At 37.6% G+C, this 103,976-nt stretch overlaps 11 protein-coding genes and 1 non-coding gene across 13 annotated transcripts; 3 read left to right on the top strand and 9 right to left on the bottom strand.

Moving 5' to 3' along the window:
- Positions 1–9,717: 9,717 nt before the first annotated feature.
- On the bottom strand, positions 9,718–14,085 carry LOC130717719 (uncharacterized). 2 transcript variants are annotated; one of them, XM_057568060.1, is made up of 8 exons: positions 13,545–14,085; positions 12,619–13,445; positions 12,433–12,527; positions 12,139–12,293; positions 11,937–12,057; positions 11,596–11,832; positions 11,414–11,494; positions 9,718–11,272 (listed from the first exon to the last, which is right to left on the bottom strand). In XM_057568060.1, the coding sequence occupies exons 4-8, from the start codon at positions 12,186–12,188 to the stop codon at positions 11,189–11,191; spliced, it is 573 nt and encodes a 190-aa protein (XP_057424043.1). In that variant the 5' UTR covers positions 12,189–12,293; positions 12,433–12,527; positions 12,619–13,445; positions 13,545–14,085; the 3' UTR covers positions 9,718–11,188. The 2 variants fall into 2 exon arrangements, with proteins under 2 accessions (XP_057424043.1, XP_057424044.1); XM_057568061.1 differs by having other exon boundaries at positions 9,720–11,317.
- On the bottom strand, positions 12,250–13,700 carry LOC130719012 (uncharacterized). The gene is made up of 7 exons (XM_057569664.1): positions 13,545–13,700; positions 13,178–13,445; positions 13,008–13,095; positions 12,751–12,902; positions 12,619–12,703; positions 12,433–12,527; positions 12,250–12,293 (listed from the first exon to the last, which is right to left on the bottom strand). Exons 1-7 carry the CDS (start codon positions 13,698–13,700, stop codon positions 12,250–12,252), a joined length of 888 nt encoding a protein of 295 aa, XP_057425647.1.
- A 142-nt stretch (positions 14,086–14,227) lies between the features above and the next one.
- Positions 14,228–16,527, bottom strand: LOC130717718 (uncharacterized). Its single transcript, XM_057568059.1, has 2 exons — positions 16,268–16,527; positions 14,228–14,880 (listed from the first exon to the last, which is right to left on the bottom strand). The coding sequence occupies exons 1-2, from the start codon at positions 16,436–16,438 to the stop codon at positions 14,350–14,352; spliced, it is 702 nt and encodes a 233-aa protein (XP_057424042.1). The 5' UTR covers positions 16,439–16,527; the 3' UTR covers positions 14,228–14,349.
- A 7,893-nt stretch (positions 16,528–24,420) lies between these two features.
- On the bottom strand, positions 24,421–25,823 carry LOC130720221 (uncharacterized). The gene is made up of 6 exons (XM_057570847.1): positions 25,719–25,823; positions 25,460–25,624; positions 25,238–25,348; positions 25,081–25,156; positions 24,907–25,002; positions 24,421–24,823 (listed from the first exon to the last, which is right to left on the bottom strand). The coding sequence occupies exons 1-6, from the start codon at positions 25,721–25,723 to the stop codon at positions 24,728–24,730; spliced, it is 549 nt and encodes a 182-aa protein (XP_057426830.1). The 5' UTR covers positions 25,724–25,823; the 3' UTR covers positions 24,421–24,727.
- A 3,990-nt stretch (positions 25,824–29,813) lies between these two features.
- Positions 29,814–30,599, bottom strand: LOC130721527 (17.9 kDa class II heat shock protein-like). The gene has a single exon (XM_057572329.1). It carries the CDS (start codon positions 30,420–30,422, stop codon positions 29,946–29,948), a length of 477 nt encoding a protein of 158 aa, XP_057428312.1. The 5' UTR covers positions 30,423–30,599; the 3' UTR covers positions 29,814–29,945.
- Positions 30,600–45,091: 14,492 nt separating this feature from the next.
- LOC130718151 (17.9 kDa class II heat shock protein) lies at positions 45,092–45,823 on the bottom strand. Its single transcript, XM_057568642.1, has one exon. The coding sequence runs from the start codon at positions 45,705–45,707 to the stop codon at positions 45,228–45,230; it is 480 nt and encodes a 159-aa protein (XP_057424625.1). The 5' UTR covers positions 45,708–45,823; the 3' UTR covers positions 45,092–45,227.
- Positions 45,824–46,502: 679 nt separating this feature from the next.
- LOC130716799 (uncharacterized) lies at positions 46,503–48,647 on the bottom strand. Its single transcript, XM_057566803.1, has one exon. It carries the CDS (start codon positions 48,019–48,021, stop codon positions 46,645–46,647), a length of 1,377 nt encoding a protein of 458 aa, XP_057422786.1. The 5' UTR covers positions 48,022–48,647; the 3' UTR covers positions 46,503–46,644.
- Positions 48,648–52,656: 4,009 nt separating this feature from the next.
- Positions 52,657–52,728, bottom strand: TRNAD-GUC (transfer RNA aspartic acid (anticodon GUC)). Its single transcript has one exon. It is a non-coding gene; the product is annotated as a tRNA-Asp (tRNA).
- A 989-nt stretch (positions 52,729–53,717) lies between these two features.
- On the bottom strand, positions 53,718–60,251 carry LOC130718431 (PHD finger protein ALFIN-LIKE 4-like). The gene is made up of 5 exons (XM_057569020.1): positions 60,055–60,251; positions 59,934–59,966; positions 57,060–57,288; positions 55,147–55,264; positions 53,718–54,295 (listed from the first exon to the last, which is right to left on the bottom strand). Exons 1-5 carry the CDS (start codon positions 60,146–60,148, stop codon positions 53,999–54,001), a joined length of 771 nt encoding a protein of 256 aa, XP_057425003.1. The 5' UTR covers positions 60,149–60,251; the 3' UTR covers positions 53,718–53,998.
- A 6,829-nt stretch (positions 60,252–67,080) lies between these two features.
- On the top strand, positions 67,081–68,660 carry LOC130721160 (protein BIG GRAIN 1-like B). The gene has a single exon (XM_057571901.1). It carries the CDS (start codon positions 67,365–67,367, stop codon positions 68,469–68,471), a length of 1,107 nt encoding a protein of 368 aa, XP_057427884.1. The 5' UTR covers positions 67,081–67,364; the 3' UTR covers positions 68,472–68,660.
- A 6,998-nt stretch (positions 68,661–75,658) lies between these two features.
- On the top strand, positions 75,659–83,555 carry LOC130716629 (serine/threonine-protein kinase STY8-like). Its single transcript, XM_057566611.1, has 5 exons — positions 75,659–75,937; positions 76,135–76,425; positions 76,676–77,186; positions 82,956–83,098; positions 83,246–83,555. The coding sequence occupies exons 1-5, from the start codon at positions 75,701–75,703 to the stop codon at positions 83,432–83,434; spliced, it is 1,371 nt and encodes a 456-aa protein (XP_057422594.1). The 5' UTR covers positions 75,659–75,700; the 3' UTR covers positions 83,435–83,555.
- A 3,002-nt stretch (positions 83,556–86,557) lies between these two features.
- LOC130716662 (uncharacterized) lies at positions 86,558–87,639 on the top strand. Its single transcript, XM_057566663.1, has 2 exons — positions 86,558–87,017; positions 87,272–87,639. Exons 1-2 carry the CDS (start codon positions 86,573–86,575, stop codon positions 87,304–87,306), a joined length of 480 nt encoding a protein of 159 aa, XP_057422646.1. The 5' UTR covers positions 86,558–86,572; the 3' UTR covers positions 87,307–87,639.
- Positions 87,640–103,976: the final 16,337 nt, after the last annotated feature.

Below are 103,976 nucleotides of genomic sequence, written 5' to 3'. Positions count from 1 at the left end.
ACAATTTCTAAATTGAATTTGATTTATTTAGATAGAAATGTGAAAACTTCATTTTTTAACCAAAAACTAAAATGAAATGGTCAAATGATCCATTAAATTTTGAAAAAACTCCTCAAATGCAATTTTCTTCTCCATTGTATCTTCACCGCTCTTTCATCATTGTTCCCATGGTCCACGTCGCCGAATCCAACTGGAGCTCTTCGACCTGGCCGGCATGAAGCTCTTGAACGAGGAAGTTGTTCTGCGCCGTAGCTGCATGCTGCTACATGGAAGCGAAATTGTTTCATCTCTGCTTTTGGAACTGCAATCCTGGGATCTATAGGCGGCGGCGGGCCGACAACTGGCCCAGGCCACCATCCCAGTTTCGGTCACCCACGCTCAAGCACTTCTGTCTTTTTTCAGGCTCGATTCCCTGCTCTATTTCCTGGTTCGCTGGGGCTGTCTCGATCTGTTAAGGGTTTCTAATCGGCAACCACTCAGGGCGACGGCGGCTCCGGCTCAAGCACCTTTCTGTCACGTTTTGGCTCACAGGTTCACTACTCTATTCCTCTGCTCCGTTGTTTCTGGTGTATTATCTTCCCTTTTCAAAAATAACTTATGAGAGAGAGTCAAAGAAGGTCTGCCAAGGAGCCTCTGACACGGTGGCGGCGGCCATGGAGGCGACCGGCGACTAACTTTGAACGTCATTGGGAGGAGGAACGTCCTAAGCAGAGATATGCAAATTACCGCTGGAGCTTTAATAGATCACATCAGCAATGGAATGGGTCTGGTTTCTCACGGCAGGGGCAGAAAGGTGCAGCCCAGGGACATGGCAGATATGGAGGGAATGGGGGCCAATTTAGGGGGAGCTATGATCAGCAACGGAAGCAGCAGTCATATGTGCATAATTCACGCCCTCATCAACATGGATTCCACTGTGATCAGTATGAACACCGTGATCATCAATGGCAGGCTCCGATGGCGAGAAAAACAAAAGGGGACGGCATGAATTTGATTCCAGAAAGGCCTCATAACCAACGTCCTTACTCACAAGAAAATAAACAGCACAATTCCAATCAGCAAACACAGTCTTTTTCAATTTTCGTTGATGGTTTGGGGGATAGGATTACACTTGCAAAACTTAGAGCAGTATTTGGGAAAGTAGGAAGGCTTCGTGATATTTTTATCCAGCAAAAAACGAAACATCACCGTCGCTTTCGTTTCGGAATCGTGCGATTTGCTAGTAATGATGAGGCATGGACAACAATACGTAAGTTTCATGGCTTGCGACTTGAAGGGAATTACTTGGTGGTTGATAAGTGCCAAATTTACCTGATTTTCTATATTAATTTCGGCACTTATCTGTTCTAAATGTGTACGTTATCTTTCAAATTATCCCTCAATAAGGTTAATTTAGTAAGTAGATAGTTTTTATATAGATAAATGTAAGATATGTTAGTTTTATCATTTAGACTCTTTGATTTTTATTGTAGGAGAAAAGTCAAGAAGATCCAACCATTTGAAGATCAAAAGGGCTAAAAATATTGAAGTCCGCTTAAGCCAAATGTTTCCTCGCTTAAGCCAAACTACATGGCAGTAGCACTGGCAGATATATTGAACTTTGCTTAAGCCAAATTTTGCCTCGCTTAAGCCAAATTACATGGAAGTAGTAGTGGTTCTGGAAGACAATTCGGCTTAAGCGAGAAATGGTCTCGCTTAAGCCAAAGACCTTTACCTGAACGCGAAGAAACCTCCTCGCTTAAGCGGAACCTTTATCAGCTTAAGCGAAAATGTGCTCTGTTTATAAAAGGCTCGACCAAGATTAGAAATGGATCATCTCTTGACATATTTTGGACCTCTTAGAGAGAAAATTGCATAGAGAAGAAGGAAAGGAACTTTGGGAGCTTTGATCCACCATCCATCGTGCTGGAGACACACCGAGGACGGCACGGGTCACCGCTTTCACCTTAGTTTCCTCTTGTAAGCTTTGTAAGCAATCCATGGATATGGGTTGCTAAGTTTCTTTGTTGGATTTGGATGTAGCCTTTAACTATGACTTGTTCTTCTTGATTTCTATATGAAAATATCGTTTCTATTACATTATTCAATGGTTTTCTCTTGTTCTTAATGCTATGTTTTAGTTTGCGCACCTAGAACATATCGCTTGATTCGGCGTAAGAGCGGAAGCTACAACGTTTAGAGTCCGACCTAGAGTTAACCATCTAATAAATCTAATTGCTAGGAATAGAGTTAGGTTTGTTAGTCCCTTAAACATCTGAGCTTAAAGATAACTTAGCTTTTCTATGCATGTGAGGAATCAATGTTTAGAAAAGTAAGTTATAGATATCCACTCATGTGAGGAATCAATGAACTAGGGTAGAAATGGTGTAGATGAATCATGGATAGGAATGAATATTCATATAGAATCATAGGACACTAATAGTTAAACGGTGAACTCCAATTCCAACAGCTTTCTCTCTTGATATCAATTGTTTTACTCTCTCTTTGTTTAATTTGAATTTGTTTTGGTCACCGAAACAATTATCAACCTTTTGAAAATCTATTGCTTAGGTAATTTTACTAAAGAACGACATTTGTGTTAGCAATTCCCTGCGGATACGACAAAACCCTATGCTATACTACAATTGAATCTTGAGGATTTTGAAAGTAGTATCAGTGTAGAAAAAATCTCTCAACAAAATGGCGCCGTTGCCCGGGAATTGCGTCAATACAAAAGCATTGCTTTAGTTTTCTTACTTTGAGCAATTGTGAATATAGTGTATAGTTTTAATTTCAGTTAAATTTTCCTTGTTGTTGCTAATCTCTTGTGTTAGCTTGTGTTTTCTTGTTCATTCAATCGACTAGCTTAAGAGAAAATAACAACAAGAAGCTTCTGAATCACCCACTTCCAAAGATGCAACGACCATCCCTAAGAGATCAGGTAATGTGGTGTGATATTTGTTTTGATACTCACTATGTGGGTTATTGTCATTTCCAGAAAGAACAAGTTCCACCACCACCATACCTACCATATTACTCCCCAGAACATGATAAGATTGCTAGGCTTGAGGATACCTTGGTCCAATTCATGCAGATTTCAATAGTTAACCAAAAGAATACCGAGGCTTCGATCAAGAACCTAGAAAATCAAGTGGGGAATCTAGTACATCAAATAGCTGAATATGGTAAGGTTGTTGTGGAAACAAAAGAAATTGAGAAAGAAAATGAGGAAGAAGGTGAGGAGGAAGAAGAAGTAAAAGAAAAAAATGATCCACCAATTCACAACTCACCTCAAAATTCCCCAAAGGTAAAACATGAAGAGGTTGAGGTAAGCTTTGAAGTTTTTGATGATTTTCAGCATCACTAATGCAATGGTATGATTTATATCGTTGAACATATAGATTCTGTATTTGGTGATAGGTTTGATGAAAATATTTCATTGAATACTTCAAAGAATGTATATAGCTTAAATTGTTAATTAGGGTTGATTGAAAAAAGAAAGAAAAAGAATGATTTTTGGATGGAGTGGAAAGGTTTTGATAGAACACTTGATGAAAACCAGGTCAAAAAGCCAAAGAAGCGGAAGGGGTTATACTATAACCCTTGTTTGTGGTCACCATGATAGTTTTTGTGTTAAACTAATGATGTTAAACAAGCGCTTCCTGGGAGGCAACCCAGTGTTTAGTTAGATTTTCCAGTTTTCTAGTTATTTTAGTAAGTGACATGGTGATTTTGTGAAGTTTCACTTTAATTTGTGTTTTCCTGTTCTTCACAGCTTTTGGTCACCATATTGAGTATGTTCAAAGGCTTAGAGATCAATGATTTGATGGATTTGTAAAAGATAGGGTTGTGACTTGTTTTTGCATGTGAACTTGAGTAAATTGTGCATCCTGTGATTTTCTGTTTAAAACCTGAGTTTCAAAGTTATATCAGGTCTAATTTGATGCTTACCATGCATATGAATTGATGATTTTTGAGGTTGGTGTGTTTTGAGAAAATTGAGGTATGTAGTAGTGTGCTCATGATGAAAAAAACAAGTCACTCTAGGTGATTTTCTGCATTAACTGTGCAAAATTGATTTCCATAGCTTTTGAAGAAACTCATGTTTGTGTTTTAATGTTAGTTTTCAAATATTAGAATAGGAACCAATGTGAAAATTTAGGCTTTGAAGTGAAAGTGCATTAAGACTGCTCATTGTGTAGTTTTCTTGATCTTGGAGTGTGACATATGGGGATGTGCTTCAGTTGTGTAGTTTAAGGCTTCTCATAAGTTTTAAATGATATGAATAATGAGTCTAAGGACATAGAAAGCTAGGAAAATGAGAAAAGAAGAAATTGAGGTGTTGGGTTGTGAAAATAGCAGAATTGTGTGTAAAGGATGAGTTAGAGTATGAAATAAGAATCTTGTGTCTCTTTTCCAGATTTTAGTCTTCACACAAGTTTCTTAGATGATAAGTAAGTGGTTTATCCTCTTATGAAGCATTGTGAATTGATGAATCAAAATTTGAGGTATCCACTTGTGTAAATAGTTAAAAAGAGTGCTAAATTGAATTTATGTTCTTTGATGATTAACATGTGGAATTCAAGTGGCTCCCAGGTTTGAATTGAAGATAGAAATGCCTCATTATGATTGAAAATCAAGGAAGAAGAGAGATACAAATTTTGGAGGTTAGACTTGTGAATTTTGGCAATATTTGACAGTATTCTGCTGCATAATTACAGGTCCTTCGCTTAAGCCAGCCAAATGATCGCTTAAGCCAAATTCAGAAAGCAGTTACAGTGTACCAGGGTTCAATTTCGCTTAAGCCAGAGCAAGTTCCGCTTAAGCGACACTCTGAAGAAAAGATAGCACACAAGAACTGGCAAGTTCGCTTAAGCTAGAAAATTCTCGCTTAAGCGAGATACCTAGTAAATGAAAAAATCACTCACTCTTTAAAACATAAACCCCACTCTCACACACAATCACGTATCACTTCCTCTCACACACAAGAGCAAGTAAATTGGTTTCATTGCACATACATGAGCAGGATTTTAAACTCCTTGGTTTCGGTTTCTCCATTCTCTCCCTTTCAATTGTACTTGTAAATTGGGGATTTTGGTTGTCTACTTCTCAGGTAAAGTTTTCTCATTCCTCCCTCAATTTGATTTCACATTCTAGAGCTCTAAATTTGGAGATTTTGATTGTGCAAGCACTGATGAGCATTGAGGAATTTGTGGTCTCATTGGGAAAAGAATTGCATGCTTTGAATAGGACTGTTTGAGGCTCTTAAGTTTGGTTACAGGATTGTAAACTCAAATTGTTATATGCTTCATATGTTAAAGGTTGTGCACCCTAGGTGTTTGACAAAATGCATGAATGAAAATGTTAAAATTGTCTTCTACCTAATGGGTGAGATCTAGGCTGTTCAGGAGCAAATGTTGCAGCACAGACAGGGTCGTGATGCTTGGCCTGAGGACAGGCCGAATTCCAGGGAGGAGGTGAGAGCTGCTGGACATGGAGATGGAGATGAAGCTATTACTTCTGCAGCAGCTAACTTGAGAGCTAATGATTACATGATTGCTGTTCAGGAGCAGGATGGAGTTGAGGATTGATGACCACAGCCACTCATCCAAGTTCATTTTTATTTTCCGTCATTTCACTTTCTAACTATTAGTACTTTCCTTGGTTTTGGTTTTTATTTTGCTGTGTTCTTAATTGCTAGCACATGTTTTGAATTTTGGATTATGAGTTTGTTTTGCTCACTGTTCTGAGTTGCAAATGATTGGCTGTTGGTTTAGGTAATGAGCATGGGCTATGAAATGCTAAGTTGAGCATGATGCGTGTTTTTAAAAGTTCTTAGTTCATTGTGATTGCACTAACTTGGTGTCATTATATGATATGAATGCATCATTCACATGAATGTCATAGGCTCATTTTGAAAATGCTTGAAATCAGGGACTCCTAAGCCCAGTGAGGAGTGTAGCCAAACACTTGGTGAGATTCGAGAGATTCGTCATTGTTTTACACAGTTTTACTTGTTTGAGTCTCTAACTATTGAATTGCATGGGAATGATAGAAAATGATCAAGGCAATTTTGTTCTTTAGTGTACATAAACTACATAGCCAAATAAGCCTACCATTGATTAGGAATTCCAATTGCACCCCTTTTGAGCCTAAATGGAAATTTTGTTGTTCTTTGTGTATGATCCCGAACTTAAATGAAAAAAAATAAAAAACAATGTTCTCCCATACTTTTTAAGTTAAGAGAGCATTTATGTGAGGATTGTATGCTAATGTGCTAAGTTGGGGGGAGTGGAGGCTTTGATATATTTTTGTTAGTTTTCTATCATTTGTATATATAATGTTTGAAAAAAAAATGCTTGTGCATAGTCTATCAAAAAAAAAAGAGACAAAAAGAAAAGAAAAGAAAAAATGATTGGAAAAGAATGGAAATGAGAAGAAAAGGGGTTTATGTGCATGAAATTGTGTAAAAGGGGTGAAAAAGAGGATTGGTAGAAGGAGAGTGAAAAATGTTCATAACTTTTGCATGAATCCAAATGTAATTGCTCTCTTGACTTGAAAATATCTTGAAATCTAGAAAAACCAATTTTCTTGATAATCCTAGCCACATTACAACCCAGAAAGACCTTTGTGATTTTTGAGTTTCCATGCAGTTTTAATAGTTGATGAGACAGGTAACAAGTTTGACAAGTTGTGAATCAATGGCTGAATAGTGTGAAACACTTACCTCATAGAGAATTGAAGAGTAGTGAATAGTTTGATGAGAATTTGAATGGTTCCCTGATTGAAGAGTATTGGATTCAATGTTATGCCAATGATTTCATGCTGGTGTGCTTTTGTATCATTACTGTAACCATTTGTTGTGGGCTTCACATGTTCTAGTTGGTAATCGATACTTGAATCATGCTTGTGAAAAGAAACTTTGACATTAGTAGTTCATAAGCCATGCTTGTTCAAGAACCTTTGTGAATATGTTTTGTTAGCCAATACCTTTTGTTTGAGGACAAACAAAGTTTCAAGTTTGGGGGAGTTGATAAGTGCCAAATTTACCTGATTTTCTATATTAATTTCGGCACTTATCTGTTCTAAATGTGTACGTTATCTTTCAAATTATCCCTCAATAAGGTTAATTTAGTAAGTAGATAGTTTTTATATAGATAAATGTAAGATATGTTAGTTTTATCATTTAGACTCTTTGATTTTTATTGTAGGAGAAAAGTCAAGAAGATCCAACCATTTGAAGATCAAAAGGGCTAAAAATATTGAAGTCCGCTTAAGCCAAATGTTTCCTCGCTTAAGCCAAACTACATGGCAGTAGCAGTGGCAGATATATTGAACTTTGCTTAAGCCAAATTTTGCCTCGCTTAAGCCAAATTACATGGCAGTAGTAGTGGTTCTGGAAGACAATTCGGCTTAAGCGAGAAATGGTCTCGCTTAAGCCAAAGACCTTTACCTGAACGCGAAGAAACCTCCTCGCTTAAGCGGAACCTTTATCAGCTTAAGCGAAAATGTGCTCTGTTTATAAAAGGCTCGACCAAGATTAGAAATGGATCATCTCTTGACATATTTTGGACCTCTTAGAGAGAAAATTGCATAGAGAAGAAGGAAAGGAACTTTGGGAGCTTTGATCCACCATCCATCGTGCTGGAGACACACCGAGGACGGCACGGGTCACCGCTTTCACCTTAGTTTCCTCTTGTAAGCTTTGTAAGCAATCCATGGATATGGGTTGCTAAGTTTCTTTGTTGGATTTGGATGTAGCCTTTAACTATGACTTGTTCTTCTTGATTTCTATATGAAAATATCGTTTCTATTACATGATTCAATGGTTTTCTCTTGTTCTTAATGCTATGTTTTAGTTTGTGCACCTAGAACATATCGCTTGATTCGGCGTAAGAGCGGAAGCTACAACGTCTAGAGTCCGACCTAGAGTTAACCATCTAATAAATCTAATTGCTAGGAATAGAGTTAGGTTTGTTAGTCCCTTTAACATCTGAGCTTAAAGATAACTTAGCTTTTCTATGCATGTGAGGAATCAATGTTTAGGAAAGTAAGTTATAGATATCCACTCATGTGAGGAATCAATGAAGTAGGGTAGAAATGGTGTAGATGAATCATGGATAGGAATGAATATTCATATAGAATCATAGGACACTAATAGTTAAACGGTGAACTCCAATTCCAACAGCTTTCTCTCTTGATATCAATCGTTTTACTCTCTCTTTGTTTAATTTGAATGTGTTTTGGTCACCGAAACAATTATCAACCTTTTGAAAATCTATTGCTTAGGTAATTTTACTAAAGAACGGCATTTGTGTTAGCAATTCCCTGCGGATACGACAAAACCCTATGCTATACTACAATTGAATCTTGAGGATTTTGAAAGTAGTATCAGTGTAGAAAAAATCTCTCAACAGTGGTGCATAAAGCAAGAATCTAGAGGCCACCACAAGCTGCAAGGGTTCCTTCCCCAGGGAAAAACCAGTATGAAATTAGAGGAAGAACTTGGAGACAGAAAGAAGAAATTTTGGTGCAAAAACATGATACAGTACCTCAAAAACAGCAGGGCACAGAACGTTTCTCCAGCAACTTAGAGGCATGTCAGTTACAATTTGCTGCATCAGATATGGACGTAACATGGGTTCAACGATGTGCTTAGGCAAGAACCCTCACAATCAAGCCGGCTGAAGTATTGCAGGAGGAGTTCAGTCAAATCGGATTGTTTAATTTCAGACTAATCCCGCTTGGTGCGAATGAGTTGCTACTAGAGTTCGAGAATAAGGAAGAGATGGAGAGCACAATAACAGAATGTGCTTTTTTCCTGGAGCAGATGCTTACTGACATAAAACCATGTTCTGAGTTCACGTTCGGCACGGCGCACTTTGTCTGGATTCGTCTGTGGCAAATTCCGATGGGATTGTGGAATGAAGCTTTCTTTACTGCTGTCGGAAACAAATTGGGGAATTACGTTTTATCTGACACCACAACGGTCTTGCGACATCGGGTTGATTTTTCTAGAATATTAGTTCGTATGAATCATCCCCTTTTACACTGCTTCACCATGTCTGTTGATGTTGGTGGCACTTCTTGTGTAATTTTGATTGAGAAGGATGTGGAAGCGCATGATTATGGTACTGTCGAGGATATGCCTTCCACGCCGGTAAAAATTTACAACTCTGAAGAGGAGGATGATGACGCAGAAGATGAGGCAAAAGGGGATGAAGCTAATGATGATGTTGCTACGAAAATTCCAGAATTCCCACTCGACAAGGATTATGAAACGACCATTGAAATTGATTCAGAGGAAGAAGATGAAGTCTTTAGGGATGGGGCCTTGGAAGGCTTGCGGTTCTGTGGAGAGGAGGCAACCCAGCCAGCGACGCATGGCGACGGTGAAATCCCGCCGGAGGCAGAGGCGGGTTTGAGAAAACCGCCAGCAAAGGTGGAGATGCGTGGGGAAGTTTCAAATTCGAATGTGTTAATGACAGCCTTCAATGCAGAAGAGGAACAAAAGGAGCAGTTACAGGATATCATTGAATCAGGTTATTCATTGGAAGAGATTGAGGAATGGAGGAAGAGTTTAAAAGCTGAAGGAATGGTGATTAAAGAAAATCATATCTTTGATAAAAAAAATTCAAAATCAGAGATTTTCAGTTACAGGTTATTCTTTCAATTCCATTGATTTGCTTCAGAATAAAAATTATTATTGGCCTTTTAATTCCTTCTGCAGGGGCCCACAAAATTATAACAAAAAACAAGGATTTGAGGCGTGTTTGCCTCACCAGTTTAGCAACCAAAAGGAGTTTTTTTGCCTTCACTCAGCTTCTGAGACTAAAATAACGTATGAACAAGGAAAGAGCCGGGACGTTTTTGTGCATACCACTCCAAACCAGATAATCAGACATCACATTTCAATCCCTTCTCCTGTGTGTGCCTTAGCATCGCCTGTGACGCCATCACAAAATCAACAACTTACGTGTTCTCTTGGCTGTGAAGTTCCAACTGATTCTGTAACACCGGGTTTGGAAAAAACGCCAAATACAAATTCCTCACAAAAAAGTTCACAGCGTGGTCGACCAAAAGGAAGCAAGAATAAGCCAAAACCTTTGCCTGTTGATTTTTTAGAGCCTGTACAGGGAGAAGATGGAGTGACGACACGGGCTCAGAGAACTTGGTTACTCGGAAAGCAGTTGGGTTTGAGACCGCGAGGCTCGGAAGCGTTGATGCTTCGTGGTTTAGAAGCTCAAATTCGCCAAAACCATCCCCATCTTAATTGACATGTTTGCGGCTTAGGCGGATCAACAAAGAGGAAAGTTGTGAAGAGAGCAGTTTTACATTGGTTCTCCAGCTTTGCAGTTTTTGTTTGTTTGTTGCTGGTTCCTTTTTGCTGTCATTTTATTTGCTGTTGTCACTGGTGCTGTTTGTTGTTGTTGTTGCTGTTGATGTTAGGCTGTGTTTTCCTGTTGCTGGTGCTGATGTTGTTGCTGTTGTTGTTACTGTTACGAAATTGACTACTGTGTTATTGTTGCTTACTGTTGTTGTTGTTGTTGCCTGTGTCTGCTGCTGCTGCTGTTAATAAATCGTTCTGGCCTGCTGTTGCTACTGTATTACATGGGCTATGATGCAAATTGAAGTAGATTTTGTGATGTAAAGGGTCATGGTTTTAGCTAGTGCTAATTTTTTGTTTCAAGGATTGTAGTGCTTATTTGTATTGGTGCAGAATGACTATCCCATGATTGTGACACTCTTTTTCCTTGCTTGGTTTTTATCCCATTGGGTTTTTCCAAGTAAGGTTTTAATGAGGCTCCTTCTTGGGATTTCGACTATATCATTATGTGGGTTGGTGGTGGGTTTTAGCACAGCTCAAGTTTCTTTGTTGCTTTTGGTTATGTTATTTCAGATTGTACTTGGCTCATGCCTAGAGTGTTTTCGGTTCTGGACTTTTATAATAATATACATTCCATTTTCAAAAAAAAAAAAAATTGCACGAAAATTTAAACATCTTAAATTAAAATAATATATCAAGTTCTTCATAAAAACATAAGCCAAATACTTAAACAACAAACATAACGACTAAGCCAAATACATGAAAACATGAAATACTTAAAAAACAAACATAACGCCTAAAAAAGGAACATGAAAAGTTCAATACATAAAATTAATATCCAAAATATGATTTGTCAATTCTTCTCCTTCTTAATCTTCTTGATCAGCTTCTTCTTGTTATTAGTTGAACCAACTCCTTCATTCTCCGAGTGAGTGATCCGCTTGCATGGGGGAACTTCTTTTTTTTCTATGTTAGGATCAACAACATCGCCACTCGCAGCAGCAATAAACTCTTCATTAAGATCATGTTATGTAGTAAAAACTTAAATAACCGCATAATTATTAAAAATAAAAATTTATACTAAATAAAATAGATAGTAGATGTAACCTTGGCCAAACTGGAACTCGCGTTTTCAACACTCTCATCAGATGTAGGTGTTTCTAGCAATAGCAATGGAGGAGTGTCGTCCTATAAGCAAACAAAATATGACAATAATATGTGAACAACACATTTTCAATAAATAAACTCAATAAATATAGGAAAAAATGATTCGCAATGAGCCTAGTTACATTAGGAGGAGGGAAAACTTCCTTGAAATGAACAATTAAGTCAGGATCTGCACATATTTTCTTGACACGATATGATGGCTCAAACCTGGAGCCGGGATCTCCACAAGTTTTGTTGACACGATATGATGACTCGAACCTGTAGCTTGAAGTGTTGTTAACTTCAATCCTAAAGAAAGAGGTCTTTTCCAACAACTTAAGTAATTCAGCAGGAGTTGTAGAGCCATAGCCAGCAGGATTCTGTCACTAATTAAATATTTAAGCACTAAGACATGCTAAAACAGAGAGTACCAGTAGTATTACATTTTTTGATAAAATTTCACTTTGATCTCATAAACAGATACCTTTGTTGACGAATCAACCAAGTCAGCACTAGTAGTTTCAAGAAGAACACTCGCTTCTTTGTCAAATATGACCAATGCAGCAATGTCATTACCCTGCTTTACTTTGACTTGCAAACGGAACCTATAGTATCACCAAAAAAAGGAAAATTAAATGGTCAAGAAATTTAATTTTCTTCACAAAATGGAATAGGTAGTTCAATACCTAGGGATCATGGAAAAATAATGACGGTTACAGTTATCACAGAAATACATTTTCTCATCCCAAATAACTTTTTTGTTGCACTTGCAAGCTTTGTACCACCAATTATTCCGCTCAGGTATCTGTATGATGGTCCCTAACACAACACAGCATGACTTCTGCATAAAATGACCAGGTTACTTAAATACATTTAAAAACAACAAAAGAAAAAACACATAAATAAAAAATTATTTTTTTTAGAAAAGAAATATTGATAGACCTCATTCATGGCTCTAATTTGCTCGAAAGTTTTCATACCTGAGAGTTTTAAGAGCTCTTTATCGAGGGAAGGTTTTGAAGAGTCGGACAACTGAGTATGCACCTGAGATCCAGGTTCATTCATCTCGAAAAACCTATTGCATCAATAATTATGTCAATTCTAATGAAGCCATAAAATTAAAAAATTAATATGCAAATGAGCATAAGTAATGGGTATGGTCGTACTTGTCCCTCACAACAGTAGCTTTAGGAATCTCAGGATTAAAGAGGCCCCGTGTTGCACCATATGCATTTTGCAGGCTTTGTTGACCTACACAATTATTTTAATATGTTTATAAAAAGAAACATTGAACATACCAGATATAAACATTTTTTTCCCGAACATATCTTTAAAATGCTTGATTTTTGCAAACAGGATTAAAACCACAACGCCGCTCAGATCGCGTGAAGATAAAGCAGAGAATAACTCTTGGACGTAGCTTCCAAAAAATGCACACTCAACTTTCACTCTGTTTTCAACAAACTTATGATTAAAATTATTACTCACAATAATTGGTTAATGAATTCAAAATTTTAATAGATTTTGCGTTTTTGTTCAAAATACTAATAATTACCCTTCTTGTTCAATCTCTATGGTAATCCTTTTTCGCACTTGATGGTTTTTTTCAAATTCCTGCTCGCCGCTATGGCCGGTAAGGATCCCTATCACATATGCGAGACAAACAAAATATGATAGATCACAAATAATTTTACGGATGTATACAGTTTTAGTTTGAAATTGCACCGACTATCAGTGTCTGATCTGGATCATTGAACATGATATCAGAAACAGAAACAAATGAATAAGGACTCTTAGTGATGAGATCGTCGGTTAGGGTTTGAACAACCGAATCAAAACCAATGATTATCCAGTGAGCATGTGCCGTTGTACGAAAATCCAGAGCGCTATCACCAACACTGAAATGTGACAACATGTATACTCGACCCTCAACTAACAAAGGATTAAACTTATAAACATGAGTCCTTTGCACTGTGATGTGGATCCTATCACCCTGTAGATTAAGAACATGTAAGTGAACGGAAAAAACTTAAAATTGTAAACTAACATCGAGTCAAATAGATATATATTTAAAACAACTAAGAAGTCGAACCTTTGCATCCATTAAAACCAACTCCATCAAATTAGGAAGTTTTGAACGATCGAAACTTGGAGTCATCCACTTCCGCACCACCTTCACAATAACTCTCCACACTTCCTTTTCCTTTGAAATGGAAGAGACATCGTCAACAGTTAGACTAAGAGCCATGACAACTTTTAGATGGAAAAGTGATGGATGAATTATGAAATCACATGAGGAATTTATAGAAGTGTTTTCTCAAGGTAGTTCATCTTTTTTTGGCGGTTGACTTTTTATACATGGTATACATGGTGGGTGGTTATCAAATGTAAATGATGGTGGGAGTTTGGAGGTAAACCAACGTGAAAGTTGGTTTTTTTTTAAAACCATGAACTTTGGAAGAAAAAAAAAAAAAGTTCAGTAGGAAATAGACGTGGTTTTATACATGGTATACAATATACATTATGGGTGGTTATAAAATGTAAATAGACGTGGTGGGAGTTCGGAGGTAAATGGTTAGTTTTTTTTTTTTTAAAAGCATGAACTTTTAAAAGCATTTTGGAAATATAAAATGAATTTCACGTGAATAATGGAGGTAGAAATTAGGTAGTTGATTTTTTAATTGGGTGAGAATTTATTTACTAAGTGGGTTAGAAGTTATTTTTGTAGTAGCATTATGGTCCAAAAAGTTAACCGCCGCTTAATAGAAGGACACGTGGCATAAAAGCTCCTAAAATCACCCTCATAGCAGAATTCTTGTAGTGATGCCACGTGGAAGGTTTTTTCTTGGAGTGATTTTGCTTTATAATATATATAGATAGATATGTTACATTTTTATTCAAACAAAATCCCCCTTTTGGTTCAAGTCCATCTTTCCCTTCCCACTAAAGAACACAACATCAAGATTGTAAAGCACTGGAACCATCGTGACAGAGGACAGGAACACCAGCACAGGGCCAAAGATCCAAAGCAAAAGAGGAAGCCCTGTATAGAAGAGCCTGTTCCCCACAGTGTTGAGAACGAAACCTCTCTCCAAGATCTGGCTTATATATTCAGGGGTAACCAATGACATTGGATCTTGAGGGGTGTTGATTAAGAAGTTGACTTGGTTCAAGAACCTTATGGACAGGGAGTGGCAGAAGAATGAGAAGAGGAAGATTGTGAGCAGAGTAACGTATTTCAGTGCTATCATGAACTCGCCGTGACCGCCATAAACTGCGTCGTTGAGTGGCTTCTTCACGCTGTAGGTGCTGCTTATAACTGCTGCTAAACCTGAGCAGAGGAGAATGGAGGTTGTGGCCATTAGGGTTGCTCCCATGATTGTGTTCCTCAGTGATTGAACGGCCAGGATGTTTTTCTTTTCATTATCCTGCAATGATAATAACAATTAATTTATACAAATATTAATTAGCTAGACCTATTTAACTAAAGTCTTATTTAACTATTTTATTAGTCAATGTGAGACTCCTTAACCTTTCCTAACATACCTCGTCAAGTAAATAGTACATGTACACTTTATTTTTGTGAATGAAAACTAATTTGGGTCAAAATTTGATGAATAACAAAACAAAAGCTAAAATAGTGTCCTTAGTGTGTTAATGGAGAGTTTTGATATATTGATACTTTCATTTTTTTTTTCCTATTATATCATTTGTCATATTTTACATTTTTTTCTCTCTTCTTTTTTATTTCAATAGATGGAGGTGGATTTTGGATGGGTATAATTTATTCTCCATTCATGGAAGCTTATAGCTGCTTAGCAAAAAAAAAAGGAAGCTTATAGCTTACCCATTGTGTGATGATTCATCACAGCAGCCACCTACTAGTTAGGTAATAATATATGAGTTACTTGTATGGACAGAACAGAACTATACATAAAGTAGTAATTCTTTTTCTTGGAATCATGGGACTCTATCTAAATTGAAATAAACAACATTTTGGTGATGTCACATTTAATCCAAAAAATTACCTAACTAAATAATATTTGTGGTAGGAGAAAACACCAATTTTTTTTTTCTAAAAAGGATAGAGAAAGTGTAAAAGTTGGAAGGATCGGACAACTATCATCGTTTGAAGTATTTAAAAACTTGTACTTCCATTTAATTCGATATCAATTTGAGGTAAAAGGAGGAATTTTTTTTTCTAACACTCATTTATAAAAAGAATTTGTGGGGTTGTTGTGAAGATGTGATGATATTTAATTGACTCATAGTCATTGGTACGTATTAGTGTAAATTATGAAAAGATAAAATTAATTGCTTTTTTTTTGGGTATAGAAGTGAGATAAAAGCAGCTTGCACTATTTGGAGCACAAATGTTAGATTTTCTGTTTGAATACATTATCTTTAATTCGTGCAAGTGCACATGGAAATTATCTAGGTCTAGCAACAACCCACTGGAATTGGATATCCACCTAATTATTCCATATTTAAAGAACATTTCATTTTTTCTTTGATTTTAATTAACTAAATGTTAAAGTGTCATTATCTTCTGGTAGAATCGAACCAGAATAAATTGAGGAAAGCTATATCCAAAGGAATATAGAACACGCAATATCCTATTCTTGGGATCATAATCTTGCATTCTTATACTCCATTTCCTTCTTATATTCCCCGGAAATAAGATAAGTCTAGTAAAAACTTCTATAATGAATCTACAGATCTGCGCGTTTTATCTGAAATAGTTCAATTAATGCTAAACATGAATCGCAATATTATATCATAAACATTAGTAAATCAGAAAATAAAAAATTGTACCTTCATTATGGCATTAACCCAATTTCTACGGCCACTGGAATTGATGCCAACAGTGGTTGTGTGTGGCTGAGTTCGAACCTTATGCCACAACCAGAAATTGTAACAAATGCTTATAAGCAATCCCAAGGGAACCAATATCACATCCAAATAGCACTTCCTCCATTCCATCATCAAATTTTGATATATATTGTAGTGACCTTGCTCTTCCTCCTCTTGAACTTGTGTCACTACTCTCCTTTATTCTCAAGTGTGCAAATACGAACGGCGATAAGTGAATATATAGTAGTGGAAATAACGAAAGATGTTTGTGGCTTCCTTTGAATGCATCGTTTGTCACCTAATTAACCAAACTTTAAGAATAAAAAAAGGCTCCTACTTTTTCACTAAATTACAAACATCACACTGATTTTATTTTCTGCGTGTTAGTGGACGCGATCACTTCTTTCCAGCTTTTTGTCACCAGCTTTTTTAATTACCCCAACTTCTAACACCTAAGAAAAATGGAAAAACCTATAGACCCGCATTGGATCATTAGATTTGGCACCCCAATCATTAGAAATGTCACCCCACTTACGGAAATTCAGTTTCCGAAATATTTCGGAAATAAGGTTTCCGAAGCACTTTTTTACTCAAAAGTGTGGTTTTTTACTCAAAAGTGTGGTGTTAGATGTATTTTGAACTAAAAATCACGAATTAATTTCGGAATCTAAGATTCCGAAATAATTCGGAACTTGAAAATCCGAAAATTAGGGGTGTGAAATCTAATGGTTGGGGTGGCAAATCCAGCTCTCCCCGCATTGATGTCGATATTCAGATGTATACGAATAACAGAGGTAAAATAAAAGATATATTGTTGTTTTGTTGTGGAGGTTAATTAAGGTATGGGGTTTGCTGTTTTTAGTCTTTGTACTATGGTTTACATGAGAATGTGGTATTCTTTTTTTTCATTGAGTTTTTATCTCTCTGGGTTTTTCTTATCAAGGTTTTAATGATACTCATTCTAAAAGTATGGTTACGTAGAGGGTTTGACGTACTATGATGTCTAGGGTTGTTTTGATTTGTTCTTACTTCATGAGAGAATTGTTCTCATGCAGTTTCTTCTTCAGTAATATATTCTGCTTTCAAAAATAAAGAAAAAAAATTATCGATTTGACGAGGGAATCAAGACAGAGTGGAAAATGAATTTAAGAAAATATATAAAGAGAATAATCGTTATTACGTACTTAACTGTTTGAGATCGATAGTACAGATTGGAGATTGGTTCATGTAGTCTTGAGTATTGTGAAACTCGTTCGTCAAATGCTTATGATGGTCTTATCCTCCTGTTGTTGTACTAGTAGATTAATAACTTATGAGCAATATTTTACACACTATTCATAACCTTAATTTGCGATTATTGATGATTCTTTGTGCTTACTTAACTTTGTTTGGCATGGTTTTTATTATTTAGTCTAATTAAGTGTATTTTTATTTTTCAGGTCATATTTGGTGTCAAGGGATTTTGGAAATTGTGGAATGAAGATTTTATTTGTGCTAAAGTGGAGATTGTATTTTAGATTATATTTTAGGTTTTAATTTTGAGATATTATATCTTTAGGATTCTATCTTATTTTGGTTTGTTATTTTAGGATTTTATCTTTAGAATTTGATTTGATTTTTAGGAAATGATTTCAGCCCAATTTAAGGATTTTTGCTTAAACAACTCGAGATACCTTCTACCTTTTGCTTTTCAATTTAATTTCGAATTTCAGTTTATTACGATTCTGCTAGGGTTTGCTCTTCTATTCCGTATCCACTCTAATATTTTCACTACTTTTGTTCAACTGTCCATGGAAGGCTAACATCCTGGATTGAATGTAAAATTCGTTCTTTATTAATCATCTTCATTTATGTTTCTGAATCTATGGTTTGCTTAATTCCATTGTGTTGGAAATAAAGGTTGATGCATGATCGCTTAGGTTGTGTTAATTCGTAACTATTTCACAATCGCTTAGTTTTTGAACTATAAATTGATTTTCGCTTAGTTAATTAATTCACGAATTAGGGAATCAATAAGAATGAATTAATCTGTTGAACCATTTATTAAGTTGCGATACATTGAACTAAAGGGATTTGTCCGTTTAAATCTATTTTGTTAATCTGCTTATTATTTTATGCTTGCTCACTCAAACCAAATCACACACCCTTGTTTGTGTGTGTGTGTTTTGAGTGTTGAACCTTTGCTCGATTGGTAATCCTTGAGAAACGACCTAGGAGTAACTTCCTAGTACTATAGTTTTCTTAATTAATTATTTGCATCAGGTACGACCTCGATCAATTACCTTACCGGAGTTTGAATGTATGATTTTATTGGAGGGTTGTTTTGTTGAACCACTTTTTCAAAAAAGGACTCGGTCTTGACGCATTCCCATGGCGAGTGGACATTGGAAATAAATACCTACAATACACTTCGACGCTCAAGTAAGAAAAGCTGAGAGAGAAATAACGGTTAGCATTAGAAGATATTGCATACGCGAGGTGTGTCCCTAGTGTATATACTGAGGGTGAACCATGCATACATAGAAGGATCATCCAAGAAATGATATAGTCATAGAGATATATTGTCTACACACAAGCTCTATTGTGTACACACAAGGCAGTCTTCGTTGGCTGAAGAAGTTAAATTTCTCATATCGTCTACAAGGCTTCTATTGAAGAATCACATACATATTTGTGCACAGGAAGACTTGCGATTTTACGCAGCTTCTTACATGTCAAAAGACATGTTTAGTGTCAATATAAACTAGCCGTTAGAAAGTAGTTTAGTTTTCCTCTATATATAGAACTTAAACAGATTGAAAAATGTTTTTCTATCCATCAATCGATATGCACATGAGAGACAAACAGCAACACAGGTCTCTAGTCGCTGAGTCGATCCTTACCTGGAAGATTTCCCCCCCCCCCCCCCCATCTTGTTCAGTTGTTGATCGTGAAGAATTTTTTTATCGTCCAAGGCCCTGCAGCGCCTTGATTTATTCATTGGCTTTGTTGATAGCGTTTTGGTAGCCCTACACCTAGTTATCACGACTTTGGGCATGGGTGATAGCCTCTTGTTCTTTGGCGACCGCAGATTCATGGCGGGAGAAGGACTAGGAGAACAAGCTCTCGGCATGCAAAAGAGCCATTGGGGACTCTTTGCTCGTGTCTTGCATGCCATGTTCAATAGCATGAGTCTCCATTTGATCAAGTTTGAAGTGTCGCATGACGAAGGCGAAGGGATCAAAGGAGTCATCCAAAGCGCGGTGGCGGGGGTCATTCTCTTCTTCTTCAACGCCAGTTTGGGGAGATTTACCTTTGTCCAGGGTGTTGGTGGTTGGTGTTTGCAGGCCAAGGTTGGAATTTTCGTGTGGCCTTATAGTCTGGAGTTGTTTGAACTGAGAACCTCTACCCTGTGTGGCGCCCGGCTGGATGATAGCATTGTAAATGTTGGCCGCCCCGGGGGTCTTTAGGGAATCGGTAATTTTCGGTTGGTTGTTGGCGGAGGAAGTTTTTTCATACTTTTTGGAGTGCGAAGACTTGTTTTTCTTCGCTTTCTTCATAGATGCTTCGCCTTCGGCAGAGGACTTGTGGTGGGGTTTCCTTTGTTTCCTTTCCAGCTCCGGGGGAAAGACGGGAAAAAACTCAGGTGCGGTTTTGGCGGCGAGGACAACTTGCAGTTCTTCCTCAGTAAAGTCCATGTCTGCTAAAAAATAAAGCAAGTCATTAGTGTATGGCAGGGATTATGACAAAATGCAACATGTGTGAAAGGGGCGGTCAGTTTTTTACCCAAGTATTTGGGGGTCGCCCGCGTACTTGGCGGCGTTTATAATGAAATTCTGGCACACGCGGACAGATGTTCTACCAGATGTCTAAGACATCTTGTATAACATAATACAAAAACAGTTAATTGAATATGCAAAGTAAAGAACATAAACTGAGACAAGACACACAAGATTGTTAACCCAGTTCGGTGCAAAATCACCTACGTCTGGAGGGTTTTCACCCAAGAGAAAGATAATCCACTATTCAGAGAAATTGTACACAAAAGGTCTTAACAGAACTGCCCCAGTTCCCAGCCTTTTCTACCTATCTCTACAAGTGATTAATACTTAGTCCTCCCCCTAAGTATGAGAGCCCCTCTCACTTTCTCTCAATCACTGCCACAGTGATTCAATAGCTCAACACAAGAGCAAAGACAGATCTCATGATCAAACAACTTAAAATCAACTCTCAGCAAAAGAATCAATACATGAATAAGCTGAGAGAACAACAAGTGTGAACACAGACAAGAGTAAACCCTAGTTTTACTCAACAGAAGCTCTCTACCTAACACTAGGTTTCAGTCTTCATATATAGCAGTCATCCAGGTCTTGTCTTCGATGGGCTTGGACAAGCAAAGGTCCACACAACACTCAAGGAGTTAGTAGGAAACAAATCTGCAGAAGAATCTTCAATATAAAGTTTCCTATTCCAGAAATAAAACTCCCACAAAACTTCAAATCAAATCTTTGAAACCGATTTGATTACATAATAATATAATCCTTGTACGGCGCACAGAAGCTTCCAAAAATACCCTATCTTGATCACCAAGTAATCAGAACGAAGCTTCACAGAAAACCTAGCCATCTCATTGTAGGTTTCGCAGGGACATATGTCACAGGCAAGATATTGTGACATCGGGCCCGACATGTTGGCCAAAAACTTAACTTAGCTAAAATGCAGACAACACAACAAAGGAACAACATATAACAACAGAGCTTTCAAGAACATTGATTTTGGAAAAGAAGCGGATGGTTTTCTTATCGTTGTCTGTTAAAGAGTAATCGGATATCTCCATAATTCCCACCGGCTTTTCCGTCCAATAAAGAGGGAACCGGATGGTCCTATCTCTACGTGTAGGGGTGGATCCGATCAAACCGAACACATTATGGTGGGTTGGATTGGATCATTGGTTCGGTTCGGATTTTTTTACTGAATCCGATCACCATCGGTTCGGATAGCGGATTTGGAGATTGAAAAACCGACCAATCCGAACCAACCCAATGAATTGAGAATTTTTTACATTAAACTCAAACACTTTCAACCCATTACATTACATATTCATATTTGTATTAGAGATGTTGGTTTTATTTATATTATATAAATTATATCATTATCGAATGTTCTGTTGTTTAAAAATGTTGAATTTTTCTATATATTTTTATAACTTTTCACGTTTTTAGAATAATATTTGTGTATATTTTCAAATGATATTTTTTAATTTCAAATTCGACCATCCGAACCGAACCAATCCAATTGAGACCAGGTTGGTTCGGTTCGGGTTTAGAAGTAAAAATCATGAAATTCGAACCAAACCAAATCGAACATGTTTGATTGGTTCGGACATTTAAACACCCTAAATCTGAACCAATCCGGTCCGATTACACCTCTATCTACGTGTGAAGAGCTCAGGGTACTCATGGTGGACTGCAACCTTAAAGTATCTCTTGGCGAAGGAGTTTTTGGCGTTGCTTTTAAATGGGGTGAATTGCCGACGACCAGGCCGAGCTTTCATTGACACCCATCCTGGGGTCAGCAAGGATTTTCGGTTCACATCATAAAGATAGAAAAAAGGAAGTGGAAAGGGAGTTAGTCAAATGGGGTCGCACAGAATCTCGAAGAAACGCATGAACGACCAAGCGCTTGGATGCAACAGGATTGGGTTGATGTTGTTATAATTCATGACCTTGCAAAAGAAGGGCGAGAAGGGTAATTTGATTCCCAGGTCCGTAAAGAGGAAATCATATACAAAAAAGAAATGGGCGAACGGGTCGGCAGACATCCGACGACACCAAGGGAAATCGTCTTTTTTGAACCTGACGACGCGTAGTTTCTCATTATAACATTCCTCTTAACAAAACCCTTTAACTTTGACAAAGAAATCCTTTACAAGAGGCGAGTCAGTGTAAATGGAAGGTTGGTTAATTGCTTTCAAAAGCATGGCGGGTCGGATTGGTATAGGAAGCGTATCATGGGATTTTTTGCCGAAAGGCTTTGATTTGGTGCGGCAATAGAGGCTGTGGGATCTCGCCACCAGAGGTAGTGGCCTGGTTCCATTCCGGTGACTTAGACGTCGAGCTGAAAGCCCTATTTTCGTTATTTGCAGCCATAGAGAATATGTTGCAGATTGAAAAGACTACGATAAAGGGGAAGAATGGAAATGTAAGATCAAAGAAAAAAGAGTGAAGGGAGTAGGGACTCACCGGAGGGGGTGGCTTTTTTAGGCTGAGGAGATGGGAAGACTGGGACACAAAGAGGTCTGGCACGGAGGAAGGTCGGAGAAGGGAAAGTGAGGGAAATGGGTACAAAATGAGGAAGGAGAGCATGTTTTATAGTGGGAGGTGACCTTTGGTATGGGGCGCGTGCAATGATGAATTTAAAAGGAGGAATTCGAGGCAATGCTTAATCATGATTATCTCGGGAAGGTGAAAAGTATTAAAGGAAATGATGGATGAGGATGTGACGCTTGATTTTGGGATGTGACGTTTCGGGTAAGGCAAATGAGTACGTGGTTTAACTGAAAAAGGCTAAGACAGTTGGCGTGTCAGTTTGACAAATGTTGAAGGGAAGCAAAAAATGGGAATAATTTGAGTTCTTACTGACTTAAAGTGTTATGTTTTAGTTGGATGTCAGGGAGTAGGTAGCGGAAATTGTGCAAAGGCGAAGTTAGTATGATTAGAGTTGGCGAGCAGTTCACTACAATGTCAACGACAAGGAAGAAACTTGGTGAGCGTATGGAAATTCCTTGGGCGGAGAAGATATTGTGACTTTAAACTTGGGAATAGTCCCTGCGCGTTGGTCGAAACCGCCAACCGAGGGACGCTGTACCGAGTGGCGAGTGACAATGGGCGATCTATCGGGGGAGTCTCCGGGACGACATTAGGACAAGCAAGGCATTTAAAAGACACATTGTGCTCTTATATATGCTTCGAGCTCGGTGTCTTGCGGACCGGGTGAAAGAGCGTTCACCCAATAGGCGATTGATTAGGAACACAGTGGAATTGGCAATCAAAGACATTTTAAAGACACACTGTGCTCTTATGTTTCGAGTTTGATGTGTTGTGCACTAGGCGAGCCCCCTATACTCTAAAAGGACTCGCCTAGGGGCAGTAAGCCCTCAAGAGATGGGGCTCACCTACGGCGAGTTGACAGACTTGGGAAATTAGCAAACCCCCTTCTAGGAAAGTCTCCAGGGACGAGAGACACATGTAAGAGAGTTGGGTCTAATGTAGTACGACCCAACAAGCCCATTAGAGATAAAATTATGACCCTATGTAACCTCAATAAAAGGGGACTTGACACTCATTGTAAGAGACTTTTGCTCATTTATCTAGAGGATTGGGCTTTTATCATTCCTAAGCTCTGCTAGGGTTTAGGGTCTATACCTTTTCTCAGTGTTCATTACGGGAACATATTGCAAGTATTGTTTCTCATTGTAGTTATGAATCATGGTTACAATGAGAAATTAAGCCATATACCTCAAATGTTCTCATCCATCCTAAATTGTATAACAAGAAGTAAGAGGTAGTAATCTCCTTATGTCTCTGACGCAATAACTCACAGGAGACCCTCAAACAACAGACGAAAGAACCGTAGCACATCATCAATTTGATGATAGTCAAATAAATCCCAGCCGGTTTTCATTGACCATGCATGCTATCACTACTACAGAAAAGGCTTTTCGTCACGGTTAAAACCGCCCATTCGTCACGGTTTAACCGTGACAATAGAAGGCGTGACAATTGCTCAATTGTCACGGTTAAAGGCGGAACCGTGACAATTGATATGGCTGTTATCACGGTTTGCAAAACGTAACCGTGGCAATAGAGGCCACATATTGTCACGGTTACCTATTTAACCGTGACAATAGAGGCCATATATTGTCACGGTTACCTATTTAACCGTGACAATTGATTAGCCTGTTATCACGGTTTGTAAAGAGTAACCGTGACAATAGGTTCCCTCTATTGCCACGGTTGAGTAAGTAACCGTGGCAATAGGTGGCCTCTATTGCCACGGTTGTAACCGTGACAATAGGTCATACACCTGGTCTGTGAAATTGCTACAGAATTTTTGATTTTTTTCTTTTTACCTGGTGTGTGCATAAATTTTAGTACGTTTATATTGAAAAATAAATTGCATAAAATCACCAACATTCACATATTCTAGCCAAATTACTCAAATATTCCAACCTTGAATAAGAAAACAATACATTTACACTAATTTGTCCAAAACAATACTAATTGTTGTTGAGAACATACTCTCACAAGAAATTAAACCAAATAGCCAACACTAGCCAGTACAGTACACTGCTTGAACCAAATACTCTAAAATAACATGCAATGCAGTTCCATACCATAAGTAGCCCATACTCTCACAAGGAATTAAAGCAAATAGCCCACACTAGGCAAAATTCTTTAACACATAAGTAGCCCACTCTTCTTTAATTTCATTTAGTTGATCCTCATCGTAGAAGCCAAATTGACAATCAGAGAAGTACTGTAAAATGATGGTAAAAGTTACAAAATTTAGAGTCACACTTAAAAATAGGAAAAATTAAGAATTTAGTCAAAGTTCCATACCGCTTGTGGAATTGTAGATTTTTTGTGCGCAATTATCTCCTTTAGAAAGCTTAGTACATAGTACCCGCAATCTATATAATTTGTTTGGGCAGGGCACTATAAAAAACAAATATAATATATATCAGTGATTTGGTAGCTAGATCTAATTGTTTTCAGCTATGTAAATTTGTATACCTTTATAGTATTCCATTTGGCTTTGGACCATGTAATCCTCTTGTCATTGCAATTAGCACGGTAGATCATCATTGCACTAACAAATTGAATGAAAAACTCATGATTAAATATGTTGAATAGCATGACTAACATAGCAAGTAGATCTATATAAGCTTACTTATCAAACATCTCTTTCATGACTTTGCGTTGATTCAAACTACCATGTATAGGATCCAAGTAAAATAAGGTCCCTGTAGTGGCATTGATCACAACCAACACCCAATGTGCCCTACAAGCAAGACATGTTAAATTATAATATTAATAAATCAAGTAGCTAATCATATAAATTAATCAAGTAACTATGAATTAATATTTACAAATTTCATCCAATATTTCTCACCCTATATTGACCGGTGCAAGATATAATTGGTTTGGGTGTCCATTTGCCATAATTGCATCCGAAATATATTGGCTTTGATTGGTCAGCCCATGTGCCGTTCGATGAGGACTCAAAAAGGCAAATTTCTCAGTCAAGTTTTCAGCCACACAGTGATCAAATAAGAACCTTAAATAAGAATATACAAATAAAATACAATGTTAAAAAATTGCTTAGATAAGAAAACTAAAAACTTTGTTTTCAGTCAAGTTTAAAAAAGTACCTCATATAAACACAAACGGCTGAAGCACTTAATTCACCATTTAACTTGTATCACATAAAGAACCATGGCTCCAAATGTTATTTCTAATGCTTATGGACATCTAACTTGTATCACATACTTCAACTTGCAGTGCTTACAGATAAAGTATTCACTATGAGTTAACTGCTGAAAAAAGTAGGGTGTAGAGGAAAGAGTGAAACCTGGATATTTAGAATCAGACTGGTCCTCTAAGTCAGTGGCAATCAGCTTGGCTCTTCGATCTTCAACTTCGAATAAATCTATTCAAACAGAGCCAAAAGCAATAATTAAAGAGAACCCAACCAGATTGTACTAGCAAAATGTACAGAAAAAACCAACCAGATTGTGCTGGAAAAATGTACAGAAAAAACCAACCAGATTGCCTAATCCAGCAGGCCAATATAACCCCAAATACATGAATAAAATATCATGAAACAGCAGCCAAAACAGCACAGCGCCAGGAAATTAATTTCTCATGATAACAGTAACAACATAACTAAATTCTCAGCACCAAAACCAGCCCACAAGACCTCAGCAAAACACAAAACAACAGCCAATTTCCCCAGCAAAAAAGGCTTAAATCACTTCCTACAGCAGCCCAAACTGCAATAGCAAAGATATCTCAACAGAAACAGCAGCCCATTATGGTTATCTATGGAAAATCGGTCTCTGTGAATTAATCCTTTCTGTTAGTTTAACACCTAGCTGTGTTCAGGTATACTGGATTCGCGAACATGGAAACTGATACAAATCCCACTCTTTAACTAGAGTATTGTCATCAGCTTAAATTAGAGTTGACAGGCACTGAAAAGTCTTCAAACGATAAGGGAAAATTACAAGTTAGAGCAGATAAATATTTTTCATAATTTGAAAGAAATAACAATCTCTAAATTCCACAGCTGTATTTAGTTTCTACAATTTCCTTGTCAGAAATGACATAATCCCACAACTTAATATTTACATTTTCATGATCATCGATGGACACTAGCTGTGCAATAAATTATAACTACAAGTAGCTTTTCATATAACTGATACAATGATGATAGCACACTATAATAGATACATACATGTATATAGAGAGAGAAAGGTACATGTGCTCTGCACGGTGCTCGAGAGAGAGAGAAATGCGCACGGTAGCGAGTAACGGCTTCTCACGGCAAGGTTAACGTTCCCTCTATATCCTGAATAAAAAAGGTAATTGTAGATAATTTTTACTCAAATAAGCCATGTTTCTTAATCAAAAGGGTAATCAAAATATAAGCTCCAATTTAATCTAAAGGGTGATCAAAATATAATTGCAGAGAAAACAAACGACTAAAACTAAGCCAATTTAAACCCACCACCTAATACCCAAAACCTCCAAATTAAATTTAACCACACCATCAGCACTTAATTTTCCTGAGATAGTATGAGGGGCAGTTAAAATCATGTAGCCATGTTTATTAGTCTTTTTCTGCATTAAGTCCTTTAAATCATGTGAACTAAATGTCTAAAAACCAAGTTAAATACTTATCAATTATCATGCTAAATGGAAGCATCAAGAACGAAATCAAATTAGGTCACAATAAGATGCTAGAGAACAAAAATCAAAAGAGAAAGCATGCGAACTGAACTGATTCCTGAGATCCTAAATAGAAAAACTAAATTGGGGAAAGAAACTAAGAACATGGGTTGTTCATTACTAACAAACTCATATTAGCGGAAATTCTAATTAAATAAAAACACAAATCAAAGAAGGGATGCATGCTTCTCACTCACTCTCTGCCTCTCTCACTCTTTAACTCTCTCTCAAGTTCATCTCCACAAACCAAAAGACTAGAACCACATGCATCATTGATTTCTCAGTGAATCTGCCCCTTTCTACAAAACTGAGATATATAATATATGATGAAAACTGGAACAGTTTTTGTCCATTCAGGTGCTCAAATATAAAGCTTCAAATAGCAACCTTAGTTGCAATTCCAATCTCGGAATAAAGGAGTTGAGACTTAGGAGTTACAAGCAACTATTTTTAATCCTCCCAATTCAATACTATATAGATCCTAGATATACAACTCCCTGATTGAAATAAAGATTTGAAATAACTTGGAATGACTTGGAATTGAAATAACTTGGAATGACTTGGAATTGAAATAACTTGGAATGACTTGGAATTGAAACTCGTACCTTGGAATAACTTAGAATGACTTGGAATTGAAACCCGTACCTTGAAATAAAGATCCTAGATATACAACTCCCAAATTTTAAACACTAACTAAATAAGCCCAGGATTTGAAATAACTTGGAATGATTTTAGATATTACAATTGATCTCTAACCCAATTTCTTCCCCCTTGATCTCTAACCCAATTTCTTTTCTGTGATTTTGCAGTTGGAACAATCAATTTTATCTTTCAGTCTTAAAAGGGCACAATTCAAATGATTCTCACCAAAATAAGATATATATTAATGTGAGAGTACTAGGTGTACTCCCAGGACCAATACACCAACATCTGTACAAAGATAAAAGAAAGAAACAGAAGGAGACAAACTAGGTAAAAATTTTGTTTGATGAAAAGCACAATCTCATAGCAATATGGTCACATTGTCTGGCCAAATCACTTCCAAACCCGTACCAATTTGAGCAGGGCACAGCAGCAAAAAACTTTCTCAATCACACAATAGTCTGCAACTAGCAGTAGGAGAACAACAACAACAACAGATCACACAGATTTCAAACAGTCCCAGATTTTTGGCCACATGAGGGACAGTTTAAAAGAAGCCCCAAATAACTAGAGGTAATGCAGGACCAAGAAAAACCCTAAGTGAAACTTAGCTACAGATGAACTATTTGAGTTGGTTTACGGGGGAAGCAGAGATGAATATTACAGCAGCAAGCACTAATTAGGGAGTAGTAGAGATGAATATTAGAGAGAAAGGTACCTGGGCTTTGCAATGGTGCTCGAGAGAGAGAAGTGCGCGTGACAGAGAACGGCGTGAACCGAGAACGACGCGAACGGCGAACGGCGTGACGGAGAACGGCGACCGGCGATTGAGAGGGAGCAGGAAAGAGAGACCGATTGAGAAGACAGATATTGGAGAGAGACCGATTGAGAGCGCGCGAGAAGAGGTTAGGGTGCAGTGGTAGGGTTTTTCAGGAAAAATTGGAGGGGAGGGAAAAATAAGAGCCAGATATTGAACTTCTGTTGTCACGGTTCCAAAACAATAATAATAAAATATTATTTCCTTTTGTCACATTATTTCCTTTTGTCACGGTTCCTTTTAAAACCGTGATAATTGACCTTTTGTCACGGTTCCGCCTATAACCGTGACAATTGGGGTGTGGCAAAAGGTCAAATCTGTAGTAGTGTATAATGCTGAAGTTGATAAATTAGCGTCAATTTTAAACGATTATCGTAAACCTTCTAAAAACAAATTCCAGCCACTCATGTTTTAAATAACATATTTATGGCTCCAATTGAACTCACACTAGTGAGATTCTTAGGTGGCGCACTTTATGTCAGAGGACAAGGCGAATTTTAGGTCAGGGTGTAGATATAACAAGATATATATGTTCGTGACAGCATTCAAAACAACACTAGCACACCGTTCCGTCGTGAATTTGGAAGCAGCACAAATGGGTTCATCACTTGCACATTATTTAACACGTTTCGCTCACTTCTTTATCACTAGTGACAGAGCCACTAAACTCTGCATTCGATATTTAATTCACCGTAAATTCACGTTGCCCACCATGTACACCTAAACCCGTTAAAACTCCATGACTTGGTTAGGGTATCTGTGAAAAACAATAAAAAAAAGAAAATGGTAGATAGCACCGCAATATTTTCTTAATCCTTAAGTGTGTGTTTCGTTTCAACTGAAAATCACGAATTCTAATACACGAATGTGAAAGTAACTCTTACGTTCTTTTGGGTTGATAGTGTTTTCGAGTTTATCTCAACTGAAATTCAAATATCCTAAAATCCTAAGAAGCTTAGATTAGATGTTAAGTTTTTATTATCATCTCATTGTTCCTTTGCTTTATAAAGGCAGCATGGATGCATTGTATCATCAATTCAATCAATGAAATACTATCTTTGAGTGAAAAAAATAATATCATATTCACTAGTTCACCCAAGCCTTCAAAACCATTACAAAACAAAAAGTTGAGAAAACACACAACCAAACAAAACAGAGCCAGTTACATTCCCCTGTTACTACAACAAGCTTAAGCAAGCTTGACTTCAATAGTCCTTGGTTTCTTGGGCTCAGGTGGTGGCAATTTCTGCACAGTGACACTAAGCACTCCATCTTGGCACACAGCAGAGATAGCATCAGTGTTGGCATTCTCTGGAAGCACGAATTTGCGCATGAATTTGCCAACCCTTCTCTCCATCCTCAAATACTTAACTCCTTCTTTCTCTTCCTCCCTCTTCCTCTCACCAGTAATCACAAGCACATTGTCATCTTCCACCTGAACCTTAATGTCCCCAGATTTCAACCCGGGCATGTCGATCACGAAAAAATACGAATTCGGATTCTCCTTCACGTCCGCAGGTGTTGCCGCCATTGCCTTCGCATCACGAACGTATGTCCTTGTCGGAGCATTGAGTGTCTTGTCGGATGCGGTGTCGTCCGACATGTCCATCATGTCATAAAGAGTGTGGAACAATGGAGAATTCAAACCCATCACCCTGAAGTCCATGGCTTCCGAGAAAGTGAAAAGTGCTGTTAAGAGATCAAATGTTTTTCTTTTCTTCTATTTTGAGATTTTGATTTTTGAAACTAAATGGTGAGACAGAGAGGGTGGGTGAGGTGATTTATATTTTGTGAGATAGATTGTTCCAGAAACAAAACAGATGTTTCTGGAGAGACATGAAATGAACTTCGGATCTTCCAGTAGATTCGCTAACATATGGCTTCCGAACCTTCTGCAGTTCTGCTATTGTCTAGAATATTCTTTGTTTCTTTTCCCTAAATATTAGGCTTATACTTTTGGTCCTCACTTGACCCACTTGTACAAACAACATCCTTGAACTGTGGAAATATTAGGTTTAGTCCCACACAATTATTATATTTTGCAGTTTTAGACTTCGGTCCATGTTCGGTCCAAAAACTAACATTTTTAGGGTTAAAATATTGAAAAATTAAAAAAGTGAAAACCAAGAAAATCAATCACCTTCATCTTATGTTTTTGAATGATAGCGCAAGTAGTAGGAGCTTGGGGACATATGAGTTGGGGAAGAGAAGATCTAAGGATCAATCCTTGGAAGGTGCAATTTATATTTCCTACGTACTAAAAAAATCACCTTCATCTCCTTCTTTCATCATCTTCTCCATCATTAAAGCAAGAAAAACCCAAAAATTAAAAACTTAAAAATCATAATCATATTCATCTCGATCTTCATTATACAACCACGCTACTGTGAAACAATACCATTACCTCCTTCTCCTTCGATCTGTGACCATAAGCAAGAAACACAAAATCATTCATGCTTAATGGGTCACATTCGGACAAGTCTTGAAAGGTATTCAGACGAACCCAGGTTTATGGGCCTCACTCACACATGCCGAGACAACCGTCATGAGCTCTGAGCATGTTAATACAAGTTATATTGTTCATTTATGTAAATTTCTATTCATTCTTAGCATATTGACTTGAGTACTAACTGAGTCTCTGGGATTGTCTCCCTAGACTTACATTGCCTTGAGCGTGGAAGTGTTTTTTTGTGTAGGGAAATCTCTGCATCCCCTACACATTATAAGAAATTGATCATATCTACTAATATTTTTTTTTGAAAGCAAAGTGGATATTATTAAAATAGAAACTTGAGTTATAAAAAACTCAAGGTAGGAACAATACAAGTAAGATCTGTCTAAGAACAAATTGGCCAAAGAACAACCAGAGATGTAAAGAAACCCTCCACCAACCCACAGAATGACTATAAGCGCCCCCCAAAATTGATCATATCTAATATTGACCCTAGCTAGTCTTTAAATTAATCAATTGATGTAAAATAAATATTTACATTTACTTTTTCAGTATTTTATGAGAGATTTAGTTCACCTTATTATACATCATAATGTCATTCACGATTCAGTAAGCATGAGCAAAGCCTTAGTGGTTAATGAGTTCTTTAAGAGGCAAATAGCAAAACTCTACAACATCGTAGTAGTCAACATGCGTATAATGGTTGGAGACTAGTGAATATTTTTTATTACTTTTTTTCAAAATCAAACTATTTATTATCATAAAAGAAAGATCGAAAACATCTCTCTCAATTAATTAGGATTGAAAAACTAAGGTTAAACACCAAAAATCACTAACAAGCACACACTTTGGACATTGTTATCCTTTCTATTGAAACTTACAATTAAACCAAATGATCTAATGAAGCCCTTACATAAAGTTATTATTTTAAAGACAAGACATCTCAAATAACGAAACACCATATAATTAAAATAAGTTTTAATAAAAATAAGCACTAGATCTATAATTCGGAAATATCAAGCCGTCCATAGTTCTTCCCTTAAACTCAGCTTCGCCCCCATCAAATCTGCTTTTTTTGTTGACCAACCTTGCAATTTTTTTTCGCCTGAAGTTTTGAAGCTGCCTTTTCTAATTGCTCCAATTCACGCAAAATTCTTTGGTTACATCTTCTAATATCATCATCATTAATTTGTTCTTCCTCTTCCCTAGACCTCTGACCATCACCGTCAAGGATAGCCTTTGCAAATGATTTTCTTTTCTCTTTCTCTCTTTTACTTTTTCCCATTTTGGTACTTTTGGACCTTTGGAGGGGAGAGCTTTACAGAGGTAGTATGAAGCAAATCAAAAAGAGATTATGTGGGTTTAGAGAGTTGGTGGCCGCAGTAAAATGTCAAAGGATATGGTGGTGAGGTGGTGGCTAGAGGTTCGCGATTTCAAGGAGCAGAAATATACAATGAAGAGAAAACATGTGTTAATATGCCCTAGTTTGGTGTAACAGTTATTTATAGTTAAATTTTATATTTATTTTATTATATTTTATGTTTTTTATTATATATTATTAACATATTTTTTATTTTAAAATATTTTGTCATCTATAATTTATTTTATTCTATACGCGTTGACTGAAATTAAATGTCTAAATTTTTTATATTTATTTTACTTTTTTTAATATGTTAATATATTTTACTTTATATTATTTTATTAATATTTTATTATATATTTTTAACATATTTTTTATTTAAAAATATTTTATCATAATTTATTTTATTCTATACGCGTTGACTGAAATGTCTAAGTTTTTAATATTTATTTTACTTTTTTATTGTGTTAATATATTTTTGAATTTTATATTATATTATTTTATTTTATACTAGACGTGTTGACTAAGAAGATTGTCAGAACCTCTACAGTTGGAATCTCTACATTCTTTCTCCAAAAAACATTATGATCGTTGAATATATTCCCTTGCCTACATTCGTTCGTTCCTTGCCCGATCGTCGTGATTTCAGTTGCGTTGGATAGGCACTGAGGTAACCTTCATAACTCTTGCATCATTTTCTTCTTTCTCATGTCTTTTTTCACGTCTTTCAGTGCTCAAAATTTTGAGTTTTTTGTAAAAAGGTTCGTTTAATTTGATTTCTTCTTTCAAATATCTTCTATACCTTCTATACACTTCATATTCATGATCCATGCGCTTAGATTCTCGCTGTAGTGTCGTAGATCTGAAATCTGAGCCAAAAACTCATATCTACTCAACCGTTACTTTTTTACGGTTAAAGTCTCGAGCTTGCTTAGCGTCAGTAGGATTTGTTGTTAGTAAATACCTTGTTTACAACTCTATCGGTTTACTTTTTAGAAATTACAACTTTGAATTTTTGAGCTGTTAAGGTGGACCAAAAACCCCCTATTCTAGTTTTAGCTCCCGCAATTGTTCCGAGTGTTTCCCTACCCTAGATATCACCTAAGAATACCTAGGAATTAAATTAGATCGAAGAAAAGGTTATGGAAGCCCTATTTTGAATTGTTGCCGAAACTTGTCGGAGTAATACTGTGTCCAAAAACAAATTATGGGCAAGCATGACCTTATGGTTATTGTAGCCCTTTGAGATGTCAAAATTTTGGCTTTGGTTTCGTGTCATTCTGAATTCTGTAGCTCGAGTTATGCGCATTTTAGCGAGCGAAGGTCCTGCTGCCCATGTGTGTGACCTTCAGTCCTTGTATGAATTGTTCGGAATTATTTACATGGACTTTGGACTTGAAACTTTACTGGGGTTTAAGAGGCTTGTTGTTGATCGTTTAGTAAATATATTAGATCATTTCATTTGTCTAAAATCTCGCCCAAGAGGCTACACAGTTTTGAGGGTTGTTGAACATAGTGTTTTTGTACAAAACTTGAATCGAGTCAAAACTCATCCATTCGGGGGAAACTCTTCCATTCGTGCCTAAATGTCGAACTCTGAAGCTTCGAAAGCTTTTTCTGGTTTTGTTTAGTGTTATTAGTTTGTATTGTTTCTTAGTGACTAAGCAATGATACTTTGCTTAAGGTTTGGGAACAAGTTGAGCTGAGGAAAGAGGCTTTGGAGTAAGTGGGGAGGTTTCACAACGGAGGAGGACGCCCAGATAACTTGCTGAGTTCGGGAACTGTTTTTGGGATCCAACTGTGATGTCGAGCTTGGATGGAGAAATAAAAGGTTAAGGTAACTCAGTATAGAAATATCTTTGAGTCCTGACTGCTTTAATTGCACTGCTTGCGTTTGAGATGAAGGTGTTAAGCTTGATGGTTATTGGATTGAAATGTTAGCATGTTTTTCTATGTTGTATACTTGCTTATGTTGATTATTTCTGAGGCTTGTGCCAAATGTTTTATGAGGCTTCGACCATTGTTAAACCTCGAGGCTTATGCCTTCGTTTTCTGGGGCTTAGGTCATTATTCATTGCTCAATGACTTAATTGATGATAATTTCTTGTTGCTAGTATTGATTTGATGAGCTACTATGCATAGTTGAATTGACTTATGATTGTTGATAATATGAATAACATGTGATTACTCTGACTTGACTATTGGATTGGAAATTACTTATCGAGTGACTAATGACGTCACGAGATATTGCTGACTAGCTTAGGCATATAGGGCTGGAGCTTAATTGGCAATGAGGTGGTTGTGTCCCACGTTATTGTCTTGTCTTTCGAGGCGTTATATAGTGGCGGTGAAGTGGTTGTGTCCCACGGGATCGTCCCATCTTTCGAGATGTCCTAAAGTGGCAATGAGGTGGTTGTGTCCCGTGCGATTGTCCTGTCCATTGAGGCGTTAAGTGGCAATGAGATGGTTGTGTCCCACGTGATTGTCCCGTCTATAGAGACGTTATTGATCAATCAATATTGGTAGCAACATATAGTCGCATAATAGGGCACTAACAATTGATTTTATTGATATCTGATTTAAATCTATATTGTTGAGTTGTTGATATCTGATTAATTCCATGTTATTGATTTTGTTGATATCTGATTTGATTCTATGTGTTGATATCTATCTTGGATTGTATTATTAGCTTATCTATTGGAATGCTTTGAATTACCCGAAGTGGCAATGAGGTGGTTGTTTCTCACGTGATTGTCTCGTCTTTCGAGGGGTTATAAAGTGGCGATGAGGTGGTTGTGTCCCACGGGATAGTCCCATCTTTCGAGATGTTATAAGCGGCAATCAGGAGGTGTTGTCCTATGATTGTCCCGTCTTGTGTGACGATATAAGTAGCGATCAGGAGGTGTTGTCCTATGATTGTCCCGTCTCGTGTGACGCTATAAGTGTCGATGAGGAGGTGTTGTCCTATCATTGTCCTGTCTTGCGTGACGATATTTATCGACCCATCTTTGTAGTAGCGTGATGTCGCACTACAAGGCACTTATGTTGAATTTGATTGATATTTGGTTAAATTCATGTTCTTGAATATATGTTGTCATCTATCCTGAATTAAATTGGTAGCTTACTTACCATGACATGTATTAGATTCGAATAACATGTTTTTCTCTTTTATGTGAAGTGATTGTATGAAGTTAACCCTTTATGTTTTGCTACTTGTTTTTTTGGGCGCTTTAACGCTATTAGGCGATGGAGAATCTTCGATGAAGCTCAACCCTTGTACGAGTCGGAAATGAGAACTTGAAGAATAGTGGAAGGCTCGAAGAGTAGAGTCGGGTTTAAGGCTAGAGCCTTGGGTTAGAGAACTTACCGTTATTGGTTTAAGCTTGCATAATGATTTTAGGAATTTATATTTGAGGTTTCAGTGCATTGCTTTCCTGCGGTTTCCCCGATGTGGAGATCGTAGGGAGTATGTCGGATTTATGTTATCATTGCATAATAGATTCCTTGTTGAATCAGGTACTACTTGTTAGGTTTCGTAGGATGCGTTCTTTAGTTCTTACCTTTGGGTACTTGTCTTGTTCAAGGCTAGATGTAAATTGATTTAGAGTTGGGAGGAGGCATGACATGTTTTGGAAATAATTTGAAGAAAAAAAATATACTCATGTTTATGAATCCTTTTGTAAAACATTGCATATTTATTTTAGTGGGTTACTATGGTGACCCCTGAAAGTCAGGGCGTTACAGTCTAGATTAATAAAACTAATAAAGTAAATTATAATAGCCGATTAAATAATAGTCATCTTTAAATAAACCAAATGATCTTTTATCTAATCTTTGATGGTTGCGAACTCATTCGAAAAATTGTGGCAGCCCATCCCTACAAATGACTTTCTCAAGGTTCATATGAGCGCATTTGTATTGATTTTCCCATGGTTTTCAATGTGAATTTGAGCCTAATTATTGCATTATATTTACATAACTCATTGGTTTCATTGTAAATGTGCAATAGGTAAGTGCCAAGAGAAAAAGTGAAAGAAAGGAAGAAAACATAAAAAAGGCAAAATGTTGCACATGTTGGAAGCAGAGCGGGAGAATGGTCGTGTTGGGAAGGTTGACACGATCATGGTAGTTAATTAAGGCAAGCAAGTTCGTGGTAAAATTTGGCACGACCTTGGTTATAATTGAAGAAGTCCATGACCGTTACATGAAGGAAGCACAACCACTTGAGTTGTCACTAAGCATAGTTATGGTGATCATAATCCACGGATGTGCTGACGTTGAGAGTTGGACACACATAACACAACAAACAGAGAAGGCCGGAGATAAGAGGAAATCATAATAATATAATATTAATTCCTCGGTGGAGGATCAAGAGGTTCTTCGGCACGGGCTACTTGGGTTTTGGTTCATTCTCTTCCCATGTTTTAACGTTTCTAGCTAAGATTAGAATTAGTTTTTTCTTCATATTTATTAGGACCAAACTCTCTCAAGGTTAATAAATGATGTAAACCTGATTTTTGGTTTTATGGCATTAATTTTCAATGGATTAGTGTTTTCTTTCCTCGCTCATATCTACATTGCAACTTGATCAACTGTAGTATAATGACCTCATCATCCCCAAGAGTTAGCTCTAGAAGATCCTTTGGTGGCTTGTCTTCTTTCCTAGCTAGCCGTTTGACGCGCCCTAGTTATCACCCTGAACTTCAGATTTCCCATCTTTTGCTTTAGTTTATTTTTTCTGCCCTTTAGTCAGCCTCTATGTGAACCACTTGCCGACCTCTTCTTTGGTTGACCGTGTTTAGCAACCGTGGTCGGCATAGAGTTCCCTAAATCGATCTCTTCAATAGTGTTTGTAGAATTCACCAACATCCCATGTTCGATACCTAACTGCACCTCTATTCTCCATGCTACTTCGAGATAAAAAGTATGGATTGAGCTTTAGCATTAACTCAACCTACATCCAAACACACATTGAGAAGTCAATGCTACATACACAAGGATATCTCGATCGGGAGAGACAACAGGGAAATCTCGTATAACTCAATATATCTGACAAGTCGCACTATATGTCAACCCAAGATGCATCTTCCTCTCCGGGACTTCGAAAGTGCACTTTTGGAACACCAATTGACATTCATTGAAGGAAAAAAGTAAGTCATATATCTTATCACAATAGAGATTTGAAAGTGAAGAGAAGAACACAACACCTAAATTTGTAAATACAAAACAAATTTATATGCACATTCAATTTTCTCTTCTAACTCATTTTCATCATTTTTATATTCTTATGTCCTTTCTCTTTTCTTATGACATCATATCATATTTCTGGTGCCCACTATGGTGGACACTTATAAAACTGGTCCATGGTGGACCAAAGGGCCTCTTTAGTAATTTCCCCCTCCCCCATCCCCATCCCCAACACCCAATCTCCTTCCTTCCCCACCGCACCCCATCTGCCTCTCCCTCCCCACAGCACCCTCCATCCGCCCCTTCTTTCTCCTCGATCGCACCCCAAGGCAGCCCCTGCGGCACAACCAACAACAACAACAACCACCACTTCCTTTCCTCTTCGTTCTAAAACAAAAACAACAAAAACAGCCCCGACGGCACAACCAACAACAAAAACAACAACCATGGACCTCTTAACCACCTTTAACTCCTCCACCCCCTCACCCTCCTTCCATCCTTCCTCTGCAATAGGGCATATCATTCTTTGATACAACAACAGATGCAACTGAGATCTAAACTCATATTGAAAGAAAAACGTGAAATACAGAGAGAGGAAGAGATTGAAACATAATAAATCAACAGAGGAACTACCCATAATTTTCGGTCAATTTCATAGTGATATGGTAGATGAAAGCGCAGATCTCTTCCCTCGTCGATGAATACATAGATCTGATCGATGAACACAAATCTCAACATAAAGAAATGCTAGCGGTGGATCGAAGAGCAGAGGGACTTCTGACGGCAAGGCTGACCATGGATTTTGACTGCAGAGAACCGAAGGATATGATGAATCGAAGAGGGTAGTGGTGGCGGATGATGGCGGAGGAGGCGGAGGCCTGCCAGAGTGAGTTTTTTTGACAGGAAAGTTTGGAAAATAATTCAGGTGGGGAGGGAGAGGATATGACACTTTTACCCTTTTTAAATTAACTCAATCCTAACAACCTATTTTAAGAATATTCTTAGATTTCTATATCCAAGGGTTCTAAGGCATTGGTCCACCATGGACCAGTTTTATAAGAGTCCACCCTAGTGGGCACCCATATTTCTAACTTTTCTCTCTTGTATTGTTGTTTCTCTATATTTTCTCTCTTGTATTGTTGTTTCTCTATAGAAGTGGACGTGAAATTAGTGTCAAGGTCCAACATCAAATTTTATTTTTTTGGTACATCGAAAAGATCAACATCAAATTTTATTGGACTGGAATAATAAATCTCTTTTTTCAATTGTTATTTATTATTATTTTCTATCCAATTTCCACTTGTTTTTTTCTTCTTTTATCTTTATCTATTTTTCCAATCAAATCATCATCTTCTGTCTCTCTCTTATTTGTCATGCGAATAAAACACTAACCCTTATTCTTAGTGGCAGCACCACAGACACTTGAACATTGCCGCCATTGCCTTCGCATCTCAAACATAAGTTAGTGTCGGAGCATTGAGTGTCTTGTTGTTCAACGCGATGTCGTCCAACATGTCCATCATGTGGAACAATGGAGAATTCAAACCCATCACCATGAAGTCCATGGCTTTCGAGAAAGTGAAAATTGCTGTTAAAAGATCAAATGTTTTTCTTTTCTTTTACTTTGCGATTTCGATTTCTGATACTCAATGTTGAGACAGAGATGTTTCTGGAGGGACAAGAAATGCACTTCGGAACTTCCGGTAGATTCGATAACATATGGCTTCCGAACCTTCTGCTAGTGTCTAGAATATTCTGTGTTTGTTTTTCCCTTTTATCTGACGTTTAAATAATAGGCTTATACTTTTGGTCCTCACTTTACCTGCAACGTCCTTGAAGTGTGGAAATATTATTTTTGGTCCTACACATTTATTATTTTGAAGTTTTGGACTTCAGTCCATGACATGTTCGGTCCAAAAACTAACATTTTCAGGGTTAAAAAATATTGAAACAAAAATGAAAACCAAGAAAATCAATCGCCTTCATTTTATGTCCCCAAAAGATAACTCAAACGGTAAGAGCTGGGAGACATGAGTTGGGGACGGAAGATTGAGGAATTAATCCTTGAAGGGTGCAATTTATCTTTCCAATGTACCAAAAAGATCACCTTCATCTCCTTATTTCATCATCCTCGCAGTTGCGATTTAAATTAAGTTAGTTGTCCATCTCTTTGTATTGTGTGCTGCCTGCGATTTAGAAGGAATATATATGCCTTGTTCCTATGTTTCTAGAACGAGTTTTCAGTCCATGAATTGTTGCTCTGTTCCCCTTTTGTAGGCTTCTGTTTCGTTCCATTCTTGTAAATCCATGGGTTGAAGTACCCCTAGTACTTCTATAATTCAATTTTGGCTTATCAAAAAAAATATCCTTCTTTCATCATCTTCTCCGTCATTAGAGCAACAAAAACCCAAAAATAAAAACTTAAAAATGATAATCACCTTCATCTCGATCTTCATTATACAACCACACTAATGTGAAACAATACCAATGTCTCCTTCTCCTTCGATCTGTGACCATAAGCAAGAAACATAAAATCTTTCAAGCTTAATGGGTCACATTCAGAAAAGTCTTGAAAGGTATTCAAACAAGCCCAACTTTATGGGCCCCCCTGATCACACATTCAGAGACAACCGCCATGAGCTCCGAGCATATTGAGTCTCTGGGATTGTCTCCCAAGACTTACATTAACTTGAGCGTGGAAGTCTCTTTTTTTACTTTTTTAATATTTAAGTATATTTTTTATTTAACATTATTTTATTTTACTATAGATGTATTGACCAAGAAGGCACTTGGATCCTCTACAGGTGGATTCTCTACATCCCCTAAACATTCTAAGAAATTGATCATATCTATTGACCCTAGCTAGTCTTTAAATTAATCAAATGATGTAAAATAAATATTTACAATTTACTTTTGAGATTAATTTCTATGCACCGACGGTGTAAAAAGTTTTACACCATCATTCAATCACAACCATCAATTTTCTATTTTAGATATTATTAAATTTAAAATTAATTGTGAACTTACAAAATAGAGGGATATGATTGAATGATGATGTAAAACTTATTTACACCGTCGGTGCATAGAAATTAATCTCTTTACTTTTTCAGTATCTTATGGGATATTTAGTTCATCTTATTATACATCATAATATCATTCACAATTCAGTAAGCATGAGCAAAACCTTAGTGGTTAATGAATTCTTTAAGAGGCATATGGTGAAACTCTACAACATCGCAGTAGTCACCATGCGTATAATTAATGGTTGGAGACTTGTGAAGATCTTCTTATTACTTTTTTCAAAATCAAACTATTTATTATCATAAAAGAAATATCGAAAACATCTCTCTCAATTAGGATTGAAAAACTAAGCTTAAACACCAAAAATCACTAACAAGCACAGACTTGAGATATTGTTATCCTTTCTATTAAAAGTTACAATCCAAATGATCTAATGAAGCCCTTACATAAAGTTATTATTTTAAAGACAAGACATCTCAAAGAACGAACACACCATATAATAAAAAGGGTTAATCCTCTACTTGGTCCATGTGGTTGTGTGGCCGTCTGAAATTAGTCTCTCCCCGGAAAATCTGAAAATCTAAGTCCTCGTGTTTGAAAAAGTGTGTGGAGCAGGTCCTCGCCGGAGGGACTAATTTCCACACACTTTCCAAACCCGAGGACTTAGATTTTCAGATTTTCCGAGGAGGGACTAATTTCAGACGGCCAAACAACCACAGGGACCAATTAGAGGATTATCCCTAATAAAAATAAGTTTTAATAAAAATAAGCGCTACATTTATAATTCAGAAACTTCAAGCCATCCATAGTTCTTCCCCTGATTAAATGATCCTAGACATGTATATTTAAAAGCGTTAAAAACATCAGCTTCGCCACCATCAAATCTGCTTTTTTTGTTGACCAACCTTGTAATTTTTTTTCGCCTGAAGTTCTGAAGATGCCTTTTCTAATTGCTCCAATTCACGCAAAATTCTTTGGTTTCATCTTCTAATATCATCATCATCATCAATTTGTTCTTCCTCTTCCCTAGAGCCCTGGCCATCACCATCAAGGATAGCCTTTGTAGATGATTTTCTTTTCTCTTTCTCTCTTTTACTTTTTCCCATTCTTGGTACTTTTGGACCTTTTCTTTTTGCGAGGAGAGAGCTTTACAGAGATAGTATGAAGCAAATCAGAAAGAGATTATGTGGGTTTAAAGAGGTGGTGGCCGCAGTAAAAAGTCAAAGGATATGGTGGTGAGGTGGTGGCTAGAGGTTGGCGATTTCAAGGAGCAGAGCAATACAAAGCAGAGAAAACATGTTTTAATATACCCTAGTTAGGTGTAACAGTTATTTATAGTTAAATTTGATATTTATTTTATTATATTCTATGTTTTATATTATTTTTTATTATATATTTTTAACATATTTTTTATTTAAAAATATTCTGTCATAATTTATTTTATTCTATACTCGTTGACTGAAATATCTAAATTTTTTTATATATTTTTATTACTTTAATATACTTTTGAAATTTATATTATTTTATTATATATTTTTAACAAATTTTTTATTTAAATTTTTTTTTATCATAATTTTTTTTATTCTATACGCGTTGACTGAAATGTCTATTTTTTTATTTTACTTTTTTATTATGTTAATATATGTTTTAATTTTATATTATTTTATAATATTTTATTTTATACTAGACACGTTGATTAAGAAGATGGTCAAAACCTCTACAGTTGGAATCTTTACATTCTTTCTCCAAAAAACATTATGATCGTTGAATATATTTTTCATTCAAGAGAGAATAATATAAGAAAGTAAATATTAATAACATTATCTGATTACATAATAATATTTGACTCAATCAAATGGTCCAAAATAGAATTAACATATTTTCTAGATATTTTTGGGAAATTGAGTTCATCCTATGTTTTTGATTTGCATTCGTTTAGTTTAAAAGTTATTTCCACTTAATTTTTGTTTTTTGAATATTTTTTTTTATTTTACATTTCGTATAGTTTTACTTTTAATATTTTTTTCATTACCTTTGATATATTTTAGATTTAGCATACGATCATATTAAATTTTATTTCAATCTAGGCATGTTGATAAAGAAGACATTTTAACCCTTTTAAACATTGGATATACCTATCGGTCTAGATTAATAAAACTAATAAAATAAATGATACTAACCGATTAAATAATAGTCATCTTTAAAAAAATCCAATGGTCTTTTATCTAATCTTTGATGGTTGCGAACTCATTAGGAAACAGTGGCAGCCCATCCCAACAGATGACTTTCTCAAGGTTCTTATGAGTGCATTTGTATTGATTTTCCCATGGTTTTCAATGTGAATTAGTGCCTAATTATTTCATTATATTTACATAACTCATTGGTTTCATTGTATTTGTGCAATGGGCAAGTGTCAAAAGAGAAAGTGAAAGACAGGAAGAAAACATAAAAAAGGCAAGCAAAGCGGGAGAACGGTCGTGTTGGATGGTTGACTCGATCATGGTCGTTAATTAAGACAAGTGCTGTTAGCAAGTGAATCAGAAGCAGTAGCAATAGGACCAAGGGCGCACTTTAACTCAAGGGTACACTTTTCTCCTGCCATGATTTGCAGGAGTTCGTGGTAAAATTTGGCACGACCATGGTTATAATTGAAGAAGAGCATGACTGTTACATGAAGGAAGCACAACCACTTGAGTTGTCACTAAGTATGGTTATGGTGATCTTAACCCACGGATGTTCTGATGTTGAGAGTTGGACACACATAACACAACAAACAGAGAAGGCTGAAGATGAGAGGAAATCATAATAATAATTCCTCGATGGAGGATCAAGAGGTTCTTCGGCAGGGACTACTCAGGTTTTGGTTCATTCTCTTCCCATGTTTTAATGTTTCTAGCTATGATTAGGATAAGTTTTTTCTTCATATTTATTAGGACCAAACTCTCTCGAGGTTAATAAACGATGTAAACCCGATTTTTGGTTTTATGGCATTGATTTTCAATGGATTAGTGTTTCTTTCCTGGCTCATATCTACATTGTAACTGGATCAACCGTAGTATAATGACATCATCATCCCCAAGAGTTGGCTCTAGAAGTTCCTTTTGTGGCTTGTCTTCTTTCCCAGCTTGCCATGTTTAACGTGCCCTAGTTATCACCCTGAACTTCAGATTTCCCATCTTTTGCTTTAGTTTATTTTTTCTGCCCTTTGGTTAGCCTCTTTGTGAACCACTTGTCGACCTCTTCTTTGGTTGACCGCGTTTAGCCACCGGAGTCCGCATAGAGTTCCCTAAACCATTCTCTTCAATAGTGTTTGTAGAATTCGCCAACATCCCATGTTCGATGCCTACCTCCACCTCTATTCTCCATGTTCGAGATAAAAAGTATGGATTGAGCTTTAGCATTAACTCAACCTACATCCAAACACACATAGAGAAATCAATACTACATAAACAAGGATATCTCGATCGGGAGAGACAACATGGAAATCTCGTATAACCCAATATATCTGAAAAGTCGCACTATATGTCAACCCATGATGCATCTTCCTCTCCAGGACTTCGAAAGGGCACTTTTGGAACACCAATTGGCATTCAATGAAGGAAAAAAGTAAGTTATATATCTTATCACAACTGAGATTTGAAAGTGGTGAGAAGAGCACAACACTTAATTTTGTAAATACAGAACAATTTTAACAAATTCAAATAAATTTTTTCTTATAACTCATTTTAACCATTTTTATATCCTTATGTCCTTTCACTTTTTTTGTGATATCATATCATATTTCTAACTTTTCTCTCTTGTATTCTTTTTTCTCTATATAAGTGGACGTAAAATGAGTATTAAGGTCCAACATCAAATTTTATTGGACTGAAATAATAAATCTCGTTTTTGAATTGTTATTCATTATTATTTTCTATCCAATTTCCACTTGTTTTTTTCTTCTTTTTATCTTTATCTATTTTTCCAATCAAATCACCATCTTCTGTCTCTCTCTTATTTGCCGTGCGAATAAAACACTAACCCTTATTCTTAGTGGCAGCACCACAAAAGCCACCGTAACATGAACAATGAAATAGAGAAAATTGAAAATGTTAAAGAATGAGACAGTTAATTAGAAAATCTAGTGATTTCTAAATGTAAATAAATTGTCTTCATCTCTTGCAGACAACGCCTAAATTATTTTCTTTTGCGGTTTTGCCAGGTCACGTGGTTAATATTTGCTATATGCAGGGTTATTCTGGCTAAACTAGAATTCGTATGTAATAAGATAGAAATTAGAAAGCAGAGTGAATCTTAACTATAACTTAGACATGAATGACAAATAGAAAAATGAAACATCACATTCATTAGTGCAACCAAGCCTTCAAGATCATTACAAAACATAAAGTTGAGAAAACACACACCCAAACAAAACAGAGCCAACATCACATTCCCCTGTTTCTTGAACAAGGTCAAGCAATCTTAACTTCAATAGTCCTTGGCTTCTTAGGCTCAGGTGGTGGCAATTTCTGCACAGTGACACTGAGTACCCCATCTTGGCACACAGCAGAAACAGCATCAATGTTGGCATTCTCAGGAAGCACGAATTTGCGCATGAATTTGCCAACCCTTCTCTCCATCCTCAAATACTTAACCCCTTCTTTCTCTTCCTCCCTCTTCCTCTCACCAGTTATCACAAGCACATTGTCATCTTCCACCTGAACCTTAATGTCCCCTGATTTCAACCCCGGCATGTCGATCACGAAAACGTACGAATTCGGATTCTCTTTCACGTCCGCAGGTGTTGCCGCCATTGCCTTCGCATCTCGAACATAAGTCCTTGTCGGAGCATTGTGTGTCTTATTGTCCAACGCGGTGTCATCCGACATGTCCATCATGTGGTGGAGATTGTGGAACAATGGAGAATCCAAACCCATCAACCTGAAGTCCATGACTCTCGAGAAGGTGAAATTATCAAGTGTTTGATCTTTCTTTGCTTTTACAATTTTGATTTCTGATTCTTGGTGTTGAGAGAGAGCGTGTGGGTATGGTAATTTAAATTTGTGAGAGAGATTGTTCCAGAAAGACTGAAAGAGAGAGGAAGTTTCTGGAGAGACCAGAAATGATTTTTGCAACTTCCAGCACCTTCGGCTACATATGGCTTCCATACCTTCTGCAATTGTCTAGAAGCTTCCCGGCTTCCCCTTATTTTCCCCTGACATTTGAATATTCCTTAGATATGTTTTTTTGTCCCTCTCAGTGGCGGAGAAAGACTTTTAAAGTCACGTATACACTTTATTTTTAAAAAATTGACAAACTATTTATTGTCATCTAAAGTATTTATCAATTTTCTCTTTCTATCCCGCTTTAGACCATATACAATGGTTAAACAAAAAATGTTTTGTTTAACCCTTTTCTACCCCACTTTTTCTCTTCCCAACACTCCACATCATCTTCTCTCTCCAATTCAACAAACTTTCAACAATTACCCACTCCAATGGTTTTGTTTAACTCTCAACACCCTACCCCACCACTCACCACTCACCCTACCCCACCACTTTTTTATTTCACATTTTTATTTAATTTTATATTTTTATTTTTATAATTACATAAAATTACAATTATCGATTTAAATTAAATTAAAACAATAAACACTTAACAATTTGTTTTTTTTTTAAATATAGACTTTTTTTAAAAAAATATAGACTATAATTTTTTTTTCATAACTTAAAATGCAAGACAACAAACTAAGCATACAAGAATTTATTTTATTTTCTTAAAATAAAATGCAAGATAACAAACTAAGCACACAATATCTTAAAATGCAAGACAAGGGAAAACTAAGCACACAACACACAAATAACGTAAATAGTACGATACAAATCATCTTCAATCCTGAGACATTCCAAACTTTGCCCAGATGTGCTTCACTAGATCTGCTTGCAGTTCATGATGAACATTTGAATCACACAACTCGGATCTAGCACGCACATGATTTGCAAAAGCGGGTAAAACCTCGGTCGAGTATGGTTGCTGTGTACTAGATCCACCTTCCCCAGATTGCTCAAAATCGGTCCAACGTTGAGCATATGAATCTCGTTCATCCTCGACAATCATATTATGTAATATGATGCATGACCTCATAATGATACTCAAGTCATCTATGTCCCACAAGCGAGCTGGTTCACGGATGATTTTAAAACGAGCTTGAAGAACTCCAAATGCACGTTCGATGTCCTTCCGACATCCCTCCTGAACTTTTGCAAATAACTTATCGGGTTCACTTTGAGGAAGTCTAATCGTTTTGACGAAAGTTGGATAAGAAGGATAGATACCATCGGCTAGATAGTATGCCATATTATAGGGACGACCATTCACAAAGAAATTCACAGCTGGAGTCTTTCCCTGTTCCACGTCATCAAACACTGGTGACCGATCTAGAACGTTTATGTCGTTCAACGTTCCAGGACATCCAAAAAAGGCATGCCAGATCCATAGGTCATAAGTTGCAACTGCTTCAAGAATAACTGTTGTGGTTCCCTTATCCCCTCTAGTAAATTGACCTTCCCATGCTTTAGGACAATTTTTCCACTCCCAGTGCATGCAGTCAATACTCCCGATCATGCCTGGGAACCCCCGCATGTCATTAGCATGTAGTATTCTTTGCAGGTCTTCTTGGGTTGGTGCTCTCAGGTACTGTTGCTCATACAATCGTATGATTCCTTTACAGAATCTACGTAAACACTCCAATGTTGTAGTACCTCCAATTTTGATGTACTCATCGACCGCATCTGCTGCCACACCATATGCTAACATTCGCATTGCTGTGGTACATTTTGCTAAGGGTGATATACCTTGTTTATTGGCTGCATCAACGCGTTGGGTGAAGTAGTTATCACTACTTGAAAGGTCACCAATGATTCGAAGGAAAATATGTTTTTGCATCCGGTACCGACGACGAAACATTGCATCGTCATATGTAGGCTCATTGGCAAAGTAGTCGCCAATTAGCCTCTGGTTTGCCTCTGTATGATCTCTACCGAGATATTTTCTACTACGAGGTGCAGTATCTTCTCGAATTTTTCTTCGACGCTCTCTAAATCGGTTGAGTACATAAGCTTCTTCAATTTGACTATTTTGAATGTATGCTGCAAGATCAAAAGGGCAATCAGATGGATCCATTTTTTGTGAAATTTGAAGTAGATTGGAAGAGATTTGGGATATTGGTACATCAATGGATCTATGAGTCCATATATATAGGTACATTGAATGGTGGTTGAGTGGCGGATTTGAAATAAGTTATCAACCAGAGTTAATTATCGGAAAAGGACAAGATTCGAATTGAGTGGTACATATTCAAACACAGTTACCCGAGAATTATTAAAGCCAAACACTACTGACTTGACACCACGGGCAAATTATTAAAGCAAACACTACAGACTTGACACCACTGCCGGATTTGAAATAAGTTATCAACCAGAGCTAATTATCGGAAAAGGACAAGATTCGAATTGAGTGGTACATATTCAAACACAGTTACCCGAGAATTATTAAAGCCAAACACTACTGACTTGACACCACGGGCAAATTATTAAAGCAAACACTACAGACTTGACACCACTGGCGGATTTGAAATAAGTTATCAACCAGAGTTAATTATCGGAAAAGGACAAGATTCGAATTGAGTGGTACATATTCAAACACAGTTACCCGAGAATTATTAAAGCCAAACACTACTGACTTGACACCACGGGCAAATTATTAAAGCAAACACTACAGACTTGACACCACTGGCGGATTTGAAATAAGTTATCAACCAGAGTTAATTATCGGAAAAGGACAAGATTTGAATTGAGTGGTACATATTCAAACACAGTTACCCATACATTAAAGCAAACATTACATAGCTGTCACCACTTGAAAATTATTAAAGCAAACATTAAAGCAAACACTACAGACTTCACACCACTGAAAAGTTTGACCGAATACAGACAAAGACTCGCTTGAAATTAATTTCCAAATAGCTCTTTGGACAACTGCTCTAACAACTCTTTCTTACGGTCACTGAGATGCTCTTCCGAAGTTAGCTTTAGATACATACTAACTTTCTTAGCATTAGTCTTCTCTTTCATTGCATTAGTCTTCTCTTTCATCAATTCGTTAGTCTCTGCTTGCACCGATGCTATCTTTTCCAATTTTTCAAGCTCTTTCTCCTTGAAATGGATATAAGAATCCCACTCTTTGTCCACCACCTCGTCGGCATCTTCTCTAATTTTCTTTTTACTCTTTTTTTTAGCTGCCTCCCTACCCATTGGACGAGGAATTGATCCTATAGAGTTTGAGCCACTTGCATCACTGTCGTGTGATCTCTTAGATCCACTACTTCTCGAGCCACTATTTCCTCCTACCTGACTACAAAAACGTGGTTGATCACGGAGAGCGCGCCATTCTTCCATGAAAGTAAATTGACCAATCTTCCCACTTGCGAATAATTCCTGCGCTTTTGCGATAACATCATCCTTCGACTAACCGCTTCGTTGCTCACGCTTAGCGCTATCATAAGCGCCAATCCATTTACCCAATCTTGCGTTCATATAATTCCAACGGTTTCGGCAGGCAACCCAATCGCGCGGAGGATCGAATGAGCAATGCTCATTACAATACTCAGCAATATCTCTCCAAAATGTTTCTCCTTTCTGGTTTCTTCCGACAACACTGTTTGTTCCACAATTAATCCACCCACTAATTAGCACTAGATTTTGTGCAGTGTTCCATGCGGGTGAAACGGTTTTTTTGCTCTTAGGAGTGACTTCATTGACTTCATTATCAGCTGACCCGCCACCAAGATTGACTTGTGTTGAAAATTCCGGAAATTCCGACACATCAACACTCGGAAAATTTTCAGGAACCACTGGCATATAACCACTAGACTGGGGTGTTTGAGATGAATATCTCACAGATCCATAAGATGGATGAGAGTTTGGAGCAATTGATGACTGGTTAAAATTTTGTATGTTTTGAGGAGGTTGGTACGAATATTGATTTGGATCTGGATAATAGTTTGGATTTCGAGGACGTTGGTTGGAGATTTGATGTGGGACTTGATAATAGTTTGGATTTTGAGGACGTTGGTTGGAGATTTGATGTGGGACTTGATAATAGTTTGGATTTTGAGGACGTTGGTAAGAAATTTGATTTGGATCTTCATAGTTGTTGGGATTTTGGTTGTAAAATGGGTTGTTTGAAGAATTCTGGGTGTTGAAATGGGGATTGTTGGGATCCATTTCAAAACAAATGCTAATTGATAGATAAATAAGATGGTGAGAGAGATAATAAGATGGTGAAAACTTGATTTTTTTTTTCTGTGTCCAAATCAAACAAACCAAGTCTCTATTTATAGAGAAAAAAATATCACGAATTTTGGTATAATTTTTTTTTTCCAGATAATTTTTTTTTATCAGATAATTGAGCTCAAAAGATAAGGGTAAAAGAAAATCCGGGGAACCAATCAGAGAATGACACGTGTCAGGACATATCCACCATCACGTTTTCTCTCTCCAAGACCTGCAGCTCACGCTCCCTGTCGGCGCGTGTATTGCACGCGCCTGACCGAGCCATTCGGAGGGCGCCACGTGGCGTCCCTCTCTCCTCTCAACATTGTTGAATTTCTTCAACAATTCAGCCGGTTCTCTCTCCTCTAAACACTCCTCAACAACCATTGCATCACTTCAACAATGTTCAACACTCTTCAACATCAAAATTATACAACCATTGTATATGGTCTTAGTAGTCTAACATCATTGAACATACAAAATTTTTTATTGTTTATATGTTGAGATTTAAGTAAAGAAAATTTCTATCTTGAAAAAATGCGTGCAAAAAAAAATTTCTATCATGTTATATATTTTTCAATCACTCAATTTAGAGTATGTAATAAATTTTCATTTTTCATTTTTTCAAGAGAGTTACAAAATTATGGGGGTGGCCATGGCATCTGTATGCCACCCCCGTCTCCGCCCCTGGTCCCTCTAATATTAGAGTCTTGCTGTTTAAGTCCCTCTAACCTTTTTTTTTGAAAACACCCCTAAATGCAAAATAATAGTGAGGATTCAACCTCTGCTGTCACCTTACATTGTTTCGAGGGATCTAAACCAAAGAACCATGATTTTAGAGGACCTAAGACATGATAAAAATTTAGTTTTAGACTTTTAGGTCTCTAAAATCATGGCTCTTTAGTTTAGGTACCTCTAAAATTATGTCATGTTAGTGTCTGTTAGGTGAAGGTGACGATAGGGTCTAAAACATCAGTATTATTTTTGATTTATTGGTGTTTTTTAAAAAAAAAACATTTAGAGGGGCTTAAACCAAAAGACCCTAATTTTAAAGGGACTGAAAACATATTTCATGACTGTGTGGGATCCAAATCAATCTTTCCCATAATAAGATCACTTTCTAACTAGACGCTTATAAAAAATAAAAATAAAACTTTCTAACTAGACAATATCAGTCAGCAACTCATCCTTATCATCAAAGTTCAAGAGCAGAATTTAAATGGCTTGAAACAAGTAATGAACTCGCTAACTAACGCAAAATCAACAACATAGTAATCCATTTCACTTGAACTTAATGAACTTAATGAACTTCAATGATAGTGTATCATTTGCAATTTCTTTCCCCTTCTTTTTCTAGTTGAAAGCAACACTTTGTATAAGAAATACAAATTTTAATTGAAGGCATAAATCAACTATGGCACAAATAGATTGACTCACCTTCTCATATACCTTTTGATTTTGAACATAGTTTAAAATAGGGGTGAACAAAGGCCGGGTAGACCTAATGAACCCGTCCAACCCAATCTGATCCAATAGAAAAAATGCGGGTTGGATCGGGTAATCGGGTTAATCAGATGGATTTTACTACAACCCAACCAAATTCGGATCGGATTTCGGATTCAGTTCAAATCCATCCAACCTAACCCAGAATCCATACATATAATAATAATTTTCTTTATAATTTTACTCATACTTGGAGTGCTAGTGTTGGAGTGATGACTTTTTGAAACTTTGAGACTTAAGTATTTGTAGTTATTTGTCATATTTGAAGTTAGAGTATTTGTTCGTAATTATTTATTACATGTCTATATATATTATTTGGCATGTTGGATACATCTAAGTTCCAAGTGTCATGACATGACATTTAGTGTTGCTTTTTTACTTTTTAGGTACTATTTATGTTAGATTGTTTCATGTCATTTGGTAATAAAGTTTTATGTTTTCATGATATTTGGCTATATGTCATTTATGTTGTATTATTTCATGCTATTTGCTATAACTTTTTGTGTCATTTTCATGCTATTTAGTATTATAACATATTTAATATTTTTTATAACTTTTTTTTCTGAATTTATAATAATATTTTCAAGATTTTTTAATATTTCAGATATATTATTATTTTAATATAGTGACCCAATCAATTCATCCAACCCAATCCGAACTTCGTCGGGTTGGTTCGGATCGGGTTCAAAAAAGAAATTCGTGAAATCCAACCCAGACAATTTTGATCGGTTCAAATATTATTTTGACTAAAATTCATCCAACCCAACCCATATGCACCCCTAGCTTAAAAGAACCATTCCGGTACTAGCAACTTGCGCTGTAGCAACCTGGATGTAAAACAGCAAGTTGCTCATTAAAAACTCCTTTATTTACCAGGAGCTGCAAACAAATTTGTAGAGCTGGTCAAAGGTTCCAATTGATTTACCATAAGTTTAAGAAATTAACTATCATTCTATCAAATATGAGAAATTAAATATTTAATATTAGTTTGTTGATTAAGCCTCATATAAAGATGACATTAACTTATTCTTAAACGAACCAAACAAAAAAGAAACCAAAAATATATCGCCGTTGCCGGGGATCGAACCCGGGTCACCCGCGTGACAGGCGGGAATACTTACCACTATACTACAACGACTTGTTGATTAGAAGTTGTAAAGTTAAGTTATTCATTTCCATTTCTATAACCGTAATGCCTATCAAAAAAAAAATTCTGTAACCGTAAAGTATAACGTAGCAAACTAACGTATTGATTTTTCTCACATAATGAATTTGTTTCCTTCCAGCAAAAGATAGTTTATGTAGACAAGAATGTAAGCATAATTTTTTTTCATGTTTCTTTGTAATTTTGGTATGAAACAGTAGAAATCAATATATTAGTTTTCTTTTACAAAAAGGAAAACTAGAAATTAATATATAGTGTATTGAATTTACTTATTAGGAGTTTCAAAAAAAAAATCTTATTTGGATTTGTTATACCAAATATCTAAAGTATTTTTTGGTTACAAAATATCTAAAGCATTTGAATACATAACTTAATTAAGCGTTTTTGAAATAAAACCCTATTTACATAAATACTATTCATGAGTATTTTTAGAAATTTATTAAAATATGTGCAAAATATCCAACAATAGGTATAAATACTAATTCATAAGAAAATTGAAGAAACTTAACAAAATAAATTAAAAAAAGTACCCATGCATCTACTAGTTTAAAGACTAAATCGAACCCTTTTTAATTAGCCTTTAGATTGTTGTTTTGTTGATTTGGTATAAAAACAACGTGCAGCACTTCATACCCAAGGACAAATATAATGTACCGTGTACACGTTAAAGATGGAATGACAATTTATAGGACATTATTGTGGTACCCTTGAGAAAATGAGAGGGTTCCGTTCAGTATCCTTCTGTGCATTTAAACTATAAAAGACTGAGTAACAAATTTATTATAAAAAAAAAATTCATGGCAAATCAAAGCAAATGGTATGAAACCCCTTCTATTTTAAGTCAGTATAACTTTAAACAAGTCAAACTCGGGTAGATTCTTCTCCTTTTCACTTTTCACCCATCCATAACAAATGTTAGAACTTGAATCAGGAAAGAAAAGTGAAAACAATGCACAATGGGATGATAATAAGAAGTTCACTAAAATATGGACACAAGTACATTTAAAGACATCATCAAATCTAAGGTAGCACATACCAGAACATCATTTTAAGTCCGGTTATGACATAAATATCCTAATTCTAGATAACACAGTAGCAGCTCACATACCTAACTTAATATCTGAACAATGAACCTGCGTTTGATAGCAAGACCTAAAAACTTGACCTACTAAACAGATTAGCAGTCATAAAATTGCCAAGATTATAGCTACTAATCCCAGATTGCTAGAGAAACTATCAATTGTCAAGATCGAGCTCTCTTGTTGCTGCAAGATGGACATTTGTACTGTTTAATATGCTCAGCCCTTGCAGGGGTAATCTTCACACACTTTCCATGGAACCACTTCTCGCAGATGTCACAGCAAATCCAAAACTCATCAGCTGCATAGCTCTCGCCACACGCCCCACACAAGGTCTCTCCATGTTCCTCTTCATCTTCCTCTTCTAAACCTTCCTCGTCCTCGTCCTCGCCCTCGCCCTCGTCCTCGTCCTTCGATATCAACCCTTTTGAATACTTCACCACCTGAGGTTCAGACCCTCGCTGCAGATGTCAACCAAAAGAGATAACAATGATAAATGGTTAAATACCAATCAGGAACCAGATCTCATTACAAATGATTAGGCTCCTCTAAAGTGAAGGAGACACTTTAGAAGCTAAAGTAAGACATCACAGCCACTGATTAAGAAATCAACGGTTGTGATTGTAATCATAAGCTTGAACCTATATAACAAATTATGATGTTCTGTAAATCTCAACCATTGATTGTCAAAGGTACCAAATTCAAAATACTTCATCAGTTCAAATGTTAGCATCTAGAAAACAACATATTACACTAGTATAAAAAGGATAAAAAACAGAGCAAACTCAGTGCTACAAAGCTCTCGATAAGAGCGAGGTCCATGGAGGGGCCGGATCTACTTTGTGGATCTTATGTAGGCTGCCTTGCCTAGCATATTTGCAAGAGGCTGATTCCACGACTGGAACCTATGACCGCAAAGTCATATGGTAGCAACCATACAGTTGCGCGGAGGCTTGCCCTCAGCATAAAAAGGATAATCCCTCCAAACTTTTAATTCATACCCCTTTCCCTGAAACCCTTCTAACACCTGAAGTTTATCGGTATATTTGTTGTATCTTTCCAGTTTCCACATAATGCAAATGGACATTTCAGAGAAGGAAAAAAACTCCATCAAACCGTGTTTGGAACACATGCAGATTGCAGTGAGAAAAAAGTAAAACATACAGCATATATCATCAAATCTTGTATTGAACAAAAGAGTGACCATAAATATAGAAGCAAATGTTATTAGTTTCACTGGTAAAGCAATGAAAGTATGAAACTAGCAAACTATTAGTGGCAAGTGGTTCGTTTGATTTTCAAGGTAGCATACCTTAGAGTTTGATTTGGGTTTGTTACTGCTATGAGATTCCTTTCCTTGTTTCTTGGCCACCCCGGTAACAACCTCAAATACTGTGGGAAGATCATTTATCATACCAAATAGTCGCTTCCTGCATGAACATGAGTAAATATTACTGAAAGATTACAACTTCAATTAAATACCAATTTGAGAGGATCAAACCATCAATGAATCAAGAGAATGCAACTGAAACACCACTAACAAACTTATTTTCTTGTGGGGTAGGGGGGAACCACCATCTAGTAAATACACAACAGTATTGGACTGCCTAGACACTGAATTCAGGCCACGCATACATAAGTATGTGTCTGTTCTAAAAAACAAGAGATTCCCCTCAACGAAGCTTATAAAATTTGAGCTGTACGATATGACAATAAAGAGTATCAAGATAGAACAAAAATCCTTTCCGACTAAAAGGAAAGAAATAATTGGGAAACAGAATACAATTCAGCAGACTGAATGTACTAGAGCATTCAGTTAGTTATCAACAGAAGGGAACAAAAATTTACAGGAAGATTAGCTATTTAACTTGCCTTGTAACTAATTAGCTAACCATATAACTAATTACTGAATTAGTTAGTTAAGAAGAAGTTCTCTACTACCAAGAGTAGCATACTTAGCTGCACTTAGTCTACTGCTTTATACATGACTTGTAACAGAAGATTGAATCTAATCTCCTTCATTTTCTCTCAAATGTCATTCTCCTTTGAACTCTCAGATGGTATCACTGCTAACATGGTTCGATCTCTAGTTCCAAGTCCAAATCCGGCAGCTATCAAAGATTGAATCTAATCTCCTTCATTTTCTCTCAAATGGCATTCTCCTTTGAACTCTCAGATGGTATCGCTGCTAACATGGTTCGATCTCTAGTTCCAAGTCCAAATCCGGCAGCTATCGAAGTGTGGTTAGTGACAATCCATGTCAGAATGACAGAATCCATCAAGCCCTTATTACTTTCATCCAAGCGAAAATTCTGCAACCGTGATGGTGTTGCCTCCTTTAGATGATAAGAATTACCACTCTTGGGCTAGGTCCATGAAAATGGCATTAGTTTCGAAGAATAAATGCAATTCTTTGATGGTTCAATTGCAGCCCGCGATACAAAAGCATATCTATCCAATTTGGGAACAGTGCAACACCCTTTCATTGTTAATTCACTCAGTTTATCCTTTTATAACTAGGAATGACGTGTGGATGGAGAGCGGCAGATATGTGGAAGGATTTGCATTAACAATTTTCACGGGATTTAGTGCATGTGTCTAACTTGCAGCCGGAGATTTGCATTAACAATTTTCATTTTCATGCGTTTCATTAATGCATCCTCCTCAAGATTTCAGCTTGGAGTTCTAACCCAGCTGCCAGCCCAGCCACCACAAGACCTCCGACGAGCTCTAGTCACATTGCGACCTCTGACGAGCACTAGCAAGGTTCTGACAACTTCTCCGGCATCCTCCAACCTCCTCCTTCTTTAGTGTAGCGGCCATCCCGCTGTGCGCTATACCACTATAGGGTTTTTTGGGTCTGCCGCTATCCGGGATTGACAACACTGGTTTTGAGTATGATTTCGCCTTTCATTAACGATCTTCCATCCCTCTCCTAACGCCATGTAATATCTTGATCTTGACAAAATGCAAGCCAATCTTTTGAGCCTAATCATTTCTGTTTTATTCAATATTTATGTGCAAACAAAGCAGGAAAAGAACTTTGTTCCATGGATATGTTTGAACCATCCTTAGTTTAAAATTTACAAATAATGTGAAAACAAGGTCCTGGAATCAGAAAAGTTGACCCAAGCCTAAGCTACAACCAATAAAAAACATGGATGGAAAAAAAACTTTAACCGAGTAAAACAATATCTTTATAAAAGGGTCAAGAAAAGTACATACCTATCAGACTTATCAAATCCAAACCTAGCACCAAAATAAAAAGCCACAGAAAGTAACCAAGCATCACTGTGTACCGCCACCAAAGACAGCCAGTCCTTATCTTGCATACCGTCTCTGGCAAAGTTGATACCCAACGCTGGCTCAGGAAGCTCTGGGGGAACTTCTTCAGCTGGCAGATTGACTTCCCACTGCTCACTAGGAAATCCATAAAGGCAAAGGTTTTCCTTCTCTGTATCACAAAGTTCACATAATTGACTAAGTTATCTAAACCTTAAAAACCAATAATAGAAAGAACTTTGAATGCCATGAAAACAAAACTAAAATCAGCAGTTAGGATCATAACACTAAGGCAGCAAAGGGTAAACAGCTTAAATCCATCACCCAAGTAATAAAAAACCCGATAAAATAAAAATCATACTAGGCTATTGGGTATACATCAGAAATACAGAAAATCGAAAGCTAAGAAAATGGCTTTTGTTTCCAAGAAAATAGGCAGCCTCAGACTAAATCCAGAATCTAGGTGAAAATCCATGCAGCAATCTTTTAATTTTGTTTCCAATTGTTAATTTGTTATAGAACAGGTGGGTTATATTGTGTCTACCATGGCAAATGGTATCTTTGGAAAGTTGGAATATTAATATATGTGTATTAATTTCAACAAGAGGAAATGTGTATTAATGTATGGTCCCAGATATAGTAGCATATTGCTAATACAGCCCATACTACAATAGAGCTAGTTCCTAATACAGTCTATACTACATTAGACTTATTAATACCAAAAAGAGGAAATAATAATGGCAAGAAATGACCTCGTCGAACATACTGAAAAGTTTGGTTAGATATGTCATGAAAATGTGACGTAATTTAAAATAATCCTATTCCATTTAGATTTTAGCACTCTTAAGCAATGGGGCTGTAAGAGTACAGAAACCAGTGTAGTCAATCTCCAATAGCGGCACCAGCACGTAGCGGCCAACCACGAAAACGCTATTGCAGTATAGGACATTGCGGGATGGCCGCCATGCTGAATTTTTTGTATAGTTTATATAATACAACTATATGCATATAAATGATAAAAAATCTCAAAGATCATGGCACTCATAATTAACATTAAAAAGTCACAGGTCCTCTTAGACAAAACATACTAGTACCAACAAAAGGCAAGGTAACCAAGAGGTTTAAGTCTCTATTTCCTAAATTAAACTGCTTAAAAACATTAAAGTTCTAGATCACTTCCACCTCAAACTAGACCGTTTTTAATATATTTTTAAGTAAAAACCCTGAAACACTTTTTGTGGGTTGCTTTTAGGTTTTTAACAATTCAACCAAATAGCGGCCAAATAGCGCTGCTATGGCTGCTATTTCCTCCACTTTAGCGGTCGCAACAGTCGAAACATTCAACTGCACGGCTACACAACACCTAGGAGCGGCCAAGGACCGCTGTGCACCATTACGGTGCTATAGCACGCTATTGACAGCCCTGACAAAAACTAAAATCAAGGAATCCAAAGGGGTAACCACAATGCCCCTCTAAACTGATCTTGTCTCTAATTTAGAGGAGAACTTTTTCTGAGGACCAATTGCATAAGTTTTCATTTAATAATTTGCACAATAAAATAGACATCATATACAGCGGCACATCAGGCAAATTTTACTATGTATAGTATTCTATTTATGTTGTGTTCTATAATTTTTTAGTATTTTCAATATACTCATTCTGTGTCATGTCATAGCCACGCTTCCTAGGGGTTGAGCATCTAGATTGCAGATGAAATTTAGCTTCTTGTTTCTGATTGGGGACAGCAGCACATAAATACAATTGCACAATAAACACAAGAATATGCAGCGGAATTAAATTCCCGCCAACAACCAAGAATTTGCAAGAAGTAGGGGTGAGCATGCAACACATTCGACCCGAACCCGACATATCGGAAAAGTGAAAAAGTGAAACAGGCGAGTATGGGCGGGTGACCGGGTCCACAAATGAAAAGAAGTGATTTGAAACAGATAGAGGCGGTCTAGTTCGGATTTAGATTTTATTACCGGCGGTATCCGAACCCGACCGCATAGTAGTGTTATTTAAAATATGGGGAGAGGTGCACCTGTCGCTTATATTTTATCGTGGTCAGAGCCAACAAAAGTAAATGTCAAATTATTATTTCTATGAATTGAAAATTTCTATGAGACGTGCAACGGTACAATTTTTTGGGCCCGAATCCGATCAATGCTCACCCCTAGCAAGAAGCAATAACAAATATATGGCAGCAACTATATTCCACAAACACACAAGAGACCTCAAGTTTTTTTAACGTGGAAAACCCTAAAACAAGGGTAAAAACCACAAGTTGCCCAGACCATAGAAACAACTCCACTAGAGGCAAATAATGCACAAATTAGTACTCACAGCCAGCCAAACAACAAAACCAAAAAGCTTACAGAAGAGAACATAGAAGATGAAAAAAGCTTTGCAAATTGAGATGCTGCACATATATGGTATAACACATTGCTATACACACTACATTGGAGCTTAAAAAAAACTAAAAAGGAACAAAAACACAACCCCAGAAATTCTATGTTGAAAATAAAACATAGCTTCCTTTGTCTGGTAAGAAAAGCTAAAAACTTTAGCCATCATTTAAAAAAACAGTACCAGCCTAACACTCAAAACTCAAAACCCATGAAATAAAAAAGCTTGAATTTTCCCAGAATTTCCCAATGAAAATTGAAAACCCCACTAGCAAACAGCAACTAAATTCAACTTCCACTTCAGCAACAGGTTCAATTATCCCAACAGAAAAGGAAAAAACACGAAAAACACAAAACATAGACGACAACGAAAAAAACAGGAATTTTGACGAATTGATGAAACGTTACCTGGATCACACTGCTGGTAGAATTCCTCAACATCTGCAGAATCATACAAACGAATGAAAAACAAAAATTAAAAATTAAAAAAAAAAGTGGGAAGGAAGAATGAGAGTGGAAAAAGAAGAACCAGTGGTGAGGGCTTTGATGAGTGCAGCTCTACGACCCTTGAAATCCCTGAAAACCTCTTCGACGGTGCGAGGATTGTACGCACCACCGTCCATGCTTGAAGAAGAAGAAGAAGAAGAAGAGTGTGTTGTGTTAATGGAGGGAAAGGTGGTAATGGCGAACGAAACTGTTGTTTGGTTTTGACCTTTCTCTGTGGAGTGTGGACTATTTTACTTGACGGATTTGAATCGGAATGACATGGCTTTTCTTAACTGGATTTCATAAGTTACTTTCAAGTCCGTCAACCCGGTTTCAAATTTTGAGCCCAGTCTTCTTCCGGGTCCGTGCATGTTTGGATCTTGCTTGAAAAGGCTAATATTTTTGGTCAATGAAAATAAAGAGTTCATTGATGTTTCTTTTATTAAGTCATTAATATGGAACTGAAAATAGAAGGTCAAGATAGAAACAGAAGAATGTATGGAAATGAATCAAGAGATTTTCATTAGGCAATCACAAGTATTGCAATGTAGTATTTATATCAATCTATCAAACTATATATATATATATATATATATATATATAATAAATGAGAAGTTTTGAACGTTAGTTTTCAGACAGAAGTGTAACGGAAGACTAGTTTTGCAACGGAGTGTAAACGTTGATGATGGTTTTTGCTAATTTCGTAGTTCGAGGACGATTTTTACAGGAAGGACAAAGTTGGAGGACCAAAAGTGTAATTAAGCCTATTTTTTTTATTAAATGTGCATGTTTTGAGAGATTTGGTACTTACGTTGCAAACATTCCCCTTTGTTAGGTTGAGTTCATCAGTTTTTTATGCATCTGTCATTTTCCATTCTGATTTGAAGTTGGGATTAGATTTTTAGATACAGGGTTATAGGTGGAATGCATTACCCAACCTCTTCTTCTCTGAAATTTTCCTCATATTCATTTGCATATAAATGCTCACACAACTCCAGCACCATTCACACAAACCTTGTTGCACCACAACTCACTCCACCAAAGTTCACACAATCCTCACTCCAACCTCTGAGATGGTAGGTGGTTTTAATTCGATCAAGAGCCTTTAAGATTTTCATCAATTTAAGCTATTAAAAATGTAAAAATTGGGCCAAGGCCTTATAATTATGAAAAATTTGCAAAGCTTTTTAAACTGGTATGGTATGTAATATTTTTTAAGATTTTTTAATTAAGCTATAATATGTCTATAGTTCTTTCAAATGCCTTGCAAAATAATTTTTTTTAATCAGTTTATTTTATTAGAGCTAAAGACGAGAAAATATCTTATATAAGAGATCTTTTTGTAAATATTGAGAGGGGTTAATTCTCAACACTATATATATATATATATATATATTAAAAAATAATAAGAAATATTCCTATTTGTTTAGTGAATTTATAAAAATATCAAATATGTGGGTAATAAATTGTTCCTCATGCGAATGGATTCCTCTGCCCTTTATTTTATCTTGAGTAAGAAACTTCTTACATTGGACTTACAAATTGGCCGGGTTCAGTCCCCCCTGTACCTCATGCATAACGAAATATTTATAGCACCACATTTTTCCTCAAGTGGATTTGTTTTCCCTACATTTATGATTCAAAATTGTGAATAAATTCCTTGAAGACAAAGACCATATTGCCAAACTGTGAAGCGTTTGGTTAGTAAATTTGTTGGCTTTGTCAAATTCAAAATCTGTAAAAATTGTTAAGTGAAATGCCTTCGATAAATATTACTATTAAGTAAGGGTACAATGTCATCTATAATAAATAGAAAATATCATCGGTGATAGATAAAAATGTCGATTAACTTATTTGACATGACATCAATAATTATATAACTCATGTGTTTATCATATAATTAGTCAGAACAAATTGTTAAATATATTTTCCGTGCATCACACAGTTAACAGACTATATCCTAGTATAAATAAAGAGAGGGGTGGTTAGAAGTAGAACCACCCAAAACACAGTACAAGAGTCACAAGCCCACGATGAGCAAAAACAAAGAAACGGTATTGCGCAAGAAATAAGAAAAGAAAGCTAACGAAGGATAAAATAGTGAATATATATTATACTCATTTTTATAACTCTTAGTTTTCCTTTCATTCTCCATTATCTTTCTATCAGAGTCCAAACTTTTTTTTGACGGACCTATTCAGGCAAGTCGTGTTGTAATTGAAGCGGACTGCAGTAAGGTAGTTCTGGAAGTGCAACGGGGCAATGTGAGCAATACGTATAGAGGCTCAGTGATAAAAGAAATCCATACTTTATTTCCTTATTTTACTTCTGTTTCTTTTGTTCATGTTGTTAGGGAAGCAAAGTCTGCTGCGCATAATCTTGCTAAGTTTTCTTTGATACATGGGATTGGGACATGGTTAAATTGTATTCCCCACTGTATCCATTTATGTATTTTCACGGACATTGCTCCGATTGATTCTTATTGGAGTCTATCTATCCAAACTACTTCAAAAAAAATCATGTTATTTTTTTCATATTTCTTTTCTCACATATTCATTCTAATTATTTTCACATCTGCATCCATGCAATCAGAGCATTACAGTTAAATTGGATTCAGACTTGAATTTCACAATATTCATGATCGACATGGTTTCAAATTTCTTAACTTTTTGGCTATTTCTTGGCAATTTCAATCAGGATCCCCTAGGAATGATTGACGAGTGTGGGTCTCGTGCTGAGAAACAACACTGTTTTCCTTTTCCTAAACAATTCATGCTTTTCTTACATATCAATTTGCTATATTGAAGTCTATCATATTTCCCCCATCTTTGACTCCATATAAACCACAATATCTCCAGCACTGACCCTACCAAATATTAAATCCCCTTGAAGATCCATTGCAATGCCGAAGAAATGTACATGAGATCATTGTCCAATTGTTGGTGGAAGCCAGCCACACGTTCCCTTTGCTATGACCATATTTCTAACTACTACACAACAATTCAAATTGGTCATCACACTGCTTGCACCTGAATTCAGAGACCAAAACAAGGTCCTTTCTATGCCAAGCCTTCTCCTTTTCATGAATACAGGGTGCATTGTGGGTCATGGATGTTGTACATATCATAGTTAATGTCCTAAGATTAGTGAACATAGAGGAAACCAGATATTGGAAGACATGTGATCTTGACAAGTGTAATGGGGGCAAATCGTTGATAATCATAGATCTAATAGTATTGGTGGGGTTTGTTAGAATTTTTCTTTTAATTACGACAAGTTTGGGTGCGTTGGCTCCGGTCACCACCACGACATATGACAGACCTTCGGAACCATAGATTATAAAAGTACTTACCAATCATCCACTAAACATAATTTTTACATTTGCAATGAGAATTAAACACACAATATTTTTAAAGAGAAGTGATTCATTATTACCAACAAGTTATGTCGATGTTTATTGAATCTTAATGTAATTCCAATATATCTTTCTCAACATGTTTAAATGGTGGACTCTTTGCTTTCCATATGTACACAAGTAGATACATCAAGTCTCATCTGGTCATCTCAAATTAATCAGACAACAACAATTGCTTGCTATGAAGAGGATGGTGAACGTGCATTGGCGTATTGATTATTTGATCATGTCCACACGCACTATAATTTGATGGTGGTTGTTGTGGTACCTTAAGCCAGATTAAGGTGTGCTACCCAAAATAAGTTGGTTCGATAATAAAGACTCATGTACCAGTTAAAATTTTGATTTTGTTCTATCGTAATAATACAACGTTTCATTCTTAAGGACATGCGATTTCCGAGTTATATTTCTTGAGCTTTGTTCATCCATCAACCATGGTCATTTTACGCGCATCATTATCACGATCATTCGTTTCCACCAATCATTCATTTTTCATTAAAAAATGAATTTCATGAGACAAAGTTAATTGATAAGTAAAGTAAAATCTAAATATGTAGCATTTACATTAAATAACATGATAATAATCTATTAAATTACTTAATACGGGTACCACACCCAAAAAAATTGAGGGAACCACATAATTATTAGTTCGTTCATTTATGGGTGCGTAAGTGATATGTGACAAGTCCGGCAGTCCCACATTTTCCCGTAGGTTTCAACTTTCAACTACCTATAGATGGAGCCAGGAGTTTCTCTTCCCCGGTGGCAAGTTCCAACCATAAATAGAGTTTAATATTTTCGGTCTGAACTCATGCGAGTATTCTTTAAGGGCTCGTTTGATATGTTGTATAATATAAGGTTTAATAGTATAATGGCGATGGCGGTGTTGGAGGGTGGTGGTTGTAGAGGTGGCAACAGTAATGCTGAGTGGTGGTTAGGGCGGCGGCGACGACAACGTGGTGTTGAAAATGGTGGTGATGATGGCGGCGGTGGTGGAGGGAGGTGGTTTAGGTGGTGGCGGTGAGGGTAGCGAAGGGAGGTCATTCATGTGGTAGCGGGGGCGGTAGTGGCGGCGATGGTGTTGGAAGTGATGGTGATGATGGTGATGGTTGTGGTAGTGGCGGTGGTGGTGGTGGTTTAGGTGGCGACATTGGCAGTGGAAGTGATGGTGATGATGGCGGTGGTGGCAGCGGCAGTGGAGGGAGGTAGTTGTGACGATGCTGGAGGGTTATGGTGGCGGTAGTGTCAGTGGTTGTTTAGGTGGTGGCAGCACAGTGGAAGTGATGCTGATGATGGTGGTGGCGGTGAGAGTGGTGGTGGCGGCGACAGTGGAGGGAGGTGGTTGTGGCGGTAGTGATGGTCGTGGTCATGACAGTATGTAGTGGTGGCGGCGATGGGACAATTGAAGTGATGGAGACGATGGTGGTGGTGGTGGTGGAAGATGATGGTGATGATGGTGGTGGTGAGTGATGGCAGTGGCGATAGCGATGACGACAACGGTGGTGGCGGTGGCGGCGGCGGTGGTGGAGAGTGGTGGTAGAAATGGTGGAGGGTGGTGTGGATAAATAATCCATCATTTTAATGTATAAGAAGAGATTGATGTATAAGCTTATACAATACAATGTTAGCACCATACAATTGTTAAGTCCATAGTGTATTGTATAAGTTTATATTACTATGTCTAATACAGCATGTCAAACGAGCCCTAAGACTCACATTATAACAACTCCTAGTTGGTTCAGGTCTCCCTTGGACAACAACCACCTCCCCGTCCTTGTTCCCAAACTTTAGGAGTAAATGACGGGTAAAGATCAAAGCCCCAAATCGTTTAAGGATGGGCATTCGAGCACAACGTTTTAAGCTGAAGGGTAATCTACCACAAGAATACCATGGCCATTTGGAAAGCATCCCATTATCGAGCGTTATCCTCATTTCTATGAATCCTTTGGCGCAACTTGGTTGTTTGTAAACCCAACGAGCTCATTGTTGAAGTTAGTCAAGTTGTCCTTCGTGAATTCCAAGGCCTTAAAACATTTTTAAATCATAATATCCACTAAACTTCCCAGATCCATGAAGACTCTTCACACTTCCACCTTGGCGATCATGATCAGAGTGGATGCCCCCATGTATTTCTCAGCAAGGGTTATGTCTAGTTCTTTACCTCGGAGAAATTCTCTTTGTCTTTCCAAAAAACCATCAGACACCTTCATAACTACTTTTAGGTGTTTCTTTCTAGAATTGGAGGAGCTTCCCCGCCCCCTGACCAATCCTCCAGAAAATATTGCACATAAGTTTGGGCAACTCCCTCAGCTGAGTTGTTTCTTTCTAGAATTAGTGTTTCTTCTAAAGATGAAGATCCTTTCTCGCGCTTGGATTTCTTCTTTGGCGCATCTTTTTTTCCATTGCAAGAAAGTTTCTCCCTTTTCAAAATTGTTGGCGAACGAACCATGTATGCCTGGTAGGAATCTCTCGTTTCTGGGCTCCGCGGTTATTTTTGTAATCATTCTTTTTGCTCGGGTCTTTATCATCATTCACATACCTCTTCAACTTCCCTTCCTTGATTAATTGTTCAATCACTTCTGAAGTTGTATACATTCATCTGTGTCGTGGCCATGACTCTGGTGGTACTCGTAGCACTCTTCTTATCTAGGTATTTCATATTCTTCCTGAGAGGTACTGGTCGAGGCAAGCCAGCAAAGACAATATGCATCACCTCCTTGTAGATCCGAGCGAGAGTCGCATTCAGCACCTCCTTGCCAGGCCAGTTGGACAATTTTCCAGTCTTGCTGAGGTGGCCCGTTCCTGGACCATATCAAGTCTCATAGCTTTGAACCCCTTGTTGTCGTGGACTCCATTATTAACGCCTCGTTGTTGCTTGCTGCCTCTACTTATGTCCTCAAGAATGAGGTATGCCCGACCTTTGAACGTCTGTTGTCCAAGAAGGCTTCCAAGTTTTAGAGTCGTTCTGAGCGGATTAAAGAGTTGACCCTCCAGCTAAACCGACTTGGAGAGGAGAACAAGATGTTTGCTCATGACCTTGAGGTTTTTCAGTCTCAAGCTTCCTCCCCCCCCCCCATTGGAGAAATAGAAGGACTTCCTAGCCGAGGAACTTTCTCTCTTTAAAGACGAGGTGAAAACGTACGATCGGCCCTCTGCAAGCAGAGAAGAAGAAGAATGCTCATCTCCTGAGCGGTCTGGAAGACCTGAATTCCACTATTACTTTTCTCGAGAGCACGGACATTGATTCGTGCACCGTCGCTTTTAATAATTCTATTAAGTAACTCTTTGTGTTGAATGTTGAACTGAGAAAAAATTTGTGTACCACTAAATAGTGGCAAGATCAATGTTAAACTCTCTTTTATGTGACCACCATAAAGTTAAATTTTCTTCTTGCAATTTCCCACTTTGTGGCATTTCAATATCCCGTCACAAAATTTGATGGTGGTACATGTGTAAGGACTATTCCACTTATGATATGCTCCAACTTCATCAACGGCTATTAAATGAACTTTGGGGATTGATCAAAGCAAAAGTGATATAGCAATGATAACCTTGGCAAAAACGAGTCAATTTGACTGCCACATCAACAAATGCCAAGCTGAGAGATGACTCTCTCACAAACCCACACTTAAGCTCTTTATAAAGACTCCACCTCCCTTCTTCATTCTAATTCCACTGTCCCTCAAACTCAATCTCTCTCTCTCAAATTTCCTTCTAACCAATTCCAAACCTCCAAATCAATCGATTCCTCCTTACTTTTACTTTCTCTCTTCATTATTCTAGGCACCTTCCATTGCAGCCTTTCAATCCACCGAACCTTTACATCACAGCCTCTACCTAGCCTTTACTTGTAACATTTTCACCACTAATTCTCTTCTTTCATCTCAGTTTTCACCCGTGCTGGTGGACCTTTCCCAATTCATTGCACATAACCAAACATGTACAAGTTGGAAAAGCCACGCAGAGATCACAACAAGTTGCAAAGCCCCTCTTTCTCTTCCACCCTCCTGGACCAAATTTACCGTTCCATCGATGATGGCCAGAGTAAAAGCTCAGAATCAAATTTCTACAGAGAAACAACAACAACAACAACGAGTAAGAGACACTGGACAGAGAAAAAAGACAGAACAGACAACAACAACAACAACAAGGTAAGAAGCAAAAACGTTGCTGTTGTGGAAGAAACAAACAACAGAAAGTTCCATCATGATCACGACCCAGATGTTCTGTTCTTCAGCTCCACATCAATTTCTTCGGACACTAGCTCCGGAGGATTCTCCTCCTCTGACACTGACTCTACGTGGCCGAGGCCAGTGAGGACAAGCGCGTCGTTCCGATGGGAGAACGAGAAACATGCGACGCGTGTCCAGAGTTTTATGCATCTCACGGCCCAACACAAACACGGTGTTACCGGTGTTCGTGATGAGGAAGCATTGATCAAGTCCAAATCGAGGGCGTTGAAGATTTACAACAACCTGAAGAAAATAAAGCAACCTGTTTCACCGGGTGGAAAGCTCACGAGTTTCCTCAACTCTCTGTTCGCAACAGGGGAAGCAAAGAAGAAGAAGAAGAAAAATGATGAGATTGTTGAGAGAAGAGTTAACTCGGGACTAGGTTCTTCTTCTACTTGCTGCTCTGCTTCTTCGTTTTCAAGGTCTTGTTTGAGCAAGGTTTCATCTTGTGATAGAGAAAATATGAGTAATGGGGTGAAGAGAACGGTGCGTTTTTACCCGGAGACAGTGGAGGAGAAGAAAATAGTGGTGGAGAAAGCTGCTAGAGAGTTCTTAAGAGAGTACCGTTACAACAACCAGAATAAGAAGACTGATTTGGTTTTGAAGGATTTGAGTTTAAGGAAAAATGCTAATTATAGTGAAGAACATGAAGAGGAGGATTATGATGATGCAGCAAGCTATGCAAGTTCAGATCTTTTTGAGCTTGATCATCTGGCTGTGTTGGGAAATGGTTTGTATGATGAGGAGCTTCCTGTTTTTGAAACTACACATTTTAGTTCAAATCCCACCATTGCTAATGGTATAAGAGTGTAGCAGAATTTTTCAGTTTTTCTATTGCGCTCACAATTGCGATTTGCAGATAGTGATTAAAAATCAGTAGAAGCATATCATAGATATACCTATTACCTATGACAGAACAATTTGTGTTGTTATACTTGTGAGTTATGAGTGGTTTTTTTCTTTTTCTTCTTGGGAAAAAGTTATACTAGAATATTAATAGCTTGACATGATTGTAGCTGTGATTGATGTATTAGGAACAATGTATACAAATTAATTAGTTGCTTTTTATATAGGCTTTGCTATTGCTAATAGACTTTTCTTTACTGGTTCAAAGTACCTTATGCAAATCCTAACTGATGTTACCTTAACTATGTAAGTTAAAAACTGTTTCATTTTTGAATGGGTATAATAATGAGTCTGATGAAAGTGATGGTAAGAACAAAACTGGTGAAAGCTAAACAGGGAACACTTATTCTGTTTTGTAAAATACTACCATTTTCCTTTGTAATGCGTACGTATCTTGGTATTTGTGTAAGGTGTATCATGTATGTATGTTACTGTCATAGAATCTAGTAATCTACCATTTTTCGAAATGAACAAGAACATGATGATGAAAAGAAAGGTAAATGGGGTATCGTAGGAAAGAGCATTGGGTACTTGATTTTGTGAAAAAGAAAGAGGTTTTGGGATGTGTTCATTCTCGATCGTGATCTAACGTTGAGATGGATACTGACAGAATAGTTAGATGAGGTAAAGGAATGAAAGGAAGGAAAAGAAAGAGGGAAAACGAGAGATTCGTGATGGTAATCACAAGCAAACTGAGAGGGTTGTGATGGTAAAGGGAAAGGCAGATCTTCTCCCCACGGGAATAGAGAAAGTGGAGATGAAAGCTTTTGCTTTTTCTCCTTTCTATCTTTATTTTTTTCTTCCTTAACCGAACTTGAATTTTGTATTAAACGCCTTAGCTTGCAGATTCAGCTACCACTTGAGAGGGTGATGATAGTGTTAATCTCTTTTTTCTTTAACTCAAGGTATATACTTCCCACAGTAAGGACAAATCCTCTCGGTGCATCACAAAACTGCAAATTATTGGCAACAAAGTGTGCGCCAATCTCACAGGTTAAGATCATAGTAATATTTTAAAAACGCCAAATTGGAGGTCTAGGCTCGTGAGAGATTGGGTGTTGTCAACTTTTACATCTGGTTGAACTAGGAACTAGTCAAGTAATCAATTCATTTAAAGGGAAACACTAGATTTTAGAATCGGGTGAAATTGGTGGTGTACAACCATTCTCGACCGGTTTAAACCAACATATTTCATAAAAATAAATTTTCAATTTTTTTTAAAGCAAAAGGTCTATTGAATTCATAAAGAGTCGAGAAATATACCTTCTCGGCGAAGGATAAGTACATCCCCAACAAAGAAAGCAAATCGAAATACAACCCAACGACAAAACAATAATGATTCTACCAACGAAAACAACGATAAGAAGAAAACATCAAAACGAAAAACTCTAAACAATGCAGCTTTCATTGCCATAGTTTCAGGCGCGACAACATTAACATCAAACTTTTTATTATAAAATGTATATACATTTTATTGAAATAAAAAGTCTAATGTCAAGTTATTTTTTGAAAATAACTCCATTAATTAAGAAGAAGAAACAGGATCAGATGCCATTACATCAATATACTGAACAAAAGAGAGAAGACCTGAAGGAATCTCTTCACCTAAATAGAAGTGATGAAAGAGAAATAGTTCCTAGCCATGTAATCTGCACTTCTATGAACACACGATTACGATTTTGATATTGACCAAGGTATCTCAACAGCCGACAACTGTGAGACTAATCCTTCGCCCCGCAGTCAGCGCACTAAGTGGTAGGGGACTGGCCAAGGAGTTTTCTCTATTCGCAAGAGTTGAGATTCGAATCCTCAACTACTTACTTAAAGGATGAAGTGCTGAACCACTATACCAATCAACTTGGTTCACGATTACCATTTCTCTTAGCATGAACATGAAATTATTAAGATTCAAGAAGAAAATTGGTCAACATTTATCAAAAAAAGCTCAATTTTTCACATTATTTTGGTAATGTGAAATTTGAAAGGGAGAGACGATGTGATATGCTGCTGCCGACAAGATTCATGAATAACTAGAGGCTTTGTCATTGAAAAAAGAAAACTAAAATCTCTAGTGTTGATGGTTACGTGCAGTTTGTTACTGTAGTGTTGAAATAAAGCTATGATCAAAGGAGGCAATTGATGATTGGGGGGGCAAGGTTGCAATTAATTTGTTGTCTGTTATAAGGGACTGTTTGGTATACATAGTACACATGGCTGAAAATGATGCTCTTGGCATGGAAACAAATTCAAAGCACTGGTGTTTGTGCGGAAAAGTAAAAGCAATTATTGTGGTAGTTGTTAATTAAGACGATGATTAATCACAAGCAAACAGGACAAGACTGTGGCTGTAGGCTTAGCTTATTCTAGAAAATTTCTGTATTTATTGTACTGAAAGAAACATGCTTCCTAGAGGACAAAAATCTAGATTAAAAAGGTTGGTTTTCTGTTAAAAAAAAACCACAAAAGAAAAAAGTTGTTTTTCATCATAAAATTATGTTCGCTAATTGGTCCTCCAATATCTTCCAATATGTTAGGTGTCGGGTCTCCTCTCTGCTAGGGTTCCAAACCCATAGCTCATTCACTCAAAGACGGAAGTCGCCCCAGGAGGCGGCTACTAGCACTCACCCAAGCATTGGTTTATGGCTTCAATCGATCATCTTCTCTGCATTCTGGCTGTTGTGATTTCGGCTTCCTTATTTTTTTCCCTCATCTTCTTCAAAGGATCAAGAATTAAATGATGGGTCGAAAACCACTCGTCCCTTCTACTAGGGTTCAAAACCCAATCAGCGGCATCCCATCTGAGAGTGGCGCCTTGCAAGAGGAAGACGACGCAGACGATGATGAAGCGACAACGACAACGACATATCGAGTCAGAGGAAGGAAAGAGACGATCACTTGGCTATTGAAACGACAAGCGACGACGAAACCTAGGTTCAAAGCAAGGCGAAAAACGTGTGAAAGCCTCCTTGTGATGAAACGATGTGCGATGACGATGGATCTACTCGAAGGAAGGCAAATGGCGCCCGTTATTGATCCACCTTCACCCTTTTTGTTGATGATATCTCATATTGTGTTGATTATCATCAGGTTTGTGGGCTTTTTACTCAATTTGGAAGTGTTGTGAATGTCTTTGTCCAAAGGGAGAGGGATGTTGGAAGCTATATGGCTTCGGGTTTGTTAGATTTGCTTCGTTGGAGGTTGCTTCTCAGGCAATTAATCTTCTCAATGGCTTTCATTTGGATAAAACTTTCTTTTTGGTGGCTTTGGGTTCGTTCTTTCAAGCATATTTGTATTTTAAAGTTAATTTAGTATTTTAATAGATTTATTAGATATTTTTGTGGTTATTTTTTGTTTTGATAAAAGATGAGGAGATCAAAACAGGATTGAAGGTGTACTTCGAAGATAAGTATATTTGAAAAGAATATTAAAAGAGATTTGAATGATAGAGTTAATTGAAAAGAAAATCAAAGATAGATTTCTCTCAAGGATGTGGCGGATACTTGGATGAATTGTTTCTCTTAACACATACATTTCATTGGCGATCCGACCAGTCATATTGAAGATCAATGTGTTTTGAACATTATATACGAATTTCATCCTGATCCAACGGTGAACAAGTCCACACCACTCAATTTAAGAAAATAGGTTAAAGTTGTCAGCTTCATATATAAGCTCGATTTTTGCGAGTTTTATCACATATTTTCACATTATGACAAATTAAGACTTCAAGGAAAGCTGCTCTGAGATATTAGGGCTCTTCTAGGGCAAGTATTTCACTGTTCTATCTAGTTATGAGTTTTTGTTTTTTATTTCTTTTGATTAATTTGTTTTCTTTGTTTGGCATAAGGAACTAAATTATTTTGTACATGGGATTGATCTAGTTTTCTCTCAAACTATGTGTTGAACCAATTCCTAGTTATATTGATGGATTCCTTTTAAGTTATTGAATTCCTTCTCAATTTTATCTGAATCTAATTACGAGTGGATTATTTTTGCTATTTTCTATTCAATTGGGAAGTTGGTAAAATTTAGGGATTTCAGGAGGAATTAGGCAAGGGTCTTTGCACCTTAGGAATAAGTGTAGCAAGTTGTCTGTGATTGCCTAAAAGTGAACTTAATCTTTGGTTAATTAGTATTAGGTCTAAGGAATTAACTATCTCTAATTATCTAGAAGGAACACTTCCTTTTCAAAAAAATCTAGAAGGAACACTTAGTTAAGGAATTGGTAAGTAGACATCTAGGCATAGCACCTTGACATAAAAAATTGAATTCATATTTATAACTAACTGGGGAGAGACATAAAGAGAGAGAGTAACGAAATCAGAATCCCTAGTGCGTTTTTACTCTTTTGTTTTATTTTTCCTTCCTCTCACAACCAATTCAGTTAGTTTTGAGTATAAATGTACGCAATCCTTGTGAATCAATATATTTTTATTACTTCGGGCAAATCTGTGCACTTGCAGATTCGCTATATTGGTCTGTCCTTTGGGTTTTGTTTCTCCTCGGGTGCTCATACAGCTTTGGGGGTTTCTATTTTTTGGGTTTTATTTGTCTTCGCTATTGTTGGTTTTTGACCCTTTGTCTTCGCTATTGTTGGCAAGGGGTAGGAGAGGAGGGATCTGAACATGCTGAAGGGCTCCTGAGTTGGTTCCGTCCCGGAGGGGGCTCCTGCAAGGTACTCCGATGCTAAAGTCAGTAAGGGAAGCAGTGAAAATGGTGAATATGGTGAGAATACGTTACCTTAGAATAGAAGAGAGGCACTCCTTATATAGGGGAGGTGAGATTAGGGTTGGAGCCATGCAACGTCATGCATGGCTCATACTTAGTTATGGCCAGCCGTTGGATTGCCTGTGGTTCCTGCCAAGGGAACAGTGATCCAACGGTCTGGGGTCCTCAAGGATCTGTGCTTGTCTACCTACTCCCTAGGGTGGTTGGACTAGGTCAACCCCTATACGGTGGGCCCTAGGCCTTGTCCTTACCCTAGGTGGTGGGGCCCTTCTCAGATCTTAACAGGGGATCTTCATGCTGAGTCGTCCCACATTAGGGACGTCCCAGAGGGCCACGGTCGCCGCGGGTACCCTGACCGCTCCTGGTTAGGGTCCCCCGGAACAGATGTCTTGTTTCATATATGTTTGAATTAATTTACTTTTTAATTCATGCCCCTAGAAGCTTAAGTTTCTCACTAAAAACCTTGATTTAGTTTCCATATTAATTTCTAAAGAACTTCTTAACATGAAAAGAATGTGTTCTTTTTGAAACGAGATTGCTCGGATTTTTTTTTAATTAGTGGTGCAAGGCCTCAATTGACTTATCTTGTGTAGCAGAGTTGCTTTACTCATATAAAACACTCTGATGCTCAAGTCGGTAAGAGAAAACATGTGTCAAAGAGAATGTGGTACCATTTTTCTTATCATGAATGGGTTGGTACGAAAGATAAACACAAGGGTCGCAAACGCTGTGGCTAGTTCTTGTGGTCCAAACCAGAATGCGCGGTCTCTTGCTTTGTTATGTTGGGGAAAGACAAAGTAAGGGAGATTGGCGATCCCGATGTAAGTTTCCACCAGACAATTAATCCACTTTCCCTTTACATCCTACAAAGCACACAAGTGAGACGTTGAAGATTACCATGATTATGATGTTTGTGTCCAGTTCAATATACAAGAATCTTTTTACCTGTCTCTCGCGTTCTCTTTAATCAAAACACAAGGCACAGACTAATGTTCACACGACAATCTTGCTGCTGGGGTTTAGGTTCCACATTTGAAACACTTTCAATTATATATATATATATATATATATATATATATATATATATACAAATGTCACTTGTAAGAATCAATATTAAGCTCATTTCAAAAAAAAAAATCAATATTAAGCTAACGTTTGGTGGCGAACAGAACAAGACAGACAGAATGGAACAAGACAAAACATAATAGAACATGATAATAATGTTCTGTGTATTGTGTTTGGTAACTCAGACTCATTAGAACAAAACCATAAGTTAATTAAGACTATGCTTGTTTCAGATCAACAAATTAATTATAAATTTTATATTTATACAGCTTAAAACTAACTATAGTTCACGTAAAGTATCTGAGGTTAGTTTTTTTTATCCTTTGGCCACTAGTCTTCACGGGAGAAAAGGGTCTCATGTGACTAGTCTGGCTCGAGATACGGTAGTGATGTCCCTAACCACAAATGTATTATTTTTAACCTCAGAGAGGATCGAACCCAGGCTAGAAGTCTATGCGAAATTCCTTAAGAAAATGCACATTCCCCACTTGTGCCACCCCTTGTGGTTATCCTAAGTTAGCTTTAAAGTAACTATAGTTACTTATCTAAAGTTACTTATTGATAAAAAGTAATCAAAGTTTATGAAACGGTGGTTATCTTACAATTATGAATCGAAAAGATTAACATCCACTTCTTAACTAAAACACATTATTGGTCTGATACATGACCTAATTATCTTGAATCTTGGATCCTTTTTCTCTGGAACTTTCAATCCAGTATCTCATAGCAATCATCTTTATTATCTCGAAGACTATTACTAGTATTTGTCTAAGAGTTGATGTAGCCTCTTCCTCTTTGATATCCTTTGGTGGTAATGATTAAACACTTGCAATCTTACAATCTTGTCATTTCCAAAAAAACAAAGTTCAATATAAATTACCTTAATCAGAAATTTGTTTGATTGGTCAATATTGTGTTGAATCTAAAATACTACTCCATAATTATCCTCTGTGCAGGCGTATCTAGTAGCAAACTCCGCCCAAACTTGTTCTAGATAGCATCGTTTTTTTATTCTTAAAATTCCTTGTTCACAGTATAGATTCACCTTTGTCCTTGGTTACTCCGAAAATTTTACTGGTCTAGATACCTTATCTCGAGTTTCAAATGTAGAATGATCTATTCAATCTTTTAAAAAAGGGGCAAAAGCCAAAGGCTTGCTAATAATATATTAAAATGTTTCCTCACAAAGTCCGTCAAAATTGTTGTCTAGCATTAGTTAGACAACAAAAAGGGTACAAAAGTATATACAACATTATTTAAGGGAACTTTACACTTCATTTGGGCTTCCCTCTACATTTCTATATAATCACTGGGGAAATAAAGATTTGATGTAATAAATAAATATGAATGTCAAGAACAGCCCTCAAATTCAGGAGAAGGGAACCTCTCCACACCTGTCTCGGCAATCATCTAAGTCAAGTTCCCGCAGGGGAAAGTTTCATCAGAGTGTGGATCCACCTAGTCCCGTATCAGTAGGATGCTGCGCAGGCTTCAGCAGTTCCAAGAATAATGGATCCAATTCCTCAACATCACAGCAAAAAAGTCAGTATCAGCAAAAATACCAAAGGCTTGAATCAAAGGTAGGTTTCATGCGGATTCGGATCATTTCAAGTGTAAATTTAAGAAAATTTGAGCTTTTTTATAACTCTTCCATGAGCTATTAAACTGTTAATTTCTTAAATCAATAACATCGAAAGTTGATTAATTATATTAGTGCGACCACATATATTAAAGGGTCTAATGTATCATATATATGTGTGTGTGCACGTTTAAGTAGGTGGCAAATTTAGAAAAGGAAGTGCAAAAGCAAACAGAACTACGAGTGATGTACAAGAAAAGAATGGAAAGGACACAGGACTACTTGAGGTACTGCCTTCAGATAGCACAGGAGAATGGAATATTGAACCTCATTAAAGAAGAACTTCAACAATCTCCTCTCTCTATCCACACCTCAATCAGCACCATTGCCAGCCCCGCCAAGAGTCCCACTCATTCACACCACCATCCCAGTCTAGCTGCCATCACTAATCAAGCCAAAATCAATGGATGGTATATTGAACCAACTGAGGTTAGTACATATGTGCATTCCACTCTCACAAATCAAACATATCACAACAATATTTTATCTCAAGAATTAATAGTTCTTGCAAGAATACATTAATAGTTATTAACTAGTTACAATTAATCAAAAGTAATATCAAAGCAAAAGTTGTCTAACTTTTTTAATTTTAATTTTGTTGTTTGAAAAAAATGTACATGATAATGAACACATGCAAAAATTTCTCTTATTATGAAAAAATAACTATATCATAGTACAGATTCAATTGGAAGAAAAAATTGGGCAAGGAAGCACAGCAGACATTTATAGGGGAACATGGCGTGGATATGATGTAGCTGTGAAGTGCATATTACCTGATTTCTTCAACACAAAAGAAAACGGCGTCGATTTCTTCGCTCAGGAGCTTGAAACTTTATCGAGGCAACGCCACCGTTTTGTGCTTCAGCTTATGGGTGCGTGCCTTGACCCTCCGCGCCACGCATGGGTGGTGACCGAGTATCTGAGCTCAAATTTGAAGGAGTGGTTGCATGGCCCTGGGAACCGGAAGAGAGACAGAACTGTGCCGTTTCCACCCTTCAAAGATAGAGTGGTGATGGCATTGGAAATTGCCCTGGCCATGCAGTACCTCCATGAACAAAAGCCCAAAGTGATTCACCGTGACTTGAAGCCCAGCAATATTTTCCTTGATGATTCTTTGCATGTTAGGGTTGCTGATTTTGGTCATGCTAGATTCTTGGGTGACGGGGAAATGGCTCTCACCGGAGAAACAGGCAAGCATTATTTCTTTGAAAATATTACCTGTACATACATTTTTAGCTTACCCATGTTAAAGTTAGTTGTTTAGAGTTAGTTGTATAGTGAAAGTCAAGTTGTATAAATAGGCTTTGAAGGTTAATGAATAAGTAATTGAAAGTTTTCAAACGCAAGAAACTTTTCTATTCTACTCTTTCTGTTAGTTTGTTTTTCACAATTGGTATCAGAGCTCCACACGGGGCCTGATATACCAAAGGAACCGCAGTTCTTGAAACAGAGGAGAGAGCCATGGCTGAGAGTTCAAACTTCGCACAACCTGCAGTCCCAAAATTCGATGGGCATTACGATCACTGGGCACTGCTGATGGAGAACCTGCTGCGATCGAAAGAGTATTGGCCAATCGTTGCAGATGGAGTCCCCGCACTCACACAAAACCCTACCCCAGAGCAGACCAAGATTCATGAAGAAGCAAAATTGAAGGACCTTAAAGCCAAGAATTACTTGTTCCAATCGATCGATAGGAGCATTCTGGAAACGATCTTGAATAAAGATTCGTCTAAAGAAATCTGGGATTCAATGCGATTGAAGAACCAGGGCTCCACCAAGGTGAAAAGGGCGCAATTGCAAGCCCTAAGACGGGAATTTGAGATTCTGGCAATGAAGGAAGGGGAAACAGTTGAGAGTTACTTTGCAAGAACGCTGAGCATTGTGAACAAGATGAAGATTCAGGGTGAGGTGATCAAGGAAACTCTGGTTGTCGAGAAGATTCTCCGATCGATGACAGAAAAATTCAACTATGTGGTGTGCTCTATCGAAGAATCCAACGATGTAGACACAATCACTATAGATCAACTTCAGAGTAGTCTTCTGGTTCAGGAGCAGCGAATGAAGGGATATAGGGAGGAAGAACAAGCTCTGAAAGCCACAAGCTCAGGCAGATCTGAAAGGGGTAGAGGAAGGAATGGAAATCGTGGTCGCGGCAGGGGTAGAGGATCTTTCAACAAAGAATCTGTGGAATGCTACAAATGTCACAAATTGGGCCATTTTCAGTATGAATGTCCAACTTGGGAGGAGAGCGCCAACTATGCAGAATTGATTGAAGATCATGAAGAACTGTTGCTCATGGCAAGAACAGTGACAACTGGGAAATTGAAAATCCTTGATTCAGCAGCAAAGTTGAAGGAAGAATGTGAGGATTTGATGTTAATGGCAAGAACAGAGCATGAAGAAATGGCTGGAAAAGTGTGGTTTCTTGACTCAGGGTGCAGTAACCACATGTGTGGCTCGAAAGCATGGTTTCACAAGTTGAATGAAGACTTCACAACCACTGTAAAACTGGGTGATGATTCCATTATGACTGTGAAAGGAAAAGGAGAGGTGAAGCTTCAAATTGGTGGCCTGACCCAGGTAATCACAGAGGTATACTATATACCTGAATTGAAAAATAATCTCTTGAGCATAGGGCAATTGCTAGAAAGGGGATTGAACATCTCCTTCAAGAAGAGATGGTGTAGAATCTATCATAAAGAAAAGGGTCTCATCATGCAATCAAGGATGTCTTCTAATCGAATGTTTGCAGTGATTGCAACTGTTTTGATTCCAAGGTGTCTTAGTACCTCTGCCATGGATGAAACTGAAATGTGGCACAAGAGATATGGTCATCTAGGGTATTCTGGCTTGAAGACTCTAGTACAGAAGACTATGGTTAAAGGGTTACCTATGCTAAATGAACCAGAGAAACCTTGTGAAGAATGCATGAATGGGAAGCAACATAGAGACTCCTTCCCTCAGAAAAGCACTTGGAGAGCCTCTCAGAAGCTTCAACTTGTACATTCAGATATCTGTGGACCAATCAAGCCTGAATCACACAGTCAAAAGAGGTACTTCATCACTTTCATAGATGATTTCTGCAGAAAAACTTGGGTTTATTTCTTAAGTGAAAAATCCAGTGCATTAGAAAGCTTCAAGAGATTCAAGATTTTAGCTGAAAAAGAGAGTGGAGAAAAACTGTGTTGTTTAAGAACTGATAGAGGGGGAGAGTTTAATTCTAAGGAATTTGAGGAATTCTGTGAAGTTAATGGCATCAAAAGGCAACTCACAGCAGCTTATACTCCTCAGCAGAATGGAGTATCAGAGAGGAAGAATAGGACAATCATGAACATGGTGAGGTGTATGCTTACTGAGAAGCAAGTTCCCAGGGAATTCTGGCCAGAGGCAGTTAACTGGGCTGTCTATATACAGAATAGAAGTCCTACCATAGCAGTGAAGAACATCACACCTGAGGAATGTTGGAGTGGAAGCAAGCCATCGGTGCAATTTTTCAGGATTTTTGGGTGTGTAGCCCATGCTCATATACCTGATAGTCAAAGGAAAAAGCTTGATGATAGGAGTGTGAAATGCATTCATTTGGGAATTAGTGAAGAGTCCAAGGCTTATAGGCTATATGATCCAGTGTTAAAGAAGATTCTGATCAGTAGAGATGTGGTGTTTGATGAATCAAGTGGCTGGGATTGGCAGTCAGGAACAAAAAGGGTGGAGTTGCTTGAGAATCTTGGTGAAAAAGATGATGAAGAAGTTGTTGACACAACTGAGAATCCTACTGCATCTACAACAAGTGAGATAGAGCTGCATGCTAATCCAAGTTCAAATGACAATCTCTCTGAACAGGTGGACAATTATGGAGCCTCAGGCAGTACAGCACCTAGAGTGTTTGAAGAGGAGAGGGAAAGAAGAGGCAAGAGAAGTGTTGTACAACCCGTATGGATGAAAGAGTTTGTGTCTGGAGAAGATCTGAGTGATGAAGGACACAGTAATTTTGCTCTCACTGATGAGCTCCAGGGTGAAGAGTTCAGCTTTCTTTCCATTGCTTCAGATCCTATGACATTTGATGTAGCAGCTAAGAGTGAACACTGGAGAAAAGCTATGGATCTGGAAATACAGGCTATTGAAAAAAATAACACTTGGGAGCTGGCAGTACTTCCTAAAGGAGTGAAAAGTATTGGAGTTAAGTGGGTTTATAAGACAAAGCTGAATGAAAAAGGTGAGATTGAGAAGCATAAGGCCAGGTTGGTGGCTAAGGGATATGAACAACAACAAGGGGTGGATTTTACTGAGGTATTTGCACCTGTTGCTAGGTGGGATACTATAAGAACCATTCTTGCTTTGGCTGCTATCAGAGGCTGGACAATATTCCAATTAGATGTTAAAAGTGCATTTTTGCATGGAGAACTTGATGAGACAGTGTTTGTTGATCAACCTCAGGGGTATCAAGTCAAAGGTGCTGAGAGTAAGGTCTATAAGCTTCACAAAGCTCTTTATGGACTGAGGCAAGCCCCTAGAGCATGGTATAGTAAAATTGATGCCTACTTCCAGAAACAAAAGTTTGTAAGGTCAGAGGCAGATCATACACTATATGTCAAGCAAGGGAAGAATAATCTGGTGATTATTGTTAGTCTGTATGTTGATGATTTGATCTACACTGGAAACTGTGAGCTGATGATCAGTGAGTTTAAGTCATCCATGGAGAAGGAATTTGATATGAGTGACTTAGGCAGAATGAGCTATTTCCTGGGTGTTGAGATCTTGCAGAACACAGAAGGTATCTTCATGTGTCAAAGTAAGTATGCTAGAGAGGTTCTTAAGAGGTTTGGCATGGAGAATAGTAACCCTGTTAAAAACCCTGTGGTTCCGGGAACTAAGTTGGATAAAAAGGGTGGTGGAGCTGAAGTTGATGCTACTCAGTATAAGCAAATGATTGGAAGTTTGATGTACTTAACTGTGAGCAGACCTGATCTGATGTATGTTGTCAGCCTTGTGAGTAGATACATGGAGAAGCCAACAGATGTACATTTGCAAAGTGTTAAGAGGGTGATGAGATATTTGAGTGGCTCAGTTGATATGGGAATTCAGTATAAAAGAGCTAGAAACAGGGAATTGGTCTCTTATACTGACAGTGATTATGCTGGAGATATCGATGACAGGAAAAGTACTTCTGGATATGTCTTCATGCTTGGCTCAGGATCTGTGGCTTGGTCTTCAAAGAAGCAAGCAGTTGTTAGTCTCTCAACAACTGAGGCTGAGTTTATTGCTGCAGTTGCATGTGCTTGTCAATGTATTTGGCTTAGAAGAATTCTTTTCTCACTTGGTCATGTTCAGGACAAGTGCTCAATCATACACTGTGATAATAGCTCAACTATTAAGCTGTCAGATATTATGACCAAACCTTTGAAGGTTGAGTTGTTTGAGAAACTGAGATCACAGTTGGGTGTGTGTAAGATCAATAGGATAAACTGAATTGCATGTTGCAAGTTCAGTTTAAGGGAGGGTGTTAAAGTTAGTTGTTTAGAGTTAGTTGTATAGTGAAAGTCAAGTTGTATAAATAGGCTTTGAAGGTTAATGAATAAGTAATTGAAAGTTTTCAAACGCAAGAAACTTTTCTATTCTACTCTTTCTGTTAGTTTGTTTTTCACAACCCACAATCGTCACACACGCACTAGCAAAAATGCTGCTAACTTTTGCTTTAACCGTCAGCTCATTTGTGCACACATATAAGAGCTCTTATTGACTTTCACAAATAGTTTGAACAAGAAAAAAAAAAAGAAAACAATAAGACAAAATGAAGGCTTTGCCACTAAAAGAAATTGGTTCATCGTAGAATTGTCCCATTGAATCTCTTCAAAAGGGCGATTCGAAAAGAAAATCATCCAGAATTGTTACGCATAACATTTGTTAGTGCAACAGGACATAATATGGTGGGCTTATGATTATATTTAATGAAATATTTAGGTAATGTTTGGTAAATAGATTAAAAGGGAACGAAATATGACATATGAGTTTCGTTCTACGTTTGTCGTGTTTATAGGTTGGAAAGAAATAGGACAACAAGCCCCTTTTAAAGGACACGTTGGTTCCGTGGAATAGGGTGAAACGGAAGGGAACTCATATCTCCATTTATTCATTGTTTGTGTTTCAGCTTTTCAAAATATCATTATTGAAAGCATATCATTTTGACTTTTTTTTTTCGAAAGCGAATTTAAAGTGCATTTGTTTCAGGTTTTTTTTTTAGAAAATCGTATTATTTCAATTGAAACAAGTGCAGTCTTAATTAGCTTATCATAATTATATATGTAATTAAAATTTAGGTTTTGTTCTAATGACTTAGAGTTACCAAATACAACACACAGAACATTATTGTCTTGTTCCATCCTGTTCTTTTGATCAGTACCGTTATGTTCTGTTCTATTTTGTTCTGTTCTCTCACTAAACACTGCCATAGAGTCTAGGGTTTAGTGCTCATATTTAGTAGTAAAGACTAATTAATTTGTTTTGACAAATTAGGATGCTTAAAAAACAAGTTGTGCATTTTTATTTTTTTTAAGTAAAATGATTTCATTTCATCATAAAAAACTTCAATATCCAAGCAAGGGACAAGAAGAGGAGACAACCCAAATAAAAATAGGGGCTTAAAACATTACATAGCAGAAAAACAAAAGTCCGCCAAAGAAATACCCAACACAGGCCCCAACCCAAAAGCAACATAAAAAAACTGCACAAAAAGAAAGCTCTCAAAGCTAAGAAACAAGCAAGAAGAACAACCTCACTCAAATACTAATTAAGTAGTGAATATCATACTAATAAGGCCACCAAGTTGTGCATTTTTAAAGTTTAAAAGACTAAGTTTCTCTCATAAAAAGTATATAAAGTTTGATTGAAATTATATTTCCTTTTTTTTTGTTGAAAATGATGAGGGCTTCTAATGATATTATTTCCTTTTATATTGTTTATAGGAACTTATGTGTACATGGCACCCGAGGTGATTCGATGTGAACCTTATAATGAAAAATGTGATGTGTATAGCTATGGGGTAATACTAAATGAACTACTAACTGGAAATTACCCTTACATTGAGACGGAATATGGTCCTACTAAGGTATCAACATCTATCTTGAGGCCTATTTTGTTGAATTTTTCTATACATGTTTAATAGATTAGTTTGATGTAAATTTCAATTAGCAATCTGAAATTTGATTGTGATTCAATGTCATGTATGTTTTATATTTTGAAAACATTTAACTAGATTGCCATGGAAGTCGTGGAAGGAAAGCTACGGCCTCAGCTTCCGTCTAATGATGTTGACAACCTAGAAGAGCTCATTGACCTCATTTGCCTTTGTTGGGATGGAAATCCATCTACTCGACCATCCTTCGCAAAAATCACTCTTTGCCTCAAAAGTTATGTGAAGAAGTTCCTTTCCACTATTGTTTAAAATTAAGCTATTTATAGAATGTTGTGATTGTCGTTCTAAAACCCAGCTAACAATTCTGGTCCAACTTATCCCGCTAAAAGATGTTACAAACATCTATTTTAACATAAATTTATATTGTTTAGCAAGATTGTCTGTAAGTTAGAAAACTAAGTTTTGGTCTACTTGTTGTAGATGACATTCCAAGTTGAAAAATTAAGAATTGTCATGATTGATCCCAAAAATCCAACAACGTGTTAACAATAGCTAGGTTTTCTCTTTAGCTCCTTTCACAACTTTCAACGGCGAAATTTGTTAATATCCACTAATTGGTGTAATACATATGAGACCTAACCATAAAATCTTATCATATTCCCTTAATATCATCCATTAAACACTATATTATGGTCCACATTAACTTTTGTTACTTTTATCCGAAAGAAAATAAATGGATAACTCACTTTAATAAGCAGACACTAACTTATGCACCTATGTTAACGAAGTTATTTCTGAAGCCAAAGCACAAACATAAGCCAACCATAGTGTTCAAGGTGGACTACGAGAAAGCATATGACTCGATAATGTGGGATTTCCTCATCTACATGCTCCAAAGGATGAACTTCTGCGATAAATGGGTAAGGTGGATAAGGGGTTGCCTAGAGTCTAACTTTGTATCTGTTATAGTCAACGGTAGCCCGACATCGGAGTTCAAGATGTGGAAGGGCCTCATACAGGGTGACCTAATATAATGGCGCCTTTCTTATTCCTAATTGTAGCCGAAGGACTTAATGGTCTTCTCAAGAAGGCGGTGGATTTGATCACTTCTCATAATCCAATTTGCAGACGATGCCCCTTTTATTTGGGAAGCTTCTTTCCAGAAAGTTGTGAGCCTTAAATGTATACTCAGGTGCTTTGAGTTGGCGGCGGGTTTGAAGGTAAGATTCCATAAGAGCAAGTTGATAGGTGTAAAGGTGGATGAGCACACTCTTAGAGGCTTGAACACACTCCTCCATTGTATAGAATCACCTATATCCCGTTTAAGTATCTTGGTTTGCTGGTTGGGGGAAATCCTAGAAGAATCTCCTTTTGGGACTTAGTTTTGAATAGAGTAAAGAATAGATTGGTGGCTTGGAAGAATAAAACTCTTTATTTTGGGGGATATGTTTGTCTCTTCTAAAGTGTTTTATCCTCAATACCACTTTACTTCCTCTCTTTCTTTAGAGCTCCGGCAAGCGTCATCCAGAATTTCCACCAGATCATGAAGAATTTCTTATGGGGAGAAGCCGAGTTGAACAACAAGATAGTTTGGGTTAGTTGGGAGAAGATATGTAAACCAAATATTGAGGGTGGACTAGGGATCAAGGATTGGGGTCTGTTCAATGTGGCATTGTTGTGCAAGTGGAGATGGAGATTGCTTCATGAGAAAGATAGTCTTTGGTGCCAAGTGCTCTTAGCAAAATATAGCCAACCAAACCAGTCCAAGGCTTCCCATTGGTGGCAGAACCTCAAGAAAACATGCTTCCCCGAAGGTAATAGTGATTGGTTTGATCAAAACTTATGTAGGAAAATAGGGAAAAGGGACAAGACAAAATTTTGGCTTGATATTTAGTGTAACCAAGAGAAGTTGAGTATCAAATATCCCAGGCTATTCAACTTGTCCATTCAGAAGGAGAATAGCATAAATTATATGGGCACTTGGTCACATGATGCTTGGGTCTGGGATATTAAATGGACGATCAGAGAAGCTTAAGGGACTTTGAGCTCAGCCTTTGGAATGCTTTGATTTCTGATATTTAGAATTTTTCCCCTCAAAAGGAAATCAGTGATAGTTGGATATGGAGGATAAATTCAGAAGGGACCAATTCTGTTTGCTCTACTTATCTCTCACTGCATAACAATGTCCCGATTGGTGGTGATATTGGAATTATTGTAATTTAAATTAGCAACTTGACTCACAAGTCAAGTCAGTTAGAGTTTGTTAGTTTGTTAGCAGTTAGTTACAGTTAGTTAGAGATTGTTAGAGTTCAGTTAGTTAGTTTTTCTTTATCTTTCACTGATTAGGAACTTGTATAAAAACTGTAATCTTCAAGCATTGAATCTAAGAAGAATCATTCAATCAATTCATTGTTTCTAACATGGTATCATGAGCTTTTAGCTTCCGCTTTCTCTCTTCGTCTCTGATTTTCTCGGGAAAATTCCTTTTCTGTTGGAATTTTCTTGGTGACGGTTACCTATCTTTTTTTTTTTTTTCTTTTCTTCTCAGACATTTTCTCGAACACTTTCTTGGCATTCTCTTAGCTATTGTTTCTACTTTCTCAGAGATTTTCTCAAGCTTCTTCTACTTTCTCAGAGATTTTCTCGAGCACTTTCTCGGCATTCTCTTTGCCGTTTCTTCACTTCTCTTCACTGATTCTTCTGCATAAAGCTTTGAAGCTTATTCTACCTTCAACAATGGCTCCGATTACTCGAGCAAATTTGACAGACTCGACTCACGATTACTACATTCATCCAAACGAGAATCCCTCACTTGTTCTCGTTTCTCCAGTTCTTGATGGGAGCAATTACCATGGCTGGGCTCGTGCAATGGCGATGTCATTGCAGATGAAGAATAAGTTTGGTTTCGCTGATGGTTCGATTGCAAAGCTCTCCGATGATGATCCTATGCTTTCAGCTTGGAAGCGCTGCAATAATCTTGTGCTTTCGTGGATTAATCATTCGGTTTCTCCAGAGATAGCAACTAGCATCATCTGGATTGACACAGCTTCTGGAGCTTGGCAAGATCTGAAAGATCGTTTCTCGCAGGGAGATTCGGTAAGAATTTCTCACCTGCATCATGAATTGTATTCTCTAAATCAAGGTGATTTGTCTATTACTGCTTACTACACCAAGATGAAGATTCTGTGGGATGAACTATGCAATTATCGGCCAATTCCTGTATGTGTTTCCCCTCATGCGTGCTGTTGTGAGGCTGTGAAAATCTTCAAGCAATATAGGGAAAATGATTGTGTGCTGTGTTTCCTTAGAGGTTTGAATGATAATTTTGCTGTTGCTAGATCTCAGATTTTGTTGATGGAACCTTTGCCAACTTTGTCTAAGATTTTCTCTATGATAATACAACAAGAAAGACACTTAGGCATTGGAGTACTTCCTGAGCCAGCAGCTATGGCAGTTCATACTGGGAATACACAAGGCACATATTCTAATTCCAACAGGGGAAGGTCGAATTCTCAGTATTCTTCAAGTAAATCCAATGTGCAGAGGTTGTGCACACACTGTGGAAGGCAGAATCACACTGTTGAAACATGCTTCCTTAAGCATGGCTATCCTTCCAACTTTCCAAATGGTTATAAGCCAAAGAAGGCTTACATTACAACTTCAGGAGGTGATTCACATTCTTCTTCAGATCAAGATGAACCTCCTTCTTCAAGTCTTGAGCTGACAAGAGAACAACTTCAAGGTTTACTGGCATTACTTCCTCAATCTAAGCCCACTGCAGTTTCACAAGCCCCCAACCTTAAGCCTATTGCTGCTTCCAACCTTGTCAGTAGTCACAATGTTATTGCTAATAACATAGATATGGTCAATTCTCAATGGATCATGGATTCAGGTGCCACTGATCACATTGCTTCTTCCTTATCTTTCTTTTCTTCTTACTACTCAATCAAACCTGTACCTGTATCTTTGCCTAATGGAGCTCATGCTATTGCAAACCATTTAGGGACAGTATTTCTTTCACCTACCCTGACTTTACATAATGTTCTCTATGTACCTGAATTTTCTGTCAATCTTGTTTCTATACACAAGCTTACCAAAGTACTAAATCATAGATTGATTTTCACTGATTCCTTGTGTTTGATTCAGGACAAGACCACTTTGAAGATGATTGGGAGAGCTGAGATCAAGGATGGGCTATACATCATGGAGCTTCCACCTATTACTAGTTTCAAACCACTTCATACTTTCCATTCTGTAAACATGAGTACTGTTTCTTCTTCTAATAAGTTGCCAAATATATGGCATCATAGGTTAGGACATCCATCTCAGCCTTGTTATATTTCTTTGCAACAAATGTACCCTGCTATTACTACTTCTCCATGTAAGAATTGTGATACTTGTCATTTTGCTAAACAAAAAAGATTATCTTTTTCTTTGAGCCATACTATTTCTGGAACTGTTTTGGAATTGTTGCATGTAGATATTTGGGGACCATACAGTGTTGCATCTATTACAGGAGCCAAATATCTCCTCACAATTGTAGATGATAAGTCTAGGTTTACTTGGATAAAATTAATGAAAGCAAAATCAGAGGCTCGGGCTGCATTACAAACTTTTATCCTTTATGCACAGAGACAGTATGGATCTCTTGTTAAAATAGTGAGATCAGATAATGGGGTTGAATTTGCCATGACTGATTTTTATTCACAGCATGGAATTCAACACCAATTATCTTGTGTTGAAACTCCACAACAAAATGGTGTTGTGGAGAGAAAACATCAGCACATCCTGAATATTGCTAGGGCTCTTATGCTGCAATCTAACTTGACCCTTGAATTTTGGTCTTTTGCTGTGATTCATGCAGTATACTTAATGAATCTTTTACCAAGCAAGGTTTTATCTTACTCATCTCCTTTCATCATTTTGCATAACCTGAAACCAGACATTGAACACTTACGGGTTTTTGGTTCTTTATGTTATGCTACTTCCCTTACTGCACATAGAACAAAGTTTCAACCAAGAGCTAGGAAATGCATTGTTCTAGGACAGAAAGAAGGGGTCAAGGGATATCTTTTGTTTGATTTGAACACTAGAGAAGTTTTTCTTTCAAGAAATGTCATTTTTTATGAAAATGTTTTTCCTTTTCAAGCAACTGACACAGTATCACTATCTTCTTTGTTCCCTGTTCCCTCACTCCCTACTGATCTTAGTTCTTCCTCAGATGATTTCACTCCCCCACAGCCAGCTCAACTCGAGCCAGATACTACCATCATTTCTTCACCCTTTTCATCACCCTTGTTACCACAGCCACCAGCCTTGAGACATTCCACTAGACAAACACAAAAACCTTCTTATCTCCAAGATTATCATTGTAACATAGCTCATACTTCTTCTCAGGCCTCTTCCTCTTCAGGTGTCTCTTATCCTATTTCAGATTACATATCCTATCACACACTCTCACCATCACATAGAAGGTTTGCTTTAGCTGTTTCTCAGGAAGTTGAACCTCATACATATAATCAAGCAGTGAAGCATGAATGTTGGAGAAATGCCATGGACCTTGAAATTACTGCTCTAGAAAATACTCAGACTTGGGTTCTAACTGATTTACCACCTGGGAAACACCTATTGGTTGCAAATGGGTTTTTAAGATCAAGAGACATGCAGATGGGAGCATTGAAAGGTACAAAGCTCGGTTAGTAGCCAAGGGTTACACTCAACAGCATGGTCTTGATTATTTTGAGACTTTTTCACCACTGGTTAAGATGACCACAGTGAGATTAGTTCTTGCTATGGCAGCATCACATAACTGGCACTTGCAACAGCTGGATGTTAATAATGCATTTCTGCATGGACATTTAGATGAAGAGGTCTACATGTCTCTTCCACCAGGATATAAGCCAAGTCATTCTGGTCAAGTTTGTAAGTTGGTCAAGTCTCTATATGGGCTAAAGTAGGCTAGCAGACAGTGGAATTCCAAGCTTACATCCTCTTTGATCTCACTTGGTTACACACGATCCAAGTCAGATTATTCCTTGTTTGTTAAGCACACAGCCAACCACCTTACCATCTTGCTTGTCTATGTTGATGATATAGTATTGACTGGAGATGATCTTGAAGAAATACAACATGTCAAACATATTTTGGATCAACAATTCAAGATCAAAGACCTTGGAGCTCTCAAGTTTTTCCTTGGTATTGAAGTAGCAAGATCCAAGGAAGGTTTAGTCTTGTCACAAAGGAAATATGCCCTAGAGCTGATTGATGATGCAGGCCTGTTAGCAAGTCAACCAGTTGCTACTCCAATGACACCAGGAACCAAGTTTTCAGCTAGCTCGGGCCAACCTTGTTCAGACATTCTTGCTTATCGAAGGTTGATTGGTCGGCTACTCTATCTCACAAACACAAGACCTGATCTGTGTTTTGCTGTGAGCACTCTTAGTCAGTTCTTATCTAATCCTATGACAGAGCATCATGATGCTGCACTTAGAGTTCTTCGCTATATCAAACAACATCCTGGTCAGGGCTTATTCTTTTCTTCGACTTCAGCACATACACTTACAGCGTTTTGTGATTCTGATTGGGCATCATGTGTTGATACTCGAAGGTCAATCACAGGTTTCAACATCTTTTATGGTACTTCCTTAATTAGCTGGAAATCCAAGAAGCAAAGTACTATTTCCAGATCCTCATCTGAAGCTGAATATCGAGCAATAGCATCCACAACCTGTGAAATACAGTGGCTACTTTATCTGATGAAAGATTTACATCATCCTATGTTGTCTCCTGTAGCTCTTTACTGTGATAACTTGTCGGCCATTCATATAGCTCAGAACCCCACATTTCATGAGCGGACTAAGCATATAGAAATTGATTGCCACTTGGTTAGGGAGAAAATTCAACAAGGGATCATCAAACTCATGCCAATTCCAACTACTGCCCAACTTGCAGATCTGCATACTAAAGCACTTCTTCATCCAACGCAGTTCAATCATCTTGTTTCCAAACTGAGTCTTAGAGACATATATGCCTCAATTTGAGGGAGGGTATTGGAATTATTGTAATTTAAATTAGAAACTTGACTCACAAGTCAAGTCAGTTAGAGTTTGTTAGTTTGTTAGCAGTTAGTTACAGTTAGTTAGAGTTTGTTAGAGTTCAGTTAGTTAGTTTTTCTTTATCTTTCACTGATTAGGAACTTGTATAAAAACTGTAATCTTCAAGCATTGAATCTAAGAAGAATCATTCAATCAATTCATTGTTTCTAACAGGTGATAAGGTCTTCGAGGCATTATGGAGCATCCCAACACCTTCAAACGCAATCGCCTTGGCGTGGAGGGTAATCCATGACAGAATCCCTTCGCGTGCCAATGTTAGGAGGAGAAGGGTGATTCAAAATATTGTAGACTCGTTGTTCCCCTTGTGCTCACAATTTGTGGAATCCTCATCCCATCTTCTCTTCTCTTGTGCATTTGCTTGGAATGTGTGGATGACAATCTATAAATGGATGGGCTTCCCCTCTGTTATCCCCAACGATGGACGTTCTCACTTCCTCTAGCATGTGTTTTCTTGTTGGTCGAAGAAACAAGAGAAGGGAGCTTGGGAAATTTGAGTCTTTGTGATCTGGACGATTTGGACTATGTGCAACGAATGCGTCTTCAAATGAGGCAGAGCAGTAACCGACAAGGCCCTAGATCTTATACAATTTAAATCTTAGACCTGGCTGAGGGAGAAAGCAAATGGTTTCAGGTGCTCTTTGTATGACTAGCAGATCCATCCCTCTTTGTTCCCAACGTTGCTCTAGTGCCTTAGTAGAAGCTTGGTTTGTGTCCAGAGTTAAGTGTTGCAGCAACTAAGGGATGTTTTCTTCTTTCTTTTGCTGCTACCGGTCTTGAGTTGTTTGTTGAACTCTTGATTCCCTTGTTTCTTCTGTGTAGTGCCCTGGTAGGGCCTCTGCTTTTTCTTTTCTTGTTTTCTTTTCTTTGTTTCGGGATTGATGTACCCCTTGTACTTCCTATCAATACAATTTTGCTTATCCAAAAAAATTAACCCATGTTTATTAAAAATAAAAATTCCAATTGGTTGTACCCACAATAAACTTTTCTTATATAGTTTATTCTCAAGGAAGAAAGCACATCAAGTTTAAAAATTAAAATTTAATCTGAGCCACTAATTTGAATCTGACGGCAAAAATAGTTCCTCTAATTCTCATATAAAAAACATTCCTCTTACTAGATATATTCCATACATATTAATTGCACATTTATCCGCCACTTATACCATTAATTTTCATCATTTTGATCCCCCAGAAAAATCAATTTGCACTTCGGGTCCGTAATGAAAGCCTCATTTTGCAGTAATTATTTTCCGTCGATATTCCATCTGAAAACTAACGCAAAACCTAACGTGGAATTTTTACAATATTTTAATTGAATTTTTTTTTAATTCAATCAGGTTTCGCTCATTGCAATCTTGGTCCCTCTTCCTCAACCACCACTTCTCCTCCTCATTCGTAACCTATCACCACTCAATTTCTAGAATCATCTTCCTCCTCCTTATAAAATAGAAAAACTCAGCTTATAGAACCCATTAACTTGAATACCACACTCTCTGTTTAATCTTATTCAAATCATAGTTATCATTGAAACTTCTGGTCTTTCTATCTCTTTCCATCGCCTTCTTCCACATATCATTCTCAATCCCTTACCTTTGAACTCTTCTTTATCATTCCCTGATCCTTCTCCTTCCACAACCCATTTGTATTCCTACCCAACCCCTTCTTCTTCATACCCTCCACCTAATGGGACACTTCTCTTTCTTTGGTTGAATCCCCAACTACCCCCTTACTGAATCGTTGCGCCCCAACCCCTTCTTGAATCGAAACACCTCTTCATGAGCCCCAACCCACATTTGATCACTTTGATATGAACCCTACTACTTCGATGAACCATTTTTTGCAAGATATGTGGGGTGTTTTCTAGGTTTTCAAGCAAAAAAGATTGTGACGACAATTATGGCTATGGGTTTTCTAGGTTTTCGATCGTTTTATATTTGGACCCTTATGTGCTTCCCTTATCATTGAGATTGAGGTTCTCTTGCTTATTCGTCGCATCTTGTCCTCGAGTCAAGTTCCTCTTTCTCGTTCATCTCTACAAACCCTAAAAAGCATTCGACCGAAGCAAGGATATATGTTATGGAAGAAGAAAAATATTAAGCAGAAGCATGGTGATACTAGAAGTGCAAAGGGAAGAAGAAGAATATGGGGAAACAATGATTAAATTACAACCATCTGTTCTTGCGTCTAGGTAAACAACAAGGATATCGTTGTTAAGTCTTCGTCTCATTCTCTTCGAATGTGAAAGATATGGGTTTCTCCCTCAGATGCGGAAGTGATTACATTACAAACTTTTGTGTGTCTTCTCAGTTGTATTCGTCATTATATAACCAAGTTAATGTTTTGTTTACAAAACAAATTGAGTTTGCTATCTCTTTAGTCAGGTAACTTTCACTTTTTTTATACCTAGAAGAATAGGCAACATTACTAGGGTTTGATGAAAAGTATTTCTATGTTGTGGTGTTGTTACTGAATCGGGAACATGTTTGGGTGAGGGAGAAGGATGAGGAAGATGATTCATGAATTTTTGCGTTTATAGATGAGTTTCTGTGTTTTAAGATGAGTTTCTAGCGGACGAGAGAATGAGGAGTGATGGTTGAGGGAGAGAAACAAAAATTGCAACAAGTGAAACCTGATTCAGTTAAAAAATTAAAAATTTCAATTAAAATATTATTAAAAAATTCCATGTCATCTTTTCCATTAGTTTTTCGATGGAATCTGCACAGAAAATCATTTCTGCAAACGAAGGTTTTCGTTAGGGATGCGAAGTGCAATTAATTTATATGGTGACCATACTCATGAAAATGATATAAGTGGGAGATTAAATATAAAATTACGTCTATATATATAATATTAACGAAATTTGTTGGCCTTTCAAAAAAGATTTGAGGATCCACACTCATCTTCACTAACTCCTAATTAACATAGCTAATGGAAGCAATAGAAGCTAACCCAATAAGCTTAATTAACTAAAACACAGAATGTAACAATTATATTGTACTCTAGAAAGCCAACACCAAAGTGCCTTTCCTGTCTCCCAATAGGTCATTTTTGTGTAAATTTATTTTAATTATCAGTTTGCATAGATTACGTTAATTATAAGTTATTACACTACCAGAAAACAGTCTTGTAGCGACCGACCAAATCGGTCTCTAAATGGGCTAAATCGGTCGCCAAACCTGTTAGCGACCGAATTAGCGACTGATTTGTAGCGACCGATTTAGCGACGAAAATTAGCAGCCGATTTAGCAACGGAAAATAGCAACCGATTTAGCGACGACAATTAGCGACGATTTCAGCCATAATATAGCAACGGATTTAGCGACGAATTCAGGAAGTTAGTGACGAGTTCAATGACGGAAATAGATATAAAATTAACAATAACAATTGATTAGTTTTGCGACGGATTTTTTTTACAGAAATATGAATTTCACATCAAACCCGTAATAACTAATAACCATAATCATCAAAATGTTTGGAAACAATAAAACACTCAATTTTAATATATCCACCTTTATCACCGAATCATCACAAAAAATATACCATGCACTACTTAAACTAGTCTAGTAGTTGCAAAATAATCTATTACATTAAACATAGAAACAAAGTGTGGCAAAGTTTTAATAATTCTTCAAGATTCTCCCAAGTCTCAGACTCCTCTTGATTTGTGGTTGGCATTGGTGGTTGTTGCATTCATACTCTCATCCTCCCAAAACCTGTAAACACAAGCAGTATTATATCAAAAAAGAGGCATAGTTTAGAGGAAAAAAGAACTTATCTCAACATTGAAGACTATATGCATGGTCCCCTATTTTTCCTTTTAACCAAACTCACTAAGTTAGTGGTTATAAAAATAATTACTTTATGTGTTGAACGAGAAACTTATTAGTTATGCTATCTACATAGGATAGTTCTTCTGTTAATATGTACCACTATGAGCACAGATAAGTAGTTTAAGTCCAAAATTAGTGGGTGGCAGGGCAGGTTCACCTTAAGTTTACTAGAAACTAGAAATTAGAAACACTACTACAGAAATGACAGAAGTTTCTCTACTGGTATATTGTGAAGATACTGAAACAACAAATCTAATAGAAGCTTCAGCGACTGATACATGGCAGAAGAACAAATTTTATATACTGCTAAAAAAAGTTATTTCCAGTATAATTTCAAGTATGAGCACGCTGAAACTAATCATTGAAGTTGCAATCAATTACCGAAGAGCGTCCCTTGTAATTGCTCTGATATCTTCCTTTCCAATAGATCTTGCTTGTCCCTTGTAATTAATGAGATACCACTCCATATGAAATATCACCCAAATAAAATATTATCAAATCCAATTCTTTAGTAAGGCTAGTAGAGGGAGAGAGCTTACCAGCTCGCATGGACTAATCCAAAAGAATATTGGAAGATTTGATATCTCGATGAATTACAGGAGGAACTTCCTGAATTGACAACATATACAATCATTACTAGATGAAGACAGCAGAATTATCTCAGTGCAGATCACATTGTGTAAGATCAAGTTTTGATCGAGTAGTACAACTCTATGTTTTGATGATTACAAGTTAACATTTTAGTATGAACAATTATGGTAATCTAACGTGTTTTTCTGAGTGTGCTATTTACAGGCTCTGACCTCAATTCAATCTCACACAAATCAGAAGCACTGTGCATAAAGAGTGACCTAAGCAACGCTTTCGCAACATCTATGTTCACTCTGAACATTAGAAATGCTTCAGAAGATCTGAAGTCATACAAGCTCTGATATGGACTCAGTCACTTGAAGTTCTGAAGATCCAGACGTTCTGACAACCAAGAAACTCTGAAGGTTCAGATGTTCTGATGGTGTAGAAGACTCTGAAGATCCAGAAGCTGAAAAGTGGAAACTCTGATGTCCAGAAGCAAGATGACTCTGAAGACCATGTACTTCCCTCTGAGTTCAGAATCAGAAGATACAACGGTCAGAGGATCTGTGCTTCCCTCTGACTCTGATCAACTGGCTTCACAAGTTCCAACATGAAGCATTCCCCTGATCAGAAGTCTACTAGGTTTAAAGGTCAAGTCACTATCCAAGTACAAAAGCAAATGTACTATCCTGACGACCTACCTAACATTCTCAGCCACAGCAGAAGCTGGAATTTCCAGAACGGCCCTCCAACGGTAGCATTTCCATGCAGCGTTCAAACCCTAATCCTTGGAGTATAAATAGAGGCTGAAGATTGAAAGATGCGGTTGGAAGAATCACACACGCGCAAGCTATATTCAAAACCTTCTAAGCATTCTTTCATCTGAATTCATTGTGTTTACTATTAGCTTTTCAGAAGCAATTCCTTTGTAAACTTCCTTTCTTAAACAGTTTGTTTAGTTACCTTTAGGAGATCAAGGTTGATCGGATCCTAGAGAAGACTAAGAGAGTGAATCTTAGTGAGAGCTAAGTCAGTGTAATTGTTAGTCACTTGTAGGTTTCAAGTGCAGTTGTAACCTTTACCTGATTAGTGGATTGCCTTCATTCTAAGAAGAAAGAAATCACCTTAACGGGTGGACTGGATTAGCTTGAGGGATTTATCAAGTGAACCAGGATAAAAATCCTTGTGTGCTTTTCTATCTCTTATCTTAAGCACTTAGTTCTCGAAAGATTTGGTAAAATCTTTAAGGTGGAAGTTTTATCTTGAAAACGTTATTCAAACCCCCCCTTCTACCGTTTTTCATACCTTCAATTGGTATCAGAGCTCAAGTTCTGATTACCACACCTAACAGTGTTCAGTGATCCGGGCCGGTGTGAAAAGCAATGGCTACCACGAGTGAAACTCAAAAAGATGGTTACAATGCAAAGCCTCCCATGTTCGACGGTCAAAGGTTCGAATATTGGAAAGATAGGCTTGAAAGTTTCTTTCTTGGTTTTGATGCAGATCTCTGGGATATTATTGTGGATGGCTATGAGCGTCCAACTGATGAAGAAGGCAAGAAGATCCCAAGGTTAGAGATGACTGCAGATCAAAAGAAGCTTTACTCACAACATCACAAAGCTAGAGCAATTCTTCTAAGTGCTATTTCTTATGAAGAGTACCAGAAGATTACAGATCGTGAGTATGCAAAAGACATCTTTGAATCCCTGAAGATGTCTCATGAAGGAAACAAGAAAGTCAAAGAATCAAAGACATTGTCTTTGATCCAAAAGTATGAATCCTTCATCATGGAGCCAAACGAGTCCATTGAAGAAATGTTTTCCAGATTTCAGTTGCTTGTAGCTGGAATACGACCTCTCAACAAGAGCTACACAACAAAAGATCATGTCATAAGGGTCATCAGAAGTCTTCCTGAAAGCTGGATGCCCTTGGTGACTTCAATAGAGCTTACGAGAGATGTTGAGCGTATGAGTTTAGAAGAACTCATCAGCATACTGAAGTGCCATGAGCTGAAGCGCTCAGAGATGCAAGATCTGAGGAAGAAGTCAATAGCCTTAAAATCCAAATCTGAGAAGGCTAAAGCAGAGAAGTCAAAAGCTCTTCAAGCTGAAGCAGAAGAATCTGAAGAAGCATCAGAAGATTCTGATGAAGATGAGCTGACTCTGATCTCTAAAAGACTCAACCGTATCTGGAAGCACAGGCAGAGCAAGTACAAAGGCTCTGGAAAGACCAAAGGAAAGTCTAAATCCTCAAGTCAGAAGAAGTCCTCAATTAAGGAAGTCACATGCTTTGAGTGCAAAGAATCAGGGCACTACAAAAGTGATTGTCCAAAATTGAAGAAGGACAAGAGGCCAAAGAAGCACTTCAAGACCAAGTAAAGTCTGATGGTGACTTTTGATGAATCAGAGTCAGAGGATGTTGACTCTGATGGTGAAGTTCAAGGACTCATGGCCATTGTCAAAGACAAAGGAGCAGAGTCAAAGAATGTTGTTGACTCTGACTCAGAATCAGAAGGAGAGCCTAACTCAGACGATGAAAATGAGGTATTCGCTTCTTTCTCAACCTCTGAACTGAAACATGCTTTGTCTGATATCATGGATAAGTATAACTCTTTATTGTCTAAGCATAAGAAGCTGAAAAAGAACTTATCTGCTGTTTCTAAGACTCCTTCTGAACATGAGAAAATCATTTATGATTTGAAAAATGATAACCATGCATTAGTGAATTCTAACTCTGTGCTTAAGAATCAAATTGCTAAGTTAGAAGAAGTTATTGCCTGCGATGCCTCTGATAGTAAGCATGAATCTAAGTATGAAAAATCTTTTCAAATATTCCTGGCTAAAAGCGTAGATAGAAGCTTAATGGCTTCAATGATCTATGGCGTAAGTAGAAATGGAATGCATGGCATTGGCTATTCTAAACCAATTAGAAATGAGCCTTCTATGTCTAAAGCTAAATCTTTGTATGAATGCTTTGTTCCCTCTGGTACCATTTTACCTGATCCTTTACCTGCTGAAGCTGCCAAACCCCCTCTTAAAAAGGGATCTTTCTCCATGTCTAAATCTCATGCAAAAATTCCTTTACATTATCATGTTGAGAAACCCAAGGTGATCAGAACCTCTGGGGTAACTAACAAGAGAGGACCCAGAAAATGGGTACCTAAGGATAAGATTATCTATGTTGCAGATATCCTTGATAGTTCCACTGAAACACCAATCATGGTATCTGGACAGTGGATGCTCGCGTCACATGACGGGAGAAAGGCGTATGTTCCAAGAGCTAAAACTTAAGCCTGGAGGCGAAGTTGGCTTTGGTGGCAACAAAAAGGGTAAAATTGTTGGTACTGGTACTATTTATGTAGATAGTAGTCCATGCATTGACAATGTTTTATTGGTAGACGGCTTAACTCATAACTTATTGTCTATAAGTCAATTAGCTGACAAGGGTTATGATGTTATCTTTAATCAAAAGTCCTGCCGGGCTGTAAGTCAGATCGATGGCTTTGTTCTATTTAACAGCAAGAGGAAGAACAACATTTATAAGATCAGATTATCTGAGTTGGAGGCTCAGAATGTGAAGTGCCTTCTGTCTGTTAATGAAGAGCAATGGGTATGGCATAGACGGTTAGGGCATGCCAGTATGAGAAAGATTTCTCAACTGAGCAAGCTAAACCTTGTCAGAGGCTTACCCACTCTGAAGTTCGCTTTAGACGCTCTTTGTGAAGCATGTCAGAAAGGTAAATTCACAAAAGTCCCTTTCAAGGCAAAGAATGTTGTCTCAACCTCAAGGCCGTTGGAACTTCTGCATATCGATCGACCTATTTGGACCAGTGAAAACTGAGTCTATAGGTGGCAAGAGATATGGGATGGTCATTGTTGACAACTATAGCCGCTGGACATGGGTAAAGTTTCTAACCCGCAAGGATGAGTCTCATGCTGTGTTCTCTACCTTCATAGCCCAAGTGCAAAATGAGAAGACTTGTAGGATTGTGCGTGTCAGAAGTGACCATGGTGGAGAGTTTGAGAATGACAAGTTTGAGAGTCTGTTTGATTCCTATGGAATTGCACATGATTTCTCTTGTCCCATAACTCCTCAACAAAATGGTGTTGTTGAGAGGAAGAATAGAACTCTTCAGGAGATGGCTAGAACCATGCTCCAAGAAACTGCCATGGCTAAGCACTTTTGGGCAGAGGCAGTAAACACAGCGTGTTACATTCAGAACAGAATCTCTGTGAGACCAATTCTGAATAAGACTCCCTATGAATTGTGAAAGAACATAAAACCCAACATTTCTTACTTTCATCCTTTTGGTTGTGTTTGTTATGTTCTTAATACTAAGGATAAATTGCATAAATTTGATGCTAAGTCTTCTAAATGTCTATTACTTGGTTACTCTAAGAGATCTAAAGGTTTTAGATTCTATAATACTGATGCTAAAACAATTGAAGAATCTATTCATGTTAGATTTGACGATAAGCTTGACTCTGACCAGTCAAAGCTAGTTGAGAAATTTGCAGATTTAAGTATAAGTGTTTCTGACAAAGGCAAAGCTCCAGAGGAAGCTGATCCAGAGGAAGATGAACCAGAAGAAGCTGGTCCCTCTGATTCACAAACTCTGAAGAAGAGCAGAATCACTGCAGCTCATCCTAAGGAATTGATTCTGGGCAACAAAGATGAACCAGTCAGAACCAGATCAGCTTTCAGACCCTCTGAAGAGACCCTGCTTAGTCTGAAAGGATTGGTGTCCTTAATTGAACCCAAGTCAATTGATGAAGATCTTCAGGACAAGGACTGAATTCTGGCCATGGAAGAAGAATTGAATCGATTTTCCAAGAATGATGTTTGGAGCCTAGTGAAGAAGCCTCAAAGTGTCCATGTAATTGGAACAAAATGGGTGTTCAGAAACAAGTTGAATGAGAAAGGAGATGTAGTCAGAAACAAGGCAAGGCTAGTTGCTCAAGGCTACAGCCAGCAGGAAGGAATAGACTACACAGAAACATTTGCTCCAGTAGCAAGACTAGAAGCAATCAGACTGTTGATCTCTTTCTCAGTGAATCACAACATAATTCTACATCAGATGGATGTTAAGAGTGCCTTCCTAAATGGATACATATCAGAGGAAGTCTACGTTCATCAACCCCAGGTTTTGAGGATGAGAAGAATCCAGACTATGTGTTCAAGTTGAAGAAATCACTCTATGGTCTGAAGCAAGCTCCCAGAGCATGGTATGAGAGACTCAGCTCATTCCTTCTGGAGAATAAGTTTGTAAGGGGTAAAGTAGATACAACTCTATTTTGCAAAACTTACAAAGATGATATCTTAATTGTGCAAATTTATGTTGATGATATCATATTTGGTTCTGCTAATCAATCTCTGTGCAAAGAATTTTCTGAGATGATGCAGGCTGAATTCGAGATGAGTATGATGGGAGAACTCAAGTACTTTCTGGGAATACAAGTTGATCAAACACCAGAAGGAACATATATCCATCAGAGCAAGTACACTAAAGAACTTCTGAAGAAGTTCAATATGCTGGATTCTACAGTGGCCAAGACTCCAATGCATCCTACATGCATTCTGGAAAAAGAAGATGCAAGTGGTAAAGTTTGTCAGAAGCTCTATCGTGGTATGATAGGATCACTTCTATACTTAACTGCATCTAGGCCAGATATATTGTTTAGTGTTCATTTATGTGCTCGTTTCCAATCAGATCCAAGGGAAACCCACTTAACTGCTGTTAAGAGGATCCTAAGGTATCTGAAAGGTACCACTAACCTTGGCTTGATGTATAAGAAAACATCAGAGTATAAGCTTTCAGGTTATTGTGATGCTGATTATGCTGGAGATAGAACAGAGAGAAAAAGCACTTCTGGAAATTGTCAATTTCTGGGAAGCAATCTTGTCTCATGGGCAAGCAAGAGGCAATCAACCATTGCACTATCTACTGCAGAGGCAGAATATATCTCAGCAGCAATATGCAGCACTCAGATGCTCTGGATGAAACATCAGCTGGAGGATTATCAAATCCTTGAGAGCAATATCCCAATCTATTGTGATAACACTGCTGCAATTTCATTGAGTAAGAATCCTATCTTACATTCAAGGGCAAAGCACATTGAGGTAAAGTATCACTTTATTAGAGATTATGTACAGAAGGGCATACTTCTACTGAAGTTTGTTGATACTGACCATCAATGGGCAGATATCTTTACAAAGCCTATAGCAGAGGATAGATTTAATTTCATTCTGAAAAATCTGAATATGGACTTTTGTCCAGCATGAAGATGGATCAGAACCTCTGCTATGATGCTTCTTCATCAGAAGATGTCTAGTCCAGAAGGTACTCTATCAGAGTTTATGTACCCATTGGTGCTGACTCTGAAGCTGAGACAGTAAACGTGTGTCAGTGTCTATGATACATAGTTCCTTGTGCCCGTGCTGACAGTCTGTTGTAATGAGTGTGGATGTGCTTCTCTCCTGCGTGTGATAAGTGTATTTACTGTTACTATCTTATCTTTAATTTTTAACCGTTGATTTTAAATTGCTTTTTGAATCAACAACGGTTATTTGTCAAAACCCACTATACACACACGTTCCCCTACACTTACGATTTTACCTTATCTCTCTTCAGTTTTTCAAAACCTCCTACCCACGATCTCTCTCTCTCTCTATTCATCCTTCTCCTTCAACCCAAAACCTCAACCGACTTCAAGATGGTGAGACAAACCAGAAACGAAGCTGCAGGTGAAACTAGATTTCCCCATATGGTAGTTGGCCAAGCTACGGGTCAATTGGGTCCTGAAAATCCCAATCAAGGTCAAGTTTCAGAGAAGATGATTCCAATTGCAAAACGAGGATGTGCCGTTCACTGCGTTTATGCTCCGGAAGAACTCCAAGTGCTTGTTGAATGGAGATTCGACCTGGATAATATAGCTGCAAATGGGTATGACCTGCGTCCTGAAGTTCAAGCTCAGGGATGGGAAGAGTATTTCTACAGGCTTAGAGGTCCAATTTATGACAAATTGGTCAAGGAATTCTGGAAACACGCGGACTGTGATGATACACAAGTGGTCTCCTACATTGCTGGAAGGAGGATAATCATCACTGAGAAGTCCATTGTGAATCTGCTGGGTGCAGACACTGGAACTGGGTATCAATTTCAACTGACAGAATCGAAGTTGAAACCCAGAACCAAGGATGAAACCAACAAGGCTCTTTACACCACCTACAAACCTGGCAAGAGCGATTACAAGGTGGTGGATCTTCATCCCAAGCTCAGAATCTGGCACAAGATTCTGCTTCACTGCATCAATCAGAGGCCAAAGGGTAGCTCTCCTGATTACATCAACTTCTGCCAGAAGGCAATGCTATTCTTCATTCAGGATAAGAAGAAGATCTGCCTTCCCTTCTTCTTGTTCTCTTACCTGAAAGAATGCATCAGGAAGTCCAGAACCACTGCCTCCATCAAGTCTGCCATCAAGTACATTCCCTTTGAGAGACTGCTTTCAGATCTCTTCATTGAGAGTAAATTCGTCGAAGATCTGATCCAGGCAGGATGCACAGAGGATCTGTCTACAATTGTTAGTGATGTCTTCACAGCCACATCTTTGAAGAAGATGGGATTGGTCAAGAAGAAGATAGCCCCCGCTCATGAAGATACTTCTGATGAAGTAAGACAAAGAAGGGTGCCTCTGAATGATTTCCCTCTGTGGACCCAAGCAGACAACCCAGAAGCTATATTGTGCTACATTGATGATCTGAAGCAACAAGGGTATGAGATTGATGTGGACGAGTTTTTCAGACGATTGCCACCAGCTCAAGAGTTTGACTCTCCTCCCAAGAGGAAAGTTCAGAGAAAGATGGTCTTGGAGGAATCTTCTGAGAAGTCTGATGTTCCTCTGAAGAAGAAAAAGAAGGCTGACAAGCCTAAGAGGAAGCATGATGAAACCATCAAGCCTGATGATGGTGATGATGGTGATAATGAAGATGGTCCTTCTCCTCCCAAGAAGAAGAAGAAACAAGTCAGAATTGTGGAGAAGCCTACACGTGTGGAACCTGCTGCTGCAGTAATCGGAATGGAGACTTCTGCCAGAGTGACTCGGTCTGCCGTGCGTACATCAAGTAAGTCTGCTATCATTGAATCTGATGATGATTTAAATTCAATTGATGCACTCCCCATCTCTACTCTCCTTAAACGCACATCCACCCAACTCACTACTATCCCAGAGTCTCAACCAGCTGCCCAAACCACATCTCCACCAAATTCCCCAAGGTCTTCCTTTTTCCAACCTTCCCAACAAGAAGCACCTCTGTGGAATATGCTTCAGACTCCACGTCCAGATGAACCAACCTCTCCCATTACCATCCAATACAACCCATTAACCTCTGAACCCATCATTCCTGAACAACCAGAACTTGAACAACCAGAACATGAACCCAGAACGTCTGATCACTCTGTCCCCAGAGCATCAGAACGTCCTGTTGTTAGAACCACTGATACAGATTCCTCAACTGCTTATACTCCTGTATCATTCCCTACCAACGTTGCTGACTCCTCCCCTTCCAACAACTCTGAGTCACATCGTAAATTCATGGAAGTCAGGAAAGAAAAAGTGTCTGCCATCCCAGAGTACTACCTTATAGTACCAAGCCCTAGGAGATACCCTGGACCTAGACCAGAACGTCTAGTTGACCCAGATGATCCTATCCAGGCTGACCCCCTACATGAAGCAGACCCTTTAGCCCAACAAGTCCAACCTGACCAAGTTCATCAAGAGCCTACTCAACCAGAACCAGAAAACTCTGTGTCTAACCACTCTTCGGTTAGATCACCACATCCTCAGGTTGAAACCTCTGAACCAAACCTTGGAGCCTCTGAACCAAATGTCCAAACTTTTGATATTGGCTCTCCTCAAGGTGCCTCTGAGGCCAACAACAGTAACCACCCAACCTCTCCTGAAACCAACCTCTCTATTGTTCCCTACACATTCCTCAGGCCAACCTCTCTTTCTGAGTGCATCAGTGTCTATAATCATGAAGCTTCATTGATGCTACGCAATGTGCAAGGTCACACTGACCTGAGTGAGAACGCTGACTCTGTTGCTGAAGAATGGAATCGTCTGAGTACTTGGTTAGTAGCTCAGGTTCCTGTTATGATGAGTCACCTCACTGCAGAAAGGGATCAGAGGATTGAGGCTGCTAGGCAGCGGTTTACAAGAAGAGTGGCTCTGCATGAACAACAGCAAAGAAATAAGCTACTTGAAGCTGTTGAAGAGGCCAGAAGAAAGAAAGAGCAAGTAGAGGAAGCTGCACGTCAAGCAGCTGCACAAGCTGA

The sequence above is a fragment of the Lotus japonicus genome, chromosome 5, assembly GCF_012489685.1.
Source record: "Lotus japonicus ecotype B-129 chromosome 5, LjGifu_v1.2".
NCBI classification, from domain to species: domain Eukaryota; kingdom Viridiplantae; phylum Streptophyta; class Magnoliopsida; order Fabales; family Fabaceae; genus Lotus; species Lotus japonicus.
The sequence above is the reverse complement of the archived record's forward strand: the minus strand, read 5'-3'. Positions and strand labels throughout refer to the sequence as shown.

What these genes read in the sequence shown, in the direction of transcription:
- LOC130717719 (XM_057568060.1), bottom strand. Translation starts at nt 12,188, where the DNA reads ATGTATTTCTGTGATAACTGTAACCGTCATTATTTTTCCATGATCCCT. An exon ending in AAGTTTTCCCTCCTCCTAAT is followed by an intron (nt 11,495 to 11,595) that starts GTAACTAGGCTC and finishes GTTTGCTTATAG; the next exon opens with GACGACACTCCTCCATTGCT. An exon ending in CGAGTTCCAGTTTGGCCAAG is followed by an intron (nt 11,273 to 11,413) that starts GTTACATCTACT and finishes ATCCTAACATAG; the next exon opens with AAAAAAAAGAAGTTCCCCCA.
- LOC130719012 (XM_057569664.1), bottom strand. Translation starts at nt 13,700, where the DNA reads ATGGCTCTTAGTCTAACTGTTGACGATGTCTCTTCCATTTCAAAGGAA. An exon ending in AGATCAGACACTGATAGTCG is followed by an intron (nt 13,096 to 13,177) that starts GTGCAATTTCAA and finishes CATATGTGATAG; the next exon opens with GGATCCTTACCGGCCATAGC. An exon ending in GAAAAAAATGTTTATATCTG is followed by an intron (nt 12,704 to 12,750) that starts GTATGTTCAATG and finishes ATAATTGTGTAG; the next exon opens with GTCAACAAAGCCTGCAAAAT.
- LOC130717718 (XM_057568059.1), bottom strand. Translation starts at nt 16,438, where the DNA reads ATGATGGAATGGAGGAAGTGCTATTTGGATGTGATATTGGTTCCCTTG. An exon ending in GGGTTAATGCCATAATGAAG is followed by an intron (nt 14,881 to 16,267) that starts GTACAATTTTTT and finishes TTATCATTGCAG; the next exon opens with GATAATGAAAAGAAAAACAT.
- LOC130720221 (XM_057570847.1), bottom strand. An exon ending in CCAAATGGAATACTATAAAG is followed by an intron (nt 25,003 to 25,080) that starts GTATACAAATTT and finishes TGTTTTTTATAG; the next exon opens with TGCCCTGCCCAAACAAATTA. An exon ending in AATCTACAATTCCACAAGCG is followed by an intron (nt 24,824 to 24,906) that starts GTATGGAACTTT and finishes ATCATTTTACAG; the next exon opens with TACTTCTCTGATTGTCAATT.
- LOC130721527 (XM_057572329.1), bottom strand. Translation starts at nt 30,422, where the DNA reads ATGGACTTCAGGGTGATGGGTTTGAATTCTCCATTGTTCCACACTCTT.
- LOC130718151 (XM_057568642.1), bottom strand. Translation starts at nt 45,707, where the DNA reads ATGGACTTCAGGTTGATGGGTTTGGATTCTCCATTGTTCCACAATCTC.
- LOC130716799 (XM_057566803.1), bottom strand. Translation starts at nt 48,021, where the DNA reads ATGTACCTATATATATGGACTCATAGATCCATTGATGTACCAATATCC.
- LOC130718431 (XM_057569020.1), bottom strand. Translation starts at nt 60,148, where the DNA reads ATGGACGGTGGTGCGTACAATCCTCGCACCGTCGAAGAGGTTTTCAGG. An exon ending in GGATTTGATAAGTCTGATAG is followed by an intron (nt 55,265 to 57,059) that starts GTATGTACTTTT and finishes ATGTTCATGCAG; the next exon opens with GAAGCGACTATTTGGTATGA. An exon ending in AACCCAAATCAAACTCTAAG is followed by an intron (nt 54,296 to 55,146) that starts GTATGCTACCTT and finishes TGACATCTGCAG; the next exon opens with CGAGGGTCTGAACCTCAGGT.
- LOC130721160 (XM_057571901.1), top strand. Translation starts at nt 67,365, where the DNA reads ATGTACAAGTTGGAAAAGCCACGCAGAGATCACAACAAGTTGCAAAGC.
- LOC130716629 (XM_057566611.1), top strand. Translation starts at nt 75,701, where the DNA reads ATGAATGTCAAGAACAGCCCTCAAATTCAGGAGAAGGGAACCTCTCCA. An exon ending in ACCAAAGGCTTGAATCAAAG is followed by an intron (nt 75,938 to 76,134) that starts GTAGGTTTCATG and finishes ACGTTTAAGTAG; the next exon opens with GTGGCAAATTTAGAAAAGGA. An exon ending in GGCTCTCACCGGAGAAACAG is followed by an intron (nt 77,187 to 82,955) that starts GCAAGCATTATT and finishes TATTGTTTATAG; the next exon opens with GAACTTATGTGTACATGGCA.
- LOC130716662 (XM_057566663.1), top strand. Translation starts at nt 86,573, where the DNA reads ATGGCAGTTCATACTGGGAATACACAAGGCACATATTCTAATTCCAAC. An exon ending in TCAATGGATCATGGATTCAG is followed by an intron (nt 87,018 to 87,271) that starts GTGCCACTGATC and finishes TGTTTGATTCAG; the next exon opens with GACAAGACCACTTTGAAGAT.